Genomic DNA, 144,179 nt, shown 5'->3' with positions numbered 1-144,179 from the left:
AATTCCAGCTACACAGGAGGTTGAGGCACGAGAATTGCTTGAACCCAGAAAGTGGAGGTTGCAGGAGCTGAGAGTGCACCACTGCAGTCTAGCCTGTGTGTCAGAGTGAGTGAGACTCTAAAAAAATAAATAAATAAAGTCAATTTTCCAACTTTTGACTGTTTTCATGAGGGAGACTCAGGACCTCAACAGTGGGCTGTGTTCATGTGGAAAGATAACAGTTTTTACTGTTGGCTGGGTGGGTGTATGAGTGTCACAATTTTGTCTGTGTTCTAGGCTATCTCAGTACCACACGAGAGATTTCTACAGTATTAACGAGAGTTGCAAACCACTCTATGACCTTCATGTTGAAGGTATAGACCCATGATTGTACCTGTGTCTCTAAGCCCAGGTATGAGAGTCAGCATCTCTATCACTGGCTGGTTCCACGTAAAAGAGGACAGGCATGGTGGCTTATGCCTGTAATCCCAGCAATTTGGGAGGCCGAGGCAGGTGGATCACTTTAGGTCGGGAGTTCAAGACCAGCCTGGCCAACATGGTGAAACCCCATCTCTACTAAAAATACAAAAATTAGCCCGGTGTGGTGGTGCACATCTGTAATCCCAGCTACCCAGGAGGCTGAGGCAGGAGAATCGATTAAAGCCGGGAGGTGGAGGTTGCGGTGAGCCGTTATTAAACTACTGCACTCCAGCCTGGGTGACAGAGTGAGATACTGTCTCCAAAAAAATAAAAATAAAATAAAAATGAAAAATAAGAGTCCTCACCTGCCTAGGAGCTAGATTAGAAATGAGTCACCATCCTAACTGCAGCCAGATGTTCACAAATAACAGTCACAATTTCAACTCCATCCACGTGTGAGATTCAAGACCTTACCAGTAGGCTCTGTCCATGTGTGAGGGCAAAAATCCTAATGGCTGATAGTGTGCATATGAAAAACACAATCTCACCTGGGTCCTGGGTCCTGTGATGAGACTGTCTGTACCACTTGAAAAATTTATATATGTGAGAGGCTGGTAATCAACTATGATATTCATACAGAGGAGATCCAGGACCTTACTCATTTTCCTAAGCCTAGCTTCAAAAAACAGTATCTCTCCTATTGGCTGGTTTGAGGCATAAGAGTTATCATCTCACCCACGAGCTGAACAAGGATATATTTTACAATCCCACCTGTCGATAGAGAGTGAGCAGGAGAGTGACATCACCTGGTCGCTAGGACAGGAATATGTCACAATCTTCCCTGATGGCAGGAACCAGGCAGAAGAGTAACATTACCTGGGTGATCAGCCAGGGATATGTTACAATCCTGTTCTGAAAGCAGGGCATGTGCAGCAGTCACAGCACCTGGGTGCTGAGCCCAGTGACATGTCACAATGCTCCCTGGGAGCAAGGCCCAGGAAAAGGAAGCACATCACCCTGTTGCTGAGTCAATGTTATTGTCACAATCTTCCCTGTGGGCCAGGTGCAGGAAGCAGCAGAGGAGTCACATCTCCTTGGTGAGGAATACAGAGATATGTCACAAGGCTCTTGAGCGTTGTAGGGCTAGAGCCCTGTTTGCAGGGCATAGGCAGGCACCTCCCAACTTCTACATGTTTGGCCCAGTGATATGTCACAGTACTCATATGTGGGGCCCATGAAAGAGGAGAGTCACATCACCTAGGTGCTAGGTCCAGTGATACATCACCATCCTACATTTTGGCAGAGACCAGGCAGAAGGAGAAGGCCACATCACCTAAATCATGAATGTAAAAATATATCATAATACCCCTGTGGGCAGGACCCATGCAGGAGAGTCACCTCACCTAGGTATTGGACCCAGCCATATGTCACAAAACAAATGCATGCAGTGTGACAGTAGGTAGCTAGTCCAGCATAAGCAGGGCAAGAAAAGGCGCCCCACTCCACACACACCAGAAATGTCAGGCAGCAATCAGGTAATGGCCAGGCAGTGAACTATCTCTCTAAAGTAATAATTGGTGACAGCTGTTGCCAGGGACAGGCAGTCTCCTAATAAATACGAAACACCTAAAAGTGGTCATCAGTAGCTTCCCAGTGAGATCTCAGGAGTTGGGTGGGTTAGGAGAAGTAATGCAAGACCCCAGAAGTATGCCAACACATAAAATCCCAAGAGGAGAAGAGAGTCACATCACGACAGTAATGGCAACAGAGATATGACACAATGACCCTGTAGGCAGGTCCCAGGCAGGAGAGTTACATCAACTGGGTGTTGGACCAAGTAAAATGTTACAATGGCTCATGTGGGCAGGGCACAGGCAGGAGAGTCACATAACCCGGGTGTGCTGCCCAGCGATGTGTCACAATGTTCCCTGTGGAAAGCACAAAGGCAGCAGAGGAGACTCACATCACTTGGGTGCAAGGCCCAGCGATCTGTCAAGATGCTCCTGCGGGAAGTACCAAGGAAAAAGAATAGAGTCACATCACCTAGGTTGGGGTCCAGCAATATGTCACAATTTCCACTTGTGGGCTGGGCGCAAGCAAGAGTCTAATCATTCAGGCGCTAAGAAGAGGCATATGTCATAATCACACCTGCAAAAACGTCTAGGGATGAGATTAACAATCTTGCACATGTCCTAGTTCTAGGTAAGAGAGTCAACATCCCCTGTATTTTTTTTCTAAGTACACAAGTGACAACATTAACTGTGGATAGATTTGTGCCTGAGAGCCTCAATTCCCCATGGACTGTGTACCTGTAGCAGAGTCACAGCCTCACAAATGTGCTAAATCTTGGTCCTGAGTCACCCATCATTCTGTGAATGGAATTTATGTAGGGGAGTCAATTTTCCAACTTTCCACCACCTTCAGATGTGATATTCAGAACCTGAGCACATTCAGAACCTGAGCACCTATAAACACAGTTCATAAAAGATGACAATCTTTACAATTGGCTGGGTATGTATACAAGTAACACAATCTGACCTGTGTGCTGGGCCCTGTTAAAAACACACTCAGTACCACCCAAGGGCTTTAGAATGTGGCAATTTGTTGGCCAGGCGTGGTGGCTCACACCTGTAATCCCAGCACTTTGGGAGGCCGAGGTGGGTAGATCACGAGGTCAAGAGTTCAAGACCAGCCTGGCCAAGATGGTGAAACCCCATCTCTACTAAAAATACAAAAATTAGCCAGGTGTGGTGGCACACGCCTGTAGTCCCAGCTACTCAGGAGGCTGAGGCAGAAGAATTGCTTGAACCCGGAAGGCGGTGGTTTCAGTGAGCCGAGATTACGCCACTATACTCCAGCCTGGGTAACAGAGACTCTGTCTCAAAAAAATAATAATAAAAAAACAAAAAAATAAATTTGGTATGAGACCTTCATGCTGGTATGGACCCATGATTGTACCTGTGGACCTAAGAGCAAGTACAAGAGTTAACATCCCTTCAATTGGCTGAGTCCAGATATGAGAGTTCTCACCTACCTATGAGCTGGGTTTATAAATGAGTCACCGTCTCAACTGTAGCAGGATGTTGATATTTGACAATCACAATTTCAACTGTAGACCTCATACATGTGTGTAGTTTAGAACCTCACCAGTGGGCTCTTTCAATGTGTGAGGGTGACAATCCTAACAGTTTGCAGGGTATGCATAGAAAAAACACAATCTCACCTGTGTGCTGGGCCCTGTAATTACACCGTCTGTAACATTTGAGGGCTTTATAAGGTATGTGAGTGAGTGGTAATTCTTTATGACCTTCATACAAAGAGGAGACCCAGAATCTTACCTATTACCCTAAGCCTAGCTACAAGAGACAGTATCTCTCCTATTTGCTGACTCAAGTTACAATAGTTACTATTGCACCTTGATCTGAATCATATATTTTATATATATCACAATATTTCCTGAGGGCAATATATATATATATATCACAATATTTCCTGAGGGCAGGCACCAGGCAAGAAAGTCACATCACCTAGATGCTCAGCCAGATATGCTACAATCCCTTCTTGAAAGCAGGGTACAGGCAGCAGAGTCAAATCACAGAAGTGCTAGGCCCAGCAATATGTCTCAATACCTTCTGTGGGCAGTGCCAAAGCAGGAGGATAGTCATATTACCAAGGTGCTGGGTCCAGTGATATGTCACAATCTCATTTGTAAGCTGGACTCAGGCAGGAGAGTCAAATCACTCAGGTGCTGAGGAGAGGTGTATGTCAAAATCACACCTGCAGGAGGTCCAGGGATGAGACTACCAATCTCACACCTTTCCTGGCTCTTGGTATGAGAGCCACTGCTCACTGTAGGTTGGGTATAAGTGAAGTAAGAAATTAAGAAAATAACAAAATAATAGCATAAGTAATAATAGTAAAGATTATAGTAAGACAAATAATAATAGCTCATAGAATGAATTGCTGTATTAACCAAGGCTGAAAAAAATTTAAGTAGCCCCCCACGAAGTTAAAGTTAAAAAAAAAATTAACTGCCTGTCCCAAGAAACATTAACCATATCCACTCTCCACATATTTTGTAGGCTCTATAAGCTCCTGTTCCTTTCTTCCCTGCACAGCTGCAAGGTCACAAAACAAATAAGCATAAGCTACAAACCAAGTTTTCCCAAAGATGTAAGACATGTTGCAAAAATATCACAGCAGCCTTTGTTCTTGCTTCTGTAAGCCTGCTTCCTGCTTCACACAGTGCCCACCTCAAAATACTTAAAAGGAACTCGTTTTCTTTGTTCGGGGCTCAGACTTTCAGGACACATGTCCACTGAGCCAGTGTACACCTTAAATAAACACTTCCTGCCCTCCATTCGGTCTCTCCGGTTCCTTAATTTCCCGCAACATAAGTACACAAGTCACAATCTCATTGGTGGACTAGACATGTGTTTGGGAGCCTAAACTTCTCCTGCAGACTTTATCTCCTCCGTGGATTCACAACATCATGGGTGTGCTAAATCTTGGTCTGAAAGTCAGCAACCCACATGTGGACTGAGTCCACGTATGACAGTCATCCATGTATACAGTCAGTTTTCCAACTTTCGACTGACTTTGAGTGTGAGATTCAGAAATGCAACAGTGGACTGTTAATGTAGAATGATGACAATCTTTGCTGTCTGTTGGGTGTACATCTAAATGTCACAATGTCACCTGTATGCTGAGCTCAGCACTCAGCACTATTCAAGTGTTTTATACAGTATGCATAAGAGTCGCAGTCTTCTTTGCAACCTTTGTGATGATATAGACAAATAATCATACCAATGGTTCTAAGCCTAGATATGCGAATCAATATGTCTCCAACTGGATGGATCTAGATTGGAGAGTCCTCACCTGCCTATGAGCTGGGTTTAGAAATGAGTCACCATCCTGGGCCAGGCGTGGTGGCTCACGCCTGTAATCCCAGCGCTTTGGGAGGCCGAGATGGGCGGATCACAAGGTCAGGAGATGAAGACCATCTTGGCCAACATGGTGAAACCCCGGCTCTACTAAAATACAAAAAATTAGCTGGGGGTGGTGGCACGTGCCTGTAATCCCAGATACTGTCCACAGAGAGCCAACAGAAGAGTCACATCACTTCAGTAATAGGCCAGAGTTATGTCACAATCTTTCCAGAGGGCAGGGGTGAGGCAGGAGGGGTCACATTACCTGGGTGCTCAACCAGAGGTATGTTACAATTTCTTCCTGAAAGCAAGTCACATGAAGCAGAGTCCCATCACCAGTGTGATTGGCTCAGGAGTATGTCACAATGCTCTCTGTTGGCAAGTCACAAGCAGGAGAGACACATACCTGGTTGCTGAGCCCAGCGATATGTGACAATCTTCCCTTTGGACAGAGTGAAGGTAGAAAAGAAGAGTCACATCTCCCAGATGATTGGTGCAAAATTATGTCACAGGGCAACTGTGAGCCAGGCCCAGGCAAGAGCCTCCAACTGCCAAGGTGTTAAGCTCAGCAGTATGTCACACTACCAAAAATTCTAAGTCCCAATCGTAAGAGGAGAATCACATCACCTGGGTGCTGGGTGAAATGTCACAATCCCCTTTTTGGCAGGACAAAGGCAAACAAAAAGAGTCACATCATGTAGGTGATGAATAGAAAGATATATTATAACCCTGATGGCAGGGGCTGTGCTGGAGGGCAAAATCACCTAGGTGCTGGACCCAGAAATATGTCACAGTACACAATATACGCACGGCCCAGGCAGAATAGGAGAGTCACATTACCTAGGTGCTAGATACAGGTATATATCATAATATACCCTGAGTGAAGGCCCAGAAAAGAGTCACATCACCTAGGTGATGGGCCCAGAGATATGTCACAATGCCCATTGTGGATAGGGCTCAGAAAAAAAGAGGAGAGTCACATAACCTAAGGGCTGAGCCCAGCTGTATTTCACAATCACCTCAGTGGGCAAGGCCCAGGAAAAAAAAATTGTATCATTTAGGCGATGGCCTCAAAAATATGTCACGATGACTTCTTTGGAAAGAAATCAGTCAGAATAATTACATTTGTGTGCTGGTTCAGGCGATAAGTCACTCTCCATCTCTGGTCATGGCTCATGCAGCAGAAGAGAGTCAAATCACCTAGGTGCTGGGCCCAAAGATATGTCAAAATCTCTTTTATTAAAAAAACTCAGATAAGAGTAGAGTCACATCAAATAGTTGATGGGCCCAGAGATATGTCACAATGTCTTCTGTGGGTAGGTTTTAGTCAGAAGACTTAACATCACCTTGGTTCTGGGCCCAGCAGTATGTTATAATGTCTTCTGAGAGCAAGGCCAAGTCAAAAAAGTAATGCCACCTTGAAGTTGGGCCCAGCATTATGTTACAATCTTTTCTACAGGCAGAACCTAAGAAGAAGAGAAAACTTACATTAGCTAGGTGCTGGGCTTAGCGATACATCAAAATCCCCCCTGTGAGCAGAGACCTGGCAAGAAGAGAGTCAAATCACCAGAATTATGAGTGCAGAGATATTTCACAATGCCCCCCTGGACTCAAGGCAGGACTCAAGCAGGAGAGTTACATCACCTGGGTGTTGGACCTAGCAATATGTCACAATAATCCATGTAGGCAGGGCACAGACAGGAGAGTCACGGAACCTGGGAGCAGAGATTAGTGATATGTTACAATGTGTTTTGGGGGCAGCCCCAAGGCAGGGGAATAGGTTTACATCACCTGGGTGCAATTCCCAGCAACATGTCACAATGCCCCTTGCCACACAGCACCAAGGCAGACAAATGGAGTCACATTACTTAAATGCTAGGTCCAGTGATGTCACAGTCCCATCTGTTGTCTGGTCCCAGGCAGAAGAGTCAAATCAGGTGATGGGCAGAGGTATATGTCACAATCTCATCTGCACAAAGGTCCACAGATGAGATTAACACTCCCAGACACATCCCAGTTTTCAATATGAGAGTAAACACCACCTGCATATTGAGACTAAGTACAGGAGTCACAGTTTCAGTAGTGGACTGGATCTGTGAATTAGCGCCTTAATTTTTTTGTGCAGACTGTTTTAGTGGAGTCACAGGCTCACAGGTATGCTGAGTGTTGGGCTCAGGGACACCAATCCACCTATGGATGAAATCCATGTACAAGAGTCAATTTGCCAACTTCTGACTCTTTCTGGGTATCAGATTCCAAACCTCAATAGGGGGCTGCATTCATGTGTGAGGATAACAATCTTTACTGTTGGCTGGGTGTGCATACAAGTGTCACAATGTTGCCTGTGTGTGGGGCCCTGTTAAGACACTCTCTGTATTATCTGAGGGCTTTATATGGTATGCATGAGAGTTGGAAATCCACTGAGACCTTCTTGCTGGTATGGACCCATGTTTGAACCTGTGGCACTAAGCCCAAGTATGAGAGTCAACATCTCTCCAATTGGCTGGGTCTAGATATGAGAGTCCTTGCCTGCCTATGATCTCGAAATGAGTCACCATCCCAACTTTAGCCAGATGATTACTTATGACAGTCACTATTCCAGCTATGGACTGTGCCCACGTGTGAGATTAAGGACCTCACCAGTGGTTTCTTTCCATGTTTAAAGGGTGACAATCCTAACACTTGGTGGAGTGTGCATACTAAAACCACAGTCTCATATTTTTGCTGGGCTCTGTGATAACATTCTGTGCACCAAACAAAGGTTGTATACAATATGCAGCAGAGTGGTAATCCTCTATGACCTTAGTATAAAGAGAAGACCCAGAATTTTACCCATTTCTTTAAGGTTACCTAACATAGATGGTATCACTCTTATTGGCTGGCTCAAGGTATGAGAGTCCTCATTGCATATGTGAGTGGGGCTAAGATGTATTTCACAATCCCATCTGTGAGCATGGAGCAAGCAGAGACACATCGACTGCCTCTCTGCCAGGGATATGTCACAATCTTCCCTGAAAGCATGAACCCAGCTGGAGAGTCCCATCACCCAGGTGCTTGGCCAAAGATATGTTACGACCCCCTTCTGAGAGCAGGGAACTGGCAGCAGAAGAGTCAAATCCCCTGGATACTGGGCCCAGCAATATATTCCAATGCTCCCTGTGGGCAAGGCCAAATGAGAAGAGACACATCACCTGGTCGCTGGGCCCTGCGATATATTGCAATCTTCCATTTGGGCAGCGTGCATGAAAAACAGGGAAATCACATCCCCAAGGTGATAGATGCAGACATATGTCACAAGGGCTACTGTAGACAGGGCCCAGGAAAAGTCTCTCATCCCTTGGGTGTTCAGCTCAGCAATATGTCACAATACCCAAAATATGCAGGCTCCAGGCAAAAAAAAAAAAAAAAAAAAAAAAAAGCACCAAGGTGCTGGATCCAGTGCTATGTCACAATTCTCTTTTTGGTTAGGGTCCAGGCAAATAAAGAGAGTCACTTTGCCTAGGTGATAAATAAAAGGGGTGTCATAACACCCCTTTGGGCAGGGCCCATATAGAAGAATCTTATTACCTAGCTGCTGGACTCAGCAATACATCACAATTTCACTCTGAACAGAGCACTAGCAATAGAGGAGAGACACATCACCTAGGTGCTGGGTCCAGAGATATTTCACTGTCTTTCTTTTGAGCAAAGCCCAGGTCAGAGAGGAGAGTTCTCATCAAACAGTTGATGAACGCAGAGATATGTCACAAACCCCTAAGAATAAAGCCCAGGCAGAAGAGTCACATCAGCTGGGTGCTGGGTTCAGCAATATGTCACAACCAGGCAGGAAAGTCACAATTACTTGGATGCTAGGTCCAGCAATATGTCACAATGTCCCTTGTGGACTAGGCCCAGGCAGGAGAAGAGTCACATCACCTAGGTACTGGACCAGGCAATTATGTCACAATCCTCCCAGAAAGCAGGACAAAACAGGACAGTCAAATCACTTAGTTGCTGGGTCCAGTAATATATTGTAATATCTCCTGAGGGCAAGGCCCAGGCAGAAGAGGAGTTACATCATGTAGGTACTGGGTCCAGCCATATGTCACATCTCTTCTGTGGGCACAATCCTCCCAGAAAGCAGGACAAAACAGGACAGTCAAATCACTTAGTTGCTGGGTCCAGTAATATATTGTAATATCTCCTGAGGGCAAGGCCCAGGCAGAAGAGGAGTTACATCATGTAGGTACTGGGTCCAGCCATATGTCACATCTCTTCTGTGGGCAGAATATAGGAAAAACGGAAGAGTCACATCAGCTGGGTGCTGGGCCAATGATATTTCCAAATCGCTTCTGTGACCAAAAACAAGCAGTAAAAGAGAATCACATCACCTGAGTAACAGGCATAGAGATATGTCACAATGCCCCCTGTAGGCAGGTCTCAAAGAAGAGAGTTACATCCCCTCGGTGACAGACTTATCAATATGTCACAATGCCTCTGTAAGCAGGGTCCTTGCAGGAAAGTTGCATTACCTAAATGTTGAACCCAGCGATATATCCCAGGCAAGAGGGGGAAGAGTTAAATCCCTTTGGTCAGCCAAGCACAGTGGCTCACGCCTGTAATCCCAGCACTTTGGGAGGCCAAGGCAGGCAGATCACCTGAGGTCAGGAGTTTGAACCCAGCCTGGCCAACATGGTGAAACCCCATCTCTATTAAATACAAAAATTAGCCAGGCTGTGGCGGTGGGTGCCTGTAATCCCAGCTACTCAGGAGGCTGAGGCATGAGAACTGCTTGAGCTCGGGAGGCAGAGGTTGCAGTGAGCTACGATCCCACCACAGCACTCCAGCCTGGGTGACAGAGGGAGACCCTGTCTCAAACAAACAAACAAACAAAAAAGTTGGCAATCATCAGTGATAATGTATTGTGAGACCTTTGTATCTTGTAAATTCTTTTTGAAAAAATAAATAAAAATTAGGCCCTAAATCTCAACAAACCACAAAAAAAGGAAAAGTCACATTAACCTGATTGTCAGCTCAGCATTATGTCACAATGTGCTTAGAAAATAAGACCCAGGCAGAAGAGAAGAGTCACATCACGTAGGGGGCTGGGATCAGCAATCTTTCACAATCATCCCTCTGGGCAGGGCCTATGCAGGAGAGTTGTATTACCTGCGTGCTGGGCCCAGTGATAGATCACAATTCCTTCTGTGGAAAGAAGCCAAGCGGTAGAGGAGAGTGACATCACACAGGTGTTGGGTCAAGCAAATTGTCACAATACTCCCTAAGGGGGTCCCAGGTAGGAAGGTCACATCATCCAGGTGAGAAAAGCAGAGATATGTCACAATGCCTTCTGTTTATAGGGCTCAAATCAAAGCAGAGAGTCACATAACTTAGAAGATGGGTTCAGCTATATGTTACAATTGCTTTATTGGGCAGGGTCCAGGCATGAGAAAAGGGTCACACCATTTAGGTGCTTGATCAGGCAGTATGTCACAATCCCCATCATGGACAGGGCCTAGGCAGAGAAGGAGAGTCACATCAACTAGGTGATGGGCCCAGAAACATGTCACAAGGACTCCTGTGGGCAGAGCCCAGGTCAGAGAAGAGAGTCATATCAAATAGTTGATGGGTGCAGAGATATGTTACAATGCCCTTTGTGGGAAGGGTCCAGAGAGGATACTTACATTCCCTTGAAGCTGGGACCACCAACATATCACAATGCCTTCTGAGGGCAGTGAGAAGGCAAAAAGTAACATCACCGTGGTGTTGCAACCAGCAATATGTCACAATCTTCTTTGCAGGCAGAACCTAGGAAGAAAAAGGCCACATCAGCTAGGTGCTGAGCTCAGTGATATGTCACAATCACCTTTTGGGACATGGAATTGTCAGAATAGAGTCAAATCACCTTGGTGATGTTTGCAGAGGTGTGTCACAATGCCCTCTGCAGGCTGGGCCAAGGCAGAAGAGTTACATCACCTGGGTTTCGGAGTCAGCAATATGTCACAATGGCCACTATGAGCAGGGCCCAGGAATGGAGAGTTACATAATGTGGGTTATGGGTGTAGAGCCCAATGATATGTCACAATGCCCCCTATAAGCAGTGCCAAGGCAGAAGAGACTGACATCACCTGAGTTTAAGGACAAGCAATATATCATATGCCCCCTTCAGACAGTGCCAAGGAAGGAGAATAGAGTCACAATACCTAGTTGTGGGGTCTAGTGACATATCACAATCCCATAGGTGGGCTGGTCTGAGGCAGAAAAGTCAAATAAGTCAAAGGCTGGGCAGAGGTTTATTTCTCAGTCACACCTGCAGGGAAGTCCAGGGATAAAATGAACAATCCTGTACATTTCCCACTTATAGGTATGAGGCAACACTTCCTATGTGCTGGGTCTCAGTATATGACTCACAATCTCAACAGTGGACTGGATCCACGCATGACAGCCTCAGTCCCTCCTGCAGACTGTGTACCCTTAGTGAAGTCACAGCCTCACAGCTGTGCTGAATCTTGGTCTGAGAGTCACCAACCCACCTGTGGACAGGATTCACCTATGAGAGGCAATTTTCCAACTTTTGTCAGCTTCCTAATGTGAGATTCAGAGCCTCAGTGGTGGGCTGTGTTACTGTTAAAGAATGACAATCTTTACTGTCATCTGGGTGTGCAACAGTCACAATATCACCTCTGTGCCATATTTCATTAGGTGTCAACATTTAGCATGAAAATTATAAAACTATAAACCCAGCTCAAGGCAGAATAATCTTTTTGTGATTTTTAATAAATGAGACATTTAATACGGTGTATTTAAAAAGCTACACATTCTGAGTTATCAACAAAATGTCTGTGTATTTAACTTAAAGGTTTTTACATAAACACCTAATGTTCTCAAGCTTTAAAATGGTTAACAAATAACTTTAAATAATAACTACCTTTGTGTAATATCTCAGTTTTCAGAAGTAGTCTAAATAAATGGCTAAAAATGAAAAAATTGGGTACATAGATAAGATAAAAAATAGTATTTTGAAAATCTGTTTCAAAATTGTGGAATGGTCCTCATCTATGAAATGCTCATATCTGATGGGCAGTTCACAAATTTTTGCTTCATAGGTTTATATTAAATGTGCCAAAAAGATAGGTTCTCATTGAAAAGTGAATAATTTTGTCTAATTCAAGAGTTATCTAAAAGTTAACTCAAATTATGAATTTAAAAAGATTATTGTATTCATGCAACTCTCTGTATTGCCTGAAAAATCCTTGTGCTGTTAAGTTCCAGGGATTCAACTCTTGGGTCTAAAAAGTGCACATAATTGTTTTATTTCACATATATATATAAACCCATATGTATACATACATATATACATATACACATACACACACATATACACATACATATACACATACACACACATATATACATGCATATATACACACATACACATATATACATACATTGTGTATATATATTCATATATACACATTCATACATATATACGCCTATACATATTTATACATATGTACGTATGTGTGTGTATATATATGTATATATATTATTTGAGACAGTCTCGCTCTGTCACCCAGGCGTCCAGTGGCATGATCTCAGCTCACTGCAACTTCTGCCTCCCTAGTAGCTGGGATTACAGGCATGCGCCACCATGCCCAGCTAATTTTTGCATTTTTAGTAGAGACGGGGTTTCGCCATGTTGCCCAGGCTGGTCTCAAACTCCTGACATCAGGTGATCCACCCTCCTCAGCCTCCCAAAGTGCTGGGATTACAGGCATGAGCCACAGACCCCAGCCTAATTTTGTATTTTTAGTAGAAATGGGTTTCACCATGTTGGCCAGGCTGGTCTTGAACTCCTGACCTCAAGTGATCCACCCACCTCAGCCTCTCAAAGTGCTGGAATTACAGGCATGAGCCACCACACCTGGCCAGTTCTATTTCTTTAAGCCTATACATTTGCACTTGTTGAAAGTATTTGAACATACAATTATCCAGCTTCATGCTTTCACTGAGTCTTCATAGTGTGGCATTTTAATGATGTGAGCAAGCCAGGAGCTTTGAGCTTTCTGTGCCAGGTAAGGATGCTAAGCCCAGAGACAAAGAGGCCAAGGCTAGGGTTTGGGAACAGGCAGAACCTGGGTTCACCCTGGTCATGGAGGTTTGCTTGAAGCAGAAATAGTCAGGATTCAGTCAGAATGGTGACTATTAAAAAGTCAAGAAATAAAAGATGCTGGCAAGGCTGTGGAGAAATAGGAATGCTTTTACACTGTTGGTGGGAGTGTAAATTAGTTCAACCATTGTGGAAGACAGTGTGGTAATTCCTCAAGGATCTAGAACCAGAAATACCATTTGACCCAGCAATCCCATTACTGGATATATACTCAAAGGAATATAAATGATTCTAATATAAAGACACATGCACATGTATGTTTATTGCAGCACTTTACAATAGCAAAGACACGGAACCAACCCAATGCCCATCAATGATAGACTGGATAAAGAAAATGTGATACATATACACCATGGGATACTATGTAGCCATAAAAATGAGATCATGTTTTTTGCAGGGACATGGATGAAGCTGGAAGCCATCATCCTCAGCAAACAAAACACCGCATGTTCTCACTCATAAGTGGGAGTTGAACAGTGAGAACACATGGACACAGGGAGGAGAACAACACACACCAGGGCCTGTCGGGGGAGTCGGGGGCAATGGGAGGAAGAGCATTAGGACAAATACCTAATCCATGTGGGGCTTAAAACCTAGATGACGGGTTGATCAGTGCACCAAAGCACCATGGCACATGTATACCTATATAACAAACCTGCACGTTCTGCACGTGTATCCAGGAACTTAAAGTAAAATAAGATTTAAAACAAAAAGAAAATGCACTAAGGCTACGAGAAACATTTATTGCCAGGTCAAGGCTGACCACTCTAATTCTGGTGAACACAGAACTAAAGATAAAGTAGCTTCAGCTTAAAAGCTCTCCCTCAAATTTGAAAGTGCTAGAAATTTTTCTTTACAGCTTTCATCAGTATAGAGTATCTGTTTTTTTGAAAATGTGACCTAGGAATAGCATATCATATTTATGTGGGATTCTTTGGCTGGAAAAGTGAATTATGGGGTAAAAAAGAAAACCCAAGAGTTGTTACTTAAAGACAGACTATGATATTAAAAGCACATTTCAGTTTATTTTGGAAGTTTCACTCTATGGATTTAGATACAGTATAAAAATGTAGATAGGTTAAAAATACAAACACACAGGGTTATATAAATATGTCTATTATGTCTTGTAATAAAGCCTTGAAATAAAACTGAGTCAGATGTGAATTCCCTACTCATCCCACCCACTCAGTACTTGTAAATCCAACTAGCTAATTAGCTCAGGTCAGTTGGTTGTTTTTTTTTGGGGAAGTGGGGGGGTGGCGCAGGGGGAAGGGAACGGAGTCTGGCTCTGTCGCCCAGGCTGGAGTGCAGTGGTGTGATCTCAGCTCATTGTAACCTCCACCTCCTGGGTTCAAGCGACCTCCTGAGTAGCTCAGATTACAGGCGTGTGGCACCACACCTGGCTAATTTTTGTATTTTTAGTAGAGATGGGGTTTCACCATGTTGGCCAGGCTGGTCTCAAACTCCTGACCTCAGGTGATCCACCCACCTCGGCCTCACAAAGCTCTAGGATTACAGGAGTGAGCCACAGCGCCCAGCCAGGACAGTTTTTCTAAAATTAGCAAATTATCTCAGCCCAGATGATTCCAATCAGCAAATTATAAAATTAGGTTCTTTCAGAGGGGGGCGAGGTGGCTCACACCTGTAATCCCAGGACTTTGGGAGGCCGAGGTGGGAGGATTGTAGCAGGACGAGTCACAGATAAAACTCCTCAGACACCGGATTAAAGGAAGAGGTTTTTTATGTGGCCGGGAGCATCGGCAGACTCGCGTCTTAAGAGCCGAGCTCCCCGAAAAAGAGATTCCTAGCCCTTTTAAGGGGTTACAACTCTAAGGGGTCTACGTGAAAGTCATAATAGATCAAGTAAGGTGAGCAACGTGACTGGGGGCTACATACATCAGCTAACAGAACAAAAAGTTTTACAGTGCTTTTGCATACAATGTCTGGAATTTACAGATAACACCAGTAGTTTTGGTCAGGGGTTAATATTATTATTATTATTTTAACCACCAGGGCCAGGTGGTGACGCCAAGGGTGTCTAGCTATTTATCTTACTTCTGTTTCTTTCCAACTTTTTGCTTTCTCTCTTTTCTCCTGTCTTATAAGCTAGGGAAAAGGGGAGGTTGGGGAGAAACTGGGAAGGACAACAGGAGAAGTGGTGGTCTCATTCCATAGGATGATGAGGTCAGGAGTTCAAGACCAGCCTAGCCAAAGTGGTGAAACCCCGTTTCTACTAAAAAAAAAAACAAAAAACCACACACACAAAGGTTAGCTGGGTGTGGCGGCGGGCACCTGTAATCCCAGGTACTCAGGAGGCTGAGGCAGGAGAATGGCTTGAACCCAGGAGGCGGAGGCTGCAGTGAGCCAAAACCACGCCATTGCACTCCAGCTTGGGTGACAGAATGAGACTCCATCACACACACACACAAACACACAAAATTAGGTTTTGTGTTTTTTTTTTTTTTTCCCAGAGCAGGAGTGGGCAAGAAGGAAAGTGCACTTGGGAGAAACCCAAGTGGGCACCTGACGTTTAAAGGGAGTAAAATTAGGTGATTTCAACTAGCCAGTTACCTCAGCCCAAGTGTATCTAATTAGCCAATTAGCTCACCTTAGATGATTTCTATCAGCCAATCAGCTCAGCCTAGGTGGGTACATCCAGTCAATTATCTAAATAGGAACTGCAGATTCCTCAACTCAGGCTCCAAATGCTAGATGTGAATAGCATCCTATTCACATAGTTCTAGGAATAGGTCCTAGAAAGAAAGCAGGACCCTGAAGTGTTAACCTGGACATAAAGCAATACATTTCTGTACTGGCAGCTTCCTTTCCAGACCTTACCCTTGAAGGTGAAGTTTGCTTATGTTTTTTACAAACTGTATTTCATTCTGGGATGCTATCGTGCCATAGAGTAGAATGGTAAGTATACATCTGCATTTTTAGTATATAGTTGGGTATTGAAAATGTCTTTTGGATACACGCTTTGTATACATAAATATTTATATAGACATACCCACATAATCCTGTTTGTGTTTATCTACTTAAATATGTTTATATGCAGATGTATTTGATGCAATTTTGTATCCATATTTATACAGAATAAAGATATAGGTGGTAGAAGTATTGACACTGAAATTAAAAAAACTTTCATGCAGGTATAAACTTCTATACCCTAAAAATTATATCTACAATAGTACAACATCCTGTTGCATTTAATATATATAAAGGAAGCATTGGTCCATTTTGCTCAATTTTGTGATACTAAAATGGGAATTATGTGAGACTAAAATGGGAATTATGTGAGACTAAAATTGAAATTAAAAGGTCATGGGAATCATTCATTGCCAGGTCAAGGTTGACTCTTCTTTTTCTGGTAAAAATGGGCTCGCATATGAACCAGCCTCAGTATAAAAGCACTCACCCAAATTTCAGAATGCTTATTTCTTCTTATAGCTTCTGTCAAGATAGGGGTTAATTTGTTTCTATGAGTGTGGGATGTAAAAGTACACTTTTGTATTTACATCTTTGTGGCTAGAGTAGGGTCTTCATGGTAAAGAAAAGAAAGTCTAGGTCTGTTTTCAGAAGATATACTGTGATACTAAAAGTAAAATTATGGTAGATGGTAACTGACCACTTTTTTTTTTTTTTTTTTTCTGAGACAGAGTCTCACTCTGTCACCCAGGCTAGAGTACAATGGCATGACCTCGACTCACTGCAACCTCTGCCTCCCAGGTTCAAGCGATTCTCCTGCCTCGGCCTCCCAAGTAGCTGGGATCACAGGTGTGCACCACCATGCTCAGCTAATTTTTATATTTTTAGTAGAGACGGGGTTTCACCATGTTGGCCAGGCTGGTCTCGAACTCCTGACCTCAGTTTACCCACATGCCTGCACCTCTCAAAGTGCTGGGATTACAGGCGTGAGCCACAGTGCCCAGCCTACCTGACCACATTTCTACCAGGTAATAGTGAACATGTGCTGAAGTGTCAAAGGTGGATTTTATTAAGCAGGCCAGAGCTTGTTTGTGACAAAGTCTAGGCCCACTGTTGTTAGGCATCTCTGACTGTTTATAGATGAATGGTTAGAACCACAAGTGAGCTCATTTAATGAAAAACTAAATTTAAAACACCTTGGAGCCAGTATCAAGGACGTTTTCACATTAAAAAATGTGGTTTGGTGTTTGGCTTGGATTAGATAAACCTTCACAAAGTGAATTGGCTGATTGGATTCACCTGGCCTGGATGTAAAGGCTATGGAAAGAACCTCTGACCTAGTTATTCGTGGGGGATTTTTAAATTTACATTTAAATATAAGATTGTGGATAAACATATACACACTGGCTGGGCACTGGCTCACGCCTGTAATTCCAGCACTTTGGGAGGCCAAGGCGGGTGGATCACCTGAGGTCAGGGGTTCAAAACCAGCCTGACCAACATGGTGAAACCCTTTCTCTATTTAAAATACAAAAATTGGTTGAGCGTGGTTGCGGGCGTCCTGTAACAATCTCTTCAGCACATAGCACCTGCTTAATAAACATTACATTAGTACATGTGAAAATGTTGTTTTCCCAATGCAGATTTATTCAGACACGGCTGCTTTTTGTTTGTTCTGTAAACTTTAAAGAGCCAGCAAAAAATATGAAAATCAGTTGTCTTCATTTTTCCTAAAGTTGGCTTATTGAATTCACCTGTTCTGCCTTGGTTGGGAAGAGACATGACCTCTGATCTACTTTTCTTCTGAGGCTTTATTACCAAACATGCATATATGGGCATTACCTAAACAAACCCATGAAACACATTCTGTGTGTATATGTCTTTATTTTTTGGGCGCCTGTAATCCCAGCTACTTGGGAGGCTGAGGCAGGAGAATCGCTTGAACCTGGAAGGTGGAGGTTGCGCCATTACACTCCAGCCTGAGCAACAAGAGTGAAACTCCATCTAAAAAAAAAAAAAAGATATAGGAGTCATTGGCTAGGCGCGGTGGCTCACGCCTGTAATCCCAGCACTTTGGGAGGCCGAGGCAGACGGATCACCTGAGGTCGGGAGTTCGAGACCAGCCTGACCAACATGGAGAAACCCTGTCTCTACTAAAAATACAAAATTAGCCAGGCATGGTGGTGCATGCCTGTAATCCCAGCTACTCGGGAGGCTAAGGCAGGAGAATTGCTTGAATCCAGGAGTCGGAGGTTGCAGTGAGCTGAGATTGCACCATTGTACTCCAGCCTGGGCAACAAGAGTGAAACTCCTCTTAAAAAAAAAAAAAAAAAAAAAAAGATACAGGATTCATTGAAAGAGGTAAAATGGTTGACTGGTGCCTAATGAAGTGTGTAGAAATCTAGTCTAACCTCTCCAGATGTGACTGTAGAGGACTATAGATACCAAATAGGCAGAGAAACAATTCTGCCTGCACATTTAGGAAACAAAATCCACTGTGCAGCACAATTGTGAGTTGACTGGAAGCCTGAGAGAGAAAGGCCCCTCTAGAGTAAACCTTGGTTGTCACCTTACATGTTTATATTACGTCTGGTAATTCTAGACAGTGTTTGGGAAATATAATTAAAATAAAAATTTTCCCCAGCCCCAGAGTAACTTCACAATGATAGAATAGAAAAAAAAAAAAAAAACTGTTTTACTACACAATTAAATCAGAATGTGACATGCATCAGTCAATCTCCTTAAGAGATTGTAAAGAGAAAAATATGGTCACCATAATTAATCCACAAGCAGAAGAATTTGCACACCATGTCATACATAGTTTATCCTGAATTCACCTGTCAATTGGGGGAGGCCATGCATGTGTGCTAATTGATATAATCAATGACAAAATAAACTCACATCTTCATGACAAGTGGTAATTTTACAACTTGAATCCAGGTGCATGCTGAAGGTAGGCTCTCACTCTTTTACAAAAATGATTGAAAAGGGCACTATCTTTTTGATCATTTACATTTTAAAGCAATGGCTGTCTACTCCCTGAGCACTGGGCTGTATGTAGCACACCTACCTGCCTTCTACTGGTGGCTGGTGTCATCTTTTGACCCCTACCATCTGCTACTGAGGCACAGCCCACAGCATACAGCTCACATATTACATGGACACCAATTGCCACAACATCACTCCAGTGCCACATCAGAGAGTGAGGCCTGAGCTGCAGGAGAGCCTGCAGGCCTCCTGGGTAGGACTGCACCTTCACAAGAATGGAAACGGGAGCAGTGTTTCAGCCTCACTTTCTAGGTGACATGAAAAAATACTGCTGGATTTCCAAGACAAGTCCAGATAGAGATAGCTCCAAGGGTTTTCACTATGATAGCCCACCTCATTCATAGACACCATGGGATATTAATAGGGCTTCTGAAACAGAAACCCAAAGCATTGGAAGAAAAACAGCTCTCAGTCTGAGCAAGATTATATTGAGAAAAAGAAGTTAAAAGCATTCTTTAAAAAACTCAGATTAGATATAAGATTGATCAAGTTTACCAGAAAATATTCCCCTAAACGAAATTTCTTTCTAAACACTCAAAGTGCACAGCTACTCTCAGCATGAGAAACATGAGTGTTATGAAGAAAGGGGGCATATTCTCAGCAGAATTTAGTAAGGTTTCTCTCCCATCTCTGGGGCTCTCATCTCCTAGCCATTGAATAGGGGATTTATATTGAAATACATCTGACAATTTCCATCAGCACTTTTTGATGAAGAATTGAAATATGACTTTGTTCATACAGTGGAATATATTTGAGTTTGCAACATGGCTAACTAAAGAGGTATTATGGTTTTTGGGTGCCCACATCGCCCTTGTTTATTTGTCCTGTAATAGCAGCATTCCAATTTAGTGAAATGAAAGACACTAAAATCATGCTTACCTATAATTATGCCTTTGGATAAATTAATAAGCATGTGAGACTAATATCTACTGTAACAATTTGGTAGTGAATTTTCTTTGGATATTAGATGTAAATATCTAAGTATAATTTGTGTACTAGCCATAATGTACATAAAAATTTTTTAAGTTGTCTGTAACCATAATTCAATTAAAACCCTTTATATTTCAAAAGTATGAATAACGATTTAAAATGACTATTTAAGGGATCTATTCAAAGTAAATACTGTGGCTTTATATTCATACTATTGTAGAAAATACTGTTTAATTTTTTCTACAAACACTACGCATAACTATTCTTACTGTTCTGAAGAAATAAACAGAAATCAAAGTACAACTACAGACTTCACTTTTCATACACTGAACCTTTTGCAGTGTAAGTACTTCAGCCTGCAAATATTGCATAACTACTTTGGATAATCAGTATTTTTTGTCAAAAGAACTTACTCAGTATAGTAAAGTCTATCATTCTGTACTGCTAAATTTAATCCTATCTTTGTGCTCAACTTTTGTGTGTCTTAAAATGAGCTTTAATCTAAACAAATCTGTCTCCTTTAAAAGACCAAAAATAAAAAAAACAAAAACAAATAAATCTGAGGTCCTAGATAAAGACAATCTTGAGTCAAAAATAGTAACAAAAGGTTTCTATGGCTGTTACTATGATTTACATATCTTTCAAAACAACAAAGAAAAAATCTACATATAATCTGAATGCTTTAAGAAAAGAGAGATTGGCAAAATATCCTCTCTTATTTTTAACAAAGGAGAATAAAGACTCGTTTCTTTTTTTTTGTGACATAGTCTTGCTCTGTAGCCCAGGAAGGAGTGCAGTGGCCTGATCTTGGCTCACTGTAACCTCAGCCTCCCGGGATCAAGCGATTTGCCTGCCTCAGCTTCCCGAGTAGCTGGGACTACAGGCGCGCACCACCATACCTGGCTAATTTTTGTATTTTCAGTAGAGACAGGGTTTCACCATATTGGCCAGGCTGGTCTCAAACTCCTGACCTTGTGATCCACCCGCCTCGACCTCCCAAAGTGCTGGGATTACAGGCATGAGCCACCACGCCCAGCCAAAGCCTCTTCTTTCTAATTTTATTTTCTCCTACAATAGCCAGGTCTCTGGACATGTTCTTGAACTCCAGGACATCTGAATTTTGCACACTGAAAGAACGTTTGTGGGGAGAAAAGCAGAAGAGAGAAAGGTGTTATTTAAAAAGCAAATTCTTAGAGATGAAGAAACTTGGATTCTCACACAATAACAAGAGACAACACCCCAGAAACACTAATAGATCACTGAGGCAGGAATTTTATGAAGATATTAGGACCCAAACTCATCACTCGAACAAATGGTCCTAATAGACATCCACAGAACTCTCCTAAATAGACATCTACAGAACTTTATTTAAAAACAACATAATATACATTATTCTCCATCACCATGTGGCACATACTCTAAAATATTGACCACACAATCAGAAATAAAACAATTCTTAGCAAATTCAAACATCCCAAAATCATACCAACCACACACTCAGATCACAGCTTGATAAAAATATAATTCAATACAAAGATAACCACTTGAAACCATGTAATTACATGGAAATTAAACAAGCTGCACCTGAATGACTTTTGAGTAAATAATGAAATTAAGGCAGAAATCAAAACATTATTTGAAACAAATGAGAACAAAGTACAACATACCAGAATCTCTGCAACACAGCTAAGGCAGTGTTAAGAGGAAAATTTATAGCACTAAATGCTCACATCAAAAAGTTAAAAAGTGGGCCCGGGCGTGGTGGCTCACGCCTGTAATCCCAGCACTTTAGGAGGCTAAGGTGGGCGGATCACGAGGTCAGGAGATCGAGACCATCCTGGCTAACACGGTGAAACCCTGTCTGTATTAAAAATACAAAAAATTAGCTGGGCGTGATGGCGGGTGCCTGTAGTCCCAGCTACTCAGGAGGCTGAGGCAGGAGAATGGCGTGAACCTGGGAGGCAGAGCTTGCAGTGAGCCAAGATCACGCCACTGCATTCCAGCCTGGGCGACAGAGTGAGACTCTGTCTCAAAAAAAAAAAAAGTTAAAAAGTTATCAACAACCTAACATAATAAAAGAATGAGAGAAGCAAGAGAAAACCAACCCCTAAGCTAGCAGAAGGCAAATAATAACCAAAATTAGACCTGTACTAAAGGAGATTTAGACATTAAAATACAAATAACTATTGAAATCTACTATGAACACCTCTACGCACACAAACTAGAAAATCTAAAACGAATAAATTTCTGAATACATCCTAACAAGACTGAACAACAACAAAAATTGAATCCCTGAACAGACCAATAACAAGCTTCAAAACTGAATTACTAATAAGTAACCTAGCAACCAAGAAAACCCCAGGACCAGAGAGATTCACAGCTGAATTTTACCAGAGGTACAAAAAAGAGCTGCTACCATTTCTTCTAAAACTATTCCAAAAAATTAAGAAGGCACTCCTCCCCAACATATTATATAAGAATAGCATCATTCTGATACCAAAACCTAGCAGAGCTAAAACAGAAAAAGAAAACTTCAGGTCAATATTCTTGATGACCACTGATGCAAAAATCTTCAACAAAATACTGGCAAACTGAATCCCGCAGCACATCAAAAAGCCAATCCATAGGCCGGGCCCAGTGGCTCATGCCTGTAATCCCAGCACTTTGGGAGGCTGAGGCAGGCAGATCACGAGGTCAGGAGATCGCGACCATCCTGGCTAACACAGTGAAACCCCATCTCTACTAAAAATACAAACAATTAGCCAGGTGTGGTGGTGGGCACCTGTAGTCCCAGCTACTTGGGAGGCTGAGGCAGGAGGATGGCATGAACCCAGGAGGCAGAGCTTGCAGTGAGCCAAGATAGTGCCACTGCAGTCTGGCCTGGGTGAAAGAGCGAGACTCTGTCTCAAAAAAAAAAAAAAAAAAAAAAAAAAGAAATGTACAGATCTAATGTTATTCCTACCAAACTACCAAAAACATGCTCAACAACAACAACAAAACTATTTAAAAATTCACATGGAACCAACAAAGAGCCCAAATAGCCAAGGCACTTCTAAGCAAAAAGAACAAAGCTGGAGACATTACATCACCTGATTTCAAACTATACTAAAGAACTACAGTAATTAAAGCAGCATGGCACTAGTACAAAAACAGATTCATAGACCAATGCAACAGAATAGAGCCCAGAAATAATGCCACACATCTACAACCATCTGATCTTCAACAAAGCTGACAAGGGGAATGTGGGAAGAATTCCCTATTAATAAATAGTGCTGTAATAATTAGCTAACACTATGTAGAAGACTGAAACCAAATGCCTTTATTACACCATGTACCAAAATCAACTCAAGATAAATTAAGGACTTAAATGTGAAACTTAAAATTATAAAATATCCGGCCAGACACGGTGGCTCATGCCTGTAATCCCAGCACTTTGGGAGGCTGAGGCGGGTGGATCACAAGGTCAGGAGATCGAGACCATCCTGGCTAACACAGTGAAACCCCATCTCTACTAAAAATACAAAAATTAGCTGGGCATGGTGGCATGCGCCTGTGGTCTCAGCTGCTGGGGAGGCTGAGGCAGGAGAATGGCATGAACCCAGGAGGCAGAGCTTGCAGTGAGCCAAGATCATGCCACTGCACTCCAGCCTGGGCAACAGACCGAGACTGCATCTCAAAAAAAAAAAAAAAAAAAAAAAAAAATTATAAAATACCCTGGAAGATAACCTAGGAAATACCATTCTGGACATAGAAACTGGCAATGATTTTATGATGAAGGTAAGAAAAGCAATTGAAACAAAAGCAAAAATTGACAAATGGGACCTAATTAAAGAGGTATTTCACAGCAGAGAAAACTATCAACACAGTAAACCGACAACCTACAAACTAAAAGAAAATATTTGCAAACTATGCTTCTGAGAAAGGTCTAACATCCAGCATCCATAAGAACATACATAAATTTATAAAAACAACATTATAAAGTAGGCAAAAGACATGAACAGATGCTTTTCAAAAAAGACATACATGTGGCTAACAAGCATATGAAAAAATGCACATCACTAGTTATTAGAGAAATGCAGAGAAAAACCACAATAGCATCTCACACCAGTCAGAATTGCTATTATTAAAGTCAAAAAATCACAGATGCTGGCAAGGTTGAAGAGAGAAGGGAATGGTATACACTATTAGTGGGAGTATAAATTATTTCAACCACTGTGAAAAGCAGTGTGTTTATCACAAAACTAAAAAGACAATTACCATTTGACTAAGCAACCTCATAATTGGATATATAACCAAAGTAATATAAATTATTTTATCATAAAGACACATGCACATGTATGTTCACTGCAGCCCTATTCACAATAACAAAAACATGGAATCACCTGGTATACCTATCAATGGTAGACTGGATAAAGAAAATATAATATGGCAGGGTACACTGGATCACACCTGTTTGGGAGGCCAAGGGATGTGGATTGCCTGAGCTCAAAAGTTCGAGACCAGCCTGGGAAATGTGGAAAAACCCCATCTCTACAAAAAATACAAAATGAAAAATTAGGCTGAGCGCGGTGGCTCATGCCTGTAATCCCAGCACTTTGGGGAGCTGAGGCAGGCGGATCATGAGGTCAGGAGTTCAAGACCAGCCTGGCCAACATGGTGAAACCCTGTCTCTATTAAAAATACAAAAATTAGCTGGGTGTCGTGTAGTGTGTCTATAATCCCAGCTACTCAGGAGGCTGAGGCACGAGAATCACTTGAACCCAGAAGGCGGAGGTTGCAGTGAGCCAAGATTGCACCACTGCACTCCAACCTGGCAACAGAGGGAGGCTCTGTCTAAAAAGAAAAAGAAAAAAAAAAAGAAAAATTAGCCAGGCATAACGGTGCATGCCTGTAGTCCCAAGTACCTGGGGGGCTGAGGTAGGACGATTTCTTGAGCCCAGGAGGTTGAGGCTGCAGCGAGCCAAGATCACACCACTGCACTGCAGCCTGGACTACAGCATTAGACCCTGCCTCCAAAAATAAATAAAAGGCTTAATAAAAACAAAATATGGTACATAAACATCATGGAATACTGTGTGGCCATAAAAAAGACCAAGATTATTTTCTTTGCAGCAACGTGGATAGAGCTGGAGACCATTATCTTTAGAAAATTAATGCAGAAACAAAGCCAAATGCATTTTCTCATTTATAAGAGCTAAATAATAAGAACACATGGACACAAAGAGAGGAACAACAGACACTAAAGCCTAATTCAGGGTGGAGGATGAAAGGACAAAAAGGATCAAATCAATACTTGTTTAGTGCTATGCTTGTACCTCAGCAACAAAATAATCTGCACACCAAAGCCCCGTAACAGTTTTACCTATAAAACAATCCTGCACGTGTACCCCTGAATCAAAAATGAAAGTTAAAAGAAAAAAAAAAAATCAACCAGTCATGGTGGCTCACACCTGTAATCCCAGCACTTTGGGAGGCCAAAGTGGGCAGATCACCTGAGGTCAGGAGTTCGAGACCAGCCTGGCCAACATGGTGAAACCCATCTCTACTAAAAACACAAAATTAGCTGGGTGTGGTGGCACACACCTGTAATCCCAGTTACTCAAGAAGCTGAAGCAGGAGAATCACTTATCACCTGAACCCAGGAGGTGGAGGTTGCAGTGAGCTGAGATCACACCATTACACTCCAGCCTGGACAAAAAGAGCAAAATTCCATCTCAAAAAAAAAAAAAAAGAAAAAAGAAAAGAAAAGAAAAAAAATCCATGGGTGGGGGACAGTACAAATGTAGGTGGAAGAACTGGTCTATGCTACAGATAGTGGCCCAGGTGCCGCTGTCCTCTCATTTATTTGTGTCCATGCAGGCAGATGAGATTATGAACAGATGGTCCAGAATCCCAGGCTGGTGGAGAAAACGGGTTCGTACTGCAGATTCAGTGTCTTGGTATAGGAATGTCAGGAGCCTTGTGGACACTTTTGAGGGTTTTGGCAAGAAATACCAGGATAAAATATGCTGTGGTGAAATTCCTGGGGGTGGTGTCTATTCCTGGGAGGGGTGTGAACACCTCAATGTCTAGCATCTTTTTTTTTTTTTCCAGAAACTCAAAGTCAGTGATTTATTTTTTATTATGTTAAAGGTGACAAATCTTGGCTTAAGAAAAACTAGATTTGTGACTAAAGGAAACATTTTCTTGGAGCTTTTCATTGTTCTGGCTTAAATTTCCTTTTAAAAAGTAACTTTCCGGCCGGGCGCAGTGGCTCAAGCCTGTAATCCCAGCACTTAGGGAGGCCGAGGTGGGCGGATCAGGAGGTCAGGAGATTGAGACCATCCTGGCTAACACAGTGAAACCCCGTCTCTACTAAAAATACAAAAAATTAGCCAGGTGTGGTGGCGGGCGCCTGTAGTCCCAGCTACATGGGAGGCTGAGGCAGGAGAATGCGGTGAACCCGGGAGGCGGAGCTTGCAGTGAGCGGAGATAGCGCCATTGCACTCCAGCCTGGGCTACAGAGCAAGACTTCGTCTCAAAAAAAAAAAAAAAAAAAGTAACTTTCCATAAGTTAAAGTTAGCACTTTCACAAATACTAGCAGAGTCACTAAATGAAATATCAACATCAAAACAAAAAACATGATTAACAAAAAAAATTTTATTATTTTGCTGCAAAGCTGTTGCTTCACTGTGTAAAAATAGCATCAGCAAATGCAGTGTATTGCAAAATTAAGATAGTGTTGTTCCTCATCTGACACTGTACAAGCAACAAAAACCTCTTCACTCCCAGTTATTTCCAATAGAAAGATCATTAAGTATTTCAGGCCAAATCCAGGTATGGATATATGCAAGTTACAATATTATATAAAGCTTAAGAATAACAACATTATCTTTGAATTATGTAATTTTTATAACCAGTTTTTACCATGGATAATCTCATGAATTCTGAATACCAGAGCCTAGACTAAAAATCATAGGATATTGTGAAAAAGACGTGTATTATATTTATCTATAATCATTAGAAAGTTAAAGGGCATTTTCTTTCATTAGCAGTGTTAACAGTAGTTCCCCCCCCCCGCCCATCGGTAATGCTGAAAGTTGCTATTCTAAGTCTTCCATCCACCACTAATTTAAGACAACTCTGCTGGGTTATTTCACACTAGTTTATTTAGGGGTTCCATTTTCACTCCTCAATAGATTTTCTCTATCTCTCATATGCTTCTTCACTCATAAGTTCATCTAGTTCTGAAGGGTTACTTAGTGTCATCTTGATCAGCCAACCATCTTCATAACAAGATTTGTTTACAAGTCCTGGATTTTCTCCAAGAGCTTCATTAATTTAGGTTACTTCTCCTGATAAAGGAGAATAGAGTTCACTAGCAGCTTTCACACTTTCCAAAGCACCAAACTCATCTTGTTTGTTCTTTTGTCCCAACTTCAGGCAGACTACAGTAAACAATATCTCCCAACGCTTCCTGTGCAAAACTGCTGATTCCCAGTGTTCCAATATCATTTTCTGTTGCCATCCATTCATGTTTCTCTGTGAATTTACGCACCGAGAGCAGAGGTGGTCCCGCGCGCAGCGTCCGAACAGCGCCCACCCCCAGCTGCCAGGGCCTCGACGGGCAGGGCGCGGCGGGTGACAGGGCCGCGTGAAGGGTGCGCCCGCACACATGCTCCGCGCCACTCTCAGTGCCACTCTCAGCGCCACGTTCGCAGGGGTGCTGGGGGTCGCAGCCCTAAGCCTCAGCCAACGGCGCGGGGAGGCGGGGCGGGGCGGGGCGGGGCCTCTAGTAGGTATCTTTGTTAGTGGGTGAAAATCCTGTGGTGGTAGCTGTGGGGAAAAGGGGATCTGTTATCAGCGCTCCTTTCCTTTAAGTTTTCAGTCCTCTCTCACCCTGGGAGGTGACCTGAATCACAGGACAATGGGCAGTGTGACAGCCTGTGTACAGGAGAGCAGAGCCTCCCTTTCCCAGATACCTAGAGTTACATTCCAGGCCAGGCCTCTGAGATATCTTTCTTCTGGCACCAAATCTGTAGTTTGCTGAATATCAAGTAATTCTCCAACACCAACGCACTGTCTAAAACTTGAATTCTGATTGTTAGTCCAAGCTGCACCATTTTGTAAGCCCCCCCCGCCCACCACCACCATTTCGCAGACCATGGTCAGAATGAAACATTCCACGGGGATTCGGGCCGTGCCAAACATCCTGCCCAACCACAGGATTTTCTTATCACACCCGTCTGTGTAACAGTCCAAACAACCTCCTTATTACATCTTGCTGGAAAAAGGGCCAAACTGCCTGACCACAAGAACATCTTATCAACATCCATCCAGGCAGCAAGCCATACTGCCTAGATCCCTCCCACCAGTCTGAGCCAAAATACAATTCCATTTTATGTCCTTCCTAAGAACATGCTGACTTCAGGGTACAACACTTCCTAATCCAAAATCTGATATTTTCTCACTCCATTTGCCATTCCCCTTCTACCTTCTTTCTAATCTTGTTTTCTCCTCCCTATGAAAGAAAGCCTTTGTCTGCCTAAACTTTGCAATCCTTAAAGATTTTATAGTTGGTACTTCCTTCTGTTGCAATACTCTTTTAAAATTCAAATGTTTTAATAGAAACCTAATTTTGTTTTATTTTACAAAATCTAGAAACTGCCTCAAAACAATAACAACTTTATTTTCAGTAAGATCCTCCCATTCCTTTTCCATTTTAACTTTAACTGCATCTGCCTGTGGGTCCCCAGCTTTCCAGGGGTCTGTAGCTTCTCTCAGTATAAAGGCTTCTTCCATGGCTGGTGTGAGCAGGCTGGGACATCTGCAGGGGCGGCTCCCCAGAAAGAACTAACTGGGACTTTTAATGACCTCCTTTTGCAGACTCAATATTAGCCTTAGCTTGAAGTCACAGGGCTCAAGCCTTAATTTCCATGTCAGTTATTCATTTGGTTTTTGAAACTAAGTGTTTGAAAAATCCAGCAAAATTACTCAAACATGGTGTTAATATAAGAGAAGAAATTTTTTTTTTTTTTTTCAGACAGTCTTGCTCTCTTGCCCAGGCTGGAGCGCAGTGGCACAATCTCGGCTCACTGCAATCTCTGCCTCCCACGTTCAAGAGATTCTCCTCCCTCAGCCTCCTGAGTAGCTGGGATTACAGGCACCCGCCACCACGCCTAGCTAATTTTTGTATATTTAGTAGAGACGGGGTTTCACCATGTTGGCCAAGCTGGTCTTGAACTCCTGACCTCAAGTGATCCGCCTGCCTCGGCCTCCCAAAGTGCTGGGATTACAGGAGTGAGCCACCGCACCCGGCCGACAGTTATATTTTATACCTCAATAAGAAATGCAAAAGTATCTATTCCTTTCAGAAAATAAACCCGTTATTATGTGTTTTTTTTTTTTCTTTGAGACGGAGTCTCGCTCTGTCGCCCAGGCTGGAGTGCAGTGGCGCCATCTCGACTCACTGCAAGCTCCGCCTCCCGGGTTCACGCCATTCTCCTGCCTCAGCCTCCTAAGTAGCTGGGACTACAGGCGTCCGCCGCCACGCCCAGCTAATTTTTTTGTATTTTTAGTAGAGACGGGGTTTCACGGTGTTAGCCAGGATGGTCTCGATCTCCTGACCTCGTGATCCGCCCGCCTCGGCCTCCCAAAGTGCTGGGATTACAGGCTTGAGCCAGCGTGCCCAGCCCCATTATTATTTCTATTAAAAATTATGTAGTAGGCCAGGCGTGGTGGCTCACACCTGTGATCCCAGCACTTTGGGAGGCCAAGGCGTGTGGATCACGAGGTCAGGATCACGAGGTCAGGAGACCGAGACCATCCTGGGTAACACGGTGAAATCCCATCTCTACTAAAAATAAAAAAAAAATTAAAAAAAAAATTAGCCGGGCATGTTGGCACACACCTGTAGTCCCAGCTACTCAGGAGGCTGAGGCAGGAGAATCACTTCAACATGGGAGGCAGAGGTTGCAGTGAGTCCAGCTTGTGCCACTGCACTCCAGCCTAGGCGACAGAGTGAGATTGTCTCAAAAAAAAAAAAATTATGTAGTAGACAACTACTCATATGGGGAACACTTCTAGGAGTATCAAGTTTCAGCTCATAAAATTTAGCATAAATCTCAGAAATCAAGATGATAGGATATAGAACATAGATAGTGTCACAAATTTACTCTGCCAAAGGAGGAACTGATGTTTTCATAAATCTATGTAACTCACCAATTATTTATCACATTTTCTTGTGGAAATGTATTTATTTTCTGCAGCCAAAATGAAAGAGAGTTTTTTTCTCTTTTCCTTGGTAGCATTCTAAAAGCTAAGTCTTGGAATTCTGTTTGTAATCACCCAGCCATTTAAAAAAGACACACACACCTGAGAAAATTCCAGAACTCACTCTGGCCAAGAAAAAGGTAAATGAGAATTGTTAACAAATGGAGTATGAAATTAGGTATTAATTTACTCTGAAACCCACCTCTTTGATACCCTTTGTGAACATTTTCTTACCTTTTAAGTCCCACTAATAAAATGCAAGTTACAGTTTAAAAGCTGAAGTCAAAATAAGTGAACAAATTTTTTCAAGGTAACAAACCTAAAGAGTGGCAGTACTGATGAGAAAACAAATGTGTCTGACTCACGTGTCAAATCAGGCCATCTAATCACTTGAAAGATTCTCCCACCCCATCCTACTTATTTAAGTTCTCAAAGACCACCCTCTCAGGAGACACTGCCCTATGCCTCAGTGAGTGCCCCAGATGCTTTTTACTTTGCAAGTTCTTGCACCATTTCACTGGGGTCATGTTTGGTTTTTTTGTCTTTGGGGATACTACTTTTTCTTTCACAAATCTTAGAGAATACAGGTGGCAGAAATTATTTCTGTGCTTCACCCTCAATGGCAGCATCTGATTGGCTGACCAGCAATGTGTCTCCAAGAAATAAGCTGGGTTGGGCGAAGACAATCTTAATATCTAAAAAAGCCTGGACACGGTAGCTCACGCCTGTAATCCCAGCACTTTGGGAGACCGAGATGGGCAGATTACCTGGGGTCAGGAGTTCGAAACCAGCCTGGCCAACATGACAAAACCCCGTCTCTACTAAAAACACAAAAATTAGGCCGGGCGCGGTGGCTCACGCCTGTAATGCCAGCACTTTGGGAGGCCAAGGCAGGCAGATCATGAGGTCAGGAGATCGAGACCATCCTGGCTAACATGGTGAAACCCCATCTCTATGAAAAATACAAAAAATTAGCCGGGCGTGGTGGTGGGCGCCTGTAGTCCCAGCTACTCGGGAGGCTGAGGCAGGAGGCTAGAGAATGGCATGAATCTGGGAGGCGGAGCTTGCAGTGAGCGGAGATCGCGCCACTACACTCCAGCCTGGGCGACAGAGTGAGACAAACAACAATAACAACAACAAAATTAGCTGGGTGTGGTGGGCGCCTGTAATCCCAGCGACTTGGGAGGCTGAGGCAGAAGAATTGCTTGAAGCTGGGAAGCAGAGGTTGCAGTGAGCCAAGATCGCGCCACTCCACTCCAGTTTTCGCGACTCTGTCTCAAAAAAAAAAAAGTTTGCTTTTCCGAGGAAGACTACACCAGGAGATTCCTCTCAGCCCCAGGGCACCCACCTGCTCCCTTGAGAGGCTATACTCCATACCTCAGGTTGTCTTATGGGAGAAAATGACTCAGGAGCTGATATTCACTAGACACTCTAGCCGACATAGCCACTGTGGATATCTTGATTTATCCCCAGACAGTACTGAAACCCAGGACCAGAAAAAAACTGAAGGGTGGCTAAGGACGCATCACTCCATAAAGTTTCCAAAGGGAAACCTTTACCCAAAAACATTCTGATAAAATCTCTGTGGCTAGGAAAGATAAAAGGAAAAGAGGCACAGAGATTTTTTACAATAAAGCGTCAGGGGAATTATTCTCTGCTTTCTTCTCATGGGAAATAATTTCAAACAGAAAACAAAGTGCCATCCAACACTTTATCAAAAAATGATTAAAATACGGAATATAAAATGCATACTGAATGGCAAAAATTTAAATGCATTCTAAATGTTTTGCTCTTGTTGCCCAGGCTGGAGTGCAATGGCACAATCTCTGCTCACCGCAACCTCCGCCTCCCAGGTTCAAGCAATTCTCCTGCCTCAGGCTCGCGCCTCAGCCTCCCAAGTAGCTGGGATTACAGGCATGTGCCACCACGCCAGCTAATTTTGTATTTTTTTTTTAATTGATCATTCTTGGGTGTTTCTCGCAGAGGGGGATTTGGCAGGGTCATAGGACAATAGTGGAGGGAAGGTCAGCAGATAAGCAAGTGAACAAAGTTCTCTGGTTTTCCTAGGCAGAGGACTCTGCGGCCCTCCGCGGTGTTTGTGTCCCTGGGTACTTGAGATTAGGGAGTGGTGATGACTCTTAACGAGCACGCTGCCTTCAAGCATCTGTTTAACAAAGCACATCTTGCACCACCCTTAATCCATTTAACCCTGAGTGGACACAGCACATGTCACAGAGAGCACAGGGTTGGGGGTAAGGTCATAGCTCAACATGATCCCAAGGCAGAAGAATTTTTCCCAGTACAGAACAAAATGAAAAGTCTCCAATGTCTACTTCCTTCTACACATACACAGCAACCATCCGATTTCTCAATCTTTTCCCCACCTTTCCCCCTTTTCTATTCCACAAAACCGCCATTGTCATCATGGCCCGTTCTCAATGAGCTGTTGGGTACACCTCCCAGACGGGGTGGTGGCCAGGCAGAGGGGCTCCTCACTTCCCAGAAGGGGCGGCCGGGCAAAGGCGCCCCCCCACCCCCCGGACGGGGCGGCTGGCCGGGCGGGGGCCGACCCCCCACCTCCTTCCCAGACGGGGCGGCTGGCCGGGCGGAGACGCTCCTCACTTCCCAGACGGGGTGGCTGCCAGGCGGAGACGCTCCTCACTTCCCAGACGGGGTGGCTGCCGGGCGGAGGGGCTCCTCACTTCTCAGACAGGGCGGCTGCCGGGCGGAGGGGCTCCTCACTTCTCAGACAGGGCGGCTGCTGGGCAGAGGGGCTCCTCACTTCTCAGACGGGGCGGCCAGGCAGAGACACTCCTCACCTCCCAGACGGGGTCGTGGCTGGGCAGAGGCGCTCCTCACATCCCAGATGGGGAGGCGGGGCAGAGGCACTCCCCACATCTCAGACGATCGGCGGCCGGGCAGAGACGCTCCTCACTTCCTAGGTGGGATGGGGGCCGGGAAGAGGCGCTCCTCACTTCCCAGACTGGGCAGCCAGGCAGAGGGGCTCCTCACATCCCAGACAATGGGCGGCCAGGCAGAGACGCTCCTCACTTCCCAGATGGGGTGGCAGCCGGGCAGAGGCTGCAATCTCGGCACTTTGGGAGGCCAAGGCAGGCGGCTGGGAGGTGGAGGTTGTAGTGAGCCAAGATCACGCCACTGCACTCCAGCCTGGGCGCCATTGAGCACTGAGTGAACGAGACTCCGTCTGCAATCCCGGCACCTCAGGAGGCCGAGGCTGGCGATCACTCGCGGTTAGGAGCTGGAGACCAGCCCGGCCAACACAGCGAAACCCCGTCTCCACCAAAAAAATACGAAAAACCAGTCAGGCGTGGCGGCGCGCGCCTGCAATCGCAGGCACTGGGCAGGCTGAGGCAGGAGAATCAGGCAGGGAGGTTGCAGTGAGCCGAGATGGCAGCAGTACAGTCCAGCTTCAGCTCAGCATCAGAGGGAGACCGTGGAAAGAGAGGGAGAGGGAGACCGTGGGGAGAGGAGAGGGAGAGAGAGGGGGAGGGGGAGGGGGAGAGGGAGAGGGAGAGCTAATTTTGTATTTTTAGTAGAGACGGGGTTTCTCCATGTTGGTCAGGCTGGTCTCGGTGATCCATCCGCCTCGGCCTCCCATTGCACTGGGATTACAGGCGTGGGCCACCGCGACCGGCAATCTAATGCATTTTTTTTGTAAATTACTCTTTGGGGAAACAAAATTCAGCCTTAACCAACTATAAACTGCCAATTAACCAATGATTACCTAACCAGGAAATGTCCACCTTGATAGTACAAATTAAGAAACTACATAACTCTACTAAATCAGTTATTGAATTTGGGTTTCTCCATCATGCACTTTATATATAAAGTTTTTCTTTTATATTTAAAGTTTTAGGGACATGGATGAAGCTGGAAACCACCATTCTGAGCAAACTATCGCAAGGACAGAAAACCAAACACCGCATGTTCTCACTCATAGGTGGGAATTGAACAATGAGAACACTTGGACACAGGGTGGGGAACATCACACACCGGGGCCTGTCGTGGGGTGGGGGGAGGAGCGAGGGATAGCATTAGGAGATACACCTAATGTAAATGACAAGGTAACGGGTGCAGCACACCAACATGGCACATGTATACATATGTAACAAACCTGCACGTTGTGCACATGTACCCTAGAACTTAAAGTATAAAAAAAAAACCTAAAAAATAAAAAAAGGAATCGTTATAGAAAGTACTATGTAGAGATATAAGAAAAGCAGTAAAATCTCATTATAAATAAAAATAAATAAACTTTTATATATAAAGTTTTTCATGGACCACAAACTACACACCATAGCTGCTAGCTGGGTGCTCTTCAATTCCCGAATTACTCTTTTTTTTTTTTTTGAGACGGATTCTCGCTCTGTCGCCCAGGCTGGAGTGCAGTGGCGCAATCTCGGGTCACTGCAAGCTCCACCTCCCACGCCATTCTCCTGCCTCAGCCTCCTGAGTAGCTGGGACTACAGGAGCCTGCCACCACGCCCGGCTAATTTTTTGTATTTTTAGTAGAGACGGGGTTTCACCGTGTTAGCCAGGATGTTCTTGATCTCCTGACCTCGTGATCCGCCCGCCTCGGCCTCCCAAAGTGCTGGGATTACAGGCGTGAGCCACCGCGCCCGGCCCTTGAATTACTCTTTGATTTCGTTCTTTAATATTTTTACCTTGACTCCCATAATTTTTTTTTCTTTTTTTTTTTGAGACGGAGTTTCGCTCTTCTTGCCCAGGCTGGAGCGCAATGGCGCGATCTCGACTCACTGCAAACTTCGCCTCCCGGGTTCAAGCTATTCTCCTGCCTCAGCCTCCAGGGTAGCTGGGATTACAGGCGCCCGCCACCACGCCCGGCTAATTTTTGTATGTTTAGTAGAGACGGGGTTTCACCATGTTGACCAGACTGGTCTTGAACTTCTGAACTCAGGTGATCCACCCGCCTCGGCCTCCCAAAGTGCTGGAATTACCGCGTGAGCCACCGCGCCCGGCCCGACTCCCATAAATTTTTAATCGAAAAAAAAAAAAAAAAAGGCGGGGGCACTGGAAACACCACGGCCCAAAGCTCTTCTCATGCATGAACCCCACACCCCGAGTCAGGATTTTCCCTTGACTACCGTCCTGTGGTCCCGGCACAATGGGGAGAGATGCGGCGATGCCGGTGCAGAGCTGCCCAGCGAGAGCTCCAGGCCATGGCACAGTCACCGCGCAGGGAGGAGACAGGACGCCCGGGGTCCCGGCTGTCAGCTCAGCCGCCATCTTATGGCTGAAGGGGACTGAGGGCCGAGCTGTACCAAGGACAACTCTGGCCAAGGATTTTGGAGCCGACAGCGGGGGAGGCCGGAGTCCCGCCACAGCCACTTCAGACTGGTTCCAACCAGCCCCTCCCCCTCTCTCGGGGTGTCGGACCCAGCAGACTCACCATTTTTCTAGGCTTCCCAGGGGGTCCTGGCATCTTAGCTGTGGATCTCCCAATACCTACAGGTCACAGGGACACAGAAGCTGGGCCTCTAGGAGCAGAAGACACGGAACAGAGAAGAAAAGACCTGGAGCTACGACTGCAGCCAGAGACAAAGGCCGCGCCAAATCTCGAAAGCCGTCCTGTCCACTCCAGCTGCGTGCCTGATTGGATGGATCCCAGCCCAGAGTCCCTGATTGGATAACGTTTAACACCACACCCCTTCAGGCCCTGAGTGACAGAAGACGTGCTCAGGTGCAGGGCTGACTGAAAATAGAGTTGCAGCTTTTTCAGGCAGGGCTTCCTCCCTGAGCTGAGCCAGGCCTGCCTCAGAGGGCATTTGCATTTAACCATGTGTAAAAGATCATATGTGCATTTATAAATAATATATTATATGGCTATTCACAAGTGAAGATAATGTAATAACAATTATTTTAAAATTCCAGATTTTATTACCTTCCCGGCTTCTGGTCCTTTGAGCAGGCAGACTGAGATTTTTAACAGAAGGCAATCCTCTGAAATAAAATGTGGGCCACGTGTGAATACTAAATTTTCTAGTAGTCAAATTTTAAGAAGAAAGAAGCAACAGGTGGAATAAATGGTAACCATTTAATTAACCCAATATATCCAACATACTATCATTTTAATATGTGAGCAATATGTAATTATTAATGAAATATATATAATTTTTACTCTAATTTAACTTTCTAGCACATCGCAGTTCAGACCAGCCACATTCCAAGCACCCAGAAGCAACATATACCCAATAACTGTCACACTGAAGTGCAGCTGTGATGTCAGGGTGGGCAAAGGGCCTGAAAATCCCTTTTCTGTCAGAGGTAAAGGAAGAGCCTCTTCCTACCAACATCTCTCTTTCGTTCCGAGGGTGCAAAAGATAGTGACCATAGAAAGAGCAGAGGGCAGCCGGACACAGCAGCTCATGCCTATAATCCCAGCACTTTGGGAGGCTGAGGCGGGTGAATCACTTGAGGTCAGGAGTTCGAGACCAGCCTGGCTATCACGGCAAAACCCCATCTCTACTAAAAGTACAAAAATTAGATGGGCATGGTGGCAGGTGCCTGTAATCCCAATTACTTGGGAGGCTGAGGCAGGAGAATTGCTTGAGCCCCGGAGGTGGAGGTTCTAGTGAGCGAGATCATGCCACTACACTCCAGCCCAGGTAACAGAGCAAGACTCTGTCTCCAAAAAAAAGAAAGAAAAAAAAGAAAGAACAGAGGCCAGCAGAAATAAAATAACCCCAGGTAGACCACTGCTGCCAACGTGTTTTCCATTTTTGTTCCAGAGATCAGACAGTAAACAAAGGATGATGGGTCCACAGGAGAAGAAAACTCTATGTCTTCAGATATGTCCACAGTCTTGACCTCCAGTGTATAAATATAGAGAAAACAGATTAAAGGTAAACTTATTTTGCCATTTGGCCTTGGCCCTAATGGTCAGGCTGTGGTTATCTGTTTTCTCCTGTGGTTTATGGGAATGTGTGAGTATAAGCACCAATCACATGCATACATGTCTACATGTATTTATTGATTTCTCAGTATTACAAAACATCTAACTTTAAATCAGGGGAAAAAAGTCAGCACTTTTAGGGTGCCCACTGTTAGAAGGTAATTAGTAATCAACTTGCCATTAATTTTTGGCATCCTATCTGCACTGGGTGCACGTATTAGTTAGCTCTTACAGCATAACAAACCATCCAAAACTTCTTAGCTCATAATTGCGATGGTCAGCCATTTAGGCTGGGCTTGGTGGGGCCATTCTTCTGGTCTCAGCTGAGCCTGTCAACTAGGCAGCTGTGCTTCTGGGCATGAGCTTCTGCTTCAGGGATTGTCAACAAGGGGCACCTTGCTTCTCCTCCCTGTTGTATCTTATCCTCCAGCTGGCGAACATGGGCTTTTTTCATGGAGATGGCAGCATTCTAAAAAACAATTAGAAGCATTTAAAACCACTTGAGCCTAGGCCTCAAACTAGCACACTGTCATGTTCACAGGTGTCTACCACCCTGAACAAATAAGGCCAGCCAGATCTGGGGTTTGGAAAACAGATTCTGGATCTCCATGGGAACACCTGTAAAAGCACCTGGCAATGAGCATGGAACAGGGAGAACAAAAAATTGCTACCATTTGTGCAATCAGAATCATTCTGTTTTTCGGCTTTTTGTTTTGTTTTGCTTTGTTTTTGGATATATGTGGCTTATAGAACTCTTCCACATCAAGAAATTGCCCAAACACCCACAGCTATTAAGTGACTGGGCTAAGACTCACTCTCCAGGGCTCTAAATCCTGGAGAGTAACACTTCTAAAATAGAAGCCAGATTCCTTTTAGATTTGTGCCCAAATAGTACTGTTTATTATTGGAAATAATCTCAATAAATTGCATAAGCTCATGGTGGCTCATACCTGTAATCGTAGCACTTTGGCAGGCTGAGATGAGAGAATTATTTGATATCAGGAGTTAAAGTGCAGCCTGGGTAACATAGTAAGATCCTGTCTCCATGAAAAAGACATTATCCAGGCATGACAATGCATGCCTGTATTCCCAGCTACTCGGGTGGCTGGGGCAGGAGGATTGCTTGAGCCTGGAAGGTTAAGACTGCAGTGAGCCATGATTGGTTACACCACTGCACTTTAGCTTGGGTGATGGAGTGAGACCTTGTCTCAAAAGAAAATAAAATAGCTGGGCGTGGTGGCTCACGACTGTAATCCCAGCACTTTTGGAGGCTGAGGTGGGCAGATCACCTGAGGTCGGGAGTTTGAGACCAGCCTGACCAACATGGAGAAACCCCGTCTCTACTAAAAATAGAAAATTAGCTGGGAGTGTTGGCACATGTTTGTAATCCCAACTACTCAGGAGGCTGGGGCAGGAGAATCGCTTGAACCTGGGAGGCAGAGGTTGCAGTGTGCCAAGATCGTACCATTGCACTCCAGCCTGGGCAACAAGAGCAAAACTCTGTCTCAAAACAAATAAATTAATTGGCCTGGCGTGGTGGCTCATGCCTGTAATCCCAGTACTTTGGGAGGCCAAGGCGGGTAGATGACAAGGTCAGGAGATCGAGACCATCCTGGCTAAGATGGTGAAACCCCATCTCTACTAAAAATACAAAAAATTAGCCGGGTGCAGTGGTGGGGGCCTGTAGTCCCAACTACTCGGGAGGCTGAGGCAGGAGAATGGCGTGAACCCAGGAGGTGGAGTTTGCAGTGAGCCGAGATTGCGCCACCGTACTCCAGCCTGGGCGACAGAGTGAGACTCCATCTCAAAAAAAAAAAAAAGACATAGAATAATGTGGAGAAAACAGCTGAGAGATGAGTTTAGAAACCAAAGTCCAACAACACATTACTTATTTTTTTCATAGAAAAAAATTTGAAACGTTTCAAAGAAAAAAGCTTTTAGAGAAATTAAATTTTACAGAGTTTAATTGAGCAAAGTATTATTTGCAAATCAGGCAATCTGTGGGCCCAGAGTAGGCTCAGACTTCAACACAGCCACATAGTAAAAAAAGATTTATAGACAGAAACAGCAAAGTAACATACAGAAAAAGAAAGTGAGGTACAGAAACAGCCAGATTTATTATAGCTTGAGATATGTCTTATTTGAACATAGTTCGAAAAGTTGATATCCTTTTATTGGCATAAACACAGTAGTTGGTACAAGAATGGGTTACAGTCTATTTATATATCCAGTTAGGTTCAGTTTACTATGGTACTATGTACTATGGCAATTAGCAATTGCCATAACAGAATTAAATAAATATTTCTTATGGTCATCTGCTACAAGCTAATTAATTAGAAAAATTGGATAATGACTTTATGCTTTATTACATGTTAATTGTAAATGGTTCCAATCAGCATAAATATACTAAAGTATTTTCAACTTTGAAAGATCCAAGAATGATTAAATCCTTCTGAATAAGTGTTTATAATAACTAAGATTATAGCCCTGTAGCTACAAAAATAATAGAAAAAGTAAAGTTGTTATCTATGAGAACAACATTCTTCAAATTATTTGAAGTTTAAAGGCACTGGGAAAAGGGATTACTAGAGATGTCATTTTACTATGTTACCCAATAATGTATTATTACCATTTGTTACCTGCAGCCTTGATGAAGGTGGGATAGGTTACAGATGGTGACAGGATATACTTCATTCAATGCACAACAATTTAAACACACTAAAGCCACTTTTGTTTGATTTTAAAAATTATGGGTCGCGCCCCCCAGCCCCCTCCCCCGACCCCGGGCCGGTGCAGCCGCAGGCGGGGTCCCCCTCCCCCTTCCCCCTCCCCCTTGCCCCTCTCCCCCCAGGCCTCGCGCGCCCCGGACCGGCGCCCCCTTTCCCCTCCCCCTCCGTGCCGCCTCTGCTGCGATGCCCCTCGCTGCGCCCGGGGCCGGGCTCCGGCTTCTCGCCGCCGCCGCCCTGGCCGGCTTGGCCGTCATCAGCCGAGGGCTGCTCTCCCAGAGCCTGGAGTTCAACTCTCCTGCCGACAACTACACAGTGTGTGAAGGTGACAACGCCACCCTCAGCTGCTTCATGGACGAGCATGTGACCCGCGTGGCCTGGCTGAACCGCTCCAACATCCTGTACGCCGGCAACGACCGCAGGACCAGCGACCCGCGGGTGCGGCTGCTCATCAACACCCCCGAGGAGTTCTCCATCCTCATCACCGAGGTGGGGCTCGGCGACGAGGGCCTCTACACCTGCTCCTTCCAGACCCGCCACCAGCCGTACACCACTCAGGTCTACCTCACTGTCCACGTCCCTGCCCGCGTTGTGAACATCTCGTCGCCTGTGACGGTGAATGAGGGGGGTAATGTGAACCTGCTTTGCCTAGCCGTGGGGCGGCCAGAGCCCACGGTCACCTGGAGACAGCTCCGAGACGGCTTCACCTCGGAGGGAGAGATCCTGGAGATCTCTGGCATCCAGCGGGACCAGGCCGGGGAGTGTGAGTGCGTGACTCACAACGGGGTTAACTCGGCGCCCGACAGCCGCCGCGTGCTGGTCACAGTCAACTATCCTCCGACCATCACGGACGTGACCAGCGCCCGCACCGCGCTGGGCCGGACCGCCTCCTGCGCTGCGAAGCCATGGCGGTTCCCCCGCGGATTTCCAGTGGTATAAGGATGACAGACTGCTGAGCAGCGGCACGGCCGAGGGCCTGAAGGTGCAGACGGAGCGCACCCGCTCGATGCTTCTCTTTGCCAACATGAGCGCCGGCATTACGGCAACTATACGTGTTGCGCCGCCAACCGGCTGGGAGCGTCCAGCGCCTCCATGCGGCTCCTGCGCCCAGGATCCCTGGAGAACTCAGCCCCGAGGCCCCCAGGGCCCCTGGCCCTCCTCTCCGCCCTGGGCTGGCTGTGGTGGAGAATGTAGGCGCAACCCAGTGGAGCTCGCCTCCCCCTGCAGGGGGCCTCAGGCCAAGAGTGAGAGAAAAGGGGGAGCAAGAGCCCTGGGTCTCGTGGGGGCAGAAGGGCTCTCGGCCACCAAGGAAGAAGAGAAGAGGAGAAAGAGGAGGAGGCAGAGGAAGAAAGATCTTTAGAGAACCCATCACTGTGAGGGGTAACGCAAAATTATGTATCTTTCTACAGCCATTCTCGCTACCCGTTCACGTTTCCGATTGTGACCCACTCCCGCCACCCCATACCCCTCTCTCTTAGCTCAGGCTGTCAACTGGCTTGTGTGGGTGTGGGTGTGTGAGTGTGAGCCTGCATGCGTGTGTAGGTGTCTGTGTCTCTGTGTGTGTGTGTGTGTGTGGGTGTGGGTGGGCTGGGGGAAAGGACTCAACCGTCCTCCCACCCCCGAAACCCCCATGTCCACTGTCCCCAACCCTACTGCCTCTCACCTCTGGCTGGAGGTAGGTATGAGGCTCTGCAGTGGAAGCTGTGAAGAGAGGCTTACCAGGCTCCCTGCTTCCCCAATATATGCAGGCACACTGGCCCCTCCCCCTGTCGAAAGGACAACTCCTGGCAGGTTGGGAGTGGGGAGGGGCATCGCACTCACCTGTCAAGCTGTCATTCAGCCTTTGCGAGTAAGTGGGGGACCTCCATCTGGGTTCTGGGCTTCCCTGCTGTCAACCACCAGCTTCCTGTAGCCAGAGGCTCCATCGCTAGCTCAGTGGCCTGAGACCTTCCCACTTTTCCTGTGCCTCCCCACCCTGGATTTTCTGGCCCCCTCCTGGGCCAATCGGTGCTTCCATCCAACTGTCAGACTGGTGGCAGGAGTCACCTGTTTCAGTGCTTTGCCCTACCCCTGCCACCACTCCCATTGGCCTTGATTTCCCCACCTGCGGCACCAGCCAGCTGCCCTTGGGGCCTTTGCAGCTGGCCCACAGGTGTGGGCTTGCTGGTCTATCACTTCCTGGCCTCTCCACCAACTGTACCTCCCAAAGGCTACCTGACTGCCCTCACACACACTCAGACGCACCACACACACACACACCAGCGACTGTGACCAGCAATAGCCCCCTGGCTCCAGCTGTCCTGTAGCTGGTGACTAGCTGTATTTCCCCCTAGGTAGGCATCTGTTGTCAGGAAGGGACGCTGAGAGGCTGCAGCCTCAGCTCTGATTGTAGGAATACTCCACCCTGGTACACCACACCACACAAAGTGGGGGACAGAGAAGCATCACACAGACATCCTGAGCCCAGATAAAGATGCCATGTCACCAACTCCGACTCCCAGGAAACCCTCTATATAAACACCCACCCCAAACCACACCACTCAGAGTCTGGTGGAGAAGAGGAGAGGGCAAGGCTCAGTGACTGTACCTCAGACGGGGGCATGGGCCCCATCCCACATTGTCTCCCATTTCCAGGGTCCAGGGGATGGGGTGGGACTGGGGAGGGATTCTAGGGAGGGGGTGGGAGGCCCTGGGGGCCGTGTGTTCCAATTCATGGGGATTGTTGAGACCACCACACCAATAAACGCCTTTTTCCAAAAAAAAAAAAAAAAAATTATGTTCACGGCCAGGTGCGGTGGCTCACACCTGTAATCCCAGCACTTTGGGAGGCCGAGACGGGCAGATCACGAGGTCAGGAGATAGAGACCATCCTGGCTAACACAGTGAAACCTCGTCTCTACTGAAAATACAAAAAATTAGCCGGGTGTGGTGGCGGGCACCTGTAGTCCCAGCTACTCAGGAGGCTGAGGCAGGAGAATGGTGGGAACCCGGGAGGCAGAGCTTGCAGTGAGCCGAGATTGCGCCACTGCACTCCAGCCTGGGCGACAGAGGGAGACTCCATCTCAAAAAAAAAAAAAAAATTATGTTCACACAGGCTAGATGTGGCTTGCATTCCAATGGTTGAGACTCTTTCACCTGAGACTGAGACTTGGTAGTCTTCAGTTCACTGTCTTCTAGTTGCAGTGATGAGTGCATGTGTAAGATCAAGGTTCAGAGGAAGAGGAGATGGTCAAGAGGAATCTGATTTGGTTGCATTCATGGCTTCCCAGAAGCACCGTGAATCTCAATAAAAGAAACCACTGGCTGGTGCGGTGGCTCATGCCTGTAATCCCAGCACTTTGGGAGGCCAAAGTGGGTGGATCACCTGAGGTAAGGAGTTCGAGACCAGCCTGACCAACATAGAGAAACCCTGTCTCTACTAAAAATATAAAAAAAAAATTATCCGGGCATGGTGGTGCATGCCTGTAATCCCAGCTACTTGGGAGGCTGAGGCAGGAGAATTGCTTGAACCCAGTAGGCGGAGGTTGTAGTGGGCCGAGATTATGCCATTGCACTCCAGCCTGGGCAACAAGAGCGAAACTCAATCTCAAAAAAAAAAAAAAAAAGAACACTAACTGAGAATTAGGATATTAAACCTGGACAAGAGAAAGAATAAACACCTGTGATTGAGCAACGTAAATTGGAAGCTGATTGCCGGAAATTGCATCTGGAAAAGACTGGGAGTAAGTGCAAAGATGGCCCTGATGTAAAAGAGAAGACTCCACCTAATCTGAAGCGTGCTAAGATTATAGAAGCAGGAGATGGGCAGCCATAAATTAAAAAGAAGATGAAGTGGTTGGTCGCAGTGGCTCACGCCTGTAATCCCAGCACTTTGGGAGACCAAGGCGGGTAGATCACGAGGTCAAGAGTTCAAGACCAGCCTGGTCAAGATGGTGAAACCCAGTCTCTACTAAAAATACAAAAATTAGCCCAGCTTGGTGGCAAGCATCTGTAATCCCAGCTACTTGGGAGGCTGAGGCAGAGAATTGCTTAAACCCGTGAGGCGGAGGTAGCAGTGAGCCGAGATCGTGCCACCACACTCCAGCCTGGGTGACAGAGTGAGACTCCGCCAAAAAAAAAAAAGAAGACACACACACACACACACACACACACACACACACAAATGATGTCACATTGAAAATTTGACTGAAATTTTGAAAATACTGTCAATTAAGTTTGAGTTTTCACTGAAGCAAAAAATAAAACAAGCATCTTAGAATTAACTGTATTTTATTGTCTTAATGTGCAATTGGTAAAACCAATTTACTTCTTTAAACTTCAAATTTTTCTGACTATAATGCAGTAGACTATGACTCTAAACATTTCCCTCATGCATTTTGTGGGTATTATGACTTATCATAGAGTCAATCACAAAGAGAGTCTACACTTAAATTTTCTCCTTGCATCTTAAATTTCAGTATCTATAATCCTCCATAAAAAAGTATATGAGAGGCTGGGCATGGTGACTCACGCCTGTAATCCCACCATTTTGGGAGGCCGAGGCTGGTGGATCACCTGAGGTCAGGAGTTTGAGACAAGCCTGGCTAATGTAGTGAAACCCTGTCTCTAGTAAAAATACAAAAATTAGCCAGGCGTGGTGGCAGGCGCCTGTAATCCCAGCTACTCAGGAGGCTGAAGCAGGAGAATCGCTTGAACCCAGGAGGCGGAGGTTGCAGTGAACTGAGATGGCGCGATTGCACTCCAGCCTGGGTGACAAGAGCGAAACTCCATCTCAAAAAAAAAAAAATGAGGCCGGGCGTGGTGATTCACACCTGTAATCCCAGCACTTTGGGAGGCCGAGGCAGGTGGATCACCTGAGGTCAGGAGTTCAAGACCAGCCTAGCCAACATGGTGAAACCCAATCTGTACTGAAAATACAAAAATTATCTGGGCATGGTGGTGTGCGCTTGTGGCCCCAGCTACTCGGGGGGCTGAGGCAGGAGAATTGCTTGAATCTGGGAGGCAGAGGTTGCAGTGAGTCTAGATTACTCCACTGCACGCCAGCCTGGGTGACTGAGCAAGACTCCATCTCATAAATAAATAAATAAATAAATAAAGCAAATCTAACATAGAAGCATTTTTCATAGTTTTAATGCAGCCAACAATTTATCAAATGCTTTTCTATAAATGCTACAAATGAAGGCATAACATCAAGTGATTTGAGAGTTAAATTACCTCAACATTCATATTTTGAAAATTTAAAATTCTTTCCATGCAAAACAAGAAAAGTCAAATATAACTATAACACCTCAAAAGATCAAATCCTTGCTTCTTTTAGTCTTACACAAAAGTAAATGATATATTTTAACTTTGGATTACTCTGTATAATAAACACTGTTTAGAGTAATGTCTAAAATGTTAGTGTCTTAGAGTTTTCTACTGCGAATTACCTGATGATTACTTCTACTTGATTTCTAATTTTTTTTACATTTACTGAATTTGAAGAATATTATTTAATGTGAACACTCTGGTGTTTTCTAAGGTATACTTCTTAGAACAAATGGTTTTTCTCTATTTATTATATTATTCATAGGGTCTGTCTAAAATACAAATTTCCTAAAGTTGAAGAAAGTGTCACCAACTGTTTGAGGGTTTCTCTCCAGTATAAATTCTCCTGTGTACAATAAGATATAAGTGAAGATATTAAACTCAACTTTTCAAGATCAGGAAATGTAACATTAAAAAATGAGGTGAATCTTAATAACATAAATAAAGTATACAATCACAAAAAACAGATACTGTCTGAATCCACTTATATGAGATAGCTAGAAACAGAAACCAAAATGATATTTTGAAAAAGATAAATAATAGGAAACTGGGCAGTTGTTTCAGGGGTATTGAGTTTTGTTTAGAAGATAAAAATGTTTTCCGGGCGTGGTGGCTCATGCCTGTAATCCCAGCACTTTGGGAGGCCAAGGCGGGCAGATCACCTGAGGTTGGGAGTTCGAGACAACCCTGACCAACATGGAGAAACCCCATCTCTACTAAAAATACAAAATTAGCCAGGTTTGGTGGCACATGCCTGTAATCCCAGCTATTCGGGAGGCTGAGGCACTAGAATCACTTGAACCTGGGAGGTAGAGGTTGCAGTGAGTTGAGATCACGCCATTGCACTCCAGCCTGGGTGACAAGAGCAAAACTCTGTCTCAAAAAAGAAAAAAAGAAAAAGAAAGACCAGGGAGGGATCTGTAGACATAGAGCATTCTTCTTCTGTGGCCCCATCGTCCTTTGTTCACTGTCTGATCTCTGGAAGAAAGGTGGGCAACAGGTGGTCTTCCTGTTGTTATTTTATTCCTGCTGTCCTCTGCTCTTTCTATGGCCACTATCTGTTCTACCCTTGGAACTGAAGAGAGATGTTGGTAGGGAAAGACTTTCCCCTTATTTATGGCAGAAAAAGGATGTTCAAGCCCAGTGTGGTGGCTCATGGCTGTAATCCCAGCACTTTGGGAGGATGAGACAGAAGGATTACTTAAGGTCAGGGGTTCGAGTCCAGCCTGGCTGACATGGCAAAATTCCATTTCTACTAAAAATACAAAAATAAGCCAGGCATGGTGGCACATGCCTGTAATCACAGCTACTCTGGGGAAAATAAGGCAGGAGAATTGCTTGAATCTGGAATGTGGAGATTGCAGTGAGCCGAGATTGCACCACTGCACTCCAGCCTGGACATAAGAGCAAGACTCTGTTTGAAAAGAAAAGAAGAGAAGAGAAAAGAAAAGAAAGAAAAGAAGAGAAGAGAAAGGAAATAAAAAGAAAGGAAGAAAAGAAAAGAAAAAAGAAAAGGGATGTTCAGGATTTCATCTTCTGCCATCAGAGCTGCACTTCAATGTGGCAGCTATTGGCCACCTGTGGCTACTGGGTGCGTGGAATGTGGCTGGTCTGAACTGCGATGTGGTAGAAAGGTAAAATACATAGTTTTAATTTTTTTCCCAAAATATATATACTTTGTTAATAATTACATACTGGTCACATATTAAAATGATAATATTTTGGATATATTGGGTTAATTAAATTTCTACAATGAATTCCTCCTGTTTTTTTTTTCTTTTTCAAATTTTCCTTCTAGAAAATTTAGAATTCACATGTGGCTCACATTCAATTTCAGAGCACTGCCTTTTTAAAAAAAAATGTCAGGCTACCCGCTCAAAGGACAAGAAGCCAGGGAGCTCATAAAATTGGAAAATTTTAAATAATTGTTATTGCATTATTTTCATGTGTGAATAGCCACATAATATATTATTTATAAAGGCATACGACCTTATACGCAGGGTTATATGCAAATACTCTCTGGTGTGAGCCTGGTCCGCTCAGGGAGGAAGCCCTTCCTGAAAACGCTGCAGCTTGGATTTCACTCTTTCTACGTTCAGCCCAGCCGCTGAGCACATATTCTGTCACTCAGGGCATTAGGGGGGTGGCGCCCTAAACATTATCCAATCAGGGACGCTGGGCTGGGACCCGTCCAATCAGGCACGCAGCTGGAGCGGACAGGACGGCTTCCGGGATTTGGCGGGGCCTTTGTCTCTAGCTGCTGCGGGAGCTCCAGGTCTAGTCTTTACTGCTCTGTGTATTCTGCTCCTAGAGGCCCAGCTTCTGTGGCTCCGTTATCTGCAGGTATTGGGAGATGCACAGCTAAGATGCCAGGACCACCTGGAAGCCTAGAAATGGTGAGAGTGCGGTCCGACACCCCGAGAGAGGGGGAGGGGCTGGTTGGAACCGGTCGGAAGTGGCTGTGGCAGGACTCCAGGCTCCAAGCACTGGGCTCCAAAATCCGCGGCCCGAGTTGTCCTTGGCGCAGCTCGGTCCTCAGTCCCCTTCAGCCATAAGATGGCGGCTGGGCTGACAGCCGGACACCGGGCGTCATGTCTCCTCCCTGCGCAGTGACTGTGCCTTGGCCTGGAGCCCTCGCTGGGCAGCTCTGCATCCGCAGTGCCGCATCTCTGCCGATAACTCGGGGTGCAGGGTTCATAAATGGGAAGAGCTTTGGTCCATGGGGTCCCAGTCCCTCCTTTTTTCTATTAAAAATTCATGGAAGTCACTGCAAATATATTTAAAAATGTAATAGAAGAGTGGTTCAAAAATCATAGAGCACCCAGCTATGATTTGTAATTTGTGGTCCATGGGAGGGGCTTGAAGGAAAGACTTTTAAGTGGTGTATGATGAATAAAACCAAATTCAATAATCGGTTAGGTACAGTTACATAACTTCTTAATTTGTAAGATCAAAGTGGAAATTTTCTGGTTATGTAATCGGAGGGTACCTGGCAGTTTATAGTTGGTTAAGCAAGAATTTTATTTCCCCCAATGTGTAATACTTTACAAAAAACAATGTATTTGAGTTAGATTTTTTTTTTTTTTTTTGAAACGGAGTCTCGCTCTGTCGCCCATGCTGAAGTGCAGTGGCGCGATCTCGGCTCACTACAACCTCTGCCTCCCGGGTTCAAGTGATTCTCCTGTCTCAGCCTCCCGAGTAGCTGGGATTACAGGCGCCCGCCACCACGCCCGGCTAATTTTTGTATTTTTAGTGGAGACGGGTTTCACCATGTTGGACAGGCTGGTCTTGAATTCCTGACCTTGTGATCTGCCCGCCTCGGCCTCTCAAAGTGCTGGGATTACAGGCGTGAGCCACCGTGCCTAATGTAAATTTTTTTTTTTTTTTTTTTTTTTGAGACGGAGTCTCACTCTGTCGCCCAGGCTGGAGTGCAGTGGCGCGATCTCGGCTCACTGCAAGCTCCGCCTCCTGGGTTGACGCCATTCTCCTGCCTCAGCCTCCTGAGTAGCTGGGACTACAGGCGCCCGCCACCACGCCTGGCTAATTTTTTTGTATTTTTAGTAGGGACAGGGTTTCACCAAGTTAGCCAGGATGGTCTTGATCTCCTGACCTCGTAATCCACCCGCCTCGGCCTCCCAAAGTGCTGGGATTACAGGCGTCAGCCACCGCGCCCGGCCCTAGTGTACATTTTTGATACTGTATTTTAATTAATCATTTTTTGAGATTAATTAATCATTTTTTGAGAAATCATTGGATGGTACTTTTTAAAAGATTTGTTTTCCGTTTGTAAAAATTTTCTGTAAGAAGAAAGCAAAGAGTAATCCCCGGACACTATTGTGAAAAATCTCTGCGCCTCTTTTCCTTTTATCTTCCCTAGGCACAGAGATCTTATCAGAATTTTGGGGGATCACAGTTTCCCTTTGGAAACTTTATGGGGTGATGTGTCCTCGGCTACCCTTCAGATTTTTCCTGGTCCTGGGTTTCAGTACTGCCTGGGAATAAACCATGATACCCACCATGACTATGTCTGCTAGAGTGCCTAATGAATATCAGCTCCTGGGTCATTTTCTCCCACAGGACTGCCTGAGGTACAAAGTGTAGCCTCTCGAGGGAGCAGGTGGATGCCCTGGAGCTGAGAGAAATCTCCTGGTGTACTCTTCCTTGGAAAGGCTGACACCTTGAGACATTAAGATTGTCTTCACCCAACTCAGCTTCCGTTTCTTTGGGACACATTGCTGGTCAATCAGATGCTGGTATTGAGGGAAAAACATAGAAATAATTTCTGCCTTTTGGATTCTCTAAGGGGGCAGAAAAATAGTGAAAAAAAAATGATGAAAAAAGAGTGAAAGACAAATAGTGAAAAATTTGTAAAGGAAATTAAAAGGTAAAATATTTACGAATGGTGTAAAAGAGGTGAGTTTCAGAAAAAAATTAATATCTATGTATATTCCATTTGTTAAAAATTCTTATTTACTATTTTGTTTTCCAGACTGAGTTTAGTAATTGTCACAGGTAGTTTTTTTATGGCTGGGTAATTTTTTTTTTTTTTTTTTTTTTTGACAGTCTCATTCTGTCACCCAGGCTGGAGTGCAGTCACATGATCTTGGCTTACTGCAACCTCTGTCTCTTGGGTTCAAGCGATTCTCCTCCCTCAGCCTCCTGAGTAGCTGAGACTACAGGCGCTAGCCACCACACTCAGCTAATTTTTGTATTTTTAGTAGGGATGAGGTTTCACCATGTTGGCCAGTCTGGTCTCAAACTCTTGATCTCAGGTGATCCACCCGCCTTGGCCTCCCAAAGTATTGGGATTACAGGCATGAGACACCGCACCCAGCCTAGCTGGGTAATTTCAAACAGAATTCCAAGCCTTAACTTTTAGAATGCTAGCTATCTAGGGAAAAAATAGAGAAAATCTCTTCTCCATTTTGGCTTTAGAAAATGAATACATTTCCGGCCAAGTGCAGTGGCACACGCCTGTAATCCTAGCACTTTAGGATGCCAAGAGGGGTGGATCACCTGAGGTCAGGAATTCGAGGCCAGCCTGGCCAACATGGTGAAGCCTTGTCGCTACTAAAAATACAAAAATTAGCCGGGCGTGGTGGCACATGCCTGTAATTCCAGCTACTTGGGAGGCTGAAGCAGGAAAATTGCTTGAACCCCGGGGGGCGGAGGTTGCAGTGAGCCAAGATTGTGCCACTTCATTCCAGCCTGGGCGAAAGAGTGAAACTTCATCTCAAAAAAAAAAAAAAAAGAAAATGAATACATTTCCACCAGAAAATGTGGTAGGTAATTGGTGAAGTTACATAGATTCTTGAAAACATTAGTACCTCATTTTGCATGGTAAATTTGTGACAGTGAATATTTCTAGTCTATACCCTGTTATCTTGATTTCTGAGTTTTATGCTAAATTTTATGAGATGAAACTTGGTACCTCCTAGAAGTGTTTCCAAATGAATAATTGTTTACTACATAATTTTTAATGGAAATAATAAAATAATACATTTATTATCTAAAAGGAATACTTTTGCTTTTCTTATTGAGATGTAAAATGTTAAGCATCTTCAAAAAAGTCCTCCCTGGCCAGGCACAGTGGCTCAAGCCTGTAATCCCAGCACTTTGGGAGGCCAAGGTGGGTGGATCACTTGAGGTGAGGAGTTTGAGACCAGCCTGGACAACATGGTGAAACCCCGTCTCTACCAGAAATATAAAAAATTAGCCACATGTGGTAGTGGGCACCTGTAATCCCAGCTACTCAGGAGGCTGAGGCAGGAGAATTGCTTGAACCCAGGAGGTAGAGGTTGCAGTGAGCTGAGATCACACCACTGCACTCCAGCCTGGGTGACAGGGCAAGACTCTGCCTCAAAAACAACAGCAAAAAAAAACCTAAACAAACAAATAAAACAAAAAGTGAATTTATACGCCTGTGCTCCAGACTTGCTGAGTCACTCTGGCCCGGCTGTCTGCCTCGGCCTGTTTCTGACCAAAGCATATCCATGTACCTTACAGCCCCCCAAATGAATAAAGCCTTTCCTAGAAGTTGCCAACTTCCTAATGAAAACTTTGCCCTTGACTTTGGTAATATCAAAAATTGCAGATATATGTGGAAGGAAAATAAACTCTTGGGACCCTGAACTCACTATGCCAAAAGTAAAGCTGGGAACTGGGTCATGCAAAGATTGGCTTCCTTTTATTCCCAAACAGCTGTAATTTCACATGCTTACTTTATCTTGTATAAAATGTAGAGTTACTGAGGGAGAGAGAGAAGGGGGAATGCATGATTGACTTCTCCGACCCCTTTCTTTCTACATGTAAAATACAGATTCACTGAGTGCTAATCAGAGCCTCATGGGAATGTAGCCAATAGCCTCATCACCTACACTCCCTCTTGTTTCCCCCACCCGGCCTTTTTTCTTCCCCTCCCACTTGCTCTTTCCTCTTTAAATACTGAAGTTCCCAAAACATTCTTTGGAAAAAAACACAGGACACAGATCCTATTGCGACTTGTGTTTCTTTCTCCCCGGTGTGTCCTCAACATTAACAAAATAAATCTCAAAATTGATTGAAAAAAAAAGAAAAGAAAGCAACCCCTTTTCTGCCTAAACTTTGCAATCTTTAAAGATTTATGGTTGGTGCTTCCTCCTTTGGAATTCAAATTTTTATTACATAAATCTGTGTTTTATTTTACAAAGTCTAGAAACTGCCTCAAACCAGTAACAACTTCATCTTCAGTAAGACCCTCCCAATCCCCTTCCGTCTTAACCTTAACTACATCTGCCTGTGGGTCCCCAGATTTCCAGGGCCCTGTAGCTTTTCTCAGTATAAAGGCTTCTTCCATGGCTGGGGTGAGCAGCCTGAGACATCTGCAGGGGAGGCTCCCTAGAAAGAGCTGGGTCTTTAATAATCTCCTCCCAGGGTGAGAGAGGACTGAAAACTTACAGGAAATTAGCTCTGATAACAGACCCCCTTTTCCCACAGCTGCCACCCCAGGATTCCCACCCACTCACAAACATACCCATAAATTGATGTGTCCACACTCCTCCCAGGACTAGGCACCACCATCAGGAATTTCACCACAGCATTTTTGATCCTAGTGTTTTTTTTGCCAAAAATCCACAAAAGTGTTTATAGTCTCCTGCATATCCCCACCCCCAGACACTGAATCTGCAGCAGCAACCTGCTTCCTCCACCAACCAACGGTTCTGTACCACCTGTTCATAATCTCATCTGCCTGCCCGGACGCAGAAATAAACAAGTACAGCCCCACCTGGGCCACTATCTGTAGGGCAAACTAGTCCTTCCACCTACATTGCACTATCCTCCACCTGTGGATTTTATTCCTTTTAACTTTTATTTTTGTTTCAGGGTCGGGGTAAACGTGCGAGTTGTTATATAAGCAAAATTGTGGCATAGGGGTTTGGTGTAGATTATTTTGTTAATGAGGTACTATGCATAGCATAAACAGGTATTTTTTCTAGTCCTTTCTGTCCTCCTACCCACCACCCTCAACTAGGCCTGTGTCTGTTTTTCCTCTCTTTGTCCTCCGCCTCCTGGGTTCAAGCAATTCTGCCTCAGCCTTCTGAGTAACTGGAACTACAGGTGCATGCAACCACGGCCGGCTAATTTTTGTATTCTTAGTAGAGATAGGGGTTTCACCACATTGGCCAGGCTGGTCTCAAACTCCTGACCTCAAGTGATCTGCCTGCCTCAGCCTTCTGAGTAACTGGAACTACAGGTGCATGCAACCACGGCCGGCTAATTTTTGTATTCTTAGTAGAGATAGGGGTTTCACCACATTGGCCAGGCTGGTCTCAAACTCCTGACCTCAAGTGATCTGCCTGCCTCAGCCTCCCAAAGTGCTGGGATTGCAGGCATGAGCCATTGCACCCGGCCTTTTTGGTAAGTTTTTTTTGTTTTGTTTTGTTTGTTTTTTTTGAGACAGACCCTTGCTCTGTCACCCAGGCTGGAGTAAAGTGGCACGATCTTGGCTCACTGCAACCTCTGCCTCCCAGATTCAAGCGATTCTCCAGCCTCAGCATCCTGAGTAGCTGGGATTACAGGTGCGTGCCAACACACCTGGCTACTTTTTGTATTTTTAGTAGAGACGGGGTTTCACCATGTTGGTCAGGCTGGTCTCGAATTCCTGACCTTGTGATCTGCCTGCCTCAGCCTCCCAAAGTGCTGAGATTACAGGTATGAACCACTGTGCCTGGCCTTATGGTAAATTTTTTTTTTTTTTTTGAGACAGTGTCTCGCTCTGTCGCCCAGTCTGGAGTGCAGTGGCGCGATCTTGGCTCACTGCAAGCTCCACCTCCCAGGTTCACGCCATTCTCCTGCCTCAGCCTCCGGACTACCTGGGACTACAGGTGACTGCCACTACGCCTGGCTAATTTTTTTGTATTTTTAGTAGAGACGGGGTTTCACCATGTTTGCCAGGATGGTCTCAATCTCCTGACCTCGTGATCCGCCCGCCTTGGCCTCCCAAAGTGCTCGGATTACAGGCGTGAGCCACTGTATCCGGCCCGCCTTGTAAAATTTTTTAAATTCCTTACAAATTTTGAATAATAGACCTTTGTCAGAAGCATATTTTACAAATATTTTCTTTTTATTATGTAGGTTGTTTACTCTATTGATAGTTTGCTTTGCTGTGAAGAAGCTCTTTAGTTTCTTTAGGTCCCATTTATCAAGTTTTGCTTTTGTTGCAATTGCTTTTGGTATCTTCATCATAAAATCTTTGCCAGTTCCTATGTCAATAATATTTTCTTTATCCAATTGACATAGGTATTTTTTAGATTTTCTTTCAGGGTTTTTTACAATTTTATGTTCTACATTTAGGTCTTTAATCACCTGGAGTTGATTTTTTTTTATATGGTGTAAGGAAAGCATCCAGTTTCAGTCTTTTACATAGTGCTAGCTGGTTATTCCAGCACCATTTATTAAATAGGGAATTCTTCCTGCATTGCTCTTGTGACCTTTGTGGAAGATCAGATGGTTGTAGGTGTGTGGCATGATTTCTGGGCTCTCTTATTCTGTTCCATTGTTCTGTAGTCTGTGTTTGTACCAGTATCATGCTGCTTTGGTTACTCTGTTGTATAATTTGAAGTCAGGTAATGTAATGCCACCTGCTTTGTTCTTTTTGCTTATGATTGCCTTGGCTATTCAGGTTTTTGGTTTTTTTTCGGTTTCATATAAATTTTAAAATACTTTTTTTTTTGTTTTTTTTTTTAGTTCCGTGAAGAATGTTGTTGGTAGTTTGATAGAAATAGCATTAATTCTGTAAATTTCATTTGGCAGTATGGCCATTTTAATGATATCAGTCTTTTCTATCCATGAGCATAAAATGGCTGCCCATTGGCTTGTGTCATCTCTGACTTCTTTAAGAAGCATTTTGTAATTTTTGTTTTAGAGATTTTTCACCTCCCTGATTAGGTGTATTCCTAGACATTTTATTATTTTTGTGGTTATTGTGAATGGGATTTTTTTTGATTTGGCCTTAGGTTGAATGTTGTTGATGTTCAGAGATGTTACTGATTTTTGTACACTTATTTTGTATCCTGAAACTTCTATTTTCTAGTTTGTGTGCATAGATTTTCTAGTTCATGTGCATAGAAGTGTTCATAGTAGACTTCAATAGTTACTTGTATTTCTGTGGGGTCAGTGGTAGTCATTTCTAATTGTGTTTATTTGGACCTTCTCTTATTTCTTTATTATTGTAGCTAGTGGTTTATCTTATTATATATATATATTTTTTTTACAAAGGTTTAACTCCTGGATTTTTTGGTCTCGTATTTTTTTTCTGTTTAAATCTTCAGTTCAGATCTGATTTTGGTTATTTCTTGTCTTTTCCTAGCTTAGGGGTTGGTTTGCTCTTGCTTTCTCTCATTCTTTTATTCATGATGTTAGGTTGTTAAATTGAGATCTTTGTAACTTTTGGATGTGAGCTTTTAGTGCTATAAATTTCTCTTTAACACTGCCTTAGCTGTGTTGCAGAGATTCTGGTATGTTGTATCTTTGTTCTCATTTTTTGCAATGAACTTGATTTCTGCTTTAATTTCATTATTTACTCAAAAGTCATTTAGGCTCAGGTGGCATAATTTCCGTGTATTTGTATCACTTCAAGTGGTTTTTTTTTTGGTATTGAATTATATTTTTATCAAGCTGTGCTCTGTGTGTGTGGTTGGTGTAATTTTGGAATTTGCTGAGGGTTGTTTTATTTCTGATTGTGTGGTCAATTTTGGAGTATGTGCCACATGGTAATGAGAAGAATGTATAGTATGTTGTTTTTAGATTAAGAGTTTTGTAGGACTGTTTGTCCAAGTGTTGAGTTTAGATCCTGAGTTCTTTGTAAATTTTCTGCCCTAATAATCTAACAGGGTCTGTGGGGTGTTGTATCCCACTATTATTGTGTCAGAATCTAAGTCTCTTCATAGGTCTCTGAGAACTTGCTTTATTCATGTACATCCACAGATTTTTTTTTTTAATTTTTTTAGTATTTATTGATCATTCTTGGGTGTTTCTCGGAGAGGGGGATTTGGCAGGGTCATAGGACAATAGTGGAGGGAAGGTCAGCAGATAAACATGTGAACAAAGGTCTCTGGTTTTCCTAGGCAGAGGGCCCCGCCGCCTTCCGCAGTGTTTGTGTCCCTGGGTACTTGAGATTAGGGAGTGGTGATGACTCTTAACGAGTATGCTGCCTTCAAGCATCTGTTTAACAAATCACATCTTGCACCGCCCTTAATCCATTTAACCCTTAGTGGACACAGCACATGTTTTAGAGAGCACGGGGTTGGGGGCAAGGTTATAGATTAACAGCATTCCAAGGCAGAAGAATCTTTCCTACTACAGAACAAAATGGAGTCTCCCATGTCCACCTCTTTCCATACAGACACAGTAACAATCCGATCTCTCTTTCTTTTCCCCACATTTCCCCCTTTTCTATTCGACAAAAACCGCCATCGTCATCATGGCCCGTTCTCAATGAGCTGTTGGGTACACCTCCCAGACGGGGCAGCCGGGCAGAGGTGCCCCCCCACCTCCCAGACGGGGCACTTGGCAGGCTGAGGCAGGAGAATCAGGCAGGGAGGTTGCAGTGAGCCGAGATGGCGGCAGTACAGTCCAGCCTCGGCTCGGCATCAGAGGGAGACGGGAGAGGGAGAGGGCACAGATTTTTTTTTATAACACCTTTCTGTATTCTGCTTTTTCTCTCTGTAAACATTCTTTCAAGTGCACACAGTGTGCCCAAGGCCACTCCTTGGATGCCTGAATCCAGTGTCTACTGAAATTCAGATGTCCAAGACTTCAAGAGCATGTCTAAAGACTTGGCTGTTATAGGAGAAAATAAAAATAAGAGGCTCTATTCTCCTACCTGAAAATAAGGAAGGCTATTAAGGCTATTAAGGCTATTATCCTCATCTCTCTTTTCTTAAAGCATTTGGATTATGTGTACTTTTTTTCTCTGCTTTATTGAAATATATGTAAATCATATAAATAATATTAATCTAGGTGTAGCTAAATAAATGATTCAGTATATAACAGTGGAGTTGGAGTTGAACCTTGGTTTCTATTTATTACTTCAGAACAATTAGCATTGTCACATGAAGCATTTGTAGACAACCTACAATCATATACTTTTTTTTTCTTTTTTTTTTGAGATAGAGTGTTACTTTGTCCCCCAGGCTGGAGTGCAGTGGCACAGTCTCAGCTCACTGCAACTCCATTTCCCAGGTTCAAGCAATTCTCCTGCCTCATCCTCCCAAGTAGCTGGGACTACAGGCATGTGCTACCATGCCTGGCTAGTTTTTGTATTTTTAGTAGAGACAGGATTTTGCCATGTTGGCCAGGCTGGTCTTGAACTCCTGACCTCAGGTGATCTGCCCATCTTGACCTCCCAAAGTGCTGGGATTACTGGCGTGAGCCACCGTGCCTGGTCAACATTCATATAAATTAAAGAGTATTTTCTACAATAATATAAATATAAGGCCACAACATTTACTTTGAATGAAACCGTTAGTCATTTTAATATTGTTATTTCTACTTTTTAAATATAAAGTGTTTTAACTAAATTATGATTAAAGAAAATTTTCACAAATCCTACATACATTATGACCAGTACATTAAAATTATTTATATTTAGATACTTATCTCTAATATCCAAATAAAACTTATTACCAAATTGTTACAGTAGATACTAGTCTTACATACTTATTACCTTATCCGGTAGGGATAACTATAAGTAAGCATGAGTTTAGTGTCTTTCATTTCAGTAAGTTAGAATGCTGCTATTAAAGGACAAATAAACACAAATGATGTGACCACCAGAAAACTATAATAGCTCTCCTCTTAGCTGTGTTGCAAGCTCAGATATGTTCCACCATATAAACAAAATCAGATTCTAATTTTTCATCAAAAAGTGCTGGTGGTGACCGAGCACAGTGGCTCATGCCTGTAATCACAGCACTTAGGGAGGCCAACGCGGGTGGATCACTTGAGGTCAGAAGTTGGAGACCAGAATGGCCAACACAGTGAAACCTGTCTCTACTAAAATACAAAAATTAGCCGGATATGGTGGCAGGTGCCTGTAATTCCAGCTACTCTGGAGGCTGAGGCAGGAGAATTGCTTTAACCTGGGAGGTGGAGGGTGCAGTGAGCTGAGATCATGCCACTGCACTCTAGCCTGAGTGACAGAACGAGACTCCATCTCAGAAAAAAAGTGCTGGTGGATGTAGTGTGATGTATTCCAATAGAATCCCCCTTTCAATGGCTTTTTAGCCATCTCATCTTTTATGAGAGCAGCAGAGATGGAGGAATCTTATAAAATTCTGCTGAGAATATGCTCCCTTTTTCATAATGCTCATGTTTCTCATGCTGAGAATAGCTGTGTAATTTGGGTATTTAGAGAGAAATATTTTATAGGGAAATATTTTCTGGCTGACTTCATCAATCTTACATGTAATCTGAGTTTTTTCTCAAGATACATTTAACTTATTTTTTCTCTCAATATAATCTTTCTGAGACTGAGAGCTGTTTTTCTCTCCAATGCTTTGAGTGTCTGTTTCAGAAGCCATTTTAGCATTTCACAGTGTCCGTGAATGAGGTGGGCTGTCACAATGGAACTCTTGGAGCTATCTCTTTACAGACTCATGCTGGAAATCCAGCAGAATGTTTTCCATGTCACCATTATAAATAGAAACTGAGCCTAAAACAGTGTTCCCGTTCTCATTATTGTGAAGGTGCATTCCTACCCAGGAGGCCTGCAGGCTCTCCTCCTGCAGCTCAGGCTTCACTCTCTGATGTGGCGCTGGAGTGCTGCCGTGGCAATTGGGGTTCATGTGAGATGTGACCTCCTGGCTGTTCACCCTGTATTGTGGGCTGTACCTCAGTGGCCCACAGTGGTAGGAGTCAAGAGAAAACTCCAGCCACCAGGAGAGGGCAAGCAGAAGTGCTGTAGTCCAACGCTTGGGGAGTAGAGAGCCATTGCTTCAAAATGTAAATAGCCAAAATGATAGCACACTATTCAAATGTTTCTGTAGGAGACTGAGAGCCTACCTTTAGCAGGCACCTGGTTTTATATTGCAAAACTACCCTCTGTCATGAAGATTTTTAAAGTTTATTTTGTAATTATATATGACAAATTAACATACACAGATGGCCTCCCCAATTACCAGGTGAATTTAGAGTGAACTATGCATGACATGGTGCTGTAAGTTTTTCTACTCGTGGGCTAATTATGGTGACCATCTTTATGTCTTTGCAATCTGTTAAGCAGATTGACCTTGATGCATGTCAAATTCTGGTTTAATTGTGTAATATAACAGTTTTATTTCTGTTCAGTCATTGTGGAGTTGCTCTAGGGCTGGAGAAAATTTGTCTTTTAATTATATTTCCCAAGAACTGTCTAGAATTACCAGACATGACATAAACATATAAGGCGCCAACCAAGCTTTACTCCAGAGGGGCCTTTCCCTCTCAGGCTTCCAGTCAGCTCACAATTGTGCTGCAGAATGCATACTCTCCCCTAAATACGCAGGCAGAATTGTTTCTCTGCCTGTTTGATAATCTGTAGTCCTCTATAGTCACTTTTAAAGAGGTTAGACCAAATTTCACAGGGCAGCAATCAACCATTTTACCTCTTTCAGTGATTCTTGTATTTTCAGACCTGAAACTGATTCAGAGACCATGAGGCTCACAAACTTAGAGTACTAAACTAAACTAAAAATATCAAATTTCTCATCAAACTTACAAAATCCACTTGTAACTGCTGCTAATCAAAGTGTAAATTTTTGACAGTTTGAATCTTTGCTCTCAAGTTAACAATCCTCAAGCTTGACCCAAATAAACTGTCTACTTATATTCATGTTGCCTCAGTTTTTTGTTTTTGTTTTTTTTTGAGAGGGAGTCTTGTTCTTGTCGCCCAGGCTGGAGTGCAATGGTGCGATCTCTGCTCACTGCAGCCTCTGCCTCCTGGACTCAACCGATTCTCCTGCCTTAGCCTCACAAGTATCTGGGATTACAGGCACGTGCCACCACGCCCAGCTGATTTTTTTTGCACTGTAAGTAGACACGGGGTTTCACTATGTTGGCCAGGCTGGTCTCAAACTCCTGACCTCAGGTGATCTACCTGCCTCGGCCTCCCAAAGTGCTGGGATTACAGGTGTGAGCCGCTGCATCCAGTGTCTCAGTTTTTTTTTTTTTTAGGTAGACATATCATTTAGAATGTGCTAGAGCATCCTCTATAAGGGGATCTCTCCTTTGGTTGTACCCCATTTGCTGTAACACCCAAGAATGCAGAGCTAGGTTGATCCCACCTAGAATCTGCACATAAGGTTTGGCCTCTGCCTGGGATTTACAATACAGGGCCAGACTTAGGATTGAGAATGTACAGAAAACCAACAGGAGGCATGTTCTGCATTGTGAGATGTCAACATAGACATCTTAAAGTTCCCTTTTTAGAGTATGGCTTCTTGAGCTTTTCAGATCTTGTTCAGTGACCTGCTACAGTTATGTGAGAGGCACCAGGTGTACATAGAATCTCATGGGAGAATCCCTAAGTGTAAACAAGCATCTTAGGAGTGAGAGATCAAGGCCACAGAGTATCCAAAGCCATGACCACAGCTGTATCTACCTGTAAAATGTGGTACTGGAGTATTCTTGTCCTTCCTCTTACCCAAGAGCTAGCTCATCAGGACAGGTGATCCAAATTCTGGAGCTCCACCAGGGCAGTTTCATTGTTTTGTTTTTTTTTCTTTTTTTGAGGCGGAGTCTCACTCTATTACCCAGGCTGGAGTGCAATGGCGTGATCTCAGCTCACTGCAACCTTTGCCTCCCGGGTTCAAGCGATTCTCCTGCCTCAGCCTCCTGAGTAGCTGGGATTACAGGCACATGCCACCACACAGGCTAATTTTTGTATTTTTAGTAGAGACGGGGTTTCACCATGTTGGCCAGGCTGGTCTCAAACTCCTGACCTCGTGATCCGCCCACCTCGGCCTCCCAAAGCGCTTGGATTACAAGCATGAGCCACCGCGCCCGGCCAGTTTCATTTTTTATATAGGATCACCCTGAGTCTCTCCTGCTTGGCACATCATCGGGTCATCAGCCCAGGATCATTGGGAACCCTCTCACAATCACCTAGCATCTTTGAGACATTTGAGGTTGTCCAGAGCAGAACTGTGTCAGGCTGACAAGAGTGGTTAATTATGCTTCTGTCTCAGTGTAAGACAAATGAGTCAGTCTGCATTTGTTCCTCCCCTCATACAAGAGATGTCTTGGTTGGTACCCAGATGAGAGTTTCTTAAGTTTCCTGGTGCTTGGGTGAAAAAAAAGGAAAGGGTCTGGAGACTCAAATAGATAAACTAATTGCTTCCATTTTATGTGGCCATTAGAAAATAGTTGAAGCAGTCAGGGTTCCTACCATGCACGAACTTTAAGTCTAGACTAGTAACTGGATAAATGGTTGAAGCATTATATGGTTGGTACAATGTATAGATGTGTGGAAAAGAAAAAAACTTGGCCTTTGGCCACTTTCTTTACATTGTTGTGACTTCTGGTGTCATCACCTGAAAGGATATTTATGAACAGAAGAGTTGTTATTGTTTGTATTCTTTTTTACTTTCCTATTAATACATATTTATGTCCTAATAAATTACCCTAGAAAACCTTAAGGAATTTGTTTAAATTATTTATTAGTATACATTATAAAATTGACATGGCAGTGGCTAAAAGAAATTAGTTAACACAAACTCTGTAATGTAAGTTTCTCTTAGGTAAGCTTAGAAAAATCAGAACTGGAAATACCTCAGTGGCATAGAGAGCACAATTCTATATAGGGTTCACTCCCTGCCCCAGTTCTGCTAAGATTCACTCTTTTTGGAGGCCTTATTTAGGTCTGACCCCACTGTGGAGTCTTGCCTCACCAAACTGATTAGAAGAAATTAGTTTTGGCTGGTGAGTCCTGCAGCCTTTTTAGAACTGGTGCCCATAATTCTTTGAAACTCAGAAGCAGATTATTGGGAAAAATATTTATTTTAGGGCCTTAATTTTTTATTTTTTATTTTTATAAAAACCAGTACTTGCTGAAATGTTCCATGTAGCAACTTGTTTTCTATTACTGCAGATTTAGTAGTTGCTCCATAAGCCACAAAAAAGTAAATATAAAAATAAAAATTTTTTCTAAATTACATTAAGCTTTTCTGTATCCCTCTCATCTGTCTATATTTAGCTTTTATTTTATACATCTTCAAGAAAAAATCAATGACAGAGAAACAAGAAATAAAAATCCTGGGCTCTTTATCCTGAGATTATTGAACACCTCATACCAACTCCCAGGGTGTTATGAGGATTAAATCAAATAATGTATTTTTCCCAGCACAATGCTGTGTAACACTTGAGGACATAGTACCTGCTTAATAAACGTTACGCTAGTACATGTGTACATGTTGTTTTCCAAATGCAGACTCATTCAAACATTGCTCCCTTTTGTTTCCTCTGTAAACTTTAAAGGACCAGCAAAGAATATGATACTTGAGGATGGAGATTGGTTGTCTTTATTTGTGTTGTGACAAGAGTGCTGAGTTTAAGGGAGTCTGTGCTGTGCCTGCTTTCTCCAACTAATGCTAATAATGAGCCCAGGAAGAGCAACATCAGCATTGACAGAGGATTTGTTTAAAACACCCATTCATGGACCCTTTCCAAACCTGCAGAATCACATTACATAGAGTGAGACCAAAATTATCAAGTGATTTATAAGCTCATTAAAGCTTGAGAGACAATGCTTAGCTAAGTGGTTATCAGCCCAGTCTTCTAATTAGGATTACATGACCAATTTAAAAAATCTTACTTGTGTCTTTTCCACAGGTTCTGTTAATTGTTCTTGGTGGAAGCTCCGTATTGTTTTAAGTAAGGGCCTCATGTGACTCAAAATGAGGACAGAGTCAAGTATGAGGGGTTCAGGATACATTCATGAGAGTTAAGTTCCACCTTTGCATTGAAGGTTGGTCACAGGGCCTGTTCTGTTCGGGTTTGGTAGAGACAGGTCAGTGTGGCCCATATTGCCATTATTGTAGCAGAAATTGCTGGTGTCTGTGCCTGGGGAGGGCACCTGAGAACAGGAAAAGAGAAACATATATTTAAGAGATGGAGTCTCACTCTGTTGCCCAAACTGGAGTGCAGTGGTGCTATCTCGGCTCACTGCAACCTCTGCCTTCCAGGTTCTAGCAATTCTCCTGCCTCCGCCTCCTGAATAGCTGGGATTACAGGCTCATGCTGCCATGCCTGGCTAATTTTTTTGTATTTTAATAGAGATGGGGTTTCACCATGTTGCCCAGGCTGGTCTCGAATTCCTGAGCTCGGGCAATCCACCTGCCTCGGCCTCCCGATATGCTAGGATTACTGGCCTGAGCCACTGTGCCTGGCCGAGAAACTTGTATTTTTATCTTCATGGAGCGTCTCATTGTTCCCGAATCTCTTCTTGTATAAAGGACAGAAGTGGGTGGACTTTTTCTCCAGGTTTTGGTTTTTCTGCCTGGGGGTGTGGTGGTAGCAGGTAAACAGGGGGTGCTGACACCTTTAGAGGCATATTCTCAAGATACAAGTGTAATTTGTCCAGAGAATCTCATCTGAGAAGGAATTCCAAAAAAGGAGAAAGAGGAAGAATTGGTTCTTTTTTTTACTTAAACCTGTCTCAGATCAAGAGCTGTGTCCACTCTTCCTCCTCGAATGCCATGTGTTTAGTACTTGCAAACCTTTACTTCTCTACTCAATCTTTTCCTCCCTAATGAGCTAGTTTCAATTACTTTAAAAATTCATTATAATAGTCAAGGGTCTCAGAAAAATATTTTTCCTGTGTACCAGAGCCTTCTTTATATTCTCTGCATCATGGCTTCTTATGTGCCATACAGAATTCTCATTATGAATTTAGAATCTGCAATATTAAAAATATTTCCTTTGTAGCTGTTGAATTATGGGAACGTGTGGATACTCAAGATTTCTACTGGGGAAAAGCTGGGGTCCTTAGTAAAGAAAAAGAACATGTAATGTTGAGGATCCATCTGTGTTCTCTATTAGCTCTATACAGAAAAGGATCAAGAAAGTGCTTATTTAAACAGAATGGCATTTATCACCCATGAAGTTCTGAAAAAAATTTTAGGAGATTCCTGCTTTCTAGGGTGCTGAAGAAAGACTACTTAAAATCACTATTTAATAGTACAGTAAATAGGAGATACCTGTATTTTGAACTTTGCATAAAATTGATGTTTCTTTATAGTTAAATTTAGATTATAATTTACTTTTTGGGGGCAGTATTCCAGCAGTGATGCTGTGTTCTTTGTGCATCAGCACATCATAAAAATTTGTTACTAGTGCAGTTGATGTTAATGATTCACTTGGCTGAAGAGCTGTCTGACAAGTTTTTTTTTATAGTTAATTACTTTTCATTAGTAAGTATCTTTATGCAGCTGATGTGCATAAATTATCACATTTGATTTGGCAGCTGCCTTTCTTCCTTAGGTTTTATTTGCATATATGTCTTTGGAAGATGAAGGCTCTCATCTTTATTTACAGAAAAACTGGGAAAACACAGGATCTTTTTTTTTTTTGAGATGGAGTCTCACTCTGTTGCCCAGGCTAGAATGCACTGGCGCAGTCTCAGTTCACTGCAACCTCCGCCTCCCAGGTTCAAGCGATTCTCCTGCCTCAGCCTCCCAAGTAGCTGGAATTACAGACGCACATCATCGTGCCCGGCTAATTTTTGTATTTTTTTTTTAGTACAGATGGGGTTTCGCCATGTTGGCCAGGCTGACTTCGAACTCGTGACCTCAGGTGATCCGCCTGCCTCGGCCTCCCAAAGTGCTGGGATTACAGGCGTGAGCCACCGTGCCTGGCCAACACAGGCTCTTTTACTTAGTGGATGTTTGACAAAATACTCTTCTTGGGCCAAAAACATTGGCATTACTGGTGAGCTTGTTAGAAATTCAGAAATTCAAACTTTATTCCAGATTTTATAAAACAATCCGCATAATAAGATCTTCAGTTTATTGTACACATTAAAATTTGAGATGTACCTTCTAACTCAACACGTCTTTTCTATCTGAAAAATATACACAACTCATTGTGTATGATGTAAATATAGCACTCAAAAATTTACATGTTTGTATTCGTGTCCTTTTATAGTTTTTCTTCAAAAAAGCATATATACACTGATGTTGTGGATCTTATGCTGTTCTCTTATCTGAGTTAAAGAATATATTAGAGAATATTTCTGCATTGAAATTTTATTGTATAATTTGACTCACTCCTATAAGTCAGAATCAGTTTTCTATACTGTCTTACTTTGCCTTGAGCCAAAATAAAAATTCTGCCCATGGTCATTTGGTAAATATTTAAGTGTGTGTGTGTGTGTGTGTGTGTGTGTGTGTTTTTCAGGGACCACTGACATTTAGGGATGTGGCCATAGAATTCTCTCTGGAGGAGTGGCAATGCCTGGACACTGCACAACGGAATTTATATAGGAAAGTGATGTTTGAGAACTACAGAAACCTGGTCTTCCTGGGTGAGGATAACTTCAACACACAATTCCTAATATGCCCTAAAGGTTTTATTTCTCTTTTTTTGCATAATTTGTGGTAATTTGTGCTTTGCATAAATGAGTTTCAGATCCCTGTTTTCAAGAAAATCTTTGAGCTTTGTCCGTGTAGAAAAAAATTTCTTCAGTACGTTTCATCTTGACCTGAACTTTCCACATTCCTGAGCTGATCTATATCCTTCACTCTAGATTAGTGGTAATTACAGAAATTTGATGGCATAAAATGTTGTTGCCCACACCTTAAAATTTAATTGCCCCCACCAATTTTTGATTCAGTAGTACTGGGTAGTGAAATTAATGACCTAAAAATTTAAAGTATTTTCTAAATATTTAGAAATGTCTGTTATAAATTAGTAATTTGGGATTAATTTACTAGAATATGCTATGACATTCTCTTTACTGAGCACATTAGTAGGTTGGTAATTGGAGAATATGAGCAAGATTCATGTTATTTATTTTTAATAAAACAGGTATTGCTGTCTCTAAGCCTCACCTGATAACCTGTTTGGAGCAAGGAAAAGAGCCCTGGAATAGGAAGAGACAGGAGATGGTAGCCAAACCCCCAGGTAGGTGAGAGTGATAGTGAATACAACAGATGACACAGATGAGAGGTCCAGATGTCAAAGAGAAAGTCAGTTCTTGACATGGGATTTGGGAAGCTATGTTCCAGAGAAAATAGTTTTTGGGAAGCTCAGTTTCTTTTCTCTTGCTCTCACATAGGGGCATCTTCTTTACGCTCTTAAATTCTCTAAAAATTCTACTTTCCCATCAGTGATCTTCCTTCAATTTTACTGTAAGCCACAGTCCTCTTCATGGCTTATAAGAGACTGCACAATCTGACTGATGTTCCATTGTTTTAGGGACACACAAATATCTGCAAAATTTTGAGAAACTCTGTTATTTTTTAAGTTCCCTTTCTACATCACGTCTGAAATGTGTGTGATTAGTGGTTTCTTTTCCATTTTTTTGGTTCATTTTTCTGCACATTTCATCTTTTTATTATTATAGTCTTTTTTGATAGTCGAAATATAGTTTGAAATTATAAAGTATAATGTCCTTCTTTGTTCTTTTTCCTCCAGATTGCTTTGACTATTCAAAGTTTATTGTAGTTTCATATAAATTTTAGGATTTTATTTTTCATTGCTGTAAAAAAATGCCACTGGAATTTCGATAGGGAGTTCATTGAATCCATAGATTATTTTGGATAATATGGCACTTTAACAATATTTATGCTTTCAATCCATAGACATAAAATACTTTAAAATTTATTTGCGTTGGCCAGGCACAGTAGCTCACACTTGTAATCCCAGCACTTTGGGAGGCCAAGGCAGGGAGATCACTTGAGGTCAGGAGTTTGAGACCAGCCTGGCCATCAGGGTGAAATCCCATCTCAACTAAAAATACAAAAATTAGCCTGGCATGGTGGCAGGTTCCTGTAATCCCAGCTACCCAAAAGGCTGAGGCAGGAGAATTGCTTTAACCCAGGAGGTGGAGGCTGCAGTGAGCTGAGATTGTACCACTGCACTCCAGCCTGTGTGACAGAGACTCTGTCTCAAAAAATAATTATTTGCCTCTTCTCTAATTTATTTCATTAATATATTTTTATTGTAAAGATTTTTTTACCTCCTTGTTTAAATTTGTTCTCAGAAATTATTTTAATGCTACTGTAAATAAGATTGTTTTCTTAATAATCAGTTTGCTTTAAGTGTATGGAACCATAACTTAAACTTGTATGTTAATTTTATATTTTGCTAATTTACTGAATGTATTTATTAATTTGAACAGGTTTTAGTATACTGTTTATAATTTTTTATATATAAGAGCATATGATCGATAAGCAGCAAGTTTTTGCTCATTTGTCTTCAATTTCAGTGAGTTTGAAAACTTTTTGACTAATTCTTCTGCCACATACTTGCAGTTCTATGTTAAAATAAAGTATTTACAGTGGGTACAATATAGTTTTGCATTGGTGTCTGAATTTGAAGGAGCAAACACCTCTTTAAGTTTTTATAAACTGGTTTAGAAGGTAAAGATTTTTTTTTGTTGGGTTCTCAGGGTGATGGGATGTCCTCTGGGTTTGTAGTGGAGAGGGGCGTAGCTTGGTCACAAGGCTGCTGGGTCTGCACTAGGGCTCACCTTTAGTTGGCTTAACAGGGGCTTGGGTAATTGTAATTTTCATTATATTTTGGAACAGACGAAATATTTTTCTGGATGTTGCTCTGTAGGGCAGACAGTAGGGCAGGTTTTTGTAATTGGGTCTATATATGGTGGGCCTTATATCAGAATGTGGATGAGTATGGCTTTCACTGAGTATCAAAGAGAATTTTTTCAGGTCACTGTGTGGGTTCCTATATAGGCAGAACTGGCCATGAACTATGGCTCAGGGAGCTGGAACTGAGTCATTGAACTGCTTCAGAAACCACAGTAAAGGACAAGGTCTGCAGGCCTGCCTGCGTGGCTATAAATTGCTGTCTTCCTCCAGGCCTCTGGAAGGGCACGGTCTCTCCCAGACTGTGGCTGGGAGGAGTTTGGGATGATTAGAGAGTAAGTTCAGAATTCTCAGTGGGACCAAATTCGGTGGGCCATTTCCTGGTCTGCAGCCTAGAACAGGGGTCCTGTATTTTTCCACCTGAATGAGGGCCTGCCTTCTGAAAAGAACACTCCTTAATCTTAGACTGTAGCAGTTTCACAACACCCTCTCTGGATCTCAAAGCTCTCTTAAAGGCACTTATTTTTGAGATGGGTTTTGGCTTCATAACCCAGGTTGGTCTTGAAATCCTGGCCTGAAGCAGTTCCCCAACCTGAATGTACCATGTAGCTGTCATTACAGGTGTGAGCCATGGCTCACATAAATGCATTTTTGACAGGGATGGCTGATAAATTTTCTTGCTGTGGGATGATAAGAAAATAAGGAACCTTTTATTTTTCCATCTTACTGATGTCACTCTCCCTATACATTTTTACTTTCTATTTTCTATTTCAAATTTTTCTGTACTTTAGGTTCAGACATTTAGGACAATATGCTAGAATTTACATGATATGGCTGATGTTACTTATAAATTTAAGTTTGCTTCAGGCAAACAGGAATTATAGGATTTTCACCCATTTAAGCATATATCTAAATAACAACATAACTAATTTCTAAATATTTGTTTTATATATAAGAAGTGCTAACCATATTCTGCAAAATATATAATTTTTAAATTTAGCAATGCAAGACTATTTTGCTTCTAAAGTTGGATTACAGTTTTATTTTGTGTAAGAATAGCATATATTTAAAACATAAATACTAATTTCTTATAAATTTTTATTATAAATTTATTGTTAGAATCTTTTATTTATAATTATAGTTTTTTTCTGAAATTTTATTGCAACACAGCGCATGCCAATGATTTGAAATACCTGCTTTCCATGAGTATACATAGTCAAATATTGTAATTATCTAGACAAATTTTTTAATGGCACATAAATATTGCAAAGCAGATTTTGTGAGTAAACATTTCTTTAGTTATTGTTTTGCAGTTCCATATTAGTGTTTTATTTAGTGTACGTTTTTAAACATCAGTTTGTTGTGATTTTTTGTTTTACTTATATATTTAGACATTTTGCAATTCTGTTTGTAAACTTTCAGTCAACATGGGGTTTAATTAAAAGATAAATCAGCCGGGCTCAGTGGCTCACGCCTGTAATCCCAGCACTTTGGGAGCCCGAGGCGGGTAGATCAGAAGGTCAGGAGTTCGAGACCAGCCTGGCCAATATGGTGAAGCCCCATCTCTACTAAAAATACAAAAATTAGCCTGGTGTGGTAGCGGGTGCCTGTAGTCCCAGCTACTTGGGAGGCTGAGGCAGGGGAATCTCTTGAACCTGGGAGGCAGAGGTTACAGTGAGCTGAGATTGCACCACCGTACTCCAGCCTGGGCAACAGAGCGAGCCTCCATCTCAAAAAAAAAAAAAAAAAAAGGATAAATCAGCCATATGTCTATCACAATCAGTTTGTATATGTGTGTGGTTTTATCTACAAATATGACCTCAATTTTGGTTGTGGCTTATTTTGTAGGTATTCTTTCTTAGCTGATTTTCTTTTTTCTTTTTTTTTTTTTTATTTCTTATTTTTTATTGATCATTCTTGGGTGTTTCTCGCAGAGGGGGATTTGGCAGGGTCACAGGACAATAGTGGAGGGAAGGTCAGCAGATAAACAAGTGAACAAAGTTCTCTGGTTTTCCTAGGCAGAGGACCCTGCGGCCTTCCGCAGTGTTTGTGTCCCTGGGTACTTGAGATTAGGGAGTGGTGATGACTCTTAACAAGCATGCTGCCTTCAAGCATCTGTCTAACAAAGCACATCTTGCACCGCCCTTAATCCATTCAACCCTGAGTGGATACAGCACATGTTTCAGAGAGCACAGGGTTGGGGGTAAGGTCACAGATCAACAGGATCCCAAGGCAGAAGAATTTTTCTTAGTACAGAACAAAATGAAAAGTCTCCCATGTCTACCTCTTTCTACACAGACACGGCAACCATCCGATTTCTCAATCTTTTCCCCACCTTTCCCCCCTTTCTATTCCACAAAACCGCCATTGTCATCATGGCCCGTTCTCAATGAGCTGTTGGGTACACCTCCCAGACAGGGTGGTGGCCGGGCAGAGGGGCTCCTCACTTCCCAGTAGGGGTGGCCGGGCAGAGGCGCCCCTCACCTCCCGGACGGGGCGGCTGGCCAGGCAGGGGGCTGACCCCCCCACCTCCCTCCCGGACGGGGCGGCTGGCTGGGTGGGGGGCTGATCCCCCCACCTCCCTCCCGGACGGAGCGGCAGGCCGGGCAGAGGGGCTCCTCACTTCCCAGTAGGGGTGGCTGGGCAGAGGCCCCTCACCTCCTGGACAGGGCGGCTGGCCGGGCGGGGGGATGATCCCCCCACCTCCCTCCCGGACAGGGCGGCTGGCCGGGCGGGGGGCTGGCCCCCCCACCTCCCTCCCGGATGAGGTGGCTGCCAGGCGGAGACGCTCCTCACTTCCCAGATGGGGTGGCTGCTGGGCGGAGGGGCTCCTCACTTCTCGGGCGGGGCGGCTGCCGGGCGGAGGGGCTCCTCACTTCTCAGACGGGGCGGTTGCCAGGCAGAGGGTCTCCTCACTTCTCAGACGGGGCGGCCGGGCAGAGACGCTCCTCACATCCCGGATGAGGCGGCAGGGCAGAGGTGCTCCCCACATCTCAGACGATGGGCGGCCGGGCAGAGACGCTCCTCACTTCCAGGATGTGATGGCGGCCAGGAAGAGGCGCTCCTCACTTCCTAGATGGGATGGCGGCCGGGCAGAGACGCTCCTCACTTTCCAGACTGGGCAGCCAGGCAGAGGGGCTCCTCACATCCCAGACGATGGGCGGCCAGGCAGAGACGCTCCTCACTTCCCAGACGGGGTCGCGGCCGGCAGCAATCTCGGCACTTTGGGAGGCCAAGGCAGGCGGCTGGGAGGTGGTTGTAGCCGGCCAAGATCACACCACTGCACTCCAGCCTGGGCGCCATTGAGCACTGAGTTAACGAGACTCTGTCTGCAATCCCGGCACCTCGGGAGGCAGAGGCTGGCAGATCACTCGCGGTTAGAAGCTGGAGACCAGCCCGGCCAACACAGCGACACGACGTCTCCACCAAAAAAATACGAAAACCAGTCAGGCGTGGCGGCGCGCGCCTGCAATCGCAGGCACCCGGCAGGCTGAGGCAGGAGAATCAGGCAGGGAGGCTGCAGTGAGCCGAGATGGCAGCAGTACCGTCCAGCTTCGGCTCGGCATCAGAGGGAGACTGTGGAAAGAGAGGGAGAGGGAGACCGTGGGGAGAGGGAGAGGGAGAGGGAGAGCAATTTTTGTATTTTTAGTAGAGACAGGGTTTCACTATGTTCGCTGATTTTCAATGGTTGTCCGATCATATCTAAATGAGTAGTCATGGAAATCGCCTTCTTTTCACCATGTATTTAATGATGAATATATATTTCTTTTGCATGAGAGAAACACGTTTGTGATTTGAAGATAATTTTTGAAAAGATTTATAAATCTTTATTTTTTCAGTTTTTCTTTTAAAAAAATTAATTGTGAAAATATAACATAAAATTTACCATCTTAAATTCATTGAAGTGTACATTTCAGGGCCAGGCATGGTGGTGGCTTACATCTGTAATCCAGGGATTTTGAGAGGCCAAGACAGGAGTATCACTCGAGCCCAAAATTTGGAGACCAGCTTGGGCAACATATAAAGACCCAGTCTACAAAAAAAACTATTTTTAAAGACAGGCATGGTGGTGTGCACTTGTGGTTTCAGCTACTTGGGAGATTGATGGGGGAGGATTTACTTCAGCCTGGTTAAGGCTATAGTAAGCCATAATTGTGCCACTGCACTCCAGCTTGGGTGACAGAGTGAGATCCTGTCTGAATAAAAGTTGTACATTTCAAGCATGTTAAGTGTATTCACACTGTTAGGCAAAATACTTCTAAAAGTTTTACATCTTGTAAAACTAAAACTCAGTACACATTAAGTAACAACTGCCCATTTTACCCTCTCTTCAGCCCTTGACAGACACGCTTCCACTTTCTGTTTTTATGAGTGTGACTGCTTAAGATATCTCATAAGTGGAATCATACAGTACCCATCATTTTGTTACTGGCTCATTTTAGGTGACATAATTCTCAACATTTATATTAAAATGGGACAAGATTTTCTTTTTTGTTTGTTTGTTTGTTTTTGAGATGAAGTTTTGCTCTTGTTGCCCAGGCTGGAGCACAGTGGTGCCATCTTGGCTCACCTCTACCTCCCAGGTTCAAGCAATTCTCCTCCCTCAGCTTCCCAAGATTTTTTTTTAAGGCTGAATAATATTCCATTGTATGCATATGTTACTTTTTTTATGTATTTATAAATCAACATCTGGATTGCTTCAGCATTTTGGCTTTTTTTTTTTTTTGAGATGGAGTCTTGCTCTGCCTCCCAGGCTAGAGTGCAATGGCACAATCTTGGCTCACTGCAGTCTCCGCCTCCCAGGTTCAAGTGATTCTCCTGCCTCAGCCTCCTGAGTAGCTGGGATTATAGGCACCCACCACCACACCTGGCTAAATTTTGTATATTTAGTAGAGACAAGATTTCACCATGTTGGCAAAGCTGGTCTCAAACTGCTGACCTCAGGTGATCCACCCGCCTCCGCCTTCCAAAGTGCTGGGATTACAGGTGTGAGCCACCGTGCCTGGCCGCGTTTTGGCTTTTGTGATGCTGGTACAAGAAACATAAATGTTTAAATATGTCTTCCAGGTCCTGCGTTGCATAGTTTGGATGTAGATCCATAAGTGGGATTGCTGTATTTAATAATTCCATTTTTAATTATTTGAGGAACATTTATAACATTTGTAAATAATGGTTGCATCCTTGTTTTGCACCAACAATTAACGTGTTTTTGTTGCAAATTTTCATTGCATCATCAACTGATTTGATGTTTTCTAGAAAACTTATAGTGGCTATTATAATGGGTGTGAGAGGATTCTGTTTTTCATTGTGATTTTCATGCATTTGTCTACAAATTAGTATTTTGTGTATCCTTTCAAATGCTTTTTTGCATTTGTATCAATTTGATGAAAATTTAGTTCAATTATTTGTCCACTTCTAAGTCGTTATTCAACTTTATAATTCAGTTTTAATAGTTGTTTATATATTCTGAATATTAACTCCTATCACATGTGATTTGCAAATATTTTCACCCATTTCCTAGGAGGCATCCTTACTCTTTTGAATGTTTTCTTTGTTATGCAGAAATTTTGAAGTACTGTGTAGTTCAGTTATTCTGTTCTTCTCTTTGTTGCTCATGCATTTAATGTTGTATCTAAGAAAATGGTGCCAATACCAATGTCATGTTTTTTTCCTATATTTTTTCTAAGAGATTGTTATTTTTTAAATTTCTAAATATTTTATTTCAAATATTCTTTGTATATAGTTCAAGGAAAGGATTCAGCTTTATCAGTGTAGATAACCTGATTTCAACGTTATTTTTTTGAAAAGATTATCTTTTCTCTATCATGTGTTAATGGTGACTTAGTGAAAGATCATTTGATCATACACAAAAGGGTTCTTTTCTGGGCTCTCTATTCTGTTTCTGTTTGTTTTTTTGTTTTTTTTTTTTGGAGATGGAGTCTTGCTCTGTCACCCAGTCTGGAGTGCAGTGGTGCTATCTCAGCTCACTGCAAGCTCCGCCTCCCGGGTTCACGTCATTCTCCTGCCTCAGCCTCCCGAATAGCTGGGACTATAGGCGCCCGCCACCACGCCCGGCTAATTGTTTTTGTATTTTTAGTAGAGACAGGGTTTCACTGTGTTAGCCAGGATGGTCTCGATCTCCTGACCTTGTGATCTGCCCACCTTGGCCTCCCAAAGTGCTGGGATTACAGGCGTGAGCCAGCGCACCTGGCCGTCTATTCTGTTTTTTATCTCTTTATATGTCATTGTGTCAGTACCACATTGTTTTTGCTGTTGTAGCTTTTAATATGTTTTTCAATCAGGAAGTATAATGCTTTTTTTTCATGGTTGTTTAGCTACTTATAGTCATAATCAAATTTAAAAATTTTAAACATTTCTGTAAAAAAAAACTGTGCTATTGGGATTTTTATAGAGGTCATATTGAATTTTTTTACCACTTTAGGTTATATTGACATCTTAACAAAATTAAATTTTTTGACCCTTGAGCAAAACTATGTCAAAGAGTATGTTTTATTTTATTTTAAATTAAATTAAATTTAAAGACAGGGTCTCACCTTGTTGCCCAGGCTACTTTCAAACTCCTAGGTACAGGTAATCCTTCTGCCTTGGCCTCCTGAAGTTCTAAGTTTACACATATGAGCCACTACACCCAGCCTGTGTGTTTCATTTTCATGTATTTTTGGATTTGCCAATTTTACCTTTGCTTTTAATTCCTAGTTTTATTAAGTTTTTGTCAGAAAACACACAGTGTATGATTTTGGTGTTCTTAGATTTATTCATCATTGTTGTTTTGAGACAGGATTTTACTGTCACTCAGGCTGGAGTGCAGTGGCATAATTTTGGCTCACTGCAGCCTCAGCCTCCTGGGCTCAAGTGATCCTTCCACCTCAGCTCCCCGTGTAGCTGAAACTACAGACATGCACTATCATGTCTGGCTATTTTTTTTTATTATTTGTAGGGACAGGGCCTCACTGTGTTACCTAGGCTGGCCTCAAACTTCTTGTCCCAAATGATACTCCCACCTTGGTCTCCCAAAGTGTTGGAATTATAGGCATGAGCCACTGCACCCAGTTGTTATTGTTAAATTTAATAAGACCCATTATGTGTTTTAACAGAATACACTAGGTGCAAATAAGAATATCATATATTCTGTTGCTTTTGACTGAGAAGTTTTTTATGAGTCTGTTAAGCCTAGTTGTTCTATGCTATGGTTTGGATGTCCGTGTTCTCCAGACCTCATGTTGCAATGTAATCCTTAATGTTGGATGTGGGACCTGGTGGGAGGTGTTTGGGTCATGGGGGCAAATTCCTCATGAATGGCATGACGCCATCCTCGTGGTAATCAGAAAGTTTACACTCTATTAATTCAAATGAAAGCTGCTTCATTAAAAGAATGTGTTTCCTTCACCTCACACTTGCTCTGTCTCTTACCATGTGATATGTCCAGTTACTCTTTGCCTTCCACCATGATCGTAAGCTTCCTGAGACCCTCACCAGAAGCAGATGCTGGCACATACTTCTTGTACAGTCTGCCAAAGTGTGAGCCAAATAAACATGTTTCTTTATAAATCATCCACTCTTAGCTATTCCTCTATATGCAAAATAATCAATACAGTCTATAATGTCTAAGTTTTCTGTTTTCTTTTTTTAATTTAATTTAATTTAATTTTATTTTATTTTTTATTGATCATTCTTGGGTGTTTCTCGCAGAGGGGGATTTGGCAGGGTCACAGGACAATAGTGGAAGGAAGGTCAGCAGATAAACAAGTGAACAAAGGTCTCTGGTTTTCCTAGGCAGAGTGTTTGTGTCCCTGGGTACTTGAGATTAGGGAGTGGTGATGACTCTTAAGGAGCATGCTGCCTTCAAGCATCTGTTTAACAAAGCACATCTTGCACCACCCTTAATCCATTTAACCCTGAGTGGACACAGCACATGTTACAGAGAGCACAGGATTGGGAGTAAGGTCATAGATCAACAGGATCCCAAGGCAGAAGAATTTTTCTTAGTACAGAACAAAATGAAAAGTCTCCCATGTCTACCTCCCTCTACACAGACACAGCAACCATCCGATTTCTCAAACTTTTCCCCACCTTTCCCCCCTTTCTATTCCACAAAACCGCCATTGTCATCATGGCCCGTTCTCAATGAGCTGTTGGGTACACCTTCCAGACGGGGTGGTGGCCAGGCAGAGGGGCTCCTCACTTCCCAGTCGGGGTGGCCGGGCAGAAGCGCCCCTCACCTCCCGGATGGGGTGGCTGGCCGGGCGGGGGCTGACCCCCCACCTCCCTCCCGGACGGGGCGGCTGGCCGGGCGGGGGGCTGACCCCGCCACCTCCCTCCCGGACGGGGCGGCTGGCCGAGCAGAGGGGCTCCTCACTTCCCAGTAGGGGCGGCCGGCCAGGCGGGGGGCTGACCCCCCACCTCCCTCCCGGACGGGGCGGCTGGCCGGGCAGAGGGGCTCCTCACTTCCCAGTAGGGGCGGCCGGGCAGAGGCGCCCCTCACCTCCTGGACGGGGCGGTTGGCCGGGCGGGGGGGCTGACCCCCCACCTCCCTCCCAGATGGGGCAGCTGGCCTGGCGGGGGCTGACCCCCATCTCCCTCCTGGACGGGGTGGCCGCCGGGCGGAGACGCTCCTCACTTCCCAGACGGGGTGGCAGCCGGGCAGAGGGGCTCCTCACTTCTCAGACGGGGCGGCTGCCGGGTGGAGGGGCTCCTCACTTCTCAGACGGGGCGGTTGCCGGGCGGAGGGTCTCCTCACTTCTCAGACGGGGTGGCCGGGCAGAGACGCTCCTCACCTCCCAGACGGGGTCGCGGCCGGGGCGAGGCGCTCCTCACATCCCAGACGGGGCGGCGGGGCAGAGGCGCTCCCCACATCTCAGACAATGGGCGGCTGGGCAGAGACACTCCTCACTTCCTAGATGGGATGGCGTCCGGGAAGAGGCGCTCCTCACTTCCTAGGTGGGATGGCGGCCGGGCAGAGACGCTCCTCACTTTCCAGACTGGGCAGCGAGGCAGAGGGGCTCCTCACATCCCAGACGATGGACGGCCAGGCAGAGACGCTCCTCACTTCCCAGACGGGGTGGCGGCCGGGCAGAGGCTGCAGTCTCGGCACTTTGGGGGGCCAAGGCAGGCGGCTGGGAGGTGGAGGTTGTAGCGAGCCGAGATCACGCCACTGCACTCCAGCCTGGGCACCATTGAGCACTGAGTGAACGAGACTCCGTCTGCAATCCCGGCACCTCGGGAGGCCGAGGCTGGCGGATCACTCGCGGTTAGGAGCTGGAGACCAGCCCGGCCAACACAGCGAAACCCCGTCTCCACCAAAAAAATACGAAAACCAGTCAGGCGTGGCAGGAGAATCAGGCAGGGAGGTTGCAGTGAGCTGAGATGGCAGCAGCACAGTCTAGCTTCGGTTCGGCATGAGAGGGAGACCGTGGAAAGAGAGGGAGAGGGTTCGGCATGAGAGGGAGACCGTGGAAAGGGGAGAGGGAGAGGGAGAGGGAGAGCTTCTGTTTTCTTGTTAATCTTTTCTCTTAATTTTTTATTATTGAAAATGGGGTCTTGATATCTACAATTATTATGTTGCTATGTATTTCTTTCTTCACCTTTGTCAATATTTGCTTTATATATTTTGGAGACCTGATGTTATTAATACACATACATATAGAAAATATGATAGTTACAGATTCCTGGTAAATTGACCCATTTTACTTACCATTATATAATATCAATCTTTGATTAATGCTACTACTTGACTTATTTGTTTGTTTGTGTTTTTGTTTTTTTGAGACAGAATCTCATTCTGTCGCCCAGGCTGGAGTGCAGTGGTGTGATCTCGACTCACTGCAACCTCTGCCTCCCGAGTTCAAGCAATTCTCTTGCCTCAGCCTCTCGAGTAGCTGGGATTACAGGTGTGTGCTACGATGCCTGGCTACTTTTTGTATTTTGGGTAGAGATGGGGTTTCATCATTTTGTCCAGGCTGGTCTCAAACTCCTGACCTCAAGTGATTCACCTGCTTCGGACTCCCAAAGTGCTGGGATTACAGGCATTAGCCACCGTGCCTGGCCAAGTACTTGACTTAAAGTATATTATATCTAATATAATGATGACCATCTCACCCAATCGTGGTTACTATTGGCATGAAATAAGATTTTTTTCATTTTGTTACTTTCAGCCTATTTGACTCAATGCTAAAATGAGTCTCATATAGAGAACATATTGTATGCTTTTTTACTTAAGCCATTCAGGCGTCTTATTTCTTTTTCTCTTTCTCTCTCTCTGTCTCTCTCTCTCTCTCCTTCCCTCCCTCCCTTCCTTCTTTCCTTCTTTCCTTCCTTCCTTCCTTTCTTTCTTTTGTTCTTTCTTGTGGCCTCGCTCTGTCAACCAGGCTGGTTTGCAGTGGCGTGATAATTAATGACCCACTGCATCCTCAACTTTCTAAACTTAGAAAATTCTCTAACTTCAGCGTCTCCAGTAGCTGGGTTACAAATATGCACCATCACATCCAGTTAGTTTTTTTGTATTTTTGATAGAGACAATGTTGTCCAGACTGGTCTCAAATTCTCTTTTATTTTTTAAATTTTATTTTTCTATAGGGTGTTTGGTTCCATGAGTAAGTTCTTTAGTGGTAATTTTTTAGATTTTGGTGCACCCATCATGTAAGCAGTATTCACTACACCCTATTTGTAGCCTTTTATCTCTTGCCCCCCTCCCACCCGAGCCCCCCCAAGTCCCCAGAGTTTATTGTATCGTTCTTATGCCTTTGCATCCTCATAGCTTAGCTCCCACATATCAGTGAGAACATACAATGTTTGGTTTTCCATTCCTGAGTTACTTCACTTAGAATAATAGTCTCCAATCTCATCCAGGTCACTGCAAATGCCATCGATTCATTCCTTCTTATGGCTGAGTAGTATCCTATATATATACCACAGTTTCTTTATCCCATTGTTGATTGATGGGCATTTGGGTTGGTTCCATGATTTTGCAATTGCAAATTGTGCTGCTATAAACATGCGTGTGCAAGTATCTTTTTCAGATAGTAACTTCTTTTCCTGTGGGTAGATACCCAATAGTGGGATTGCTGGGTCAAATGGTAGTTCTACCTTTAGTTCTTTAAGGAATCACCACACTGTTTTCCATAGTGGTTGTACTAGTTTACATTCCCACCAGCAGTGTAGAAGTGTTCCCTGATCACCACATCTGTGCCAGCATCTACTGTTTTACGATTTTTTGATTATGATCATTCTTGCAAAAGTAAGGTGGTACTGCATTATGGTTTTGATATGCATTTCCCTGATCATTAGTGATGTGGAGCATTTTTTCATATTTTTGTTGGCCATTTGTATATCTTCTTTTGAGAAATGTTTATTCGTGTCCCTAGCCCACTTTTCGATGGGATTGTTTGTGTTTTTCTTGCTGATTTGAGTTCATTGTAGATTCTGGATATTAGTCCTTTGTCAGATGTATAAATTGTGAAGATCCTTTCCCACTCTGTGGGTTGTCTGTTTACTCTGCTGACTGTTCCTTTTGCTGTGCAAAAGCTGTTTTGTTTAATTAAGTTCCAGCTATTTATCTTTGTTTTTATTGCATTTGCTTTTGGGTTCTTGGTCATGAAATCCTTGCCTAAGCCAATGTTTAGAAGGGTTTTTCCAATGTTATCTTACAGAATTTTTATAGTTTCAGGTCTTAGATTTAAGTCCTTAATCTATCTTGAGTTTATTTTTGTATAAGGTGAGAGATAAAGATCCAGTTTTATTCTCCTACATGTGGCTAGCCAATTTTCCCAGCACATTTTGTTGAAAAGGGTTTCCTTTTCCCACTTTACGTTTTTGTTTGCTTTCTGAAAGATCAGTTGGCTGTAAGTACTTGAGTTTATTTCTGGGTTCGCTATTCTGTTCCGTTGTTCTATGTGCCGATTTTTATAATAGTAACATGCTGTTCTGGTAACTATGGCTTATAGTATAGTTTGAAATCAGGTAGTCTGATGCCTCCAGATTTATTCTTTTCGCTTAGTCTTGCTTTGGCTGTGTGGGCTCTTTTTTCGTTCTGTATACATTTTAGAATTGTTTTTTTCTAATTCTGTGAATAATTATGGTAGTATTTTGATGGGGATTGCATTGAGTTTGTTTATTGCTTTTTGCAGTATGATCATTTTCCACAAGATTAATTCTACCTATCCATAAGCATAAAATGTGTTTCCATTTGTTTGTGTTGTCTATGATTTTTTTCAGCAGTGTTTTGTAGTTTTCCTTGTAGAAGTCTTTCATGTAATCGATTAGGTATATTTCTAAGTATTTTATTATTTTTGCAGCTACTGTAAAAGGGGTTGAGTTCTTGATTTGATTCTCCACTAGGTCACTGTTGGTGTATAGAAGAGCTACTGGTTTGTGTACATTAATCTTGTACCTGGAAACTTTGCTCAATTCTTTTATCAGTTCTAGGAGTTTTTTGGAGGAGTCTTTGGGGTTTTCAAGATAAAAGATCATATCACCAGCAAACAGTGACAGTTTGACTTTCTCTTTACTGATTTGGATGCCCTTTATTTCTCTTGTCTGATTGCTCTGGCTAGGACTTCCAGTGCTATGTTGAAGAAGAGTTGTGAGAGTGGGCATCCTTGTCTTGTTTCAGTTCTCAAAGGGAATGCTTTCAACTTTTTTTCCATTCAGTATTATGTTGGCTGTGGGTTTGTCATAGATGACTTTCATTACGTGGAGGTATGTCCCTTGTATGCCAATTTTGCTGAGAGTTTTAATCATAAAGAGATGCTGGATTTTGTCAAATGCTTTTTCTGCATCTATTGAGATGATCATGTGAGTTAACTCTGTTTATGTGGTGTATCACACTTATTGACTTGCATATATTAAACCATCTCTGCATCCCTGGTATGAAACTCACTTGATCATGATGGATTATCTTTTTGATATGTTGTTGGATTCAGTTAGCTGGTATTTTGTTAAGGATTTTAGCATCTATGTTCATCAGGGATATAAGTCTGTAGTTTTCTTTTTTGATCATGTCCTTTTCTGGTTTTGATATTAGCATGATGTTGGCTTCATAGAATGAATTAGGGAGGGTTCCCTCTTACTCTGTCTTCTGGAATAGTGTCAATAGGATTGGTACCAATTCTTCTTTGAGTGTCTGGTAGAATTCTGCTGTGAATCTGTCTGGTCTTGGACTTTTTTTGTTGGTAATTCTAAAATTACCATTTTAAAAGCTACTTGCTTTTGGTCTGTTCAGGGTAGGAGGGTTTTATTTTTACAGGAATTTATTCATCTCTTCTAGGTTTTCTAGTTTATGTGTGTAAAGGTATTCATCGTAGCCTTGAATGATCTTTTGTATTAATGTGGTATCAGTTGTAATATCTCCCATTTTGTTTCTTATTGAGGTTATTTAGATTTTCTCTCTTCTTTTCTTTTTTTTTTTTTTTGAGATGGAGTGTCTCTCTGTTGCCCAGGCTGGAGGGCAGTGGTACGATCTCGGCTCACTGCAAGCTCTGCCTCCCAGGTTCAGGCCATTCTCCTGCCTCAGCCTCCCGAGTAGCTGGGACGACAGGTGCCCACCACCATGCCCGGCTAATTTTTTGTATTTTTAGTAGAGATGGGATTTCCCCGTGTTAGCTAGGATGGTCTCAGTCGCCTGACCTCGTGATCCGCCCCCCTGGGACTCCCAAAGTACTGGGATTACAGGCGTGAGCCACCGTGCCTGGCCTATTTATGTTTTCAAAGAAACAGCTTTTTGTTTCATTTATCTTTTGTATTTTTTTGCTTCAGTTTCATTTAGTTTTGCTCTAATCTTGATTATTTCCTTTCTTCTGTTGCATTTGGATTTGGTTTTTTCTTGTTTCTCTAGTTTCTTGAAGTGTGACCTTACAGTCTCAGTTTGTGCTCTATCAGTCTTTTTGATGTAGGCATTTAGGGCTATGAACTTTCCTCTTAGCACTACCTTTGCTGTATCCCAGAGGTTTTCATAGGTTGGGTCATTATTGTCATTCAGTTAGACAAATTTTTAAATTTTCATCTTGGTTTCATTGTTGACCCAATGATCATTCAGAAGCAGATTATTTAATTTCCATGTATTTGCATGGTTTTGAAGGTTTTTTTGGAGTTGATTTCTAGGTTTTTTTTTTTTTTTTTTTTTTAGACAGAGTCTCACTGTGTTGCCCAGGCTGGAGTGCAGTGGCACGATCTTGGCTCACTGCAAGCTCCACCTCCTGAGTTCACGCCATTCTCCTGCCTCAACCACCTGAGTAGCTGGGACTACAGGCACCTGCCACCATGCCTGGCTAATTTTTTTGTATTTTTTAGTAGAGACGGGGTTTCCCCATGTTAGCCAGGGTGGTCTCGATCTCCTGACCTCGTGATCTGCCCACCTCGGGCTTCCAAAGTGCTGGGATTACAGGCGTGAGCCACTGCGCCCGGCCGATTTCTAGTTTTATTCCACTGTAGTCTGAGAGAGTGTTTGATATAATTTCAATATTCTTTAACTTATTGAGGCTTGTTTTGTGGCCTATCATATGGTCTGTCTTGGAGAAAGTTTCACCCGCTGTTGAGTAGAATGTGTATTCTGCGGTTGTTGGATGGAATGTTTTGTATACATCTGTTAAGTCCATTTGTTTCAAGGTATAGTTTAAGTCCGTTATTTCTTTGTTAATTTTCTGTCTTGATCTGTCTAGTTCTGTCAGTGGACTATTGAAGTTCCCCACTCTTACTGTGTTTATCACATTTTTTAGGTCTATTAGTAATTGTTTTATAAATTTAGAAGGTCCAATGTTAGGTGCATGAATGTTTAGGTTTGTGATGTTTTTCTGTTGGACAAGGCCTTTTATTATTATTATTATTACTATTATTTTTTTTTTTTTAATTTTTTTTTTGAGATGGAGTCTCGCTCTGTTGCCCAGGCTGGAGTGCAGTGGCACGATCTTGGCTCACTGCAACCTCCGCCTCCTGGGTTCAAGCAGTTCTCCTCCTCAGCCTCCCGAGTAGCTGGGATTACAGATGCCTGCCACCACACCCAGCTAATTTTTATATTTTTAGTAGAGATGGAGTTTCTCCATTTTGGCCAGGCTGGTCTTGAACTCCTGATCTTGTGATCCACCTGCCTCAGCCTCCCAAAGTGCTGGGATTGAACCAGCCAAGGCCTTTTATTGTTCTATAATGTCCCTCTTTGTCTTTTTAAACTGCAGCTGCTTTAAAGTTTGTTTTGTCTGATACAAGAATAGCTACTCCTGCTCACTTTTGGTGTCCATTTGCGTGAAATGTTTTTTTCCACCCCTTTACTTTAATTTTATGTGAGTTCTTATGTGTTAAGTTAGTCTCTTGAAGGCATCAGATGGTTGGTTAATTCTTATCCATTCTGTATCTTTTAAGTGGCAGATTTAGGCCACTTACATTCAATGTTAGTATTTAGATGTGAGATACCATTTCATTTATCGTGCCATTTGTTGCCTGTGTACCTTGGTTTTTGTTTTTTTGTTTTTGCTTTTTAAATTGTATTTTTGTTCTATAGGTCCTGTGAGATTTATGCTTTAAAGAGGTTCTGTTTTGGTGTATTTCCAAAATTTGTTTCAAGATTTGGAGCTCTTTTAGCAGTTCTTGTAGTAGTGGCTTGGTAATGATGAATTATCACAGAATTTGTTTGTCTGAAAAAGACTATATCTTTCCTTCATATGTGATGCTTAGTTTCACTGGATACAGAATTCTTGGCTGATAATTGTTTTGTTTGAGGAGGCTGAAGATAGATAGGGCCCCAGTCCCTTCTAGCTTGTAGGATTTCTGCTGAGAAATCTGCTGTTAATCTGATAGTTTTTACTTTATAGGTTACCTGGTGCTTTTGTCTGACAACTCTTAAGATGTTTTTCCTTGTCTTAACTTTAGATAACCTGATGGCAGTGTGCCTAGGTGATACTCTTTTTGTGATAAATTTGTCAGGTGTTCTTTGTGCATCTTGTATTTGGATGTCTAGGTCTCTAGTAAGGCTGAGGAAGCTTTTCTCAGTTATCAACCCAAATGTGTTTTCCAAACTTTTAGATTTCTCTTCTTTCTCACAAATGCCAATTATTCTTAGGTGTGGTCATTTAACATAATCCCAGACTTCTTGGAGGCTTTGTTCATATTTTCTTATTATTTTTTCTTTGTCTTTGTTGGATCGGGTTAATTTGAAGACCTTGTCTTTGAGCTCTGAATTTCTTTCTTCTATTCATTCAATTCTATTGCTGAGACTTTACTGTAAGTGTGTCCAGTGTTTCCTGAAGTTTTGATTGTTTTTTATGTTATCTATTTTCTTGAATATTTCTCCCCTTGTTTTGTGTATTGTTCTTTGAATTTCCTTGCACTGGGCTTCACCTTTCTCTGATGCCTTTCTTATTAGCCTAATAACTAACCTCCTGAATTCTTTTTCAGGTAAAACAGGGATTCCTTCTTGGTTTGGATTTATTGCTGGTTAGCTAGTGTGATAATTTGGGGGTGTTAAAGAGCCTTGTTTTGTCATATTACCAGATTTGGTTTTTTGGTTCCTTCGCAGTGGCGTAGGCTCTGTCAGAAGGAAGGTCTAGGGCTGAAGGCTGTTTTTCAGATTCTTTTGTTCCCTTTATTTGGTATTCTCCCCTTTTCCTGTGGATGTGGCTTCCTGAGAGCCGAGCTGTATTGATTGTTATCTCTCTTCTAGGTATAGCCACCCAGCAAATCTACCAGACTTTGGGCTGGAACTAAGAGTTGTCTGCCCGGAGTTCTGTGTTGTGAACTGTTTATGGGTTTCTCAGCTGTGGATACCAGCACCTGTTTCAGTGGAGGTGGTAGCGGGGGTGAAATGGACTCTTCCAGTGTTCTTAGCACTGGTGATTTAATGCTCTCTTATTGTGCTGATTTGCCTCCTTCTGGGAAGTGGTGCTTTCTAGAGAGCATCAGCTGTGGTAGTGTGAAAAAGAACCCAGTGGGTGGGGCCTTACAACTTCTTAGAGTATATGCCCTTTGTGTTCAGATACGAGGGTGCGTAGGGAAGGACCATTGGGTAGGGGCAGGGCTAGGTGTGTCTGAACTCAGACTCTCCTTGGGTACATACTGCTTTGGCTGCTTTTGAGGATGGGGGTGAAGTTCCCAGGTCAATGGATTTATGTACCTAGGAGGATAATGGCTGCCTCTGCCAAGTCATGCAGGTTGTCAGGGAAGTGGGGAAAAGCTGGCAGTCACCTGCCTCAACCAACTTCTACACAATCCAAAGGGCTGGTCTCACTCCTACTGTGCCCCACCTAACAGCACCAAGACTGTTTTCACACAGTTAGCAAGCAGGGCTAAGAACTTGCCCCAGGCTACCCACCTCCTAGCTGTGCAAGAAAAGGGCATTAGTTCTTCCCCGGCCCTGTGACCTGTGACCTGTGGAGTCTGCAGGATGGATTTGATGGATTCTCGCCCTTTGCCGAGTTCTGGCCCGGAGGCTTCTCAGCTGGTTCAAATTGTCACAAAGTTCAGCTGGAGGTTTTCTTCTCCCTGTGGTGTTTTTCTTGTGCCTGTGGCTGCCCTCCAAAAAGATCCTTGTGATGCCAGGAAGGAATGGCCTGCTTGGGGACCCAGTGAGCTCCTAGGGCCTTTTCTGCTGCTTCTTCCACCCCCATATTTCACTTGGCTCTCAATTGACTCACCTCCAGGTAAGGTCGGCATCTTCTCCCACAAACTAGACCTTCAGTTTCCCCAGTGGGGGTGCATGTTCAGAGGTGAAGGATCTCACTTTTCCACTTCTGCAGTTTGGATACTCACAGTATTTGGGGTGTCTCCTGAGTCCTGTAGGAGCAGTCTGCTTCATTCAGAGGATCTGTGGGTCATTTCAGGTTTCCTGATTTATTCCTGCAGTTATTCTGAAGCTAAAATTTATGACGCAAGCCTCCACACACTGCTTTGTTCGCCTGAGTTGGAGCTGCAATCTAGTCCTGCCTCCCATCCACCATGATGCCCCCAGATTTGTCCTCAAATTCTTGAGATCAACTGATCAGCCCACCTTGGCTTCTCAAAGTCCTGGGATCACTTTTTTTTTTTTTTTTTGAGACAGAGTTTTGCTGTTGTTGCTCAGGCTGGAGTGCAATGGCGCCATCTCAGCTCACCACAACCTCCGCCTCCCGGGTTCAAGTGATTCTCCTGCCTCAGCTGCCCTGGTAGCTGGGATTATAGGCCTGTGCCACCATGCCCGGCTAATTTTGTATTTTTAGTAGAGACGGGGATTCTCCATGTTGGTCAGGCTGGTCTTGAACTTCTGACCTCGGGTGATCCACCCTCCTCGGCCTCCCAAACTGCTGGGATTACAGGCGTGAGCCACTGTGCCCAGCACCTTTTTTTATTAATTAGTTTAATTAATGTATTTTTAAAATGATTGCTTAAAGAAATAAAGTTACTATTATCAGTTTATTGTTATTGTTTTATGTGTTTCTTGTAGATATGTTTTCTTTTTCATTGTTCATTTTAGTGCTTATTTTTGTTTGTTTATTTATTTATTTATTTATTTGAGACAGAATCTTGCTCTTGTTGCCCAGGCTGGAGTGCAATGGCGTGATCTCGGCTCACTACAACTAATGCCTCCTGGGTTCAAGTGATTCTCCTGCCCCATCCTCCTGAATAGCTGGAATTACCGGCACCTGCCACAACACCCAGTTAATTTTTGTACTTTTAGTAGAGAAGGGGTTTCGCCATGTTGGCCAGGATGGCCTCGAACTCCCGACCTCAGGTGATCGGCCCACCTCGGCCTCCCAAAATGCTGGGATTACAGGTGTGAGCCACCTTGCCCTGCCAATTTTTGTTTAAGTTTGTTGTGACATACTTTGATTATTTTAAAATTTGTTTCACATACTTTCTGGAAATACAATGTAATTATCTTGAAAAGTGGAGATTACATAAAACATCTTAAAGTTAAAACAATATATTTTAATTTCATAACAACTTCAATTTAATGCAAAAACTAATATGTTTTCCAGTTTTTTGTTGATGTTAAAAACTATTATTTTTTATTGGGTATCGACAGATTTATGCAGATTTATTTTTAGTTTCTCATATAGAATAACTTTAAAGGTTTTATGCTCCATCATTATGAGAGTAAAGAATTGTATGTGTGTGTGTATATTTACATTTAATAGCTTTATGTTTATATATAGTTTTATGATGCTGTCCAGCATCATTTTTTTTTTTTTAAATAATGGACTCATTTTAGCATTTCTGTTTGTTTATATGCAGAGTCTTACTATGTTGCTCAGGCTGATCTTGAACTCCTGGTCTCAAGTTATCTTACTGCCTTGGCCTCCCTAAAGATGTGGGATTACAGAAATAATCCACTTTGCCAGGCTACTATGTAGCCGTTCATGTAGAACTGTGCTAGTCATAATGAATCATAACACTGTCACCTTTTATTTTGAAAAGTCTTTATTTTTATCTGGTTTTAAAGTACACTAATCTTGAATCAAGTATTCTTGGTTAGGAATTTTATTACTACATCAAAATTTGGGAAGTTCTTAGCCTTTTTCATCTACAAGTAACCTCTACATTACTTTTTCCCTACATTCTTCTTCTAAGAGTTTTTTAATGAATATATTCATGTACTTGATGGTGTCCAGTAAGTTTTACATTTCATGTTTTAATTTTCTTTTGGAATTTTATATTTTTGTGTTATATATTTTAGGATATGCCACCTCACATGAGTTAATTGTTTTGGTTTTTTAGTTTATATTATAATTGAGTATGCCAGTATTTAACTCTGTAAAATTTAAGACAGTGTGGAACAAAGTCAAATATGAATCAGCCATATGTCTACTACCAATATAATGATCTCTGTGTTTACCTGTATAAATAGTTTCCCTGTTCTTTTTATGACTTTCATATTTCTGGTATAGGTTTGTTGCGAATGGTTATTTAATCTTGACTAGGTGAGAAGTCATAGAAATTCTCCTAATTTCAACATCTATTTATTCATGGATCTATATTATTTTTGTGTGGGAGAAAAACTTTTCTATTTAAAGATAATTTACAAACGATCATAATCTCTTTTAGGTATGTCTATTTTTACTTGTCAAAAACACATAACATTTACAATAGAATACTTTTAAATGTTTATTTTAGTCCTATTATATTGACATTGTTGTGCAACATATTCCTAAAATGTTTTTATCTTGCAAAGCTAAATATCAATACCCATTAAAAAACTACGAATTTTACCCATTTCCTGGCACTTTTCAAACACCACTCTGTTTTCTCTAAGAGTGTAACTGCTTCATGTATCTCATACAATCTCTGTCTTTTTGTGACTGGCTCATTTTATTTTGCACAATATCATCAAGCTTTATAGTTGTTAGAATATTTTCTGCTTTTTAAATACTGGGTGATATTTAAGTATTTTGTATTTTAAATTATATCTACTGAGTAATTTGGTGACAAACTTGCACTGCTTTTACCTATTGGCTTTCAGTAACAATGCTGCAATAATTACAGGTATGCAAATGACCTATATGATCATATATGTGTAAGTTTATATATGTGCCGCATTCTGTTCTACTAGTGTACGTTTTTACCTTTGTACTCATACCAAATTGTTACAATTCTGTAGCTCTGTAATGTGTTTCAAAATCAGAAACTGTAATGCCTTCAAAATTGTTTATTTTATTGCAGATTTTTGGGTACTTTATTATCTCTTAAGACTTTATATACTTTGGGGGTTGCTGTTTCTATTTCTTCAAAAATGCATGAGAAATTTGAACAACATTGCATTAAATCTGTAAATTACATTGAGCAGGATGGACATCTTCACAAGATTAATTATTGTAACATTTCAACAAGCATGCTCAAGAGTGTATTGTTTTAATTTCTATGTATTTGTGAATTTTTCAGTTTTTTCTTCTTACTGTTCTATACTCATTTCATTTTGGTCATAGAAAGTAATCCATAAAAATTTAGTTTTAAATAATTTGTTAAGACTTCTTTTTTGGTTTACCAGGTTTTCTATCAAGGAGAATTTCGTATGAGGTATTGAGAAGGCTGTTTATCATTATGTTGTTGAGTGTTCTTTATGCCTCTGTTATTAATAATTGTTTTATACTCCCTTCAAGTCCTGTTTCTTTACCAATATTTTGTCTTTTTAAAATCTTTATTACAGAAAGTGACGCATTAAAATATTCTACTATAGTTATATTGCTCTGTATGTGTTTCTTTCATTCTGACAGTATTTGCTTTATATATTTGGAAACTTAATGTGAGATACACACACACTGCTATATACAAATTTGTCATTGGTTCCCAGTAAATGAATCTATTACTGTTTAATATTCTTCTTTGTGAGCCAGGCGTGGTGGCTCATGCCTATAATCCCAGCACTTAGGGAGGCTGAGGTGGGTGGATTGCCTGAGGTCAGGAATTTGAGACCAGCCTGGTCAACAAAGTGAAACCTCGTCTCTACTAAAAATACAAAAAATTAGCTGGGTATGGTGGTGGGTGCCTGTAATCCCAGCTACTAGGGAGGCTGAGGCAGGAGAATCGCTTGAACCCGGAAGGCAGAGGTTGCAGTGAGCTGACATCTCACCATTGCACTCCAGCCTAGGCAACAAGAGCGAAACTCCATCTCAAAAAAAAAAAAAAATTCTTCTTTGTCTCTTTGGAGTTTGACTTCAGGTATATTTCATAAAATATGACAGTTTTTGACTTAAGATGTATTTTGTGTAATATTTTGACCTCTTCTTCTCTCATTTGAGTAATATTTACGTGAAATGTGTACTTTTGTCTTGCTACTTTCAGTCTCTGTTTATCATTAGATCTATCCTGGCCCTTGTAAAAAGGCATGTTGGATCTTGGTTTTTAAAATTCTTTTTTTTTTTTTTTTCGAGATGGAGTCTCGCTCTGTCGCCCAGGCTGGAGTGCAGTGGCGCGATCTCAGCTCACTGCCAGCTCCGCCTCTTGGGTTCACACCATTCTCCTGCCTCAGCCTCCCAAGTAGCTGGGACTACAGGCGCCCACGACCATTCCCAGCTAATTTTTTGTATTTTTAGTAGAGACAGGGTTTCACCATGTTAGCCAGGATGGTCTCAATCTTCAGACCTCATGATCCGCCCGCCTCAGCCTCCCAAAGTGCTGGGATTATAGGTGTGAGCCACAGCGCCCGGCCTTAAAATTCTTTTAATAAATCCCTTTAATGAAAGTATATCTCTTGATTGGAAAGTTAATTTTACATATATATATATTTGGATAATTTTCTGAAAGAGAAAGAATATTTTATTGTTTTATTTGATTCTTTTACTTTTGTCTCTGATTTTGTCTCTGTCATCCTTGGTGTCTTGTTGATTTTTGTATTGAAATGCTTTCACTTCCTTCCTATTTTCTTTTGTATGTCTATACAGATATACAAAATACTTTCTTTGTGGTACCTTGGGGATTACATAAAACCTCTAAAGGATACAGTAATACATTATAATCTGGTAGAAAAATTAACTTCTCTTGCATATAAAAGTTCTATTTCATTACATCTGCCCTGAACTTTGTTATTAATGTTGCTAATTATTTCTTTTTATGTTGTATATTTATTAATAGACATTTATAATACTTTCTATGATTTTATCTTTCAAATTTTAGAGAATAATTAACGTTTTGTGCACCATTATAATAATGTTAAGGAATTCTATTTGTGCATATCTTTTTCACAAAGTTATGTATTTTTATATAATAATGTGTTGTTTTCTGTCATTATTTTCAGTGGAAGAAACTGCTTTCAGCATCTTTTATATGTAGGGAATTTGCATTGCCAATATACTTTTTCAGAATTTGGTTATTTTGGAAGTTTTTTCTTTATTTTTTTTCCATTTTGTAGGACAGATTTGCTGATGGTATTATTCTCATTTGATATCTATTTTTTTCATGACTTTGACTATATCACACACTTCTTTCTTGCCTGCAAAATTTTCTTGACAAATTCACTGGTTATTTAAAAAGACTATGCTTGTAAATGACATATCATTTTTATACTGCAACTCACAAGATTCACTTCTCGTCTGTGACTTTTGAAATTGTGTTTATATATATGTTTGTTATAAATATCATTGTGTGTATCCTAATTTGTTGAGCTTCTTCGTTTGTACATAACTTTTTTTTTTTTTACTTTTAGGATTAAAAAATCCTTATATTTTGCTTATGTAGTTTGTGTAATTTTATAAATTTGATTTGTAAAATATATTCATCTGAGTCTAGGAAGTGGCGTAATTTGTTACTTTTATGTCTTTCAGTTATATATTCTCATTTCACTGAAGACCTTTGGCCAGAGCATAGCATAAAAGATTCTTTTCAAAAAGTGATACTGAGAGGATACGGAAAATGTGGACATGAGAATTTACAATTAAGAATAAGTTGTAAAAGTGTGGATGAGTCTAAGGTGTTCAAAGAAGGTTATAATGAACTTAACCAATGTTTGACAACTACCCAGAGCAAAATATTTCAATGTGATAAATACGTGAAAGTCTTTCATAAATTTTCAAATTCAAACAGTCATAAGAAAAGAAATACTGGAAAGAAGTTTTTCAAATGTAAAGAATGTGGCAAATCATTTTGCATGCTTTCACATCTAACACAACATATAAGAATTCACACTAGAGAGAATTCTTACAAATGTGAGGAATGTGGCAAAGTTCTTAACTGGTTCTCAGAGCTTATTAAACATAAGGGAATTCATATGGGAGAGAAACCCTACAAATGTGAGGAATGTGGCAAAGCCTTTAACCAATCCTCAACCCTTATTAAACATAAGAAAATTCATATTGAAGAGAAACCCTTCAAATGTGAAGAATGTGGCAAAGCCTTTAGTTTATTCTCAATCCTTAGTAAACATAAAATAATTCATACTGGAGACAAACCTTACAAATGTGATGAATGTCACAAAGCCTTTAACTGGTTTGCAACCCTTACTAACCATAAGAGAATTCATACTGGAGAGAAACCCTTCAAATGTGAAGAATGTGGCAAAGATTTTAACCAGTTTTCAAACCTTACTAAACATAAGAAAATTCATACTGGAGAGAAACCCTACAAATGTGAAGAATGTGGCAAAGCTTTTAACCAGTTTGCAAACCTTACTAGACATAAGAAAATTCATACTGGAGAGAAATCCTACAAATGTGAAGAATGCGGCAAAGCTTTTATACAGTCCTCAAACCTTACTGAACATATGAGAATTCATACTGGAGAGAAACCCTACAAATGTGAAGAATGTGGCAAAGCTTTTAATGGGTGCTCCAGCCTTACTCGACATAAGAGAATTCACACTAGAGAGAATACCTACAAATGTGAAGAATGTGGCAAAGGCTTTACTTTATTTTCAACCCTTACTAACCATAAAGTAATTCATACTGGAGAGAAATCCTACAAATGTGATGAATGTGGCAATGTTTTTAACTGGCCTGCAACTCTTGCTAATCATAAGAGAATTCATGCTAGAGAGAAACCCTACAAATGTGAAGAATGTGGCAAAGCTTTTAACCGGTCCTCACACCTTACTAGACATAAGAAAATTCATACTGGTGAGAAACTCTACAAATCTGAAAAATGCGACAATAATTTTGATAACACCTAAAACTTTTCTAAACATAAAAGACACCATCCTGTTGAGAAACCCTAAAAATGTGAAGAATTTGACAAAGCCTTCCAGTGATTGTTACACTTGCTTGTAGGTAAGATAATTTATATTGGAGAAAACTTTATAAGTGTAAAGAATGTGACAAAACTTAACCAATACTCACATCTTATTGCACAGGAAAGCATTTTTACTTGAGAAAGATTGTAGAAGTATAAAGAATGTGAAAAAGTCATTGATATCTTTTCACATCTTACTCAACACCAGAGAGTTTATACTTATTAAAAGCATTATAAATTCAGTTACTGTCAAAAGAAATTTCAGAAAATGTAACACTTTAAAGTGAAGAAGCATGTTTATTTTGAAGACAAACATAACAAATATAAGGAGCATAGGAGGGTTGTAGTACCTTTACTTGTATTACAAATCTTATTGTACGCATTTTGTACTAGAGAAAAACACTGAAGCAGTTGCTCAAACTTTGTTCAACATCAGGGAATTTATATTGGAGAAAAATCCTGCAAATGTAACGAATTTGGAAAAACATTTTTTTTCAAAAACTACGGCGTAGAAAACACGAGTTTATATTGAAATGTGTTTTTGCAGATGCAGTAAGTATGAAAAATATTTAATCCAAAATTGAGTCTATGTAAATATTAAATAATTTACAGTAGAAATAACTAAGGCACTGACACTTTAGACATTACACTAAAACAGTGTTGAGTATAAAAAAATCTATAAGTTGTTAGATTATTTGTAAATAACTTTAAAAGGAGTAGAAGATTCTTTGGAGAGTTATAATTACGTTGAAAGTATACTTTTTTTCTTGAAAAAATTATAGCTTATTTGAAAAGTAAATGATGAAATTCAACTCTCAAATTACTTTATTTCATTCCTATTGTATTCACATGTGAAAGCATGTGATAAATTGTTGCTGTGTCAGATATAGGAGAGATTCTTTTTTATTAGATGGGCATTATTTATGGTTTTTTCTGTGGAAGAGTATGGGCATTAAAATGTAAGGTTTATGATGAAAATCTAAGTGGAGAGGCCCTTGTTAGTTTACTTTTCATATTGAGTGATGCATGAGGTAGGTGTTCAGAGTAATATTCTGCATCATAGAGAAAAGCATTTTTAATTTTACTTTAAATTAAATGTAATTAAATTACTAGTGAATCATTTTACTAATTGTACTTTTATGCTATAAATGCAGTACATTTGAAAATTTTTAGATTATATATAAGCTTAATTTTGTAATTAAACATTTCTTTAACATGTTAAGACTATTGTGCATTCAATGAAGCGTTATTATGCCATTAACTTTAACCTCTTTCACTTTACTCAAGGAGGGAGGTAAAAGAGAGTAACAATATGTTATTTGGTCATGAGATGTTAATCTTTCTGTGCCTGGCTTATTTCAACTAATATGCTGTCCTCCAGGTTAACTGATGTGATCAAAAATAATAAAATTTTCTTTTAGATTCCACATAGCAAAAGCAAGAGTAAGAGAAAAGAACAAATCTGGAGGCATCACATTACCTGACTTTAAACTATACTATAAAGCTTTAGTCATCGAAACAGCATGGTGCTGGTATACAAATAGGCACATAGACTATAAACGTGTGTGCAAGTATCTTTTTTCATATAATGCCTTTTTTTCCTCTGGATAGATACCCAGTAGTGGGATTGCTAGATCAATGATAGATCAACTTTTAGTTCTTTAAAAAAATCTCCACAGTATTTTTCATAATGGTGCTAATTTACATTCACACCAGAAGTGTAAAATTGTTCCCTTTGCACCACATCCCCACCAACACCTCTTATATATTTTTTTATTTTTTAATTATGGCCATTCTTGCAGGAGTGAGGTGGTATCATATTGTGATTTTCACTTGCATTACTCTGATAATTAGAGATGTTGAGCAAGTTTCCATATGTTTCTTGGCCTTTCGTATATCTTCTTTTGAGAATTGTCTATTCATATCCTTAGCCTACTTTTAAATGAGATTGTTTTTATTTCTTGCTGGTTTCTATGAGTTTTTTGTAGATTCTGGATCTTAGTCCTTTGACAGATGTATAGATTGTGAATATTTTATCTCACTCTGTGGGTTGTCTGTTAACTCTGCTGATTATTTTTGCTCTGCAGAAGCTTTGTAGTTTAATTAAGCCCCATCTGTTTATATTTGTTTTTGTTGCATTTACTTTTGGGTTCTTATTCATGAAGTCTTTGCCTAAGCAAATGTCTAGAAACGTTTTTCCAATGTTATCTTCTAGAATTTTTACTGTTTTAGGTCTTAGATTTATGTCTTATGTCTATCTTGAGTTTATTTTTGTATAGGTTGTGAGTTGAGTTTCCAGTGTTATTCTTCTACATGTGGCTTGCTAAACATCCCTCCATTATTTGTTCAATAGGGTTTCCTTTCCCCACTTTATGTTTTTGTTTGCTTTGTCAAAAATCTGTTGGCTGTAAGTATTTGGTTTTATTTCTAGGTTCTCTATTCTGTTCCATTGGTCTATATGCCTATTTTTATATCAGTACCATGCTGTTTTTGTGACTATGGCTTTATAGTATAAAGTTATGTAAACTTTAGGATTGTCTTTTCTCATTCTGTGAAGAATGATGTTGCTATTTTGATGGGAGCTACATTGAATTTCTAGATTGCTTTTGGCAATGTAGTCATTTTCACAATAGTGATTCTGCCAATCCATGAGTATGGGATGTGTTTCCATTCGTTTGTGTCGTCCGTGATTTCTTTTAGCAGTGTTTTGTGGTTTTCCTTGTAGAGGTCTTTCATGTCATTGTTTAGGTATATTTTTAAGTATTTTTTTTCCAGCTATTGTAAAAAAAAAGTTGCATTCTTGATTTAATTCTCAACCCAGTCACTGTTGGTGTATAGCAGAGTGACTGATTTTTGTACATAAATTTTGTATCTAGAAACTTTGCTGAATTCACTTGTCAGTTCTGGGAGATTTTTGGAGGAGTCTTTATGGTTCTTTAGGTATACAATCATATCATCAACAAATAGTGACAGCTTAAATTCCTCTTTGGATGCCCTTTATTTCTTTCTCCTATTTGAGTGCTCTGGCTAGGACTTCAGTGCTATGTTAAATAAAAATGGTGAAAGTACACATCCTGGTCTTGTTCCTGTTTTCAGAGAGAATGCTTTCAACTTTTCCCTGTTCAGTGTTATGTAGGCTGTGTGTTTGACATAGATGGCTTTTATTACATTGAGATATGTCCTTTGTATGCAGATTTTGCTGAGGGTTTTAATTATAAAGGAATGCCGGATTGTGTCAAATGCTTTTTCTGTGTTTATTGAGATGATCATTGTTTATAATTCTGTTTATTGGTGTATCACATTTATTGACTTGTATATGTTAAATCATCCCTGCATCCCTGATACAAAACCCACTTGATCATAGTGGATTACCTTTTTGATATGTTGTTGGATTCAGTTAGCTAATTTTTTTTTTTTTTTAAAGGATTTTAGCCTCTGTGTTCATTAGGTCAGTCTGTAGTCTTCTTTTTTGGCTATGTCCTTTTCTGGTTTTGGTATTAGGGTGATGCTGGCTTCATACGATGAATTATGGAGGTTCCCTCTTACCCTGTCATGTGGAATAGTGTCAATAGGATTGGTACCAATTTTCCTTTTAATGTTGGGTAGAATTCTGCTGTGAATCTGTCCGGTCTTGGACTTCTTTTGTTGTTAATTTTTTAAATTACGATTTTAATCTCACTGCTTGTTATTGGTCTGTTCAGGGTTTCTGATTTTTCCCGATTTAAGCTAGGAGGGTTGTACATTTGCAGGAATTAATTCATCTCCTCTAGATTTTTGTGTTTATGTGTGTAAAGGTGTTCATAGTAGCCTTGAATGATTTTTTGTATTTCCGTGATGTCAGTTGTAATATTTCCTGTTTTGTTTCTAATTAAGCTTAATTGGATATTCTCTCTTTTTTTCTTAATCTTGCTAATGGTCCATCAATGTTATTTATCCTTTAAAAAACCAGGTTTATGTTTCATTTGTCTTCTTTTCTTTTTAATCTTATTTAGTTCTGCACTGATCTTGGTTGTTTCCTTTCTTCTGCTGGGTTTGGGTTTGGTTTGTTCTTGTTTCTCTAGTTCCTTGAGGTGTGACCTTAGTATATTGTGCTCTTTCAGACTTTTTGATGTAGACATTTAAAGCTATGGACTTTCCTCTTAGCACGGCCTTTGCTGTATCTCAGAGGTTTTGATAGGTTTTGTCACTATATCATTCCATTAAAATTTTAAAATATTTTTTGTCTTGATTTTATTGCTGACCCAATGATCATTCAGAAGCAGTTTATTTAATTTCCATGTATTTGAATGGTTTTAAAGGTTTTTGTTGTTAACTTTCAATTTTATTCCACTGTGGTCAGAGAAAGTACTTGATATCGTTTCAATTTTCTTAAATTTATTGAGACTTGTTTTTTGGCCTATCATATGTTCTGTCTTGGAGAAAGTTTCATGTCCTGATTAATAAAATGCATAGTTTGTGGTTTTTGGCTAGAATGTTCTGTAAACAGCTGTTAAGCCCATTTGTTCCAGGGTATAGTTTAAATCCATTTTTTCTTTATTGACTTTCTATCTTGATGACCTGTCTAGTACTGTCAGTGGAGTATTGAAGTCCTCCATTATTATTATGTTTCTATTTAATTTCTTAGGTCTAATAGTTATTGTTTTATAAATTTGGGAGCTTATAAAGCCCCATTTTCCACTTTTACAGTTTGGGCACTCAGAATATTTGGGCTGTCTCCCAGGTCCTACAGGAGCTATTTGCTTCCTTTAAAGGGACTGTGAATTATCCTGCCTTTCCTGGTATATTCCTAGAGTAGTTCTATGTAGTTTTAGCAATGCAACAAGATTTAACGGGTTTTCTTTTGTTTGAGATAACACTTAGAGTTTTTTGTTTTATTTTTATGAAAATTAAAAAGTACGAACACAAAAGTGAGGTTGGAGTGAAAGTTTAATAGGCAAAAGAAGAAAGCTTTTTGCTAGCAGAGAGGGGTTTCTGAATAGGAGTTCCCCCTGTGAGGCTGGGGTTCAGGGTTATTATGGACTAGGAATAAAAAGAAATGTGCTTAGTTTGTGGGCTGTTTTGGAGATCTTGTGACTTAGCTTGGCCTGGGACTAATTAGAAAGCTTGGGCTGAGATCTTGGCCCAGGACCAATTAGAAGCTGAAATGATGATATATAGATGCTGCTTAGCTTGGCCCAGGACCTATTAGAAGCTGAAGTGAAAGCTTGGCCTGGGACCAATTAGGGTCTGAAATGATGATTTATAGGAGCCGCTGTATAGTTTAAATAAAGGTGAGTGCCTACTGGAGCCCACTGTGTTTATGCCCACAAAAGGAGAAGAAACTTTTTGTGGAGCCCTCTGATTATATAAAGGATAAAGGCATTTTATACCAGGCCTTGTTTTTTATTTGAGTGAGCTAGAGGTTTGTGCAAGTTTTTATTTAAATAGGCTGGAGGTTTTTTTTATTTGTGCAGTTGTGGGCATGTTTTTAGGCACAATACTTTGTGCCTGTTTTTTTATTGGTGCCTGCAGCTTGAATTTTTTTTTCCAGGCTGCATTTTACATTATGTGGGGTGGAGGCAATGACTCATGGGCTGGGGACTTTTCAGGGACCTTTCTGTTGCTATTTACCTAAGGCAAGCAAACTTCTTTCAGTCTCCACTCAGGAGTGGAAACCCTAACTATTTTTATAGAGATTAGGCATTGGATTTTTTTTGGACTGCTTTTTGCTTGAAAGGGGCATTGTGTAGGGAACAGTAGCTAGGATTTTTTAGGGGGCGGTGCTACTTTAAGGGTTTTTGGAAGAGGTGCACATTTATGTGTGTGTGTATGTGTGTGTGTTGCACTGATGCAAACAACTATATTGTTGTAAGTCAAGAATAATTTAACTAGTTTTTAGATTTTAGAGGAGCTAGGCTGAGAGAAAGAAATGCATTTTAAATTTTATTTACAGGAGTGTACCTTGCTTGTTAAAAGGTTTTAAGAAATTCTTACTTACTTTGAAAAGCAAAATAAAGATTAGCAATTTGTGTGTGGGTGTGTGTGTGTGTGTGTGTGTGACAGAGTTTTGCTCTTGTTGCCCAGGCTGGAGTGCAATGGCGTGACCTTGGCTCACTGCAACCTCCGCCTCCCGGGTTCAAGCGATTCTCCTCTCTTCAACCTCCCAAGTATCTGGGATTACAAGCATGCACGACCACGCCCGGCTAATTTTGTATTTTTAGTAGAAACTGGGTTTCTCCATGTTGGTCAGGCTGGTCTTGAATTCCCGACCTCAGGTGATCCATCTGCCATGGCCTCCCAAAGTGCTGGGATTATAGGCATGAGCCACCACACCCAGCCAAGATTAGCAATGGTTTAAGCAAAAGTTAAAAACATTGCTTTTGTTTTTTATTAGTTTAGTTTATTTTGTTAACTTTTGTTTTGCTTGATATTTATAAATAAGTTTTTATTATGAGTTTTATTAATGAGTTATGAGTTTATTTTATTGATATTTATAAATATGAGTTTTATTATTATAGAATTTTTTTATTATGAGCTATTTATGAGTTTTGTTTTGTTATGAGAAACCTGCATTGGAGAACATTTGTTAAAGTTTTACAGCTAATTGTAAACCATTTTTTGAAGAAAATTTAAATAACAATCGTTTATAAATGACAAAATGTTTAGGGTGGTTACAGTTAGCAGCACAATTGACAAAGAAATGTGGTTATTTTTGTGGCTTATAATAACATAACCTTAATTGTGATTGATGGTGCACATTTAGACATTAGAATCTTAGATATTTTATATGGTTTTGGAACATATGCTAATGATATTTACTAAAATATAACCTGAAGAAGATTAGATATTAATTTGGCAATTTTATATACCTAAACTTGTTAAATAATTTTGTTAACCTCTGTTTTCGATGCCCCAGGAGCCCCTTGCAGAACTCAAGAGCTAGACATTAGAAAAGACAACTTTGAAACTGAAATTTGATTTTGTGAAGTTTGTTGAAGATGTTGGAGGTTTAAAACACTTGATATTCTGAAATAAAATTTTAAATTACCGTAAGTTATTTGTTTTGCTAAAATGATGACTTAAAATTTGAAAAAGCAAAACCTTTTACTAGCTCTTATTATTACATAAAAATTTTGATTGGCTAGGTGTGGTGGCTCACGCCTGTAATCCCAGCACTTTGGGAGGCCTAGGAGGGTGGATCATGAAGTCAGGAAATCAAGACCATCCTAGCCAACATGGTGAAATCCCGTCTCTACTAAAAATAAAAAAAGTAGCTGGGTGTGGTGGCAAGTGCCTGTAGTCCCAGCTACCCAGGAGGCTGAGGCAGGAGAATAGCTTGAACCCAGAAGGCGGAGGTTGCAGTGAGCTGAGATCACACCACTGCACTCCAGCCTGGGTGACAGAGCGAGAATCTATCTTAAAAAAAAAAAAAAAAATTTTTTTTTTAATTAAAAGAAAGAAAGCTAAATTTTACTTTTGCATACTGTTAATGTTAACCCCAATTTTAATGAAACCTTATAAACAATTTTCTTCAATTTTAACTAATTAGACCATGAGGTGAGAGTTTTATAAACCTTTTATAACTCTTTACAAATTTTGCTAAGAATTGATTAGTGCTTTAATAAAACCTTGTTTGTATTTTAATGCTTAATTTGAAAAACTATATAATATCCTTTTGAATTTTAGTTGATATCTTTACATACAGAATTTTTTTGCAAGATTAATTTTTATTTATTTATTATTTTTTTGTTTTGTTTTGTTTTTGTTTTTGTTTTTGTTTTTTTATTGATCATTCTTGGGTGTTTCTCGCAGAGGGGGATTTGGCAGGGTCACAGGACAATAGTGGAGGGAAGGTCAGCAGATAAACAAGTGAACAAAGTTCTCTGGTTTTCCTAGGCAGAGGACCCTGCGGCCTTCCGCAGTGTTTGTGTCCCTGGGTACTTGAGATTAGGGAGTGGTGATGACTCTTAACGAGCATGCTGCCTTCAAGCATCTGTCTAACAAAGCACATCTTGCACCGCCCTTAATCCATTCAACCCTGAGTGGATACAGCACATGTTTCAGAGAGCACAGGGTTGGGGGTAAGGTCACAGATCAACAGGATCCCAAGGCAGAAGAATTTTTCTTAGTACAGAACAAAATGAAAAGTCTCCCATGTCTACCTCTTTCTACACAGACACGGCAACCATCCGATTTCCCAATCTTTTCCCCACCTTTCCCCCCCATTTCACAAAACCGCCATTGTCATCATGGCCCGTTCTCAATGAGCTGTTGGGTACACCTCCCAGACGGGGTGGCGGCTGGGCAGAGGGGCTCCTCACTTCCCAGTAGGGGCGGCCGGGCAGAGGCGCCCCTCACCTCCCGGATGGGGCAGCTGGCCGGGCAGGGGGCTGACCCCCCCCACCTCCCTCCTGGACGGGGCGGCTGGCCGGGCAGAGGGGCTCCTCACTTCCCCGACGGGGCGGCCGGGCAGAGGCGCCCCTCACCTCCCGGACGGGGCGGCTGGCCGGGCGGGGGGCTGACCCCCCCACCTCCCTCCCGGACGGGGCGGCTGGCCGGGCAGAGGGGCTCCTCACTTCCCAGTAGGGGCGACCGGGCAGAGGCGCCCCTCACCTCCCGGACGGGGCGGCTGGCCAGGTGGGGGACTAACCCCCCCACCTCCCTCCCGGATGGGGCGGCTGGCTGGGCAGGGGGCTGACCCCCCCACCTCCCTCCCGGACGGGGCGGATGGCCGGGCAGGGGGCTGACCCCCCGACCTCCCTCCCAGATGGAGCGGCTGGCCGGGCAGAGGGGCTCCTCTCTTCCCAGTAGGGGTGGCCGAGCAGAGGCATCCCTCACCTCCCGGACGGGGCGGCTGGCCGGGCAGAGAGGCTCCTCACTTCCCAGTAGGGGCCGCCAGGCAGAGGCGCCCCTCACCTCCCAGACGGGGTGGCTGGCCAGGCGGGGGGCTGACCCCCCCACCTCCCTTCCGGACGGGGCGGCCGGCCGGGCGGGGGGCTGACCCCCTCACCTCCCTCCTGGACGGGGCGGCTGGCCGGGTGGGGGGCTGACCTCCCCCCTCCCTCCCAGACGGAGCGGCTGGCCAGGCAGAAGGGATCCTCACTTCCCAGTAGGGGCGGCCGGGCAGAGGTGCCCCTCACCTCCCGGACAGGGCGGCTGGCTGGGCGGGGGGCTGATCCCCCCACCTCCCTCCCGGACGAGGTGGCTGCCGGGCGGAGACGCTACTCACTTCCCAGACAGGGTGGCTGCTGGGCGGAGGGGCTCCTCACTTCTCAGACGGGGCGGTTGACAGGCAGAGGGTCTCCTCACTTCTCAGACGGGGCGGCCGGGCAGAGACGCTCCTCACATCCCGGACGGGGCGGCAGGGCAGAGGTGTCCCCCCACATCTCAGACGATGGGTGGCCGGGCAGAGACACTCCTCACTTCCCAGATGTGATGGCGGCCGGGAAGAGGCGCTCCTCACTTCCTAGATGGAATGGCGGCCGCGCAGAGACGCTCCTCACCTTCCAGACTGGGCAGCCAGGCAGAGAGGCTCCTCACATCCCAGACGATGGGCGGCCAGGCGGAGATGCTCCTCACTTCCCAGATGGGGTGGCGGTTGGGCAGAGGCTGCAATCTCGGCACTTTGGGAGGCCAAGGCAGGCGGCTGGGAGGTGGTTGTAGCCAGCCGAGATCACGCCACTGCACTCCAGCCTGGGCGCCATTGAGCATTGAGTTAACGAGACTCCGTCTGCAATCCCGGCACCTCAGGAGGCCGAGGCTGGCAGATCACTCGCGGTTAGAAGCTGGAGACCAGCCCGGCCGACACAGCGAAACCCCGTCTCCACCAAAAAAATTACAAAAACCAGTCAGGCGTGGCGGCGCGCGCCTGCAATCGCAGGCACTGGGCAGGCTGAGGCAGGAGAATCAGGCAGGGAGGTTGCAGTGAGCTGAGATGGCAGCAGTACTGTCCAGCTTCGGCTGGGCATCAGAGGGAGACCGTGGAAAGAGAGGGAGAGGGAGACCGTGGAAAGAGAGGGAGAGGGAGAGGGAGACCGTGGGGAGAGGGAGAGGGAGTGGGAGAGGGAGAGGGAGAGCAAGATTAATTTTTACAATTCTTTTTTTTTACAATTTGCTTAAAGCTTTTGCTTTAAGACTTTTTTTATTTTTAGGCAAAACGTACTTTTAAAAAAGATTTTACTAAAAACACATTTTACTGCTTTTGCATACCTTGCATGTAAATTTTTTTTAGTAGTTTTAATTATATGTTATAATGATAACTTTCAGCAATTTTTAACTTGAATGTAAAACCTGGTAAATTGTTTTAGTTATGTTCTAGGTGCAGATGAATTTTGACTTTTTTTAGCATAGTTAGGGGCACATACGCTTTTTGGCCTTACTCATTGTGAAGCAGGCAAATAGAACAGTTTTTAAAGGCCAAAGGAGCAGTTTACAACCTTAAAACATTTAGCAAATTTAATATTTGGCCAGAATAATTTTGATTACCTATTTACATTTTGAAGACATTTATACTTTATTAATAAGTTTTAAGGCTGATTTTATTTTTTAAAGATTAAAGTTACATAAACTGAAAGGTACCACAGCCTTCATTTAAAAGAAATTGATTTAAGCACTTATTTTTAATTAGAGCTTTTTTAAATAGACATTACACACACAACACATGTATAACCACACAGAAAAAAAAAGATTTAGTAGTTACAAGATTTTTTACTTGCCAGTTTTTAACTGGATTATTGGCCTCTGGGTAAAGCCCTTTAGGAACAAGGCTAGAAATACAGTTTTTATTTACAGGGCTAGGAATACAGTTTTTAGGGATTTTATTAGAAAAATTTTTTTTAAATGAGATTTGTGGTGTTCTTGTTTTTAAGAAGTTTTGGGCCACCAGAAATTATTTTAGGACCTTTTATGAATGGACCAAGAATGGCAAGGCACAGTGGAGAAAAGTCATTTAGTTGACTGAGAAGAAATTTTTTTTTTTTTTTTTTTTTTTGTTGGAGACGGAGTTTTGCTCTTGTTGCCCAGGCTGGAGTGCAATGGTGCGATCTCGGCTCACTGCAACCTCTGCCTCCTGTGTTCAAACGATTTTCCTGCCTCAGCCTGCTGAGTAGCTGGGACTACAGGCACACGCCACCAAGCCCAGCTAATTTTTGTATTTTTTTTTTAGTAGAGAAGGGGTTTCACCATCTTGGCCAGGATGATCTCGATCTCTTGACCTTGTGATCCACCTGCCTTGACCTCCCAAAGTGCTGGGATTACAGGCATGAGCCACTGTGCCCAGCCCCTTAAGAAACTTTTTTTAGAAAAGATTTATGAAGAGTAAAACATGAAACCTTTTTAAATATATTTATAGCTTGGATATTTATTTTTAATAGTGCTTTTTTTTTTTTTGGAGACGAAGTCTTGCTCTTCTGGGCTGAAGTGCAATGGTGCGATCTTGGCTCACTGCAACCTCCGCCTCCCAGGGTCAAGTGATTCTCCTGCCTCAGCCTCCCGAGTAGCTGGGATTACAGGTGCCCACCACCATGCCCGGCTAATTTTTGTATTTTTAGTAGAGATGGGGTTTCACCATGTTGGCCAGGCTGGTCTCAAACTACTGACCTCAGGTAATCTGCCTGCCTTGGCGTCCCAAAGTGCTGGGATTACAGTGGTGAGCCGCTGTGCCTAGCCAATAATGCTTTTTAAGAATTTTTTTTATTAATTAAAACTTCACAGAGAATATAAACAGTAATTTTACCATTTTTTTCCTAGTTTGCACCACTACCTGTTTACAATTATGTTTAGGTTTTTTTAGAGGGTTTTTTTGAAGAAAGTGTCCGGGTTTGGGCAAGGGCAAGGTTTTTTTGTTTGTTTGTTTTACTAAAGATTTTTTTTAGCAGCAAAGCTTGATATTTGAGGCGGTGATGGCCAGAGACTATTTTTTAGTGGACAACAGTTTTGCAGTACTGTGTGAGGTGTAAACAGTTAAGTTATTTTCCATGGTTAGCCCACTTGCTGTTGAGTCAGACCTTGAGCCTTAGCCAAAACTTTTAGGGCTATTTTCTCTTTTCTTTTGATACATAGAAATTAAATACCTGAGGGCATCAGCCCTCAGTCTTCCCACAGAGACTGTGCTTTAGCTGGTTAAAAGTTTTTGTGTTTTAGGTTTTATTTTATTTTTTTGAGACGGTGTCTTGCTCTGTCACCCAGGCTAGAGTGCAGTGGCCCAATCTTGGCTCACTGTAACCTCTGCCTCCTGCGTTTCAGCAATTCTCCTGCCTTAGCCTCCCAAGTAGCTGGGATTACAGGCACCTGCCACAGTGCCTAGGTAATTTTTGTATTTTTAGTAGAGATGGGGTTTTACTGCGTTGACCAGGCTGGTCTCGAATTCCTGACCTTGTGATCCACCCACCTTGGCCTCCCAAAGTGCTGGGATTACAGGCATGAGCCACCGTGCCTGGCCTGTGTTTTAGGTTTTTAAGTTAGGAAGTGAGTTTTAGCTGTTTATATTTTTGTTTGTTTGTTTGTTTTTTATGAGGTGATACAAAGGATGAGCTATTTTACCAACCCAGGTATTTATAATTTACAAAAACCTGTAATGCCTTAAAATTCTTTTAGCTCTTTGAGGGTTTTGGGAAAGAGGAAAGAAGGAAATAGGCTTATTTATTTATTTATTTATTTATTTTGCTTCATGCTTTAGTTTTTGTTTTTTGTTTTTTTTTCTTTGAGATGGAGTCTCTGTTGCCTAGGCTGGAGTGCAGTCGTGTGATCTTGGCTCACCACAACTCCGCCTCCCAGGTTCAAGCAATTCTCCTGCCTCAGCCTCCCGAGTAGCTGGGACTACAGGCGCACACCACCATGCCAGGCTAATTTTTGTATTTTAGTAGAGACAGGGTTTGACTATGTTGGTCAGGCTGGTCTCGAACTCCTGACCTCGTGATCCGCCTGCCTCGGCCTGTCAAAGTGCTGGGATTATAGGCGTGAGCCACCACACCTGTCTGCTTTAGTTTTTTTTTGACAAGACTGGACTTAAGTACCTCACTGAAGTTTGAACTGAGCTTTAGATTTGGATATTTTCTATTTTTTACCTGCTAGAAAATTAAAAAGAACCTTAGCGCCTTTTTGAAAGACCCCCTCAGTTGGGGCACGGAGGAAAGTGTTATTTACATACTGCAAAGTTTTAAATTGTGGCTGAGCAAAATTAGATTTTTGGAAACAGCCTGTTTTTGTAACTTTTTTTTTTTAATATTAAGGGCTGCCTGAATAATAAACCTGTTTTTTTATTGAGTTGGGATACAGGTAGGTGTTTTTATTAAAGCTTTTTTTAGGCTATTTAAAAAGGTGGCAGGGCGGGGGTGCGTTATTTGGTTTTTGATTTAGCAAGGACAGTTTAGAGTTACTAAGAGGTTTGGTTTTGGTTTTTTGCAAGCTTTTTAAAATGCATATTAGAAAGTTTTTTTTTAATTACGTATTTATGGGATCACCAAGACTTTAATTAGGTTTTTAAGGGGCATTGTTTTATTTTAATTGGGAATAGGGATCTTGTTCTACCCTTTTTTCCTTGGGGCTTTTTTGTTGTTGTTGTTTTTTGACTGGCTAGGTCTCCAATTTGTAAGATGGCTGTGCCCTTATGCAAGAGAATATAAGTCTTTTTTTTTTTTTTTTTTTTTTTAGAGTTTTACGGTTAAAGGAGCTTTAGTAATTTAGAATACACTTGAGGGGAGTATAGGCTGCAGATGGTCTGTTGCCCATCTAGAACAAGAGGGAGAAACAAAGCTTTCCTTAGTTCCTTTTCTCCCTTTTGTGTGACCCAGGGTGGAGAGCAAGAGAGAAGGGGCATCCTCTTTCTCCTCCTTCTCTCTCTCCTTTGGGTTCAGGCTACCATGATAGGTGCTGCAACATGGATACAAGCGTGACCTTTACCCATGTTCCTGGAGAAGCTAGTCGGCAGGATTTAGTTACACTTACCTGCTTAAAATTCTAGCCTTTTGCCCTGCTGGATTTCTAGACCCACTCAGCCCAAAAGGCTCCCAGGGTACCCCAGATGTTGGAAGAAAGTATATAGTAGTTGGATTTGGGCAAGATTTTTTAATGAAGGGAATGTTTTAATACTATTTTTGGCTTTCCTTGCTATGGCCCCAGTGAAGAATTAAAAAAGCACAAAGTAAGACTGATTAACTTTTATACATAAAATTTCTGTCTCGTTTGAATGCCAGTGTAATTGAATGCAGAACAGATGCCTTAAAAGTGTAAAAATTGAATGGCTGCCTTTCTTTATTGGGGACAGTATTGAAGCTAAGATTTGTCTTATTAGGATGGCTTCCTCCTGGCTGTTGAAAGTGGAGTTTTTCTGTTTACACATAGGATGTGGGGCCTGATTACTGATAGACATAAAAGGGAAAAGAATGGAAGATGAGAGGTTTTGGGCAAAGGGCTGACAAGGCTCCCCATGGAGAAAAATTCTATTCCATTATGTGGCACTGCAGGATTAGAAGTGTTAGGTAAAAACTCTGACTCCAAATTCTTTTTAGGCAAAAGTTAGGTTTGGGGTTGGATAGGCTATTATTATAGTATGCCCCCCAGCATAAGAAAATCAACTGTTCAAACTCATTGGACAATGCTGAACTTTTACATGGAGGGAAGAAACAAATGGAGAGGGGGAGGGTATTTACATGAGGTGACCTTCCCCTATACAGTGCCATAAATGTCTATTACTGGGGACAAAACGCCCTTACTAGAAAATTTAGACTGAAATCCCAAAGTCCCCCTATCTCAAGGAATCACAAAAATGGCAATTTTTTTAAGTTACATTCCTAAGACACTGACTAACTCTACCCAACAAGATTATATCTTTAGGTTGCAGAAACATCCATGACATTGTATACAAAGAAGGGATAGGAGGCATAATAGCCACCATAGAAAAGGAAAATGCAATAGGAAAAGACTGGAAGTCCTTGTGCTGACACCCTGACAGGCTGTTGGGGACTAGAGTTAGTCCAAAGGCCTTTAGATAACACTGAGGTATAGCCCAAGCCAGAAAATTTTAGTTGCCCTAGGACCCCCTTTTAATTCCATGTAATGGCTTAGGTCCTCTGTGAAAAGTAGCTAGATTGGAATAGACAAGAAGTCCTAAAAATGAAAGTAAAGGGTTAAAGTTAAACCACGTTGTAAGTGACTGATTAGTAATTCCAGTCTGTTTCATTTTTAGTCACGTAGCGAGTATACAGGAAATTTATTAGCTCTCATTTTTTATTCTGTTAGATCATGATTAGTGTTAAGCCTGAAAACAAGCTGGCCACATCAGTAGTTCGTAACCCATGTTAATTCTAATCAGTCAATCTGGGGCTATAATAGTAGTTAAATGTTTTTAATACTATCCTTGGCAGATTCACATACAGCATAAATATAAATATTATGGTAACATTTCTCATTGAGTACTGTTCTTTAGCACTCCAGTAAATTTAAATGTAGTTTAAAAATACATATTCATGCTTGAACCCAGGAGGCGGAGTTTGCAGTGAGCTGAGATTGCACGACTGCACTCCAGCCTGGGCAACAGAGCAAGACTCTGTCTCAAAAAAAAAAAAAGTATGTATGTATATATACATATATATATACATTTTTAAATATATATATTCAAATAACTTGTTTCTCTAACAAGTGAAGGAAATAATTTACTTAGACATTTAGAGAGAATTTTACTCAAAACAGTAGCTTTAGAGCCTTTTAAAGTATTTTATTATTTTGAACATTAAAAATCAAGAAAATTTATTCTTGAGTGTTGGGTTCATACTATTCATAACATTAAAAGTTTACTAATGTACATCACTAAATGAGCAAACCAGTCGAAATAAAAAAATATGTGTGTGTGTGTGTGTGTGTGTGTGTGTGTGTGTGTGTCCTGGAATTTTAAGATGAAAAAAACACTTTTTTCTCTGGCCCAATTCTTAAAGTTTATTTCTCTCTTTTTTCTAAGAAAAGTATTAATAGTATTTTTAAATGGCAAATCAGAGTTGTATACATTTATGGGGTACAATGTGATATTTTAATATACCTATATAATATGGATGGCTCATGCCTGTAATCCCAGCTACTTGGGAGGCTGAGGCAGGAGAATCACGTGAACCCAGGAGACAGAGGTTGCGGTGAGCCATTGCACTCCAGCCTGGGTGACAAGAGCGAAACTCCATCTCAAAAAAAAAAAATAGAATAATTGAGTTGAATAACATATGTATATCAACTCACTTACCTATCCTTTGTGGTGAGACATTTGAAATTTACTCTGTTATTTTGAAATACACAATATATTGTTGTTTACTATACACAATACATTATTGTTTACTATAGTCCCTGCTGTGCAATAGATCTCAAAACCTATTTACCCTATTTGAAACTTTGTACCCTCTGATGAACAACTCTCTATTTACTTCCAGCCACCCCCAGTCTCTGGTAACCATTACTCCACTTTCTACTTTTTTGAGTTAAACTTTATTAAATTCTACATATAAACGAGATTATGCACCATTTGTCTTTCTGTGTCTGGCTTATTTCATCTAGCATAGTGTCTTCTAAATTTATCGTTTCAAATAGTGGGATTTACCCTTTCTTGACGCTGAATAGTATTTCATTGTTTATACCACATTTTTAAAATAATTAATATAAATATATATTTGTCTATTGGTTGAAAAAGTCATGTCTTAGGGAAAAATATTTCTGTGTTAAAGCATGTATTAATGTAATTTAGCATATAATTATCTTATTAAAATTACCTAATTTCTACTGAGTACTGACCATAACACTATATATGTGTTAATAAATTTAATTCTCACAGTAACTTAATAACATGGGTATCATTATTACCCTCATTTTACCAGAGGAAGAAACAGAGCCACTGAGAGAAATGACTTGCTCACAATAGCAGAGCCAATATTAAACCACAGGCAACTTTGTCTGCAGAGAGGTAACACTCTTGAGTACAACAATAAAAAACTTCAAACAGAAAATAATTATTTTAAACTCATTTTAAATAAAAAATTTTTAGAAATTGAATAATTGGATACATTTGCATTGTTATATCTGTGCATGAATGTATAAAATGGTATATTAAAGAGAAATAATTTAAGCCAGAAAAAAAATTAGTTAATATTTGTTGTGAATAAAATTGGAAAGTAATTAATTATTATTTGCAGGTATTATCTTTGTTTACTTAGATAACAAAAGAAACTAAAAGACTAGGCTGGGTGTGGTGGCTCACGCCTGTAATCCCAGCACTTTGGGAGGCCGAGGCAGGTGGATCACAAGGTCAGGAGATCGAGACCATCCTGGCTAACACGGTGAAACCCTGTCTCTACTAAAAATACAAAAAATAGCTGGGCACCTGTAGTCCCAGCTACTGGGGAGGCCGAGGCAGGAGAATGGCGTGAACCCGGGAGGCGGAGCTTGCAGTAGCCGAGATGGCGCCGTCGCCACTGCACTCAAGCCTGGGCAACAGAGCGAGACTCCGTCTCAAAAAAAAAAAAAATCTAAAAGACTATTTTAAAAGTCTATTCAGGTGGGTGGGCAAAATTCTAACATGATCCTCAAGGTTCCAAGCCTGTTTCACACCTGCTGTGTAATCCTTTCCTCTTGAGTGTAAGAAAACTGTAACTGTGGTGTGAAATTACTCATAAAATTAGGTCACTAATGTGTTGCCTTTGTGGCCATCAAAAGGGAGATTATCCTGATTGGGCTAAACTGAATCAGAGGTGCTTTTAAGAGAAAGGGACACAAAAACACTTCAGCTGGCCTGGAAGTAAGTGATTTCTCGGTGGGCCATGCTGTAAGCTGCTTATGGTGGCCACATGGCAGGAAATATATTTGTATATTGTCATCATTCCTGCCTCCCACATGGTGCTTCCAGTAGAGAGGACAGAAGGGTCTCATGGCAGAGGGGGAAAAAAAAAAGGAGTCTAATTTATGCAAAAAGAAAAAAAAGCACCTCTCATCTGAGATAGCCTAAGATAAACAGAGGAGACAACACTGATTACGTCAATGGGAGGAAGAAACAACCTGGATGAAAGGGCTCACTGGCACTATGGAATGACATTTAGAAAGCCGTAGTGAATGATCAGCCTCTGGAACATCAATAGCCTACCAACAAGGGATCTCATTCTTACTATAATTAAATCAGCATGTCTGCACCATTCTGGTAGCCCAGTTTTACACTACTCATTACAAAAATACCATGGAGACTAGTGTGTACCCTCCTAGAATTGAACTTATTATGAAAAAGCATACCTAATTATTTGTTTTTACAATTGAAATACCTTGAAGACATAATAAATTAATTAATAATTGACATCTAATTACAGAGGGTTTTACTATACTGTAATACAATATTGAGCTTTAAATAGTATGATTATGTCTAGAATGCATGGAGTTATATATGTAGTTTTTCTTAGTTTAACATGATAAAAGTAACAATTAGATGAAACATTTGAAGTAGAATAAAATTAATCAAAACCACATTTTTTCAATGGCTTGGCATAATTGCCATGCTTTTTGAAATGGCCTGATTACTAACACGGAGCAAAGACATGATTTTGGCTTTGCTCTATCATTATGTTCTTGACCTTTTAAAATCTAAAATTCTGGCTAAAGGATTTTCAAAGGGAGTATTATTTAGATGGCTCCCTCAGGTTTCCAAGGCAATACAAGAATTTTGATAGGCAGAAAAATGCATGCTACATAACACATTGCTCTTATCTGATTTGCCTTAACACTGAAAGACTGAAGATTGCAAATCTAGTCTCTCAATTTAGAGTAAATTGACAAAAAATTTATTTCCCAGCCACACAAATCATCATATAAAACTAATGGGTAAAAGATGCCATTAGCTGCCAAAAACTTGTATGACTAGATTCAGGAAGCATCTGGACATGCAAATAACAGCCGATTAAATTAAGACCCTAATAGGTGCATGTGGAAAGCATTTATGTGCAATGTGGTGCACTTCCTCTTGGCACCTTTTTCTGTGTCTTTGCAGAGATACCAGTTTTTTCTGAGTGACTCAGGTTGAATACTGGGCACTGAGAATGCTGTATTCAGAGTCATTACTGTGAACATGGTTAACACATTTCTTCCATATTATAAAAAGTATGAATCCTACTCTGCCTCACAAAGGCTTTTAGTAAAAGATTGTTTATAGTACTCAATTTGGATTCATGGAAAATTTTCACATTCCAGATAAATCAGAAACAGTTAAACGTAAACTAAATTCCATAAAACATATGAATGAGATAAAATCTTCTTAGCTAAAAAATTGTATATTATCAATAAATTTAGGGAAAAATAGAAAACCAGTACTTTAAGCCAAATAACAGTGTTTGGCACGTGAATACCACCCAAACAAGTGCTCTTCATCATCATCGTTAAATAGCGATAGCAGCACGTTCTTTCCTGGCACCAGCTAGCCTGTTTTCCACTGATATAAACGGAAGAAGGCATTGAAATAGTGAAAGAGGGTAATATAAATGGAATAATTATATAAAATGCAACTTTTAATAAAAAGCATTTGGTATTGCATAACTATAGATGAGACTATTAGTATGAGGTCATAATAGTATTCTATTGACAGAATAACTTCACAATATTCTTATTTAAAATAATATTTTTCTGCTGTATATTTGCTATCTTTTGGCCAAATATTACCCGAGCTCAATAGAAATAAAAGTAATATTTTACCACAAGCACTTCATTATTGATGCATATACTTATTTTGTTTAAAATATGTTAGCTTTTTAAAGAAGATTTATGATTTTTTTAGTGTGTTTTTATTGCTAGGAAGTGGCTGTCCTGCCAGGAAACTGCTATTCTCAGCTCTACCCACATTGACTAGTAGTGAGTGGAAGTGATGTGTGGATAAGACGCCAATATGTCTTCTCTGCATCTTGTTTTCATCCATTGGCTAAAAAAAAAGAGGATGCAGATAAAAAATCAAAGAAGATACAATCCCTGAAAGATTAAGTCTTCTTAAGCAGACAAAAGACTCACAGATGGCCAGGTGCAGTGGCTCACGCCTGTAATCCCAGCACTTTGCGAGGCAAGGTGGGCGGATCGCCTGAGGTCAGGAGTTCGAGACCAGCCTGACCAACATGGTGAAACCCCATCTCTCCTAAAAATACAAAAATTAGCTGGGTGTGGTAGCATGTGCCTATAATCCCAGCTCCTCAGGAGGCTGAGGCAGGAGAATCGCTTGAACCCAGGAGGCAGAGGTTACAGTGAGCCGAGATCGCGCTGTTGCACTCCGGCCTGGGTGACAGGTGAAACTCCTTCTCAAAAAAAAAAAAAAAAAGTCTTCCAGTTGATTTCTTAGGTAATAGCAGAATCTGTTTTCTCTGTAGCATAAGAATTCTTGATTTACCACCTTTAGAGGTACTGAACAAAACTGTATATGTGTGCTGAAATATGGATTTATTTATAAGCTCATTAGAGACTAAGTCATGGCAACACATTATAGTTCATTATTTTTGTCTAAATTCTTGTTGAGCCGCATCCATCTATATATAATACTAAGTTGCTAACAGCTTCTTTATACTAAGCCACAACTCATTTTACCTGGTGGTTTCATTTGAAATGTATGAGCTGTATTATATAACATTCAAATAAGTAATAATTTAATTCAAAGACTATGGAAAGAAGAGTCATACAGGCACACTGATAGTGAATTGGAATCTGGCACCTGACACTGATTAACAGGTTGAGCAGATTCAACTAGACCTAGTGCCACTGCACTCCAGCCTGGGAGACAGAGCGAGACTCCATCTCAAAAAAAAAAAGTTCACAGACGATGGGGATGTGAGCAAAAAATATATTATTCTAAGCATGTGAAATTTTAGTGTACAACCTGCATTGCCTTAACAGATATATTATTCGGTTTTGATTCTTCAGGATATGATTCAATCCTCTGGTGAATCAAAACTGAGAGGAGAATAACTTATGTGTTAAGGTAGGAAATGTAGGGAAGACACTGTTTTTTTCCTCCAAATTTCTGGTTTAATAAAGACTTGTTTATTTTGAGAAAAATAGGTCCCAAACATCAGGCTGTTAACAAAATAACCCACAGTATCAACCTTAAAAAGCAAATCTTAAGACTATAACACTATTTTTCTAGAGGATGCATTTAACATGGCAACTCATTCACAAAAATACATTGTTATATTTGTGTTGAACTGCCCCACAAATCACACCTATGTGGGGGTGTAACACACATACTTCTAACTCAGCTGCTTTTAGGAGCTATGCAACTAAATGAGATTGCTTTTGCAGTTAGGGAGGTGACTACTGAAACTATGTATGAATGAAAAAAACTGTACTTTCTGCATAATGAGATAATTTTGGAGACAGTTGATAAAAACCGTACATCCGGCCGGGCACGGTGGCTCATGCCTGTAATCCAAGCACTTTGAGAGGCCGAGGCGGGTGGATCACGAGGTCAGAAGTTCAAGACCAGCCTGGCCAACATGGTGAAACACCGTCTCTACTTAAAATACAAAAATAAATAAAATTACCTGGGCGTGGTGGCACGCGCCTGCAATCCTAGCTACTCCGGAGGCTGAGGCAGGAGAATTACTTAATCCGGGAAGTGGAGGTTGCAGTGAAGCAAGATTGCACCACTGCACTCCAGCCTGGGCAACAGAGCAAGACTCCATCTCAGGAAAAAAAAAAAAAAAAAAAAGAAATACATCCTTTTTATTGTTAAGTCATAAAGAGGTTTCAAAATTAAAAGCAAAAACTACAGGGTAAGACTTAACAAAACTACTAGGAGTGTCAAAGGAGGTGAAATGGGACCTAGGTGCAGGGCAATATGAATTAACATGGGAAAGACAAGGACAATGAGCATGTGCTGAAGATACCAGAGGAGAAGATCTGGTAAAAAATTTGATCTTAGAGAAGCACCTAGGTAAACAAATATTGGGATAAGATTTCTAACCCCCACTATGTGCTTAAGAGTCATTTTTGCCATTGGCGCTGTCTCTGTCATCCTCTCCTTCCTCAGCCTCTTTTTCATCCTCGGTCAACTCCAGCTGGCCATCCCCCACCTTCATTATCATCATCATCCAGTAGATCCCCCTCCTCAGCAGAGTCATCTGCGCCCCCCTCAGACTTCACATTAATCTCATTTTTCTTCACCGAGCTCCTGCTCTGTTCCTCTTCTCACTTACCATTCTTCATCTCTACTGCTTGTTTGCTCTGTTCCTTTTAAATTTTTCCAGGTTTTCCAGGGGTGAATCCACTTTTTGTTTTATCTGGGTCAGTTCCTTCTTAATGGCCTAAAGGTCATCTCCTTTCAACTTTCCAGACTTGGAAGATCCCTGCTGTCCACTCTTAGAATTGAAGCCACTTTTGCCCCTTCATGAGGTGTTTTCTGATACATGCTGACGTTTCGAGGGCACTACAGCCTAAGCAATAGGAGGAGGAGGAGGAGGAGGAGGAAAATGTGCTGGGCAACTGTGCATCCTTTCACAATAATCCCGTTGAAAGTCATAGTCCAAGTCAAGAGAGGAGCTGAATAGAGGCGATGGAGAAGGGTGTTCTGTTACTGACCCATACATCGCTGCAGATCATTTCACACCTGCTTTTCCTCCGTTCACTTTTGGCTCTGCAGCCAGGTTAATATCTAAAACCTGGCCAGCAATTATTCTGCCCTTCTCTCTTCTACAGCAGCCGGGGCATTTCTCTCATTCACCTATTGAACAAAGGCAAAGCCCTTATGAACCGAGTAACCCACAATTTTGCTGCACATCGAAAAGATTGCCTCCACATCACACTTCTTGACCACAAGAGTGTTGAGATTTCCAGTGAACACATGGGAGTTCATGGAGCGAGGATCTGTTCTGTTGGTAACATTGCTGGCCATTGTGTTTGATAAGGTTTCCACAAAGCCAAAAACAGGAGGAAGGAGGGAGAAGAGATTCGATTCTGAGTCTCCTACTCCCAGGTTCTACGTGGAGAAGCCAACTGCTGCTCGAGGTCGGCAACGTGGCCACAACCGCTCAGTCTTCGTCTCTTCACAAAATCAGCCCCATTACTTCTGACCAACATCTCCACTCCCAGCCCCAGACAATCATCATTCTACTCTATGCTTCTATGAGTTTAAACCTTTTTATACTCTACATAGAAATGATATTATGAAAGTTTTTTTCTGTGCCGTCTTATTTAGCATCATGTCCTCCAGGTTCATCAATGTTGTTGCAAATAACAAGAGTTCCTTTTTTTCCCCCATAGGGCTGAGTAGCATTCCACTGTGTAAATATATCACATTTTCTTTATTTATTAACCTGTTGATGGACACTTAGGTTGCTTCCATACCTTAGATATTGTGAGTAATCCATTTCCTTCCTTTTCTCTCATTTGTTTTTATATCTTTTTTCCTTTTTTTATATCTAGGAGTATTTTATTTTTAAAATATAAATTATGAATGTTAAATGCCTTCATTTGAGCTTCATTTGGGTCATTAGCTGTGTTCCCAGGGGAAATTATTTTACATCCTTGGTATAAGAATTAAAGAGAAGAGAAACACGAAGGGTGGCTTGACAGTCAACAGGGACAGGTTTATTTTGAATAAACCTAGGGGGGCAGCTGGCCGAGTTAGGTCAGAGCCACACTCTTTTACAGACTAAAAATTTTTAAGGATTCAGGGTGGGAGAGTTTATCGGAGGCTTGGACTGCTTCTGTGTCTCTTCGTTGTGCTTATCTGGGAGGGAGAGTTGTGTGTCTGTTCCCATACATCTTTCTGCAGCTGCAGGCACAGCCCCCCAGTCTGCTTTTAGCTTCCCAATCTTAGTGCACCCGAAGGGAAAAGAATGTGCCTATTAAGGCCCACTGTTTTACTGGGGCCCATTGTATGAGGGTGAAGATTGGCAGTTACTCAAGAGACTTTCTTTCCACCTCCGTCTGTGCCCGAGCTGGCTGTTTTTTGTTTGTTTTGTTTTTTTGAGACGGAGTCTCGCTGTGTCACCCAGGCTGGAGTGCAATGGCGTGGTCTCCGCTCACTGCAACCTCCACCTCCTTGGTTCAAGCAATTCCCCTGCCTCAGCCTCCCGAGCAGGCGCGCGCACCACACCCGGTTAATTTTTTGTGTTTTTGGTAGAGATGGGGTTTCGCTATGATGGCCAGGCTGGTCTCGAACTCCTGACCTCGTGATCTGCCCGCTTCGGCCTCCCAAAATGTTGGAATTACAGGCGTGAACCACCGTGCCCACCTGAGCTGTCTTACCTGTATTTTACTGTCTGCTCTTTCTGGCTGCTTGTAATTAGAAGAGAAGTGATTTCCTTGAAATGCATGAGGCTAGAAAGGGAGCTAGAACTTAAAGTGGCAGTGTTTGTCTGAGTTGATGGTGCTCCTGCTCTATCATTTGGAGCTTCAATCTTCATTATTAATAAAAAATACTATTTCCCCCAGGGCTGTTTTAATTCATACATGGTAGCTATAAGTATTTTTCACTGAAAGCCTTGTCTGAATATAGTACAGTAAGTATTTAAAAATAAGAACAAAATCATTTATATTTCAAAGATCCTTTATTATAGTTTAGTGGGTATATTTTGTCATATTTAATGTATTTATTCTTTCCAAAAAATGCCAAAATAAAAATGTTATTATTTTTTTCTGGAATAACAGACTAAGAGTTTCTACATTGTGACTTTGCTAATTTTTGCATATGGTGTTAACTGCTACCTTTGAATTTAGGTTGAATTTTAAACCCACTGTTGTTTACTTTGTGTAATATTTGTTTCTTTTGGGGAATCAAATATATTAGATATGGACTGTTTGGGGTAACCTAATTTCTGGGCTTAATTTCTGCTTTCTTTCTGTTATTAAATCTGGAATTTTAGAAATTACTAGGATTCAAATAAAGTTGGTTTGGAATCCAGCAACAGAAAATCCCAGAAAAAAGTGAAGGACACAGCTACTGGATAGTGCCTTTCAGTGAGATATATACATGCAACAGAGTTCAGTGAAATTTATAAAATTATTGCAAGTTTGTTGAATTTAGAAACTAATTGCCTACAATATATTAGGCACTTAGTTTGTCTGTGGCATCCTTAGCTTGAGAAAGCTGACATTACTGAAAAGAATATTGCTACTGTAATAAACTTTGGAACAAATATTCATGTGCTAGTAAACATTTGCCTTACTTCTTAAATACATGTCATTCTGGCTCAGTCCTTTTGGCACAACTGTTTATAATTCCAGAGACTTTCACCAATGTTCATTTTATGTTTATTTTTACATAGTAAATTTCACAGTTGGCATCATTATACTGGGATGCCCCAGGCAATTCCTGAGCCTTAGAGCTGACCATCCTACCTCATCCTTATTTCACGTGCTCTGTTGTATTTCTCTCACTCCATATTTGAGCCTTAATGAGGCCTCAGTTTGGAGAAACCAGGGAATGGGTTGCTATATATGTTGGGTTGAGAATCAGGATCCTCTTGAGGATAAAGACTTGACATTTATTACTCATAGTACAAAGTAGAATTTTTAAGATGCAGACATGTTGTTTTTGTTTTTTTGAGGCGGAGTCTTGCTCTGTCGCCCACGCTGGAGTGCATTGGCATGATCTCGGCTCACTGCAGCCTTTGCCTCCCGGGTTCCAGCAATTCTCCTGCCTCAGTCTCCCGACTAGACTAGCTGGGATTACAGGCGCGCACCACCATGCCTGGCTAATTTTTGTATTTTTTTTTTTTTTTTTTTTTTAGTAGAGACAGGTTTTCACCATGTTAGCCAGGCTGTTCTTGAACTCCTGACCTCAGGTGATCCGCCCACCTCGGCCTCCCAAAGTGCTGATATTATAGGCGTGAGCCACCGCGCCCTGCCAACATGTTTTATTCAAATTAAATATAGATGATTTTATCAGTATGCCCATATGGTAAAAATAACTGTATCAAGTCCATCAAATGTTCTGCTTTAGACTCTCCCAATGCAAAGATCAATATATATGAATTGGACGTTAATTTTGTTTTGTTTTTTATTGTAGGCTATTGTTTTTAAGATTTTTTTTCTACTTTATGCTGATGTTAAGCTACACAAAGCTTACCAAAAGATTTATTTTATCATATTTATTTTTTACCCAAAGTTACAACACTTAAATATTTAAAGTGACATTCTGGATTCCCATTTTCCAGGTGATGTAGTTTGCATTTATTAGTACTACCTTTCAGTTTTTCCTTATGTGGTGCAAGATTATAAAAATGCCTTCCATCTGATTTCTTAGGTAACAGCAGAATCTGTTTTCTCAGACAGTAGCATAAGAATTGTTGATATACCACCTTTAGAGGTATTGAACACACTGGATAAATGTGGTGAAATCTGGATTTATCTATAAACTCATTAGAGGCTGACTCATGGCAACACATGTTATAGTTCAATATTTTTGTTTAAATCATTGAGCCACATCCATCTATATATGTAACACTAAGATTGTAACAGCTCCTTTACACTAAGCCCGAATTCATTTTACCTGGTGATTTTATTTGAAATGTATGAGCTGTATTATATAACTTTCAAATAAGTAATACCAATTCAAAGAATATGGAAAGAAGAGTCATACAGGCACACTGACAGTGAATTGTAATCTGGCAGGTGACAATGATTAACAGGTTGTGCAGATTCAACTAGACCTAAATCCCTGAAACAATATTAAAAGACAGAATTTTTAAATTAAAAACATTGACAATATAATAGGCCTATAATATTTAAAAAAATGTTTACCCATCATCAGTCGATATTAAGTTAAACTAGAAAATTTGGAACACACTATACAAAAAAAATGAAATAAGTCAACTACCCCCAGGCTTACTCTGATCAAAATAAGACTTCGGCATATTTGAAAACACCAAATTATTATGAAAAATATTCATTTTGAACAGATCTTTTATATATATTACTTCTAAATAAACCTAATACTAATAGGTTTGATTTATGAAATATTTGTTTATGTCTATCGCTGTAGTTAAAAATTGAGATATTATATAAACATAGTTTAAATAATTTTGATTAAAATATTTGGTGTTTTGAGTACCAGTATTCATACAGTATGGCAAATTCAGGCTTATTGTATAAAACGGCAAAATAGTATTTTACTTTTTGTAAAATGCAAAATGGTATTTTACATTTTTGGACTATTTTGGTATTTTATAAAATAAGCCTACATTTTTGGAGACATTTTTAAAGAAGCCAATCTTTTCTAAAATAAAATTAATACATCAAAAACTAGAGACATAAATGTCATATACATCGTTTACTGAATTCTACAGTAATCTGTAAAGTTTGTTTGTGTACATCAATGTTAGATTACCTAAAACATAATAAAGTATTTATTTTACGTTATATTTAATATACAAAAGTCCAAAATATATCCAGACAGACAAAAATTGTGGCTGCCACTTTAAAAAACAATGTTTGTCTGGCCATGGTGGCTCATGCCTGTAAGCCCAGCACTTTGGAAGGCCGAGGCAGGCGGATCACTTGAGGTCAGTAGTTTGAGACCAGCCTGGCCAACATGATGAAACCCTGTGTCTACTAAAAGTACAAAAATTAGCTGGGAGTGGTGGCAGGCACCAGTAATCCCACCTACTCGGAAGGCTGAGGCAGGAGAATCGCTTGAACCCGAGAGGCGAGGTTGCAGTGAGCCGAGATCGCGTCACTGCAGTCCAGCCAGGGCAATAGGGCAACAACTCCATCCCAAATTAAATTAAATTTAAAAAACCAAAGGTTTTAGCACGATAAAGAACGTTAAAATGTAAACTAAACTATGACAGTTTAGATTATGATGAATGACTTTTTATTTGCACTTATGTTAAGAATCACCTTTATTTATTTTTTTTGAAACACACAGGAAATGCTGTGGTGGTAACTTGCTGGGTGATGACTGGGATGGTATTTACTATCCTAGGGATGGTGGGGTCCAGTGGACCAGAATCCTCAGCACCTGACCGTGTTCACTGCTGTCCTTTCTCTCCCTAAGATTCGTTTCTCAGACTCCATCATCAACTCTGTTTCTATCGTGGCGTGAACGGTTTTTCGCTGCTTTAGCATCTAACTTTGATTTCTGCTAATTTTCGTTGATAGTTTGTTTTTCTTGTCCATCTCTGGTGCTGGCTTTGCTGTTCCACTTTGAGGAGTTCCGGCAGCTTCACCCTCAGCTACTCCAACAGTCCATCCCTTTGGCTCAAACTCTTGCAGTTTCTTTCAGTTCTTCTGTTCCTGGCGTCTGAGATTTGTCAGCAGAGACTGTTTTTCAGGGAACATGGATACCACCTCCTCCCTCCTGCGGGGTGGCTCCTGTACGTCTAGTGGGCGCTAGTCCCAGCCGCGGCCCAGCCAAGCACAGCGGGAACCGCAGCAGCAGCCGGAGTGCCAGCCCCCGGGGTCGCCCAGGCCAGGGACGCCACGGCTCTAACCCTGGGTCGAGGCCCAGATCAGTGCACAGAAAGCCGATGTCAAGTGGAGCATTTCCCACAGCTGGGCGAGCCCTCCTCAGCCTGCGGAGCCAGTTCCTGCCAACAGCTTCATGCTGCCACTGCCCCCTTTCATTAGAGGGACGCACAGGAAGGCACAGGGGCACAGAGACATCGTGGAAGAGTCCAGGGGAAGGAGGAGGGGCGGGTCCCGTCAGCCTCAGGCCCAGGGCATTGCGGCGCGCCTCATGCCTGAGCAAACATCAGCCACTGTCACCGCAGGGAGGACAGAGGGGCCCAGGCTCCCCCAGCCAGCCTTCCTCTGTGCCAGGAGAGGAGACAACTTTCCTAAAAACCAGCACAGGGTAGAACCTGCAGATCTGACCCAATTAAGTTTTCGTCCTTTTTAACTCTTTTCTCTTGTTTTGCCTTTTCCTTTCAAATTATGCTCACCTGAAGTCAGATTTCATGTTCCATCTTCATGTGGCAATTTACATGTAATCATAATGGTCACAACTTTAAAAACTTTGTTTTTTTAATTTGGAGACGGAGTCTCACACTGTCGCCCGGCCTGGTGTACAGTGTCGCGATCTCAGCTCACTGCAACCTCCGACTCCCGGGTTCAAGCAATTCTCAGGCTTCAGCCTCCTGAGTAGCTGGGATTACAGGCATGCGCCACCACGCCCGGCTAATTTTTGTATTTTTAGTAAAGATGGGGTTTTGCCATGTTGTTCAGGCTGGTCTCAAATTCCTGGCCTCAAGTGATCCGCCCAGCTTGGCCTCCCAAAGTGCTAGGATTACAGAAAAATTTTAATTTATTTTACCCAACAGTGCTGGGTTAACATTAAACTTTTAATAGTGCTTTCTGAATGCTACAGTTTATTACCTTTTATTTGATTCTATTAACTAAGCTATAGTAACTAATAATAAAGTCTCAATTTGCATACCTTGACAGTTTAGAAAGGGCATGTATTTATTCATTTAACCAATAAATGTGTGTTGAGCATACACAGTGTGCCATACTTTTTGCTAGGCTTAGGAAATAAAATGAAGAAAAGAAAGTATTGGTCTCTACTCTCATAAAACTTTCAGTCTGGCTTCATGAAACTCTCACACACTCCTGAGAAGTGGATACCTCTGAAGTCTCTTATTAACCTCCTACCCAAAGTAACCACCATCTGAATTTTGTGTTATTCTTTAATTTATGCAATTTTATCTATAAACCATATACATTTTAGTGTTGCCTGTTTTTTGCGTTTATATAAATTTTACCATTTTATATCTGGGACTTGCTTTTTTATTTATAATTTTTTTATTATTTCATGTTGCTTAGCATAGCTGTAGTTGTCCATTTTCACTGCTGCATAGTGTAAATATACATCAATTTATAAATCAATCTTATTGCCAGTGGATATTTGTGAATTCCAATTACTCCATATATTTACCAACTTAGAATTACTAAACATAATTTTTGACAAAATGGTGAATTAGAAAAGTGTATCATTTATAGTTTTAATTAGCATTTTCATAGTTACTAATGAAGTTGGAATTTTTCATAAGTTTATTGATCTAATAAGATCTAAGACTTGCCATCTCTCCTATATTTAATGTCTTTTTCTTATTTATTCATAATAAGTCTAATAAATAATAGTTATATATATATATCTTTTTTTTTTTTTGAGACGAAGTTTCTCTCCTGTTGCCCAGGCTGGAGTGCAATGGTGTGATCTTGGCTCACTGCAACCTCAGCCTCCTGGGTTCAAGTGATTCTTCTGCCTCAGCCTCCCAAGTAGCTGGGATTACAGGCGTGCACCACCACACCTGGCTAATTTTTTTGTATTTTTAGTAGAGATGGGGTTTCAACACGTTGGCCAGCTGGTCTTGAACTCCTGATTTCAGGTGATCCACTCACCTCAGCCTCCCAAAGTGCTGGGATTACAGGTGTAAGCCACAGTGCCGGTCTGTAATATATATATTTTTAAATATCAATCTTTTGTAGTATGTCTTTTAAAAATATTTTCTCCCAATTTTGCTTTGCCTTTGCATTATCTGTAGTAAAACATGTTTTTATACAATATTAATAATCAAAAGTTTAAAATTGATAGTCTAATTTATAAATATTTTTATGCATTATTTTTATCTTGTGCCATGTTTAGAAAATTTTTACCCCAGTTATAATATTTTCCTGTATTTTCTCCTAAAAGTTTTAATTTCTTAATCTATGTGAACAAGTTTTTTGTGTGAGTTGCTTTTCAGGTATCCAGTCTACCTAGGTAGAACCAATTAAAAGGTTTAGGTACTAGTTTATTGACTAATTCTTTGCAAGTATAATTGTATAACTCATTTCTCATTTTAATCTGTTGACTGGAACCACAGATGCAATAGTTAACAAAAATGTTTACAGCAGCATCATTATCATGTTTATGACATTAAAAAACAAGCTTTTAATAGTTTATTATGTATATTTGCTGTAGTTTATTTTAGATACCTTGTATATTTACAGTATAAAATAACATCTTTTATTTCTAGTTTGCTGGAAGGCTTTTACCGAGCTCTTTTCTGTGCCTATTTTATATACACGTATAGATTTTAGTGTTCAACTTATCCTGTACTCCTGAGATAATCTTAGTCATGGTTTTACTTATTTTATACAGAATGTGAAAGGAAATTAAATTTTGGGACCCCAAACTCATTTAGTTGAAGAGAAATGTCAAGCTGGAAACTGGGTCTCACAAATCTGTCTCCCCCTTTTGGTTCCTAAATAAGATGGTTACAAGATGAAAGGCTACACACCTACCCCATATTTTGCACACAAGAAAATTCCTGGTGAGATGTTAAAACTTCACCATGGCAATGCAACTTGATAGCTTATCTTTACAGGTGCAGTCACCCTGGCCCGCCGGACACAAATGCATATCTGATTTTTTTCCTACCCCATTTTGTCTGTTATGTAAAATGCAGATTCCCCACATTTTTCTTCTGCCCCCTTTTATGTAAAAACTGTGTGCTTCTCAATATCCCACCCTTTCCCCTTTAAATTTGGAGCCCTCAAAATCATCTTCAGAAAAAGGCATAGACCTGTCTCCTGGGTGTGTCCTTAACTTTGGCAAATAAATTTCCTAAAATGACTGAGATGTGTCTCGTTGTTTACTTCGACTGACATCTGGTAACCACAGAGGGATCCTGACTGAAAGTGACTTACCTGGCTTGTGGCAGTTCACCTTTCAGTGCTTGGTACCGGCTTGGGCATCTTATGGCCCGAACCGACAGGAAATTTACGGAAGTCTGGGACCCCTTTTCTCCAGGGATCCCTGATTTTCCGCGTTTTTCAGCTGGGGGTCGGAGGTTTATTTGCTGTTAAAAAGACTCTTTTGCTTCTGCGTCGGCAGAGTCTTCTCCAGCATGGGCCCCATCAGTAGGTAAGAAACTGGTTTGGGATTCTGCCTTGCAAATTCTTCTCTTTCTCTCTCTTTCCTTTTTTTTTTTTTTTTGTTGTTGTTGTTGTTGTTGTTCTTGTTTTTGAGACTGAGTCTCACTCTATTGCCCAGGCTTGAGTGCAGTGGGGCAATCTGGGCTCACTGCAATCTCCGCCTCCCAGGTTCAAGCGATTCTCCTGCCTCAACCCCCCCAGTAGCTGGAATTACAGGTGCATGCCACCACGCCTGGCTAATTTTTCTTTCTTTTTTTTTTTTTTGAGACGGAGTCTCGCTCTGTTGCCCAGCCTGGAGTGCAGTGGTGCAATCTCGGCTAACTGCAACCTCCGACTCCCAGGTTCAAGCAATTCTCCTGCTTCAGCCTCCTGAGTAGCTGCGATTACAGGCGCACAACACCATGCCCGGATAATTTTTGTATTTTTTTTTAGTAGAGACGGGTTTCACCATGTTGGTCAAGCTGGTCTCAAACTCCCGACCCCGTGATCTGCCCGCCTCAGCCTCTCCAAGTGCTGGGATTACAGGCGTAAGCCACTGCACCCGGCCTAATTTTTGTATTTTTAGTAGAGACGGGGTTTCACCATGTTGACCAGGATGGTCTCAATCTCTTGACCTCGTAATCTGCCCACCTCAGCCTCCCAAACTGCTGGGATTACAGGCATGAGCCACCACACCCAGGTGCAAATTCTTTTAAATGACTGAAATAGCATAATAGCATTAACAACTAGCTGTTGTTAATTTCCTGCCTACACTTAGAGCACTCAGAAACTGTATATTTTGTGTGATTGTTGTTATGCTTAACGTTTTTGTTTTTGTTTTTTGGTGTGTGTGTGTGTGTTGTGTATGTGTGTGTTTTGGTCCTTTCCCTTATCAGATTTGACCAACTTTGAACCCTCTAGCTCATGAGTTTGTAATCTTCCACTCTGAAGAAATACAGCACCTTGCTCCCCTCAGCCTTTTGGGGCATTCTCAGATGACTGGGAATCATGTGAGGGTGTCTAGGAGAAATGCTCCCTAAAACGTGCAGATGTTCTAAATAGGTTTCCCCTTTCAGAAGAACATATTTAGAATCCAATCTCATCTAGCAGGGGCATATAACGAGCCAAACCCTACTGCACCTTGAGCCCCTGACACATTTGTGCCAAGTAGCTTCGACACAGGTGGACTGAACCAGTTCAGGGGGTAACGGCCCTGAAAAGCTAGGTCTGAAAGCAGCACATTTTGGGTTTGACACATGTCCCTACTTGATCAAATCTGAAGAGGAGCTCTAAATTATGGGGAACAAGGCCTCTAAGACCCCGGGTGCTGCAGAAAATAAGGTTCTGCCTTTGGAAACTCCGCTGGGTATATGCAAAATGCTTATGGTAAATCATCATGCAAATATTTAACTAAGTGGACCACTATAACTAAAGCAGATTCTAAATTCCAATGGCCTAAATTGGGATCTTTTGAGATGCCTAAATTAGTGTACCTGTGAACCAGGATGAAAAATTCAGGCACAAATCTAAGCGGCCAGAATGGGAGAGTTATTTTTAGCGGTATTTGGAGAGTAGCAAACGGGGCAAAGACTGCCTCACCTCCCTACAGGAGGCGAACAAGCAACTTAGAAATACTAATCAGGAACTCTCTAATCTTATATCTCTCAAAAAATACTCAAAATTCCTTACTTCCCCCCTTCGCACCACCCTCACCTCCACCTACAGCACCACTCTACCCTGTCCTCTCTGAACTTCCCAGACCAGACCTGTGCCCTTTCACACTCGCTCAACAGAAGGCAGTCCAGAATCTGACTTAAAAAAGGCCTCACCCACTGACAGTTCCCTTAAAGCCCCAATGGTAGTGTCTCATCTGGAAGATGTAAAAAAGAAGGACCATCTCTCATGATTGCCCCATTTCAGGAACAAAAAGTAACAGGTAGGGGAACCCAGGTTATTTTCTACTAACCTCGGTCAAAGACTGAATTATGAAGCATAATTTAAAAAATTCCTGCTAGGGTGCGGTGGTTCATGCCTGTAATCCCAGCACTTTGGGAGGCTGAGGGGGGTGGATCACCTGAGCTCGGGAGTTCGAGACCACCCTGGGCAACATGGTGAAATCTTATCTCTACTAAAATACAAAAAATTAGCTGGGCTTGGTGGCGTGTGCCTGTAGTCCCAGCTGCTCAGGAGGCTGAGGCACGAGAATCGCTTGAGCCCAGGAGGTGGAGGTGGCAGTGAGCTGAGATCGCTCCACTGCACTCCTGCTTGGGCTATAGAGTAAGACTCTATCTCAAAAAAAAAAAAAAAAAAAAGTCCTGACTCCCATAAAGTTCCAATCAGGTGTACCCAAGAATTTGAGCTCATTATCAGAACCTATGACCCAGGTCATTCAGACCTTTATCTGCTAGTTCACATGTTGGTCTCAGAAGCTAAAGGTAAAGAATGGCTGGAAAAAAGCACAATGGTCAGACCCTAGAGCTGATTTAGCCCCTGAAGGTCCAATAGAGCCACAACAACCAGCCCCCAAAATCCACAAGACAGGTGTAAAGATGCATGGGAATGAGCGATTGCTCTGTTAAATGTTATTCCTTCAGTGTTCCAAAGGGTTGTGGATTGGAAAAAAATCCAACAATGCCACCAGAACCCAAATAAATCAGTTTTAGATTATTTCACACATTTTGATAAAACTTTAAGACAATATTGTGGGATGTGAGCTGATTGCTTTGAAAACAATAAAATGATACATTATTAAATGTAAATTTCTTAAATGGAGTAGATGATGATTTAGCCAGCCTTGTAAAATGCCACATAACAAACTGGGCACAGTAAGAACTAGCAAACTATTTAACTTAGCTGACCGATTATCCTACACTATGATAAAAAAAGAAAAGCAGAAGAGTGCCCACTTACAGCTAAAGCAATTAAGTTCTCAAACCTGTCAGCCGTAGCAAGATTTTAAGCTCCCTTGGTCTGAGAACTCTTTCCCTCCCAGTCTGTTACTACTGTAAAGGATCAGGACACCTTAAAAGGGATTCTCTTAGGCTGAAATGAAAGAAAAGGCAGGAAAATGCAATTCAGGAAGACTAGGGGTGCTCTGAGGAAGTACAGAAGTTCCACCTCTCCAAATATTCTATCCTGACGAACAAATTGAGAGAGATTAATATAATAAACCATGAGCTTAAAACTGTTACAGGAAAGGTGTCCTGATCCAGATCCTGAAACAGGGTTCTTGGATCTCGCGCAAGAAAGGATTAAGGGAGAGTCTGCAATGCAAAGTGAAAGCAAGTTTATTAAAAAAGTAAAGGAATAAAAGAATGGCTACTCCATAGAGCAGCCCTGAGGGCTGCTGGTTGTCCATTTTTATGGTTATTTCTTGATGATATACTAAACAAGGGGTGGATTATTCATGCCTCCCCTTTTTAGACCATATAGGGTAACTTCCTGATGTTGCCATGGCATTTGTAAACTGTCATGGCACTGGTGGGAGTGTAGCAGTGAGGACCAGAGGTCACTCTTGTCGCTGTTTTGGTTTTGGTGAATTATGGCTGGCTCCTTTACTGCAATCTGTTTTACCAGCAAGGTATGTATGACCCGTATTTTGTGGTGACCTCCTATCTCATCCTGTGACTTAGAATGCCTTAACCATCTGGGAATACAGCCCAGTAGGTTTCAGCCTCATTTTACCCAGCTCCTATTCAAGATGCAGTTGCTCTGGTTCACACACCTCTGATATTTCCCCCCTCCCTTTTATAAGAGAACCATTAGCCCTAAGGGTTTCAGAGGGATGAAGAGCCATCTTCTGTAACTTCTTCAGGATGAATAGGGGTGATAATATTCCTGCCTAGCTATGAGGGTCTCTTGCATTCAGGGTAGAGAGGAGCTCAGTAAGAAAGTATCAGTATGGTAAGGTCCCTTTATAACTCGTGAGTTTCAACAAAAGGTGGTATCTCGAACATTAAGGAGTGTTTAGTTTAAGGAAACATTCAGTAAGCTTGTCCTGTATTTCTACACAGAGTATAACAGCAATACATTTCACAAGAGTGAGACAAAATAAGTAAAGTTATTCAAAGTAAACTAAATTAGAAGGCTTTCTGTGAACTGGGCAACTGTTGAAACCAAGATGATATGGGGTTGCTAGCTGATTGCAATGTGCCCAGAATAAGAATATTGATCCAGATTTTTATATTACCTATCCCTCTTGTTTCTTCTGAGCAGCAGTCAGAGATCACTGGTTGGTTCACAGGAATAAGCAGGGTTAGCCTAAATTGCAGAAACAAACTTAAAAACAACTAATGAGACTAGAATCTAATAACAAGTATACTGTAGTTTTTGAAACATAATATCCCTGTCTCCAGTTTCCCATTTTTACTAATGGCAAATCACGGTAAGACAAATTTCTTTATTATACTTGGCCTGATTATTTGTATAAAGTGCAGTAAGAATAATTATTTTTCACATCGGCTCTTTTTAAATTGGCTTTGATGGAATTCTGTTCCATAGAAGGAATCTTATATAAGACTTTTTAAAGCCAAGCTCAGCCATCAGTTTGTACCCTCCAATAACTATGAGTTGAGTAAATTCTTCTCCTCTTGGGGTCCCAAGATAACTTGGGGCTTCTGGACCTGTCAGAAAGTGACATTATTTACTTACCACAGATAAGAAACCATGTACAGGGACTGTTGTAGGCAAGGTATGAGCCCAGTTCCCCAAAGGGCTTTTACTGGCTCTACAAGTCAAGTTTGATTCCTTAAAGGAAAGCACATCATTCCAGTCAAAGCCTTGGTAAAATAACCAGTTTCTCCAATTGTGTCCTGTTGTAAAAGAAAACAGATTCTTATTGCCCTTATGCAGATAACTATATTGCTGTAAGTTAAGAACATTCAAAACTAGTTTCCAAATTCTGAAGAAATCAGGTAGAGAGAAATAAATATGTTCCAAATTTTGTTCATAGGAGTACCTCAACTGTTAAAAGCTGTAACTAGCTCAAAAGAAAAGTTTCCTTGACTCTGAAAAACAAAACAAAAGATCAGAAGTGTTTTAATCAAAGTTAAAAAGATTACTTCAGTTTTCTATTGGTTCAGTTAATTCAGTTAACTCCTGTTAACTGAACATTCCATTCATGAACACTCCACCTCTTAATGAGAGTTCTAAAAGTTGTTTCCTTTATTCCAATGTTACAATTTCCAAAGTTATTAGAAACCTGCATTTAAGAACACCTGCTAGTTCTATAGTTGATTATAAGCCATCTTCTAAAGAGGATTAAACAACTATCTATGGATAATAAAAAGTTTTAGGATAGCCACTATTAAAGCCACAATTGATAAGGAAATTTGGTTACCTCTGTGGCACACAAAATTTTACGTAACAATGATAATTATTAATAACATACACTGTCATATTAGAATAATAGAAGTTTCCCATAACTTTGGAACATATACCAATAACAAATTTATGCAAATATAGTCCAAAAAAAGGAAAACACCATTTCAAATTTGATGCGTCCTATAAGATTTTTATACCACATAAGCCAAATTTCGTCTTTACATTAATGTACTATTAATGTCAAACCCAATAAAACCTAATAGACATATTTACCCAATTTTAATGTTTAACCATAAGGTAAGATTCTTATAAACTTTTTATAAACCTTTACATTGACTGGTGTGAAAGAGCAGATCAGTACTTTTAGAAAAACCTATTGTGCTTTTATTCCAATGTTAATTTATGGAAAACTGAATAATACCCCTTTAACTTTAGCCAATATGTCCACAGACAGGATCTCTTACAATTAATTTTATAAACCTTCCACAACTTGTTTAAACCTTTAGATTTTTTTCTTACTTAAAACAATCTTTTAACACTTCAATCTAGGCAGAAAAAAATCCACATTTCCATGACCTCTTATAATCTTTCACCAAAAACACCTTGCATGTAGAATTGTTTCTTTAGTAGTTTCAATTACGTTATAATGTTAACTCTTAGGAACTTTTATTTTTGGTGAAAACCTTGGTAAGTAAGGGATTTTAATTGTGTACTAGGTGTGGATCCTAGCCTAGGACACACCAGGCAGAAGTGCAAATAAGGGTTGACTCTCCAGCATAGCTAGGGGGCGTGGCTAACTCCACATGTCCCTAGGCCTTATCTCAATTAAGCAGGCAAGTTGTACGGTAAGAGTTATACTGGCATTTTATGAAGCATTTAGGAGGCCTAACAACCTCTGAATTGCACAACATTTTTTTGCATAAATTCCCTTTCACAAATCCTTTCATGAGTTACACTGACCATTTGAGGCATTCTTGGATTTTTTGACTTGCCCTAAACATCCCTCCTTTTAAACAACCAGTCATTTTACTTTAGGACAAGAATTTACTATACAAGATCCTTTCTTATAAAATCTCTTTCTTTATAATCTTCTTTGTATAGCTAGGAGGAATGGGTAATTCCACATGTTCCCAGGCCTTATCTAGAACATGTTCCCAGGCCTTATCTAGAATCTGATGGCTTTAGGGTAAGTAAATTGAACAATTTTTAAAAGTTAAAGAAGCAGTTGATAACCTTAAAGCATTTAACAAACTTAATATCTGACCGGCATAATTTAGTCTAAATGTTTTTATCTTATCAATAACTTTTATTTATCAATAATTTTTTTCCCCAAAAAAATTTGAGGCCAGGCATGGTGGTTCACGCCTGTAATCCCAGCACTTTGGGAGGCTGAGGTGGGTGGATCACCTGAGGTCAGGAGTTTGAGACCAGCCTGCCCAACATGGTGAAACTCTGTCTCTACTAAAATCCCAAAAATCAGCTGGGCGTGGTGGTGCATGCCTGTAGTCCCAACTACTCAGGAGGCTGAGGCAGGAGAATTGCTTGAACCAGGGAGGTGTAGGTTGCAGTGAGTGGAGATCGCTCCATTGCATTCCAGCCTGGGCAACAAGAATGAAACTCTGTCTCAAAAAAAAAAAAAAAAAACAACAAAAACAAAAATTTGGGAAATTTTTATTTCCCAAAGATTACTAAAGTTACATGAACTAAAAGACATTACAGTTTTTATTTTGCTTTTATAATATTGCATTTAAGCACTTATTTTTGTTTCAACCAATTAATTAGAGCCCTTTTATACAAACATTATACACAACACATCTATAGCTACACAGAAGGACAGAAGAAGATTACTACAGTAGTTGTAAGATTTTTCATTTGCCAGTTTTTAAGTCTTAATTGGATTACTGACTTTAGGGTGGAGCCCTTGGAAGAACAGGGCCAGGAAAGGGGTCTCTGGTACCTCCTGTTTTTCCCAAGGAGTCCAGGCTGTTAAAGCTTGAACATTCACTTTTAATTAAACTGATTTTAATCATAGCACTCTTTAATAAAGTCCTTTTAGGATTTTTTATGCCAAATGGTTGATATTTCTGGCTTTTTAAACTTAACCAAAGATAACTGCCCAGGTGCTTAGAGAAAGAAAAATTTAAGACAGTCTGCAGAGAAGAAGAGAATAGACAAGGTCACACAGATATTAAACCAAAAACGACTTACTTCCTAAGTGGGGAATCAAACCTGGACCGCCACTGTGAAAGTGCAAAAACCTTAGCTACTGAGCTACAGCATAAGACAGTCTTCATTTCCTTTCCTAGGAGCCTAGAGTAGTTAATTTTGAGCTTGCAAAGGCTTTTTAACTATTTAATATGATTTTTAGAGCTAACTATGACATGAACCCTAAAATTCCTGTTCCCTGGGAGGTTGAGATCAAGAGAAAGTACCACCACGTGATTAAAAGGTCAAGCTCCCAAGGACATAAAACAAGTTGGAGACTTCATCCAGTTTTTTGTTTGTTTCAGGGACCTGCAGCCAAGTTTGTTACTAACCAGCTTGCTGGGATGTCTTGAGAAGCAGCTTACAGTCCAGGCGTGGTGGCTCACGGACTTTGAAAGGCCGAGGCAGGTGGATCACGAGGTCAGAAGTTCAAGACCAGCCTGGCCAAGCTGGTGAAACTCCATCTCTACTAAAAAAAAAAAAATTAGCTGGGCATGGTGGCGGGCGCCTGTAATCCCAGCTACTCAGGAGGCTAAGGCAGGAGAATTGCTTGAACCCGGGAGGTGGAGGCTGCAGTGAGCTGAGATCGTGCCACTGCACTCCAGCCTGGGAGACAGAGTGAGACTCCATCTCAAAAAGAAAAAAAAAAAAAAAAAAAAAAAGGCAGCTTCCAGGTGTTCTAAGCCTGTTTTATCCTGAAGTACCCCTTGACACAGAAAAATGAATTTGTAGCACAAAATATACCAGCTTAAGACTACCCTTAGAATTCTTTTTTGCATTAGTCAAAGCTTTACAGAGAAGATAAACACTTATTTTATTTATTTATTTTTTTGAGACGGAGTTTTGCTCTTGTTGCCCAGGCTGGAGTGCAATGGCGCAATCTCGGCTCACTGCAACCTCTGCCTGTGGGTTCAAGCCATTCTCCTGCCTCAGCCTCCCGAGTAGCTGGGATTACAGGCATGCGCCACCACGCCTGGCTAATTTTGTATTTTTAGTAGAGACAGGGTTTCTCCATGTTGATCAGGCTGGTCTTGAACTCCCAACCTCAGGTGATCTGCCAGCCTTAACCTCCCTAAGTGCTGGGATTACAGGCATGAGCCATTGCACCTGGCCACACTTATTTTTAATTTTTATTTTTAACCATTCATTCAACCATTTGCGCAGAGAGAGAGAGAAGCCAGAAATCTGACTACTAAGAAATTTTTACCCTTTTGACGGCATGCCAGGCTTCTGGGTTCCTTTACCCTGAGTGGCCCCAGTGATCAGGCTTGTGGCACCATTGCCCTGGGGGCCAAGTCACATCATAAAGGAAAATTATTTTTCTTCATTCTGGCCAGAGCAAAATACGTGTGATAAAACATAGACATAAGCTACTCTGCTTAGTGCCCAATATCAACTGACAAGGCTTAAATTTGCCTCCAGATGGGCCTCATCATCTTTAATTCAACCTCCAACTTGGAGTTTCAACATGTGGTCTCTGGGCAATAAGGTTGCCCTGAGTAACAGAAAAGATAAAAAAGGAAAAGTAGAGAAGGAAAGTATTGCCTGTGGCAGGGTGGGGAAGGTGAAATGCTTAGGGAGGCCAGAGAAAAGACCCACTCATGTGGGTCGACAATGAAAAGTTCAGGCAGCCGCTTGTTGGTGGCAAGGGGATGTTTTCCAGCAGTCCCATCAGCTCTCAAGTTTCCCCTTTTAGGGACGAAAAAGCTCCCTATGTCCCACAATCCTGTACATGCCTAACCCTGTCACCCACAGCCATCAGCAAAGACTGCAAGAAAGTTTAATCCAAAGAGAATAGCAGTTGCCAAACCTGTTCTTACCTGTTCTTACTTTACTGAAAGGGACCTCTAACTCCCTAAATCTTAGAAGGGACTCTAACCCTCCTAAGTCAGGCCTCTAACCTGAGGTCAGTCAAGCGTCCTTGCCTTTTATTAAGAGGGTCCTCTAACCCACTGTGTATTAGGGGAGACTCTAACTCCCCTAAGTTGGGCCTCTAACCCAATCCCATTCTTTATGCGGGTAACCCAAAGTCATCCAATCAGTGCTGCAGTCTATTTCCTTCCCAACCCAAAGAGTTCCTTCAGTATTGTCCCTTCCAGGTTTGCCAGAAAGATGTTACAGGACCCCAACACTTACCTAAAGGTAGCCATTGGGTCAGGGTTTCTGCAATATAGTCTGTTCTGTGGTCACCAGAAATATGTTACAGGAAAAAAGTCCCAATCCAGATCCCAAGAGAGAACTCTTGGATCTTGCACAATAAAGAATTCAGGGAGAGTCCACAGTGCAAAGTGAAAGCAAGTTTATTAAGAAAGTAAAGGAATAAAAGAATGGCTACTCCATAGACAGAGCAGCCCCGAGGACTGGTGGTTGTCCATTTTTATGGTTATTTCTTGATGATATGCTAAACGAGGGGTGGATGATTCATGCCTCCCCTTTTTAGACCATATAGGGTAACTTCCTGATGTTGCCATGGCATTTGTAAACTGTCATGGCACTGGTGGGAGTGTAGCTGTGAGGACCAGAGGTCACTCTTGTCGCTATTTTGGTTTTGGTGAATTATGGCTGGCTCCTTTACTGCAATCTGTTTTACCAGCAAGGTATGTATGACCTGTATTTTGTGGTGACCTCCTATCTCATCCAGTGACTTAGAATGCCTTAACCACCTGGGAATACAGCCCAGTAGGTTTCAGCCTCATTTTACCCAGCTCCTATTAAAGATGAAGTTGTTCTGATTCACAGGCCTTTGACACAACTGCCTTAATTGACACTGGCATGACTGTATCTCTGATAAATCCCACCTTATTTAAAAACCCCATTCCTTGGATAATGAAAGAATTAACGTGGTAGGTATGTCTAATAAAAGGATCTTATGTTTTAAGTCGAAACCTATACCTTATCATTTCATGGGGTTCAGATTCCTTACAGCAGGCTCTAAGTGTGACGTGCTCAGTAGGTCCCATATGTTTCTTATATGCCCTGCGGCCTCTGTCAATCTTTTGGGCTATGATCTTCTCAACACCCATGATGCCTATATCTCTTTTTCATCAAAAGGTAAACTATTTTTATAATTGGAGCCAGGGGACCAAAAATATCAAATTAAAAAATGTCCTGACAATGTACCACAATTTAGTACTAGTAATGTTAAAACATCATCTTGTGACCAGGCAAATAAAATGGAGACAGAGGAGAAAATACTAGGGGAGAAGAGAAAATATGGGAATAAAGAGCAGGAAACAATAAAACTCCTTTCAGCTTCTCTAATTTTTCTGTTAACCCCAGAAGTGGAACACTTGCTCAAGGATGTCCCCTCCCACTTATGGTCTCAGTCAAATACAGATAAAGAAAAAAGTATTCTCAGCCACTCCAATAAAGGTAGAGATAAACCCCCCAAAACCCCTACCCAACCTTAAACAGTATCCTCTATGAAAAGAAGCCATAGATGGACATGCCCCTATAATACACGATTATCTGAAATAGGGGCTCATTATTCCCTGCACAAGCCCCTGCAACAACCCTATATTCCCAATTAAAAAAAAAAAAAGTGGGAGAGGATGGAGATTTGTGCAGGACTAGAGGTCAATAAACAATGTCGTATTACCCAGGCACCCAATAGTCTGCAACCACATACCTTCTATCAGTTATACCCACTACCAGCCAGTGTTTCTCAGTGTGGATCGCTGTAGTGCCTTTTTCAGTATTCCTGTAGATCCAGACAGCCAGTATTTGTTGCCTTTACTTGGAAAGACCCAGGGCTCAACACTCATTCAGTAGATGACCTTCTCTTTTGTTCAGACACATTATCTTTCTCCCAGGAAGATAGCCTATATTTACTCAAAGAGTTAGCCACCAAGGAACACAAAGTGCCTGAAGACAAACTTTAGCTATGCTTATCGCAAGTTAAATATTTGGGGCATATAATCTCGGTCAAAGGACTGATTATTAACCTGACAGAGTGAGAGGAATTTTAGTTTTCCCAATGTCCATCACTAAGAAACAGAGGAATTTTCGGCCTGTCAGGCTATTGAAGAAACTGGATACTAAATAGACAATCTAAGGTCACATCTCAAGAAATCAGAGAAACGAGAACAAACCAAACCCAAACTCAACAAAAGAAAGAAAATAACCACGATCAGAGCAGAACTAAATAAAACTGAAACAAAAAAAATTCAAAAGTTAAATGAAGGCCAGGCGCGGTGGCTCATGCCTGTAATCCCGGCACTTTGGAAGGCAGAGGCAGGCAGATCACGAGGTCAGGAGATCGAGACCATCCTGGCTAATACGATGAAACCCTGTCTCTACTAAAAATAAAAAAAAAATAAAAAATAAAAATAGCCCGGCGTGGTGTTGGGCGCCTGTGGCCCCGGCTACTTGGGAGGCTGAGGCAGGAGAATGGCGTGAACCTGGGAGGCGGAGCTTGCGGGAGCAGAGATCGCGCCACTGCACTCCAGCCTAGGTGACAGAGCAAGACTCTGTCTCGAAAAAAAAAAAAAAAAAAAAAACATGAAACAAAAAGCTGGTTCTTTGAAAAGATAAGTAAAATTAATAGGACATTAGCAAGATTAACCAAGAAGAGATAAAAATCCAAATAAGTGCAATCAGAAATGAAAAAGGAGACATTACAACTGACACCACAAAAATGCAAAAGATCATTCAAGGCTACTATGAACACCTTTACATACATAAACTAGAAAATCTAGGGGAAATGGATAAATTCCTGGAAAAATACAACCCTCCTAGATTTAATCAGGAAGAATTAGAAACCCTGAAGAGACCAATAACAAGCAACAAGATTGATGGTAATTAAACAATTACCAACAAAAAAATAGTACAGGAGCAGATGAATTCACAGCTGAATTCTACCAGACATTCAAAGAAGAATTGATATAAATTCTTTTGACAATATTTCAAAAGATAGAGAAAGAGGGAATTTTCTAAGTCATTCTATGAAGCCCATATCACCCCAATACCAAAACCAGAAAAGAACATAACCAAATAAGCAAACTACAGACCAATATTCTTGATGAATGTAGATACAAAAATTCTTAACAAAATATTAGCTAACTTAATTCAACAGCATATCAAAAAGATAATCCACCATAATCATGAAGGTTTTATATCAGAAACGCAGGTATTATTTAACATATGCAAGTCAATAAATGTGATACACCACATCAACAGAATTAAAAACAAAAATCACATAATTAATAGATGCAGAAAAATCATTTGACAAAATTTAGCATCACTTTATAATTAAAACCTTCAGCAAAACTGGCATACATGGGACATACCTCAATGTAATAAAAGCCATTTATGACAACCACACACTCAACATAATACTGAATGAGAAAAAGTTGAAAACATTCTTTGAGAACTGGAACGAGACAAGGATGTCTAATCTCACCATTTCTCTTTAACATAGTACTGGAAGTCCTAGCCAGAGCAGACAGGAAGAAGAAATAAAAGGTATCCAAAGCAGCAAAGAGAAAGTTAAACTGTTGCTGTTTGCTGATGATATGGTCAGATACCTAGAGAACCCTAAAGACTCTTCCAAAAAGTTTCTAGAAGTGATAAATGAATTCAATGAAGTTTCAGGATACAAAATTAATGTACACAAATTAGTAGCTCTGCTATATACCAACAGCGACCAAACTGAGAATCAAATCAAGAATGCGACACTTTTTATAATAGCTGCAAAAAAACAAACAAAAAAAACTTAGAAATATACCTAAACAAAAACATGAAATACCTTACAAGAAAAATTACAAAACCCTGCTGAGAGAAATCATAGATGACACAAACAAATGACAACACATCCCATTCTCATGGATGGGTAGAATCAATATTGTGAAAATGACTATACTGCCAAAAGCAATATAAAAATTCAATGCAGTTCCCATGAAAATATCAACATCATTCTTCACAGAACTAGAACAATCATAAAATTCATATAGAACCAAAAAGGAGCTCACATAGTGAAAGCAAGACTGAACAAAAAGAACAATCTGGAGGCATCATATTGCCTGACAGCAAACTATACTATAAACCCATAGTCACCAAAACAGCACTGTACTGTTATAAAAATAGGCACACAGACCAATAGAACAGAATAGAGAACCCAGAAATAAACCCAAATACTTACAGTAAATTGACAAGGCAAACAAAAACATAAAGTGCGGAAAGGACACCCTATTCAACAAATAATGCTGGGATAATTGGCAAGCCACATGTAGAAGAATAAAACTGAAAACTCATCTCTCACCTTATACAAAAATCAACTCAAGAGGGACAAAAGACATAAATCTAAGACGTGAAACTATAAAAATTCTAGAAGATAACATTGAAAAATTTTTCTAGACATTGGCTTACTCAAAGACTTTATGACCAAGAACCTAAAAGAAAATGCAACAAAAACAAAGATAAATAGATGGGGCTTAATTAAACTGAACACCTTCTGAAAAGCAAAATAAATAATCAGCCGAGTTAACAGATAACCCACAGAGTGAGAGAAAATCTTCACAATCTATACATCTGACAAAAGACTAATATCTATACATCTGACAAAAGACTAATATCCAGAATCTACAGAAAACTCATACGAATCCGCAAAAAAAAAAAAAAAAAATTCCATGAAAAAGTGGGCTAAGAACATAAACAGACAATTCTCAAAAGAAGATATACAAATGGCCAACAGGCATATGGAAACATGCTCAATATACCTAATTATCAGAGAAATGCAAATCAAAACCACAATGTGATACCACCTCACTCCTGCAATAATGATCATAATCAAAAAATTAAAAAATAGGACATGTTGCCAGGGATGTGGCGAAAAAGGAATGATTTTACACTTTTGGTGTGAATGTAAACTAGCCCAACCACTATGAAAAACAGTGTGAAAATTTTTTTGAAGAACTTAAAGTAGATCTTCTCTTTGATCCAGCAATCCCACTACTAGGTATTTATCCAGAGGAAAAGAAGTCATTATATGAAAAAAGATACTTACACACACGTTTATTGTCTATGTGCCTATTTGCATATCCGCACCATGCTGTTTTGGTGACAATAGCCTTATAGTCAATATAGACAATAGCCTTATAGTTTGAAGTAAGGTAACGTGATGCCTCCAGATTTGTTCTTTTTGCTTAGTCTTGCTTTGGCTATGTGGGCTCTAAGAGAATACAATTTTGTTATTTTCAATCACATGGCTAAACCTGGCAGACAGTATATTAGCTGAAATTAGCCAGGCACAGAAGGATAAATATCTCATGATTTCACTTAGACATAGATTCTAAATAACTTAATCTCATTGAAGTAGAGAGTAACATGGTGACAACCAGATGCTAAGATATTTAGAAAAAAGGGGTTGGAAAGTTATCTGTTAAAGAATACATAATTATAGTTTGTTAGGAGGAATGAGTTTAAGAGATTTATTTTGCAGGCTGGTGACTTTAATTCATAATAACGTATTTTTGAAAAATGTGAAGACAAGATTCTCTCACTAGAAAAATGTTAACTATGTGAGGTAAAGCAATTAAGAATTAAGCATTTGACAATGTATACATACTTCAAAACATGTTTGGCCAGGCATGGTGGCTCATCTCTGTAATCCCAGCACTTTGGGAGGCCAAGGCAGGTGGATCACGAGGTCTAGAGACCAAGGCCAGCCTGGCCAACATGGTGAAACCCCATCTCTATTAAAATGACAAAAATTAGCTGGGCGTGGTGGCACACGCCTATAGTCCCAGCTACTTGGGAGGCTGAGGCAGGAGAACTGCTTGAACCCGGGAGGTGGAGGTTGCAGTGAGTCGAGACTGCACCACTGTACTCCAGCCTGGCGACAGAGTGAGACTCTGTCTCAAGAAAAATAAAATAAAATAAAATAAAATAAAATAAAATAAAATAATTATGTTTTACCGAATAAATACACATTTTATGTCATGTTAAAAATATATTTTTAAACATTATAAGAGGATAACAATGTTTCAAATACTGTGTTTTTGTCATAAACTTGGTTGAATGATACCAAAAATATGTAATTTTTGTGCTGTTTTTGTCACTTAATTTGTCAGTCATAAGCATAAGAACTTTGATACTTAACTGCATGTTCTGGACCCAGCACAGTACACAGGAGAAGCCAATGTACTTTAGGGCTTTTACTTAAAGCTTGGGAAACCTGGAATTTCTGGTGCAGATTTTAATAATATGGAAAACACTAAAAGGTCAGGTGTTGCTTATGGTTCCATGACTACCCACACAGTAAACAAGTTCACTTACAAATTAACAGAAAATATTTTAATCCAAAAGCTGCCATGATCCCAAAATTTTTCCAGAGAAAATGACAAGGGAGTTGGCTACAGTTAGGTGACTAAGAATGAACACTGTAGACTGAACTTTACACCCCCTAAAAATTTTACATAGAATAAGAGAAAAATTTCTCCAAATCGTAACATCAACATGGAAAAAAATATTATTCCAAATTTCAGACCCACAGAGTTCCTTTTATTATTTTGCAACACTTCACATTTACACATAAAATTAAAAAAAAACTGCATGGAAACATAAGATGCGCTATAAGTGTATCATAAAAAATTTAATTTAAAATTCTTCACTCACCATTAACTCTTAAGAATTTCTAAGATATATTTTCTAGCAAATTTTATATATGCCACAATATGTGTAAGAAACTAATAAAATTTTCCTTTTACACACATAGGAAAACAATGCTAACTGATTTAATCCTCTCATCTGTCGACAGTGTATGCCTATTATGTTAATTAACTGATCTGAAAGTTATATTAATAAACTCTCCAGTTAAAACCAATTTTTTAGTGCATTAAAAAATACCAACTTTCTCATCAGAACCTACAAAGTACCACGTGAAATGACACGGCATGAAGACAACAGTGAGTAAACTGTAATCACAACACAGAAAAAGGAGACGGGTTGTAATGCATACATAGTTGGAATACAATAAAATGACAAAACTGAAGATAATTAGAATGTAACAGAAGCAGAATTTGTTTAAATTCAGCAAAATTCAGCTTTGCAGCCTGTAATAAATGTTCTCTTCACATGAATAGTTAGTTATTTCTTCACAATTCATATTTTCCATCTCTGACTTGAAGTTACAAACTAACTCCAGCAGAAATATTTATGGCTTATTATGGAGCATCTGTTATACAGCAAGCACTTTCATGTTTTTTGCTACATTTATATTTTAAAAAATCCTCATGACTTATAAAGCCTGTACTTACCTGAACAAATTGGTTCAATAAATAAATTTACTTGTGTCAATTATAAACATGAAAGAAACAATAACTAAAGAATAGTAGGCTTGGCCAGGCGCGGTGGCTCATGCCTGTAATCCTAGCACTTTGGGATGCTAAGGTGGGTGGATTGCCTGAGGTCAAGAGTTTGAGACCAGCCTGTACAACATGGTGAAATCCCATCTCTACTAAAAATATAAAAAGTTAGCCAGGTGTGGTGGCACATGCCTGTGATCCCAGCTACTTGGTAGGCTGAGGCAGGAGAATCACTTGAATCTGGGAGGCGGAGGTTGCAGTGAGCTGAGATCATGCCATTGCACTCCAGCCTGGGCAACAAGAGTGAAACTCCGTCTCACACAAAAAAAGAAAAAGAAAAAAGAAAACAAGAATAGTATGCTTATATAGGGTTCTGCAATTAAATGGAATATTCTAACTGAAAACATAATACACTAATTTTGGAATTACATCTAAAAATTATTTTGTGTGCACTACTAGATTTTATTAAAATCATTCACATAATCCCTTACCAGCTCATATAATGAGTACTTTATATACTATATAACAAAGAAATTATAACATAAAAGATAATTATAAGTCTAGCATGAGTACCAGGCAAGTAAAAAAAAAATTGCATGAGGAGATTCTGAGCCATAAGCGTTAATATTTTACAGTAATGAATTCAACATAAAGCAGAGATCATAGATTTGTTTCCAGCATTTTTGAAGTTTTTAGTTTTCTAGTAAATTAGTCAGCTTATTAAAATAATGCTGTTTCAATATCGCTTTTTACTCTGAAAATAAGTACAAACTCATACTTACACACACACTTACTTCATAATTTACTTTCACCTAACAGTTATCTTTATAGTAATATATGTTTGTGTAAATAAAAATTAAAAGTCTGTGTTTCCAGGAAGAGAGGGCACATGTTCATAGAAAAATATAATAAAACTTGAAAAATATTTAGGACTCAGAAATGTATAAATTTATGTATATGTCTATGTAATTTTTATTATGACCTAAAATGACCTGGTAGTCACTAACAGTTTAACTGTACATTTTAATATAACTAGAAGTGTACAATTGGATTGTTTGTAACACAAAGGATAAATGCTCTAGCCCCTGGATTCCTACTTAAAAAAACAAAAATCTAACTCAAGTGCATTTTTTTGTCAATTACTATATTGGAGAAAGCAAAATTTAGGCAACTATAAACTGCCAATTAACCGCTGATTACATTATCAGGAAATTTTCACCTCGATCATACAAGTTGAGAAACTACGTAACTGTACCTAACCACTGATTTTCTTCATCATGCACCTTAAAATGACTTTTTTTTTTTTTTTTTTGAAATGAAGTCTCGCTCTTGTCTCCCAGGCTGCAGTGCGATGGCGTGATCTCGGCTTACGGCAACCTCCGCCTCCCGGGTTCAAGGGATTCTCCTGCCTCGGCCCCCTGAGTAGCTGGGATTACAGGCGCCTGCCACCACCTCCGTCTAATTTTTGTATTTTTAGTTGAGACAGGGTTTCACCATGTTGATCAGGCTGGTCTCGAACTCTTGACCTCAGGTGATCCACCCGCCTTGGTCTCCCAAAATGCTGGGATTACAGGCATAAGCCACCGCGCCTGGCCTAAAATGACTTTTCTTTAAGTCCACCTGATGGAACATAAACTAGAAACCATAGCTTGGTGCTCTACAATTTTTGAATCACTCTTTGATTAAATTCTTTAATATTTTTCTGGTGACTCCCATAAATACTTAACAGGAGAAAAGAGTGACTGGGAACCCCACGGATCAAAGCTCTTCCCATTCATAAACCCCGCACCCCGAGTCAGGATTCTCCCTGACTACCTTCTCGCGGTCCCTGCACAATCGGGGAGGGATGCGGCGCTGTAGGTGCATAGCTGCCCAGAGAGGACTCCAGGCCAGGGCACAGTCACTGCGCAGGGAGGAGACAGGACGCCCGGGGTCACTGCTGTGAGCCGGGCCGCCATCTTATCATAGCTAAAGGGGGCTGAGGGCCGAGCTGAGCCAAGGAGAACTGAGTGGGGACGGGGGAGGTCCATGGAATTTGGAGCCGACTTCGGGGAGGCCCGAGTCCCGCCACAGCCACTTCCTACCGGTTCCAACCAGCCCCCTCCCTCTCTCTCGGGATGTCGGACCCGTCACTCTCACCACTTCTAGGCTTCCAGGGGGTCCTGGCGTCTTAGCTGTGGATCTCCCAATACCTACAGGTCACAGAGACACAGAGGTTGGGCCTCTAGGAGCAGAGGACACAGAAAAGTGAAGAGAAGACCTGGAGCTCCAAAGGTAGCGAGACAAAGTCCGCGCCAAATCCCGGAAGCCGTCCTGTCCGCTCCAGCTACGTGCCTGATTGGACGGTTCCCAGCCCAGCGATCCTGATTGGATAATGTTTAGGGCCCCACCCACTCAGGCCCTGAGTAGCGGAAGATGTGCTCAGATGCTGGGCTGAATGAAGACAGAGTGAAACCTAAGCTGCCGCCTTTTCAGGCAGGGCTTTTTCCTGAGCTGAGCCAGGCCCGCCCCAGAGGGCATTTGCATTTAACCATGCGTATAAGGTCATATGCATTTATAAATAATATATTATATGGCTATTCACAAATGCAAAGAATATAATAACCATTATTTAACAAATTCAGATTTTATGACCTTCCTGGCTTCTGGTTGTTGAGCAGGCAGCCTGGGATTTTAAAACGGAGGCAATCCTCTGAAATAAAATGTGAGCCACATGTGAATTTTACATTTTCTGGTAGCCAAACTTTAAAAAAAGAAGAAACAGGTGGAATTGATAGTAGCAATTTAATTAACTCACTATATTCAAAATATTATCATTTCAATATGTAAGAAATATGTATTACTAATAAAGTGTGTGTGTATATATATATATATATATATATGGAAATAAATCTTTGAAACTAACTCTGTATTTTACCTTTCTAGAACATCGCAGTTCAGACCTGCCACATACCAGGCACTCAGTAGCCACACTTGGTCAATAGCTGCTACATTAAAGTGTAGCTTCGACGACAGGGGATGAAGATCCTGAAAAAA

The 144,179-nt window shown here is 41.5% G+C and overlaps 1 protein-coding gene and 3 pseudogenes across 3 annotated transcripts; 2 read left to right on the top strand and 2 right to left on the bottom strand.

Annotated features, from left to right (window-relative positions):
- Positions 1–27,448: 27,448 nt before the first annotated feature.
- Positions 27,449–36,231, bottom strand: LOC115935371 (glycine cleavage system H protein, mitochondrial-like; annotated as a pseudogene).
- A 4,245-nt stretch (positions 36,232–40,476) lies between these two features.
- Positions 40,477–43,902, top strand: LOC101130151 (igLON family member 5-like; annotated as a pseudogene).
- Positions 43,903–47,789: 3,887 nt separating this feature from the next.
- Positions 47,790–117,076, top strand: ZNF680 (zinc finger protein 680). 3 transcript variants are annotated; one of them, XR_008667222.2, is made up of 5 exons: positions 47,821–47,997; positions 65,513–65,639; positions 66,143–66,238; positions 91,113–92,549; positions 114,806–117,076. XR_008667222.2 is itself a non-coding variant. In XM_031013473.3 (4 exons), exons 1-4 carry the CDS (start codon positions 47,968–47,970, stop codon positions 92,450–92,452), a joined length of 1,593 nt encoding a protein of 530 aa, XP_030869333.2. In that variant the 5' UTR covers positions 47,790–47,967; the 3' UTR covers positions 92,453–93,733. The 3 variants fall into 3 exon arrangements, 1 of the variants encoding a protein (XP_030869333.2); XR_008667223.2 differs by lacking the exon at positions 114,806–117,076 and adding an exon at positions 99,407–109,523; XM_031013473.3 differs by lacking the exon at positions 114,806–117,076 and having other exon boundaries at positions 47,790–47,997; positions 91,113–93,733.
- Positions 114,450–115,375, bottom strand: LOC101129804 (heterogeneous nuclear ribonucleoproteins C1/C2-like; annotated as a pseudogene).
- Positions 117,077–144,179: the final 27,103 nt, after the last annotated feature.

The sequence above is a fragment of the Gorilla gorilla genome, chromosome 6, assembly GCF_029281585.2.
Source record: "Gorilla gorilla gorilla isolate KB3781 chromosome 6, NHGRI_mGorGor1-v2.1_pri, whole genome shotgun sequence".
Classification (NCBI taxonomy): Eukaryota; Metazoa; Chordata; class Mammalia; order Primates; family Hominidae; genus Gorilla; species Gorilla gorilla.
Note: the sequence above shows the minus strand (reverse complement) of the source record. Positions and strands in the feature narration are given on the sequence as shown.

Coding starts and splice junctions, on each gene's coding strand:
- ZNF680 (XM_031013473.3), top strand. CDS start 47,968: ATGCCAGGACCACCTGGAAGCCTAGAAATG. Junction 47,998..65,512: donor CACCTGGAAGCCTAGAAATG/GTGAGAGTGCGG, acceptor TGTGTTTTTCAG/GGACCACTGACATTTAGGGA. Junction 65,640..66,142: donor CAGAAACCTGGTCTTCCTGG/GTGAGGATAACT, acceptor TTAATAAAACAG/GTATTGCTGTCTCTAAGCCT.